This window comes from Lissotriton vulgaris, chromosome 1_2 (assembly GCF_964263255.1).
Source record: "Lissotriton vulgaris chromosome 1_2, aLisVul1.2, whole genome shotgun sequence".
Lineage (NCBI taxonomy): Eukaryota > Metazoa > Chordata > Amphibia > Caudata > Salamandridae > Lissotriton > Lissotriton vulgaris.
The window spans coordinates 181,047,842-181,192,020 of NC_141686.1; the positions used below are offsets into that span (position 1 = coordinate 181,047,842).

A 144,179-nucleotide genomic window follows, 5' to 3' on the forward strand; every position below is an offset into this window, starting at 1 on the left:
ATAAAAGAATTAACGTTTTGCGCTATCTGTGCACATAATTATATATATATATATATACATATATATATATATATATATATATATATATATATATATATATATATATATATATTCCAAAGCACACTGGGTCCTTCCGGGTACCACCTCCCGTAGTCAGGTGGCGCGAAGATTCGGCAAACCCACAGCCGAATGGTTTAATGAAAATCCACAAGTTCTGCCCATAAGCAAAGTCGCGCACTCAAGGAGATTCAGTCATGAAGGTTTATTCACCGGATATCGCTACGCGTTTCGACACACCAAGGTGTCTTGATCACACGATAACCCTTCCCCCGTGCTCAACATGTTAAATATACAGTGAGTATACAAATAGCAAACATAGATGAGGTATATATATATATATATACCAGCTGTACCTGGCCACACGTTGCTGGGGCTCAGTCTGGTTAAATCGAAGAGAAAGAAAAGAGTAAGCGCACGTTTCCAATATGTTTAATTTCACAATGCTTGTGGGTATACAATATGTTTTAGTGACTATTGTCACTATGCGTCCCATTCAGTTGTTGCGCAGCAAGCAAATCGATATGGTAGGTTCGGCCTTTCGATGAAAAACATGCGAGTATTGGACACGCGCGTATTCAAATCCAACCTTGTGTATATATAAACATGCGCTAATGTTGCAAAGTGAACCAACTCCTCCTCTCTGCCTCAATCCACTTCCCGGTCTGCCATCCTGACACCAACTGACCATCCTAATATATGTAGACTATTGTCTCTGTGCGTCCCTTGTAGTTGTTGCGCAGCAACCAAATCGATCGGGTCCTTTCGGCCTTTTGATTAAAAGCACGCTTATTGGACACATGAGTATTCAAATCCAACATTGAAAATATATAAACAGGTGCTTAATCGTATCCAATGTTGTGTCAAAATTTCAAAGCAATCGGTGAAGAACATTCAGAGATTTAAGATTTTGAACAAACGAACATTGAAATTTGTATGTGTCTGTTCAGGCTTTCAATTAAAAGCACACGCATATTCGACACGCGCGTATTCAAATCCAAGATTGTGTATATAAAATCACTCGATGATTCGAATCCAACGTTGTGTCAAAATATTGTCAACATTTTAAAGCAATCAGTGAAGAACTTTCGGAGATTTAAAATTTTGAACAAGCGAACATTGACATTTTTATGTGTCTCTTCGGGCTTTCGATCAAAAACACGCATGTTTTCGACATGCATGATTTCGAATCCAACGTTGTGTATATAAAACACTTGCATATTCGAATCCAATGCTGTGTCAAAATTTCAAAGCAATCGGTGAAGAACCTTCGGAGATTTACGATTTTGAACAAACGAACATTTACATTTTTATTTACATAGATATAATATATATATATTCACTGAAAAAAACATTGGTGTCAGGCATGTTATAGTTAGGAATTTGCATTTAAAAAACCTTAGAAATTCTCTGAAAAAAACATAGGTTTCAGGGGCGTTATAGTTAGCTGGACATTTCTCTTGTAAATAACCATTGAAATTACTCTGTTATATTTAGCTCAGCTAACTATAACTTGCGCGCCCACAATGCACTGCTGAGGACGTCACATATTACATCACTCATGACATGGTCAGTGGCATCACTCATGGCATCACTAATGACATCTCAAATTACATCACTGATGACATCATCCAGTGAATGTGTGTTTTTCTGAAAATTAAATTAGTTTTATATGCGTATATCTAAAGGTCGATGGAAGAATAAATGGGTATATAAGTGTCTAAATGAATGATGTTTTTTGTGAAAAATTGATTGTATAACTGATTAAGTGTATCTTAGTGAATATATGGGTTAGTGAGTAATGTTTAAATATATAATTATCTGTATCAGTTTCTCAGTTGGTGTATACATGACTACATGGGTTGGTGAGTAGCTACATGAGTGTCTATTTGGGTTATTAGTTGTTTTTTGAGTATCAGTCTGAGTGTCTGAGTATCTGTATGGTTCAGTGGGGGGTCTTACATAGTGCATACATTCATGAATGAGTGAATCACTGCCCATATGTTTTGAAGACAGCATGTTTGCAAGCCTGTATGAGTGTGTGTATGGGTGTGTTAGTGAATGAATGACTGTCTCATTAGTGTCTTTACGAGTAACTTCATATGTTTTAAACTAGTATTAATAATTTGTGTATATAAGTCACTATGTGAGAATGAGAAATTGGAAGAGCTCTTGTACAAATAATTATGTGTTTCTATAAGTGATTCTTTAAGACAGTAAATATGTGTACCTTTCTTTAGAAGTAAATGTAGTGGTGTGTGTATAACGTCATATGCAAGTAAATGGATGTTTGATTCTTTATTAGCATGAGTGACTATGTGTGTGAGTAACTCTATGAATGAATGGCGGTCTGTCACAGGATGTATAGGTGTATGAGTACATATGGTGAGTGAGTACATGTATGAGTGACTATATAGGACTGTTGGTGAATGAGTGGATGTGTATTTAGATCTTAGAATTACTGAATAGGTCGTTGTAACTGGTATTGGTATGTCCATTTTTTTGAAAATTTTGGTTTCTATTTTTGAATGTGTGTATCAAAGGTTATATTAGGGTAAGAGGAGCTCTACAAATTTATCACAAGGATGATGTCATCAGTAATGTCATCGGTGATGCGAAACCTTTGTTTTTTTCAGAGAATTTCTAAGGTTTTTTAAATGATAATTCCTAACTATAGCACATGTGAAACCTATGTTTTTTCAGTGAATTTCAAAAGTTTTTTTAAATGACAATTTGTACTTATCATTTTAACCACTTTCCCATATTTTCAACAAGAAACGAAATCTGAAATACCACCTAAAAAAAAAAAGGTGACAGTTTCATTTACCACTAACAAATTAATATCAACATTTAAGTAATGTAAGAACATCGAATTTGTACTGCGTGAATTACAACCAACTCACACCCATATTTAAAGACCAATATGTGATAGAGGTTGTCATGATAGACTTCCAACACCAAACAAAATCACAATACCCAGTGCCACCACCACCACAACAACACCCCCAGACCCCTCCCTCGTACTACCTCAGACATAGTGGAAAAAAGGACAACAGACCTTTCCAAAATAATATATCTCCTCAACAGCACACTAGCTGAATGTTCAGAGTTGTGTCAACCAAATATGTATAAGGGAAAGAACTCGTACCTCCACATTAACGTACACAACACCAAGGCTACTGGTGAAATGATATACACAATTCACTAAACAAACCAAAATCTTTCCTGTGTGTAGATATACCATTGATACGTGTAGTATACGGTATAGTACACGCAACCATATTATCTCAGACAATGGGAAATATTTTGGTCATGTAGCTGTATTCACCCTCCCCCTTTGAAACAGAAGCGGAGTGGGATACTCCAACGTAAACAACATCAACGTAAGACTATAAATAATTAGGCTACGCCTTGGGTGTGTTTCACTTCTGCAAAGTGAAGAGACTGCGCCGCAGCGAAGGTCCGCACCCTGCCACGTGGCTGCTGCCATGACTGCGTGTCTCTTTGATACAGGCCCATTGCGAACTCAGCGCCACAGCACTGCAATCTGTATCGACTACTGTATTTGATCTACACTGCGAACAACTGCCTTCAAGCTATACTGCGGACAACAGGGTTCACAACTTGAATTCAGCTTTCCATCTACACTACAGACAGCATTCAAGTTAGCCTTCATTTATGTAAGACAGACACAATTTTGTTAATGGATGCCACAAAAAACATTCCTCAATGTCTGTACTAAGTACTGCTTTCAAGTGTACACTGCGATCAACAGAGTTCACCACTTGATACTAGAAGCGGTGAAGCACTACAGACAACATTGAATTCATTCTAAATGTATTTAAGGCAGAGACAATTGTACAGTGTCGTCAGATTTTGTTAACGTACGAGACAAAAAACATTTGTCGATGTTTCTGTGGAGTACTCCCTTAAATTTATTCTGTGAACAGCAGGGTTCACAACTTGAATTCAGCTTTTCATCTCCACTACGGACAGCATTCAAGTTATCCTTGATTTATGTAAGGCAAAGACAATTTTCTTAAAGGATGCCACAAAAAACATTCCTCAATGAATGTACTGAGTACTGTTTTCAAATGTACACTGCGATCAGCAGAGTTCACTACTTGATACCAGAAGTGGTGAAGCAATACAGACAACATTAAATTCATTCTCGATTAATTCAATACAGAGACAATTGTACTATGTCCTCAGATTTTGTTAAATGTGACAAAAAAGCATTCCTCGATGTTTGTGTCAACTACTGCCTTCAATTTACACTCAGCAGGATTCACAAGTTGAACTCAACTTTGCATGTATACTAAGCACAGTAGGGAATTTAACCTTGATTTATTTAATGCAGAAACAATTATATGTAAGTGTTCTGATTTTGTTAGAATTCACATAAATTATCGCAAAGAAGAATGAACAGTATTATGTCACGGTGAGGCATACTATCCCTTTTAAATGTCCCGGAAATATACATATTTTAATAATGTATTCTATATATATCCTATCTTCCACTTCTACCATGATTGCAGATCATACAGTCCACCCTAACATCTACATTGCGAACAGCAGGGTTTACAACTTGACTATAATCCGTTAAGAAAGCCAAATGCACTGCATGAAGTGCAATCGTTTAATTTGTTATGTGGAGCAAACAGTAGACCTAGTTTGCAAAACAATTGATAACCATCGATGGTAGTTTTTTTCCCCCCCTCAAAGTACATGCAATCCAATATGCAACATTCAATGCTTGAAGTGCAGCCCAGTCAGACCACGTATCATCTCAGGGTGAGCACTCGCTAAACACCAGATGTACCACTAACTCAGTACACCATAAATAATTGTCCCAAGCCCAAGGTTTTATTAAGGAAAAACTCAATAGTCAAAAAACATTACCCCCACTGCGGCCTATCCAGACCACGCATCATTGCAGGTTACGTACACGCTCAGTCCCAAAGGTACTACTAACTCAGTGCACCATAAATCATCGCCACGTAACTGTATTGAGTCAGATGTCCAATTCACAAGAAAATATTTAATAGTTTTTGGAGATGTACTGCAACTTACCCCCGTGAAATAACAACCAATATTAATTAGAAAATTAGATTTTGAAGACTTTGCTACCACTGCGTCCTGCTTGGAGCATGCATCATCGCAGGCTCCACCGAACTTTGTTGCTTAATGTACCACTAACACTTTGCACCACTTATCATCACTGCCTGCACACACACTAAATTACCAACGCTGTGCAGCTCTAACCAATGCGACGTGGTCGTGGGCTCTTGCTAACTGCTGCCTCCTGCCTACACTGTGGTCATCAGAGCTCACAATTAAATAGACTGTTGATTTATTATTTGCAGCGTACAATACCAAACTAAGTATAACACCTATCAAACCTATACAATATCCCTTTAGTATGCTTCCTTCAAAAGCTTCTTTTATATCAGTTATAGATTTAGTTGAATAATAAAATTCTCCCTGCAAGTGCAAAGGCACACTTAAAGACAGTCTACACTGCGGACAATTTGAACCTCACTTTTTCTTCATTGGAAACCTGAACTCTTTTTTAGAGACAAAATTGCTACACCACTGGAAGAATCATCTCATTCTGATCATAATGTTGCTGAAGAATTGATAACCATTGATGGTACTTTTTTTCCCCTCAATGTACATGCAGTCCAGTATGCAACAGTCAATGCTTTGAGTGTAGCCCGTTCAGGAAGGCCCCAGACTCACAGATGGACGCCTTGCCACGACTTTTCATTTGAGGCACGTGCGACTCCCTGCCACCCACACGATCGTGTCGGAACTCAGGCCGTTTTTGATTGTATTAGTGCCCCTTTACGTAGAAGCCTGCCCAGGAAACGGTGCCCCGCTCGATTGCGAGGGTTTTCTACCAGAAATACCGTTCGGAGGGGGATGATTGGTTTCCAGATTTCGGGAGGAGACCCCTCCATATATTAGAACAAGACCCAAGCTGTTTCCTTCCATCACTCGTTTTGCGATTCTCTCTCAGTTTGTCGTGGAGTATTATGACCTCTTGTTTACATTTCCACGCAATCCCATGTTTGTGAACAGGGATATTGTCTATACGACTGAATATTGTGACATGAAGCGGCAGCCCTGAGTCTAGTTCTCTACATACTACTGTTTATAACTATTGATGTATACCTCAAACCTATTGAACTGTTTTTTAAATTACACAGAAGAGAATACCTGTAATTGTTTGCGCCCTTACGAAGTATTGGTGAATATCGGTCCTGTTCCGAAACGCGCGTCGGCGCTTTTCTTCTCCTTTTTCTGTTTTGCTTTGTTTCAGTTGTGTATGTTTCTTTCTAATGATGTACATTTCTTCGTAAAGTGTTTGTACTCGTTTGTATATATTGTTGATTGGTATGATTGATGATGGGTTGTATGGGTGTGATTGGTGGTTACTTTGAAGATGTGAGAGGGTATGTGCCGCATACATTTTGATATGTAAATAGATTTTGTATATACATTTGTACATTTATTATTGTATGACTTATAATTGAAAACTTTGGAAAATAATAATAAATAGATATATATGTTTTTGAAATAAATACTCTCTGTGTGGGACTACAATGATGTTTTTATGGACTAGAGTGTACGCCATTTAATAGATTTAGGGCCAGATGCATCAAGCGAAATGCGCTCGCAAAAGGGCCAGATTCTCAGAATCTGGCCCTTTGCGAGTGCAATTTTTGCATTTGGGATGCATCATCCCAAATGCAAAAATCGCAAATAGAGAATTCGTTAAATTGCGATTGTTTGCATTTAAGGAATCTCAAATTGAGATTCCTTAAATGCAATGCATGAAAGTATCAAAAATAGCGAATTCGCTAATAGGGCACGCAAATTACCACGAAGTGCAACTTCATGGTAATTTGCAAAAACTTTGAAAAATGCACTTTTGTGCATTTTTCAAAGTTTCATGTTGCGCACACACATGCCCTAAGGGCATGTGTGTGCGCAACATATGTGCACAGATCACATTCAGGGGTGTAACAGGGTGTCCTTTGGACACCCCTGCACCCTTGAACTCGCAATCTCAATTTGCGAATCGCTAATTGCGATTCGCTAATTGCGATTCGCAAATTGAGATTGTCTTCCCATTCATTCCTATGGGCCTCTAGGCCCATAGGAATGAATGGGGAGGTATTCATTATATGCAATTTGCGAGTCGCAATTAAGGAATTCTAAGGAATCGGTATTTTTATAGTGATTGCTTGATGCATTCCATTTTGCTATTCCTTATTAGCGATTCCTTATTTTTCGCTAATAAGGAATCGCAAAATGGATGCTTGATGCATCTGGCCCTTAGTCTTAGGGGGGGTCCTCCTGTTTTTGATTATAGTTTTTCCCTGCCTCCTCCCCCTAATACTTATTTTCAGGGACCCTCCTGTGTTTTTGACTGCAGCCCGTTCAGACCACGCATAATAGCAGGGTGAGCACATGCTAATCACCACCACTAACTCCGTACAACATAAATAATCGCCATGAGGCTTTATTAAGGCAAAATTCAGTACTCAAAAAACGTACCCCCAGTGCGACCTACCCGGACCATGCATCATCACTGGTTATGTACACGCTCAGTCCCAACGGTACTACTAACTCAGTGCACCATATTTCATCTCCACATGGCTGTATTCAGGCAGAATTCAACTGACTCTTCATTCATTATTCATAGAGTGCAGTAACAAACAAACAACGTATAACTTTCCTTAAACCTACACAATATCCCATCAGTAGCCTTCCTTCAGAAACTTCTTTTAGTTCTAGGTTTAGTTGAAAAACAAAAATCATGATGCAAGTGCAAAGGCACAATCATTGGTGGACAGCAGGATTCACAACTTGAATTCAGCTTTGCATCTACACTACGGACAGTCGGAAATTCAGCCTAGATTAATTTAAGGAAGAGACAATTCTACTGTATGTATTTAGATTGTGTTAAAATAAGTGACAAAAATCATTCATCGATATCTGTGCTGACTACTGCTTTCCATCTACAGTGCAGAGAGCAGGGTTCACAACTTGAATTCAGCTTTGGTTGTACACTACAGACAGCATGACATTCAGCCTTGTTTTCTTTAAGGCAGAGATAATTGTATTCTATGTCCTCCGATTTTGTAAAAGGATATGACTAAAATATTTTCTTGATGTCTGTGCTGACTACTGCCTTCAATAAACAGTGAGGACAGCAGGGTTCACAACTTGAATTCAGCTTTGGATCTACACTACGGGCTGCATTGAATTAAGCCTGGATTTATTTAAGGCAGAGAAAATTGTACTCTATGTCCTCAGATTTTGTTAAATGATGCGACAAAAATCATTCCTCAATGTCTGTGGTGACTACTGCCTACGATCAACTATATGAGGGCTCACAATTCAGGTGGAATGGCGATTGCACATGACGCATTCCTGTATGCAAGAGACTATGTACCAGTGCAAACTGCCCGAACCCCGAATTATCGCAGGGTGCGTACGCGCTGAGTTCTTCAGGTATCACTAACTCACTGCACCCAAAGTCATCTCCCCATGGCCTTATTAAGGCAGAATTCACTAGGCAAAAAACATTGCTGCCAGTGCGGCCTCCCTGGACCACGCATAATTGCAGGCTATGTACAAGCTCAGCGCCAAATATACTATTAACTCAGTCCACCATAAATCATTGCAAAGAAGATTGAACTGTTTTATGTCACAGTCAGGCATACAATCACTTCTAAATAGATTCATGCAGAATTCTATTGACAAAAGACATTACTCCAATTAATGTGCCTGCCCCGACCACCCATCATCGCAAAGTACATACACGCTAAGCGCCAAAGGTACTATTAACACAATGCACTAAAAATCATCGCCATGTGGCCTTACTGAGGCAGAATTCACAAGACAAAAAACATTACTATCAGTACAGCCTGCCCAGACCACGCATCATCCCAGCTCCAGAGAACCTTGTTGTTTCAGGTGTCACTAACTCAGTACACCACTTATCATGTCTGGTTGCACACACACTAAATTACCAATACTGTGCAGCTCTAGTCAACCCCACGTGGCCGTGGGCTCTTGCTAACTGCAACGTCCTGCCCACACTGCGGTCATCAGAGCTCACAATTAAATAGACTGTTTATTCATTATTTGCATGCGGAGAACAATACCAAACTAAGTATAACACCTATCAAACTTACACAATATCCCTTTAGTATGCTTCCTTCAAAAACTTCTTTTATATCAGTTATAGATTTAATTGAATAATAACATTCATGCTGCAAGTGCAAATGCACACTTAAAGACAGTCTACACTGCGGACAGCATAAGTCACAATTTGAACCTCATTTTTTCTTCATTGGAAACCTGAATTTCTTTTTTGGAGACAAAAATAGCTACACCACTGGAAGAATCATCTGATTCTGAATATTTTGTTGCTGAAGAATTGGTAACCATCGATGGTACTTTTTTTTCCCCTCAATGTACATGCAGTCCAGTATGCATTAATCAATGCTTTGAGTGCAGCCCGTTCAGACCACACATCAACGCAGCGTGAGCACATGCTAAACACCAGATGTACCACTAACTCAGTACACCATAAATAATTGCCACAAGGCTTTATCAAGGCAAAATAATTCAGTACGCAAAAAACATTACCCCCAGTGCGGCCTGCCCGGACCACGCATCATCACAGGTCACGTACACGCTCAGTCCCAAAGGTACTCAGTGCACCATAATTTATCGCCACATGGCCGTATTCAGGCAGAATCAACTGACTCTTCATTCATTATTTATAGAGAGCAGTACCAAATAAAGTATAACTTCCCTCAAACTACACAATATCCCATTAGTAGCCTTTCTTAAAAAAATGTCTTTTATATCAGTTCTAGGTTTAGTTGAAAAACAAAATTCACGCTGCAAGTGCAAAGGCACACTCAATGGTAGTCTACACTGCGGACAGCACAGGTCACAACTTGAACTATAATGTCCCTGAAACATACATATTTCCACAATGTATTCCATACATGTTTCCTCTTTTATTCAAATTGTGATTGCAGATGATGCAGTCCAGTAGGCAATATGCTGAGCACCATCAATCAATCAATTAATCAATCACGGCATTTGTAAAGCGCGCTACTCACCCGGGAGGGTCTCAAGGCACTGGGAGAGGGGGATGTTACTGCTCGAACAGCCAGGTCTTGAGCTGCTTCCTGAAGGAGAGATGGTCTTGGGTTCGCCGAAGGTGGGTGGGGAGGGAGTTCCAAGTCATGGCTGCCCGGTAGGAGAAGGATCTTCCTCCGACAGTGGCTCTGCGGATGCGTGCTACGGTGGCGAGTGCGTGGCTGGTCGATCGTAGCTGGTGGGTGGGCGTGTAGAAGGTCATGCGTTCGTTGAGGTACTTGGGGCCCAGGTCGTGGAGAGCCTTGTGTGCGTGGGTGAGGAGTCTGAACGTGATTCTCTTGCTGACGGGGAGCCAATGCAGTTCTCTCAGGTGTCCGTTGATGTGGCTGTGTCGGGGGATGTCCAGGATGAGTCGTGCGGAGGCGTTCTGGATGCGTTGGAGTCTTTTTTGAAGTTTGGCTGTGGTTCCGGCGTAAAGGGTGTTCCCCTAGTCCAGTCGGCTGGTGAAAAGTCCCTGGGTGACGGTCTTCCTGGTTTCAGTGGGGATCCATCTGAAGATCTTGCGGAGCATGCGCAGGGTGTTGAAGCACGAGGATGAGACGGCGTTGACTTGTCTGGTCATTAACAGGGAGGAGTCCAAGATGAAGCCCAGGTTGCGTGCATGGTCCGTGGGTTTGGGAGCGGTGCCCAGGGCCGGGGGCTACCAGGAGGCGTCTAGGGCGGAGGGTGATGATCCCAGGATGAGGACTTCTGTCTTGTCTGAGTTCAGTTTAAGGTGGCTGTTCCTCATCCAGTCGGCGACGTCTTTCATCCCTTCGTGTAGATTGGCTCTGGCGGTGGTGGGGTCGCTGGTGAGGGAGAGGATGAGCTGGGTGTCTTAGGCGTAGGAGATGTTGTTGAGGTTGTGTTGGCATGCGATGGCTGCGAGGGGGCTCATGTAGACATTGAAGAGGGTTGGACTGAGTGAAGATCCTTGTGGTACGCCGCAGATGACTTTGGTGGCCTCAGATCTGAACGGAGGGAGGCGGACTCTCTGGGTTCTTCCGGTGAGGAATGAGATGATCCACTCCAGCGCTTTCTCTCAGATTCCGATGTTGCTGAGACGCTTCACTAGGGTGCGGTGGCAGACAGTGTTGAACGCCGCAGAGAGGTCCAGGAGGATGAGGGCCGCTGTTTCCCCGTTGTCGATCAGGGTTCTGATGTCATCGGTGGCTGCGATTAGGGCCGTCTCGGTGCTGTGATTGGCCCGAAACCTGGACTGTGAGGGTCGAGGGATCCGTTCGTCTCGAGGAAGGCGGCAAGCTGTTTGTTGACTGTCTTCTCGATGACTTTGGCCGGAACAGTAAGGAGCGAGCTGGGACGGTAGTTCTTGAGGTCGGTGGGGTCCGGCGTTGGTTTCTTCAGGAGGGCGGTCAGCTTGGCGCGCTTCCAGCTCTCCAGGAAGGTGGCGGTGTAGTAGGAGGAGTTGATGGTGTCTCGGAGATGGGGTGCGATGATGGCGTCGGCTTAGTTGAAGACGTGGTGTGGGCACGGGTCGGTTGGTGATCCGGAGTGGATGGAGTTCATCGTGTGGGTGGTGTCTTCATTGCTGATCGGGGTCTAGTTGCAGAGGGTGGTGGTGGTGGGCGTTGGTTCGGTGGTTGTGTGCGTGGTCTGTGTGTCGAAGCTGTTGTGTATGTCGGTGATCTTGCGGTTGAAGAACAAGGCAAGTGAGTCGCAGAGGTCTTGCGAGGGAGTGATGTCGTTCTTTCCGGCGCTGGGGTTGGAGAACTATTTGACGATGCTGAAGAGTTCCTTGCTGTGGTGGGCGTTGTTGTCCAGTCGTTCTTTGAGTGCTGCCTTCTTGGTGGCGCGGATCAGCTGATGGTGTTTGCGGGACCATACGTACCACTAACTCAGTGCATCATAAGTAATTGCCACGTGGCCTTGTTAAGGCAAAATTCAGTAGCCAAAAGACATTCTTACCAGTGCGGTCTGCCTGAACCACGCATCATCGCAGGTTTCACACAAACCAACCCTATCTTATTGCACCATAACTCATTAACCCTTTACAATAGAATCTTCTGCGTATTATTTCACATAAAGCACCACTTTGGTGTAAAGAAGGAGGGAGCCGCTGGAGAAAGGGGCCGTCAGCCCAGGACTATCCAGAGGTTAAACAGACGGCGCAGCTTTTGGCTACAATTTCGAAAGCGGAATCATATACTGGGGCACACTGGAGTGCTTTAATTATCACAGTGGTGATGAATTCAACTACTGCAATCTTGTTCAATATTGGGGCAAAACGGAACCCACTGCGGGTGTTTCAAATGTGTGAACAGAACTACATGCCATTCTAGGCTACTAAGCTGACACACCTACAGCTGACACTAATAAAGACAGCTGATTTAAAAAAGGACTGTAAACAGTTAATAATTCCGAATTGCCTACGCCCAGGACGAAGGAGCAGACAGCTCAGAAACGCGTTGGCAAGCAAGTTTAAAATACGGATGTGAAGCCACCCTTGGTATGCCAATAAATGAGGTGTAACCTGAAAAGCTGTGGAGTGCTATTCCAAAAGCTGAGCTTTTGTATTAAAAAATATATATATATATATATGCACACACACATACACACACTGTTTTATCACCATGCTAGAACTATATCTACTGTTCACTCGTTACGACTGATACTAATTATCACAACACATGTATTCTGTACAAGAATAGCGTTGTTTCAATAAATATATTGAAAACGTCCCATTGAATATTCTGTATCATTCTCTGAGCACTATTACGCATCAATTACTGAACAAAAGGTTCTGCTCTGTTTACAAGATCCTTGAGGGATCAGGGTTGTCATGTTCAGTGGTTGCCAGAAGCCATGTGCTGCCTTGTAAGGTTAAGGGGCATGTGGTGGCACTGTGAGCTAGCTGGTCGCTAGGCCAATAAATGCTGTGGAGGTGCCAGGAATCAGTCTAGATACCTGAACCCAAAGTTAATGTTGTCCAACAAATGAGCAGGTTTTACGGATTAGTGGGAACTAAACAATGCGTTATGTGGCAGAAGTGGACTGGATCTGTTGTCTGCAACCTCCATGGGCACCAGAACGACTAGTCTCCCATTTGTATCTTAGGCTAAGAAGTGTACTCCAAGGATCAGTTGGCTGACCTACTGTGTGGATTCAGGGGCACTAAAAGCTGTGAATATTGTCACCAGATTTCGAATAATTCAGAAGCATGTGAAGCGTTTTCATAATTTTTCTAGAGACACCGACGTCTGTTTACTAGACCTTCTGGTACTAAGGAATTAGTCAATGCATCAATCTGAATCAGACAAGCAGTTGTACTTCAACTATTACAGAAAACATTTAGCAATATCTGAGCAAAATGTGTTTTAGGTAAAAAACAAGTATGTGAGATGTTGCAGGTAAAATTGATGGAATCCCAAGACTCTTTTATTAAGGAATAACACAGCAAAGATCCCTAGACCACAAAGGATACATTTTAAATATTTATTTTAAAATGAAAATCCTAGGATTCAGCCAACAGTATGCATTGTACCCACAATGAAGACAAGTAATAGAACAGCAGCTGCAGTTATCAGATGTGTGAATAATAGATACCACTCAAGCATGATTGTGGGTATTAATACATAGCAATCTTACCCACTTTCTGCTAGTTCTAAGTCTGATTCTAGCATTCTAGCAATGCAGGAAATAAAACCCATTATGAGTTTCAGAGATGGTACATACCAGCGCACCTGTTTGAACACTGAAGGTGTGTGTTCAAGGAAACAGAAAGGTCTGCTACATTTGCCTCACTACCCAGCTGCACTGATAAATCAGTACAAGAATGCTAAGTGTCTCTTATTCCAGGAGTGCTTACTGGGAACCAGAACTAAGATGAACTACCTGTCCCAGTGTATCCTGTTGTGAAGACTCCTGTACGTAACACTTTCTGTGCTCGACTTTGATAACATTATCTCATTGCAATTTGCGACCCAATTGAGAATCGCTAACAGTGTCTCAGACACTGTTGTATATTGGAATTTGCGACTCGCCAATTGTGACTGGAAATTTGTCGCAATTTCCAATGGTCGTACATCTGGGCCTGTGTTCTTTTGAATATCAACAAAAGCCAGACCCATAGTTATCAACCTTCTAGAAACAGTAAAACATTTACAACAAACTACCACAACTAAAATGAGGCGGCTTTTATATCAAACATTGCAATATATTCACATAGGCTTGATTATCAAACTGTAGGACACATAACATAGCAAATGTGCTTCATACAATTAATGCATGTATTTTAATTATTTGTTTAGAATTTGTTACTTGTGCATGTCTCTTTGTGGTGACAAAGTTTGAAATCCCAAAGTTTGTTGAAGATTACATCATCAGAATAAGTTACCAGAATGAGTGAGTTTTTACTAAGAAGTTAAAGTATCTTTTTCTGCTCACCCCTAAAGTGTCTTCTAGTTCAGATATTTGATGGGCTTGGATGCCTTCAAGTGTTCTGTGCTTTTTAATGCACTGGTTGGATTGCATTTGCTGTCAGGGAAAAATGTATTGCCCTGACTGCCTTGAAGGTACTAAACCATGTTAGGTAAACTTCACCATATCCTTATATTATTCCTACTATTGTCACCTGAGAATGGCCTGTCTTCCCTGGGTAGGGCTGGACTGGGAACCGAAAGCGAGAGAGCACAGCGAGTGAGCCTGACCACTACAAGAGGGGTTAAGGAGGCTCTTGCCCAAGAATATTTTGAAAAAATTGCAAAACGTGCATTCTACAACAACTTTTATGTTGTATAATCAATTATAATAATTTTTGAAGCATAATAAATGATGACCTTACAGTGCACCAGGATACAACAATCTTTATTGGGGCTCTTTCATTATCCCCTCACTATCACCCTCCAACAGTGTCTCTCATCTCCCCATAGCCTCTCTCTCACATGTATTCCATTTGTTGTATAGTGCATCTGTTACAAGTGTAGGGTGTTGGAGCATTTTACATCAGACACACATACAGAGATAATGAATCATACATGTATGAATCAGAGTATGGAAAATGTTTCACAACACCAAGGGGACTACAAGGTGTTGAATTCATGTCATCCATACTAGTAGGCATTGTTTAAGAGTGCGTTGTGTGGGAAAGCAGAAACTCAGGATTCAGAATGTAACACAGGGGCTAAGGTTAGCTTTAATAATAAGAATTTACTTCTACCCAAACAAACCCTTTTTAGCAAAATTGGGATAATGAAAGATTGAGAGAAAAACATAACTTTCTAATCTAGATTATGATTGTAAATTATGGCTAACTTAAAGATATACTTGACTTTACTTAAGTGAAAACTGCCACCAGACAGAACTCTGACCAGCAGGTATGATATTCAGCAGAGTTATCTTGGCAGTTTTTCCTGTTACATGAAAACTGTTGGATATGGAAGGAACTCTGTAGTGGTTTTAAAACTACTGCAATAGTACAAAATCGGCCCCCAGTAAAAAGAGCGACCCCCCCCCCCCACCCTTCTAGCCTCATGGGGAAACAGCAGTGCGGCCGTGACCCTGGGGCACTACAGCACATTTATATTTCAAATTGTATATGAATATTGCGTTTTTTTCCTGCTATAGAGGGCTATAAATAAGCCAATGAAACTAAATAATCAACTACATACATGCATCAATTATGCATTGATTATCAGTACTGTTTATCATCAGTGTGCAGAAAGGACTGCATCAGTTATGTATTGTATAAAATAAAGAAATTGGCGTCAATAAGTAGTGATATACTCTGTGGATGTATATTTCTAGGTTGGCAGATGGGATACTCAATTTGTGGCAGATTATTTTATGTCCCAAAGTCTAAATATGGCCCTATGATTCTTCAAACTCATTGGATTAAGGGAACTGGACATGTAATCACCATTTACTATAGTTGGTTTCTTAATTAGTTGTTACTTTCGAGATTAAGGCACTACCACTGTTTACATACATACATGCAATCCTATATACATACCATGACAGTGCAATACGTCCACATTCACTTGAAGAGTTTTCTGAATAAACAACTACTGAGTAAATATTGACTAATGGAAAACAGAGTTCATAATTTAAAAGAATCAAGGAAATAAATAAGTCTAACAGATTTAAAATCTGTAAATCTAGGTCTGTTGTGGAATAGCTTGCTTCCCAAATATTTTTTTAATGGCATTGATGACTTCCTTGTTCCTCAGACTGTATATTACAGGATTAAGTACTGGGGCGATGATGGCATACATAGCAGACACTACCTTGTCACTCTCCATAGTTTTACTAAATGCAGGGTGGATGTATGTGTAGATAATGCCCCCGAAGAAGATGGTGACAACCGTCATATGAGAAGCACAGGTGGAAAAAGCCTTTTTCTTCTTCTCAGCTGAGCGAATTTTCATGATGGTGGAGAAAATGTATGTGTATGAGATGGCAGTGAGCAGAAAACAGACCATACCAAATATTACATCACCGATTACAATTACAACATCATTCACTGAGGTATTTGAACTTGCAAGTTTTAGCACTGGAGGGATTTCACAAAAGAAATGATCCATGGTGTCTTCCACGCAGAAGGACAGCCTCAAGATGAGGCTTGTGTGGATTAGAGAATTCAAAAAGCCTAGCACCCAAGCAAAACCTGCCAAACACAAGCATGTCATTCTGTTCATTATGACTGTGTAACGCAATGGGAAGCAGATTGCAACATAGCGATCATATGCCATTTCTGTCAGAACAATTAGCTCAGTGCTGACGACACCGCTGAACAAGTAGAGTTGAGTAATGCACCCAGAGTAGGAGATAGACATTCTGTTCATAATTAGGATGTCCAGCATCTTTGGAATGGCAGCAGTTGTGGAGCAGATATCCAAGATTGACAAGTTGACTAAGAAAAAGTACATTGGTGTGTGAAGGCGGGGTTCTGAACTAATGATCATGGTGATGAGGACATTTCCCACCAGAGCCATCAGATATATGCAGAGAAAGATACAGATTAGGGTGGACTGCAAGCTAGGGTACTTGGATAGACCAATCAGGTTAAACGCCTTTAGATCTGTTTGGTTCAATTCGTCCTCACAGCTGAAGTCTTGAGCCTCAGGATGAAGAAAGAAATATAAAGGATCACATTGAAGCAAGAATCATGATTGATAAAACATGCATATCCTGATACCAATATGTCAACCCTGAACATTTGATTATACATAAGTGTCTATTTATGCCATAGAGATAAAAACAAATGGCCCAATTTAACAGGATTGATGGAACAATTGTGGAGCTAAAAGTTATTTTACCCATTTATTAAAACAGTGGAAATATCAAGGTAATACCATACTGCGGCCCAACACTCAACAATCAATGGTTTTCCTTGTAAATTGAATCTCTACTCTGTGGATAACAATTCAGTTGATGAAGTTAATTTAATGTGTAATTATTTCATAGCCCAGATTAACCCCTTTGTGTTCTTGTTGTTTTTACATGAATTTATTACAAACACACTAGAAAAAAACTGCAAAGACTTATATCCTGTTCATTATCATTGTTGAGAGATGGATAATATGACCCACTAAAAGATCCACCTTTTGGAGTATTGGTAAATTCCCATAGTCAACAGTGATGTTGTATTGCACTTTACAAATTCATATCCTGGTGTAACAAAATTTGAGGGAGCACCCCTGCAAGCAATATTGACACCCCCCCCCACCCCACACTGTGTCTTCTTGCCTCAAAAATTCAGGATCAACCCTACTCATTTACAGCACCTACAAAAGGAAAATTTTATTAAGCTCTATAGATAACAACATATCATCATCGTTAGATTAATATGCTGCACTGGAGTGAAGAGGCTGCCACCATGTCCCCTTTCAGAATATAAAGGCTAACCTGGAACCTTAAGCAGAAGCTTCAAGATTGAACATTTACATTGAATACTATTCTATTGACCAAAAAAATTATGTTACAATGTAAATTTGTAAAATAACAGTTGAATATATTTTCATTCTTTACTTACCATAACCTTCTGTCATGGAACAAAATGCAACTCTTTTTTCAATTTTAACTTGCTTTAATCCAGTAAAACAAGAATAATGCCATGAATTGCAATATGGTGCAACAGACAGATCACCCCTCAAATAGAACTGAAGATAAAACCCCTTCACTGCTCATTTAGGTGATTGGGAAGAGTTCAACACTTAAAAATGGCAGGATCCTGGGCAAATCACTTGCCTTTGCTGCCCCTCAGTTCTTTTATCTTCCACAACTGACCTACATAAGGTTCAGCATGGCAGGAACATTACCCACTGAATTATCATACTAGGGGGCATATTCTTAAGGACCTATCACCAAGTTATTGGCACTTTATCACAGCCAAAGTCATGATAAATGTATCGCCCCATTCACAAGCTGGTGCAAACAGCTGGAGAAGTGTGGCTCAATGATTAGAGCGGCAGACCCTGATGCAGAAGTCTAGCCCGGGACCAGGGTTCAATTCCCCGCCTCAGCGGGTCTTGGGCTCAAAATTCCAGGGACCTGATAATTCTCGCCTCGGTGCCTATTCCAATCATGGAGTCCCACTCTGCAACTCTGGGCAATAGCTTGCTTAATCTCCACAACGGCCCCCACAATGCTAAGTATGCCTGGCCTCCACCTTGGGGGTGCCCAGGAGCGGCACAGCGGTATTCGTACAAGCGCCTTGAGACCCTTGCGGGTGAGTAGTGCGCTATACAAGTATCAATTAATTTACATACCAACAGTTTCCCTGTGATAGCATCCACAAAACACATTGCCACAGACAACTCACGGAAACTATCGCTAATGAGATGCAGAGTAGGTGTTCCCGAGCAAAAAGCTGCGACAACACCACACCACAACTTTCTCAATGACCAGTCACATTGGCGATAAGATCACAAAACAGGCGGTAAGGAGCGTTAGGAGCAGGAAATTAATACCTGCTCTGATCTGGTGCAAAGTCGGACTACAACCTGCACCTTAAAAGGGAACCCAGCCCACAGCCACACCTACAGAAAAACAGATGCCATGGAGCTACTCATCATGCAGCTCGGGCTTCAAGAGGGCCACACCACCCACCGCCACCAAACCCAGGACCCCCCTTACCCCACTGCCTCTCCCGGACTATCACAGAGGCAGAGCAGACAAAGTCAGTGGAACTTCAGGAAACGCACCAGTCTCACAGACTTAACACCAGAATATTTCATTGCCCACTACAGGCTCAAAAGTACAACCATCCTCTGCATCCACAGGCTGATGGTACCAACACAGCGGACAACCAACATCCCTCCGCAAACAAATATGCTTGCTGTGCTGCACCTGTTGGCCTCTGGTACATTCCAACCAACCGTCAGGGAAGGAGGAGTTGCACAGCCAGCCCTATCCAAGTTCCTCAAACCTGTCCTGGATGCCATCATCGGCTTGGTACCCCAGTACCTATACTTCCCCCACACTGCGCTGGAACAGCTGGAGACCAAGCAAGGATTCTATGCCATAGCCATATTTCCACATGTGCTGGGGCAATTAACTGCACGCATGTCCTACTTGTGCCCCCTGCTGACATTGCACACAATTACCCCAACAGAAAGCACAAGCATTTCATCAATGTACACGCAATAGTGGACCACCGGGGACTCATTACCAATGCTGTTGCCAACTACCCAGGCAGTGTGCATGATTCATACATCTTCCGACAGTCTATCATCAACTGGTGCTTCCAAAATGGCACCTACGGGAATGCAGTGCTTGTTGGTAAGTACCAAATGAACACACCACACACCTCAACTCCACATTCATGCAACTCACAACTCCGGCAATGCACACATTACAAAGCCACATACAAAATGCCAAACAACATGCCCACCCACTAGACACAACAGCACAACTTACTGTGGTAACCTTGGTCAGCCATGTACATGTGCCATCAACAGCATGGCACCTCAGCGGAATGTGGGTAGAGGTGGGGACCAGGCATGTGCAAAGGAGGCAAGTGACCCACAAATCAGAATGCGCACAACGCCAATGGACAGACTGACTGCAGTATGCAGGCCACAGATATATACATGGCTACATGCACTGCTGGTGTGTGGAGTGTAGTGTACAATGGAAGCAGCCATGTCACCCCAGCCAGTGGGGAATATTGCAGAAATGTAGCTTGTGATGTCCCCCCTGTAGGCGTGTGCGGAGTGGGCTGGCCCGGTGTACGCCAGGCCAGTGTAGGGGTGTGAATAAAAAGCACGTAGCTCTGAGTGTCGTTCTCATCCGGAATTCCCAACATGTCTGCCAGGGCGGCGCCTCTCACCGCACCACCAGGCTGACACCGTGTGCAGCTTGCTTGCATTCCTGTGCGCCTGCTGCAGCCTGGTCCGCTAGTCCCCAAACCCGTCATGCCCACCCCTGTGCAGCCAGGCCTCACTGCTCACCTGCCAACACAGGCGTGTGTCAAAGATGGCCCACCACGTACCGGCACAAGCTCCCAGTCCGAGTCCCGAACCGTGGCAGCCTCCTCAGACCATCACGGACTCAGCGAGCAAGGCCTGCAGTACTCCTTTCAAAATTACGTACTCTACTGCTCCCTCCAGCCTACACTGAGTCCAAGTAGGTCACACACTTGGAACTGAGTCTTGATTCCTGTATGTCAGAGTTCATATCATTGTATGCAAAGAGACGAGTAAGAGGAAGACACGGTTCAGTCCGGTGGAGAAAAGGATCATCGTAACGGACGTGATCGAACATTACCAACAACTGCTCTGGTGTCACTAAATCTGTGCATCGCAGGCCAATGACACGCGGGCCTTAGACCTGGGATATTAACAACTAATCTAGAGGAAGCAAGGGTTACCCCCTATTGAAAAAACCAGGGGCGGATGTGACAGCTCTAAAAAACTATAGGCCTATCTCACAGCTCCCCTTCCTGGCAAAAATCTTGGAACAACATGTCCTGAAAACACTTGTAAAACACTTGGACAACCACCAACTGCTCCATACTAGACAGGCGGGCTTTAGAGCACACCATAGTACAGAGCTGGTGATCGTGTCCTTTTTGGATGACCTTAGAGTTAGGGCCGATAACAAACAGCCAAGTGCCCGGATTTTATTAGATCTGTCAGAAGCATTCGACACGGTCAGCCATAACATTCTGCTGAACCGTCTGTCAAATCGGGGCATAAAGGGGCAAGCACTTCAATCGCTAAGATCTTTCCTGACTGACCGTACTCAGAGAGTGCAAATGGGTGACCAGTTGTCGACCGTGGGCTCACTAATCTGTGGAGTTCCCCAGGGCTCTGCATTGTCGCCACTCCTCTATAATATCTATTTGCAGCCTTTGATGGAGGCCCTGACACGCAGAGATTGCCAGGTTTTTAACTACGCCGACGACACCCAACTCCTGGTACGGCATCACAAAACCGGCCAGGGGCATGAATCAGTAAAACATCTACTTAGGTTTACTGTTAACTGGATGGCAGCCAATTCCTTGAAAGTCAACCCGGATAAAACCGAGGTGCTCATTATTCCAACTCAAAATAGCCCTTGGTGTGATCTTTTTTGGCCCCCAGAACTGGGTGTGGTCCGAATTACGGGGCCAGTTGCAAAAAGCCTGGGATTGAAAAATTACTCGGATTTGTCTATGGCTGGCCAGGTTTCGGTCGTGGGCATATGTATGGGCTTACTTAGGCAACTGCGGATACTTGTGCTTCTCCTCTCTACTTCTGCATTACAAGCCATTGGGCCCGATTCACAGAATGAACTTAAGACTCAATCCTAAACTTACTACTATTTTGGTATTCACAGAATGCACTTACTACTTTTGGCATTCACAGAATGAATTTACTACTTTTGGTATTCACAGAAGTTAGGATTTTGTCTTAAGTTTGTCATAAGACAAACTTAAGACAGACTTAAGACAGACTTAAGACAGACTTAAGACAAACTTAAGACAGACTTAAGACAGACTTAAGACAGACTGAAGACGAAATCCTAACTTAAGTCTGTCTTAAGTCTGTCTTAAGTCTGTCTTAAGTTTGTCTTAAGACAAACTTAAGACAAAATCCTAACTTCTGTGAATACCAAAAGTAGTAAGTGCATTCTGTGAATACCAAAATAGTAGTAAGTTTAGGATTGCGTCTTAAGTTCATTCTGTGAATGCCAAAAGTAGTAAGTGCATTCTGTGAATACCAAAATAGTAGTAAGTTTAGGATTGAGTCTTAGGTTCATTCTGTGAATCGGGCCCTGTGTCTCTGCCACTGTCATCTCTTGGTTAGACTATGGTAATGCCCTCTATTTCGGCATTCCCCAGAAGCTCCTAAGGAGATTGCAAGTTGTGCAAAATGATGCGGCTAGGCTCATTTTTAGACTCCCCAGGAGAATGAGAGCCACTCATTACTACATAAGTTACACTGGCTGCATGTTGAACAGCGTGTGAAATTTAAGAGTCTTTGTATAGCCCATAAGGCTATTCATGGGATTGCACCAACATATATAAATGATCGAGTGAAAAAGTACGTGCCCGGTAGAGCTCTATGCTCTTCCGAGGCCTTTAGACTAGCCTCTCCTAGGTGTAATCTAAAACCAAAGGGGGCAGAGCTTTCTCAGTTCTCCTTCCACAGATCTGGAATGATCTACGGGAGTATCTGTGAAAGGAATCAGTTCTGCTCTGCTTTAGAAACTTGTTCAGAGAGACATTAGCATCAGTTTTAGTGCCATTCCGCTGCCACTAGACCCTGTTACGCTAGTGACCCGTTCTTTTTCTGGAAAGCGCTTAGAGACCAGTGGTGATTTGCGTTATATAAAAATTAAATAACATAACATAACAACGTGGCTGTGTGCCCCTGCTGACTGCTCCCTCGGGTCTACACTGCGGTCGAGTAGGTCACACATATGGAACTGAGTCTTGATTTCATGATGTCCAAGGCCATATATTTGTGGCAGCCTGTACTTCACTGTACTCCCTTCGATCAAGTGGCAGCAACTCTGTGCATAGCATTCCGACCCCACATGTCTGTGGGCCCTTGCAGACTTCTGCCGTAGGCCTACACACCGGTCCCGGAGGCCACAAACAAATTCTATTCAGTCCGTCCCAGGCAGAACATGGCATTGTCGCAGGGTGCTTACCCACCCAGCTCTGGTGCCTCCACCTCCGTCAACCAGGAATCTTCTCCACATGCCATTTCAACACCCTGTGTTGGAGATCCATGAGGAGCTGGCTGCACAGCGGTTGCCCCACGCTGACCGCTGCCTCCGGCACACAATGCGGTCAAGTAGGACACACAACTGGAACTGAGTATTGATTTGTGCATTGCAGAGTTGATGTAATTGTACATGCATCATTGCAGACTGCATCCCCTTCTAGCTCTGGTGCCGCTGAGTCTGTGCCACAGGAGTCATGGACACACTCACATTGAGCTTTGTTGGCGTCTGAGTCCATGGCCCGGGGCTTGTCATCATCATGTAGATGATACTGACATTGTGGGAAAAAGGAGACTGTAGCATTCAACTCCTCCATAATGCCTGTTTCTGCCCTCAGCATCATGCCCTGGATGGACACCTTTCACTGCCCCATGTAACACTCCGCGACATTCTCCTTGGACATCAATGAGGACCCGCTCAGCTCTCGTGGCCGCCCACCTTCAGTGCGCAACATCACTGTTTCGTTGTTTGGTGTGTGGAAATGCGCAGAGAGGCATGACAATGGTGTGGGTGCAAGTGATGCAGCCGCGCAAAACTCACTAGTGAATTGGCTCAGGGGGAGGGAGGAGCAGCAGTGAGGCTACATAGTACACATTCATGCCGCACATTTGCAACAAGCAGTACGTCATGTTAGGAATCAGGAATCACAAAGTCACACAGATCACACACCAGTGAATCAGTGAGCCTGCCAACACATAATGAAGGACCAACAATTGACTCATGTCTGCACTGTCACAGGTTACCAAGGATATACACTCTGCGCTTGGATGATGACACTCCTCCGAGCCCGAACACATAGGCCCAGAGGCAGTACAATGCGGCCCACAAACGCACCAGGGTCATTATGGAGTGCACATTTGGCGTGTTGAAGTCATGTTTCATGTGCCTGGACGTCACAAATGGAAGGCTCCTGTACAGCCCAGACATTGTGTGCAAGATGATTGTTGCATGTTGTGTTCCACAACATATGTGTACGTAGCAAGGCACCATGGATAACAGTTCCAGAAGCACCGGACGATGCTGATGTAGATGAGGCAGGTGGACCACACCCCACTGCAGCCGCAGCAGGAATAACCTGCAGGCACACCATCATAGCAAATTTGTTCTGATGAGCACGTCACGTTGTGGAAGTCCTTGGCAATCATGGGTCAGTTCAAAATGACCACAGGCACCGGACATGCAAATAAATGCATTCATTAATGACATTCCTTAAGTGCATGTTATTCACCTGTACAGGCACATCACTCAGACAGTGTGGGTGCAATATGTATTGTTCACGATTTTGTGATTTTTTCATGGATAGTCTGTGTTTCACCTCTGTGCATTCATAATTGAGAGGAGTTAGATATGCTATGTTTGGTACCTATGAAATTGTAATGATAGATCATCTTTAACAGCAAATTTGGATTTTCATTACAATTTTGAAAAGGCCACTTTTAAAAAGTATGTTTTTTTTCTGCCCTTAGTCCTTTGGGCCTGTATACTTTTTAGCTCATATTACCGGGTGAAACTGACAGTTAGACTTTGTGAATTCCTCCCTAGAAAGTCACTGGATTTGCTGGCCAGATGTAGAGCAGAGCTTATCACAGCATACTTACACCTGAATAGCCTGTACTCTGCCTTCGCACAAAGGGCTGTATGATCTACGTTTGTCTATATTATATAGCCAGCTTGGAGCAGGGCAGAGGAAGCAGGTAAGCCTATGCACTTCAAAGAACTTCTCCAGGAGCTTCTCCCTCCTTTCTGAAACAGAGCACCAGGGTATACAGACAAGACCTCCAGACCCACTCTTCAATTTACTACTGGACTTGTAAAAGGACTTGCAGAGAACTGCCTGCTGCTGTGCACTCTGCCAGACTGCTGCTATACCTGGAAGGACTGCTTTGCTTCCTGGAACGTGTCTTGAACTATCAGAAGCCAGTCCTGTGTTTGAACCTTGCATATACACCTACACCCAGGACTACCAGAGTGACTCCAAGAGCTAGTTTGCTGGCCTCCTGTTCAGAGCCACAGGGACATAAAAGGCCGCCTTCTTGAGCCCACACCTAGACCCAGCCTCAGTGAGTCCTGAACCCCTAAAAGTTGTCTAACCAGTCCTGGACCCTTGGTTGTGATACATAGGGCCCGATTCCGATCCGGTAAAATTACCGTCCGTACGATTCACATCTGGAGCCATCTCCGTATGACTTGTACACACGCCGTATGAACCAACGAGTACGATCCAGATCAGGGTATCAGGACGCGAGTCGTACGGTCCACGTCAGCTACGGGCGATTCGTACAGAAAAGCGCACAATCACATACACACCGTACGGCGCGTACCCCCCATGATCACAGGGGTAGGGCACGTACCCCTGCGATCATGGGGGGTACGCGCCATACACCCAGCGTACATGGGGTACGCGCCGTACACCCTGCGTGCATGGGGTACGGTGCGTACCCCCTGTACAATGGGTATACGGCGCGTACACCCATGATCGCAGGAGTACGCGCCGTACCCCTGCGATCATGGGGGGTACGCACCATACACGGGGCCGTACCATACCTGTTTCGGAGCGAACTCTGATTTTACGACTGTTTTCAGCTCCCGTAGAAAAAGGGTCATACGGTGCGTACCCGACACAAATCGTACTTGCCGAGTCGTATAAACCAGCCGCGAACCATACAGAAGTCGCGTACAGCGGGTTCCGAGTGAGACTCGTACGGGGATTTGATTTGTACGGTCTCTGTACGATCCTCCGGAGTCCAGCTCCTGGTACGAATCGTACTTCGTCGTACGTACGGGGGACGTTGCAGGGTACGATTCGAACGGGACAAACGCTCCGAACGGCTATTCGGAGCGCTTTTTACCAGATCGAATCGGCCCCTAAATGGGCAGAGTTGGCCAAATCCCAAAACTGAATACTTTGCCAGCTGCACTTGAGACCAACCAGCTCGCCTGCCGCCTGAGGTACATAACCGGTCAGATTGACTTTGTGGCTTTTCCTGCTGTGTTTGTGTCTGCAGCAGCAAATCTTTTTCAGAGGTCCCTCGCCAAATGGGTATCAGGTCTCGTGGAACTCTCTTCAGTTACAGCCCTCTGCCTCACCCTACTGGTCTACGCGTCTAGTTGTCCGTGGTTGGAGCTTTCATCTGTTGGTGCTACTTCTTACAAAAAACTGGTGTCAATTAATTTAATAAAATGTAGTCTATTTTTCTATATTGGTTTGCGATTTTTCTTTTGGTGTGCTTTCACTTAATTACTGTTTCAGTGCTGCATACATACTTTGCTCACTGTCTCTAAGTTAAGTCTGGCTGATTTGTATGCCAAGCAACCCAGGGTGAAGCACAGGTTAATTTGGTGACTGATTGGGGTTCTCCCTGGAAAGGACTGTGGCTGTTGTTTTACCAGGGCTCACACCCTGTGAAGCCTGGGCCAATTTCAAACAGGAGGATAATCCAAATGGTGTACACAAGGGTTTGCCTGTATATTCTGGCAGACACCCCTGGTTTATTGTGAGTAGGAAGATATGGATAGAAAAATTGCACCACTTTAATTTGAGATGCACACCTGCTAGTATAAATATACTACTTTACCATCATCTATGTTTTTGATTCTAGCTCTAAAAACATGTACAAATGTATTTTAATTTATCGCTTTCTTTTAGATAATCATACCCTTCAGAGCGTCTATATGACCTAATGAAGTCATATCAGTTCAAGGAGGTTTTCTCAAACCCTTACACTTTTTTTACACACAGCGCCATGTAGAATACATAGTGCTTTTCTTAGTATCATGTTGGGCTAGTGTAGGAAACTGACATACATAGGCATTTTGGTTGAACAAATATTTGGTAATATTATTATGCCTTCTGTTTTCCTTTCTAATTATGGGCCAAGTCTGCTCCGACATAATGAGGAGTGGTAAGTGAGTACCTCACTCATTCTTGGAGAGCTCTGAAACTTCAGACCTCGTCCTGATTTGTCCTGATGAAGGTCACACGACCCGTAGGAGCAACACTTGGTCGAAACATGTAGACCGCTCACTAGGTATTGAAGATCATTTACTCACCCACCTAAACACAGCCATCGTTTTTAACCTCATCATTTTTCTTTTCAACAAATCACTATATACAGGAGCAGAAATATTTGCAACCTCTGTTCATGACTGTTGCTACCCAGCCAGTCTCCCTCAAGGTGGAGGACAGTAGATCACTTGGAGAACGGAGCACTTAAGTGATAGGCCATATGATGATGATACTATCCACCTAACCACCTTGGCGGAAAATCAAGATATAATGCACAACGTGGTTCTGTGGTTGAGAGTCTCCAATACAATCCCTGGGAAACTTGAGTTTACTGACACAAGCGGTCATTCTCCTTTCATCTTAAAATCGGAAAGTAATTGTGAAACACATCCACATATAAACCCACTGAAATGCCACAAAAAGACTCCACACAGTAGGAAAATAAAGGCTCTTTATATAAAAATAGAATACGGTCGAATTTACAAGGATTCAAAATATACACTTTGAGAAATCACAGGCCAACAATAGTTCAAAGATCTGATCTCCTTCTAGGAGCATTACGGTAAAGGCTTGAGTCACTGACTTTTGTCCCTGAACTGCCCTCGCTCTGGGATCCAGCGTGGGGTGATGGTGGAGCTGGGTGGCCCCTGCAGTTGTTAAAGAGCGGTAAAAGTCGCACTGCCCAGCGGTACAATGTTTTTAAGGAGTGGGCAGTGGGGATCTTAGTGCGGGTAATAAAGTGGCCACCCAGCTCACAGAGGTCAAAGAAATGCCTGCCACAGAGCGGCTGCGTACATGATTTTCTGTGTTGCAGATAAGAGGGGGGCATGCACTAAGTCTGCCGGCTCAGCTGTTACGTGTCGGGAGACTATCCCAGGTGATGCCGACGTTCCTCCACTAACACAGGATAGAAACACTAGTCCTTTGAGTGCCTGCTCTTTGGTGGCACCAGGTAGACCTACCAAGGCCGGGGGCAGCAGTGTAACTCCAGACAGTCCTTGTGCATTATTGAGGAACAGGTAAACAAGTGGACAAGTCCTGGGAGTCACTCTGGGGTCTGCTTAGTTTCTTCCTTGCAGGGCAAAGGTCAGCAGACAGCAGGGAAGCTCAGCAGCGCAGGACAGTAGTCCCTGGAAACAGTCAGGCACAGCAGCATGGCAATCCTCCTAACTCAGCAGCCTTGACTCCGCCAGAGGTATACCGTGGTGTACATCTACTAGAAGGGGGGAAAAGCTTCTGGAACTATCTTTGAAGATCTTGGGGTTTTTGCGCCTTCCCTCACCTGGTTCCTGGCTTCCTACTGTCATGTAGATATACATTGCCTATATGCTGTGTTAAGTTAGCATGAGCCTATTAGGAGTTTAAACGCCATTTTACCTTTCTGCTGCTTCTGCACATGACACATAGCTGTTGCTTTAGCTTTGAGCCTAGTAGAATGTTTTGATTCATACGAGAATAATATGCTGTTCGTCTTATATCAGCCTTGCTTGGTGAGCTGTGTCTGTACAGTGAGTGCCGAAACCTTCAAGGATATCTCAACACAGTGGTTGTTGTGAGGTCTGATCTTTGCACGTCCCAAGACATAACATACATGCACCTGCGGCCAAGTTCTGGCTTTAGGCGCGTTTTATATTGCTTTGCAAAAGAGCATAAAAAAACACGTGATGGTGCTTCGCATGCAGAGAGCTGGTGGAAGATGATGTGATCCCTTACCACTAGGATCTTGAGGTATGGGCCCGCCCTGCTAAAACCCAAAGAGACCTTCTCAGATATAATATAATATACTAGCTAGGGAGGGTGAGAATTAGGTGTTACTGAACCCTATTCGTTTTAGCATTTTACCATGCTTTCACATGTTGTGTTCTATGGACTAGTGACTATGCTGATTACTTTGTTTCCTATAATATGTTTGCTTGTATTAGCTAAGATACTGCGTTTGAGAACACTGCATTAGTGAATAAATATTTCAAATATGCACGTGTCCTCTTTTACTCCTTGTTCTGGATTGAAATGATTGTATAATGAAAGAGTGTTCATGTGTTCCACGTTACCTGAGGTGTACTAAGTCTATGTTCTTGTTTGTCTAAGCATTGGGGGTTTGTGATCACCAATGAGACACTGTAGCTAGTCTGGTAGGGAATTTTGAGTACTAAGGTGAGTTTTGACACACCCTAATTCACTGAGGTTCCAAGTCTCTACGCACAGTTCTGTATGAGAACGGAATCCCTGCGACATGGGGCCCAATCGTTGGTGGTCTTATTACATGATACTTGAGTAGTACATCATTCAGTCCATAACCCCTTCACTATTGTTTCCGGTTAATGGTAGTGTAGGACAAACCTGCCTATATTTACATAGGTCTTTTCAAGCTTGAATCTTTCTAAACGGTTTCCTTGAATTATTACCCAGTTGTGTTACAAAATTTACTTTGTGCCTCTTTCTTTCTGTGTCACTATGGCCGCGGTGGACATTGCGCAACATAGCCGCATTGCGGTGCGCAATCATTTGCCGACTTATAATGTCCCCGAAGATGGCATGGCCGTGATAATGGTAGTGAGTGCGGAGGTGGCTTACCCGTATGAGATTTTCTACTCATGGGTGACCTTCCCGGTTATGAACGCAATTACTCTTGTGTTCGACACGTACACTCCCACGGCTGTGCCACAGGAATATGCACCGTATAGGGCACAGGAGATTCCTATTGATACTTGGCAGCATCGAGTTTGGTTTGATGGCACCCTACCCCATACTTTAGCAGCTCCCAGGTTAGGTCCTTTGTCCATTCCGGGTGCAAATTGGTCGGTTTTGGCTGGATTTACACCTCATCCTCAACATGGAGCATGTAACGTTGTTGAGTTAAGACGACTACATGTAGTCGCAATTAGCGTGATTCGGTCGTTAGTCCAATACATTACCCGTAATCTCCCGGGTGGGGCCCCGGGTGATGCGGCGCTTCCTGCCAGACAGTGCGGAATGAAACTCAGTCCCGTTAAGGTCAACGCTGTGATGGGCAAGCGCCCCCAAGAAAAGGATGATTTTCCTTTCTGGCTTGCCGAGAAGTTTGACCAGCTGGAAGCAGTATTTCCTAACACGACTCCTGGTGAAAAACACAGGATTCTGACAATTAGCTTAGCGAAAGACTTTACCCCTGAAATCGGTGACTGTGAAACCTGGGGTAAGACTTTTGCGGCGGTCTACACAAGGTGTTACGGCACTCCGTCTATGACTGTCCTACCAACGGTCCTTGAACGTGTTCAGGATGAGCATGGACCTGAGGCTGCGGTTGAATTCGGTATGCGCCTCTGTGGCACCTTTGCTGTTGTTTCCGATCTCATACTTGCGAATGTCAAGGGGGATGCGGTGAACTTTCAGGTTGCCAATGCTTTGCATGCAATTCCTGATGCCGACAAACCCGGACAGTTGGCGAGGATTATTGTGGCGGCTTATAAAACCGTGGGCCGCAATAGTAGGGGTCTCAAGCCTTTTTCTACTAAAGAGAAAAAACAACCTCAAGGGCAGAAGTCAGAAACTGTTGAAGAGCCCAAGACCAAGAAACAAAATTGGCCGAAAAAACAAAAACAGGGAAAGCAACAACAACAACAGAGACAGGAGTCTCGTCCTGCGTCTCCATTGCCTGCGCCCACAGAACGTGTTTATGACTTGCGCGATCTCACGATGATAAAATCACCTGATCGTTTTCAGGTTTCTGATCAACGCTCTCCTTGTTCTTTTCAGGAGTCATCGGCCTTTTCGACCGGTGGTGGAGGAGGGCTGGGGTCGGGGTGGTCAGCAAGGATGCGGCCAGCCCCGCCCGAAAGACGGTAAAGGCAAGCAGGACCATTCGACACCGAAGAGACCCCAGTTTCAGAAAAAGAAAGTCGCAGCATTAACAGCACACAGATATGCCACAGATAGTGATAACGCAGCTTCGGAATCAGACATGGGCTCTGACCTTGCTGGATAGCGCGGCGGAGATAACCATAGTGCGAGAGGCCCTGCGTCCACTACTGAAGGTGACAGCGACTGACCGTTATGTTGTTGTGGAGACAGCTGACACTAGAGTAGCTCCCCCTGACAGACTTTATGAAATAGTCCTATTCATTGAAGGTAACATTCAACGTACCATAGAAAGGGTATTTTGGGAGAATCTTACAACTACCTATGACATTTTTTTAGCGGAGGCTGACTGGCCCCCACCTTTTGTGCTCGCGGCTCCAAGAGGGGAGGAGGTAATCCACCCACTAGTTTCGCGCACACTGTCTCGAAGGAGCATGTGCTGAATTTTGCAGAAGAATGGGCTAAATCCCTTGCGCCGGCTCTGTACCGTACACACTGAGGATGGGATAAATTTTCCCAACACCACGAAATTCCTTTGCAGTCTATGCCTCAGCCTCAACCTCAATATCCCATAAAGCGCGAAGCTAAGGCTTCCATTGCGGAAATCCTTGAAAAATTGGAATATCAAGGAGTGATTGAAACTTGTGTGTCACCAATCAATCAATCAATCATATACATTTGTAGAGCGCGCTACCCACCCGCTAGGGTCTCAAGGCGCTGGGAGGGGGGGAGTCGCTACTGCTCGAACAGCCAGTTCTTGTGTTGTTTCCTGAAGGAGAGGTGATCCTGGGTCAGCCGTAGGTGGGTGGGGAGGGAGTTACATGTCTTGGCTGCCAGGTAGGAGAAGGATCTTCCTCTGGTGGTGGCTCTGCGAATCTGTGGGACGGAGGCGAGGGCGAGGCTGGCGGATCGGAGCTGGCGGGTGGGTATGTAGAATGTGAGGCGGCTGTTGAGGTATTTGGGGCCCATGTCGTGGAGAGCCTTGTGTGCGTGGGTGAGGAGTCTGAACGTGATCCTCTTGCTGACAGGGAGCCAGTGCAGGTCTTTCAGATGGGCAGAGATGTGGCTGTGACGGGGGATGTCCAGGATGAGTTGTGCCGAAGCGTTCTGTATGCGCTGGAGTATTTTCTGGAGTTTGGCTGTGGTTCCAGCCTAGAGGGTGTTCCCGTAGTCCAGACGGCTGGTGACGAGGCCCTGGGTGACCGTCTTCCTGGTTTCGGTGGTGATCCACCGGAAGATCTTTCGGAGCATGCGCAGGGTGTTGAAACAGGATGACGATACAGCGTTGGCTTGCTTGGTCATCGTGAGGGAGGAGTCCAGGATGAAGCCCAGGTTGCGTGCATGGTTCGCTGGCTTGGGGGCGGTGCCCAGGGCCAGGGGCCACCAGGAGTCATCCCAGGCAGAGGGGGATGGTCCCAGGATGAGGACTTCTGTCTTGTCTGAGTTCAGTTTCAGACGGCTGAGCTTCATCCATTCCGCAACGTCTTTCATTCCTTCCTGGAGGCTGGTTCTGGCGGTGGCGGGGTCGTTGGTGAGGGAGAGGATCAGATGGGTGTCGTCGGCGTAGGAGATGATGTTGAGGTTGTGTTGGCGTGCGATGGCTGCGAGGGGCCTCATGTAGACGTTGAAGAGGGTGGGGCTGAGCGAGGATCCTTGCGGGACGCTGCAGATGACTTCGGTGGCTGCGGATCGGAAGGCGGACTCTCTGGGTTCTTCCGGCGAAGAACGAGATGATCCACTCCAAGGCCATTCCTTGGATACCGGTGTTGCTGAGACGCTGTATCAGGGTGCAGTGGCATACGGTGTCGAAGGCTGCTGAAAGGTCCAGGAGGATGAGGGCAGCTGTTTCCCCATTGTCGAGCAGGGACCTGATGTCGTTGGTGGCTGCGATGAGTGCGGTCTCGGTTCTGTGGTTTGCTCGAAACCGGACTGCGAGGGGTCGAGGTATCCGTTTGTCTCGAGGAAGGCGGAGAGTTGTCTGTTGATGGTCTTCTCGATGACTTTGACTGGAAAGGGGAGGAGCGAGAGGGGGCCGAAGTTCTTGAGGTCGGTGGGGTCCGCAGTGGGTTTCTTCAGGCGGGCGCTGAGCTCTGCATGTTTCCAGCTCTCCGGGAAGGTGGCGGATGTGAAGGAGCTGTTAATGATGTCCCGGAGTTGGGGTGCGATGATGGAGTCGGCTTTGTTGAAGATGTGATGTGGGCATGGGTCGGTTGGGGAGCCGGAGTGGATGGTGTTCATCGTGGGGGTGGTATCTTCGGTGCTGACAAAGGTCCAGGTGCAGAGGGTGGTGGTGGGGGGCGCTGGTTTGGTGGTTGGGTAAGTAGTCTGTGCGTCGAAGCTGTTGTGTATGTCGGCGATCTTGCGGTGAAATAATGAGACGAGTGAGTCGCAGAGGTCTTGTGAGGGTGTGATGTCGTTGTTGCAGGTGCTGGGGTTGGAGAGCTCTCTAATTTGTTGTTGTCCAGTCGTTCTTTGAATGTAGTCATTTTGGTGGTGCGGATCAGCTGGTGGTGTTTGCGGGTGGCGTTCTCGAGGACTGTCATGTTGTCTGTTGTCCGGTCGTGGCGCCATGCTTTCTCGAGGGTGCTGCAGTTTTTCTTGGAGTTTTTGAGGTCGTTGGTGAACCATGAGGTTTTCTTGCTTCCAGGTCTGCTGGGAGGGTTCTTCAGTGGTTCTTCAGTGGTGCGAGGTCGTCGGCGCAGTTGGTGAGCCAATGTGTGACATTGCGGGCTGCTTCGTTGGGGTCCGTTGTTTTGGTGGGGGGGTTCAGGCTGAAGGAGGTGGTGAGCTGGTCGGCGGTGATCTTGCTCCAGCTTCTGCGGGGAACCTGTTGTGGGTGGTGGTGGGTCGTGGTTCTCCTGAAGTGGAAGTGGACGCAGCTGTGATCTGTCCAGTGTAGTCCGATGGAGTGGCTGAAGGAGATGTGCTTGCTGGAGGAGAAGACGGGATCAAGCGTGTGGCCGGCGTAGTGGGTGGGGGTGTTCACCAGTTGCTTGAGTCCAAGGTTGGCGAGGTTGTCCAGCAGGGTGGCGGTGTTGCTTTCGTTGTTGTTCTTCAGGTGGAAGTTGAGGTCCCCTAGGAGGATGTAGTCTGAAGAGGTTAGGGCGTGCAGGCTGACAAAGTCTGCGATGGCTTCGCTAAATTGTGTGCGTGGTCCCGGGGGTCTGTAGATGAGAGTGCCTCTGAGGGTGGTCTTGGGGTCGGTGTGTATCTGGAAGTGAAGGTGCTCGGCAGTGGTGAGGGTGTCGTCGGAGTTGGTCGTGATGTGGATGGTGTCTCTGTGGACGATGGCGATGTCTCCTCCTGTGTAGTTGACGCGGTCCCTCTGGGTGATCTTGTAGCCATCCGGGATGGCTATGGCAATGTCGGGGGCTGAGGAGGCGCTCATCTAGGTTTCTGTGAGGAAGGCGACGTCTGGTGATATTGTGACGAGGAGGTTCCAGAGTTCGATGGCGTGCCTGTGGACGGAGCGGGTGTTGAGCAGGATGCACTTGAGGTGATTGTCGCTGGTGCTCGGCTTGGCGGGTGCCGGGCAGGGTCGGAGGCAGGTGAATTTGAAGGTTTGGCAAGTGAAGGGTCCGTGGGTGCGTTTCGGGGTGGCTCGGTAGCAGGCGGGGTTCCAGCCGGCGTTGAGTGTGTGGATGGTGGCAGCGTCGAACGTTCGTCGGGTGGGCATGCCTCGGCAAGGGCCAGGGGTCCTGGCGCTGGGCGCAGTCCAGTGGCGGACGGGCGCAGACGGGCTTGCCTTAGGTGTGCCGCGCCCACTGCGCGTTTCTGCTGCACGGCCACCGTGCGGCCTCTATATGAGGCGAAGTGGGAGGGAGGAGCAGCTGGGAGGCGGGAGCGGGGCGGCCAATGGGCGGAGGGAACAGAAGAAAAAGGGGCGGGTCGGGCCACGAGGGAGCAGCGGCGGGAAGCGGGGAGCGAGGGGGCACACCAGAGGGATACAACAGCTACGGAAAAAGCGAGAGATTCCACAAAAACAGAAATAAAGAAAAATTGCACAGTTCAAAACACAAGTGTGGGCAACAGCAAAGGTAGTGGCAAGGGGACGCCGAGGCCAGGGGCGAACCTGCGGCGCCGGGTCAGAAACCCAATGAATACACCAATGAATAACCCTCTTTTTACTGTGTCCAAGCATGGCTGTTCATATCGTTTGGTATTGGATTACCGGCATTTAAACTCGCACTGTCGTACCTGTGCAGTACAGAATACTCACGGCTCTGCTTTAGTGGATAGTCTTATGCGTAAGCGGTATAAAACCATGCTTGACATTTCCAACGGTTTTTATGCCCACCATTTCGATGGTCTGAGTTCCCAATTGACCTCCTTTACTTACGGCGGTGTCCAACACACATTTCAAACGTTTACCGATGGGCTATAAGAATAGTCCTGGGGTGTTTGCTGCCCGCATAGTCTCTCTCTTGGAGAGAGTTGACCCAGATGCTTGTTCGTATGTGGATGACATTTATCTCACAGATGACGAACTGTGGGAGCATCTGTGTCGAGTTGACCGCTTAATTTGTAGCTTTGCAGACTTCGGTTACAAATTCAACTTTGGAAAATCGCACATTGCGGAGTACACAGTGTTGTTTCTGGGCTACGAGCTCAACAATGAAGGTTGAGGATTAGCTCCTCACTTCTTGGAGAAATCCGCACAATTGTGTGCTCCGACAACTCTGAAAAAATTTACAGTCTTTGCTGGGATTTTTGAATTTCGGGAGGACATACATACCTGAATATGCCCAGCGTATCAAGCCTTTGTATGCTTTGATACAACCATCTTTTACCAATTCAAACTGGCTGCCGGAGCACTCGGCAATACTGCAATCTTTGCAGGCTGATCTGCTCGCTTCTAAATACTTATTGACCTGTTATAACCACGCCAACCTAGTTATAAGAATCATCCCTGGGACGGTGGGTTTCACATACCTTACTTTTAACGATAACGAAGGAGACACAGTACCTATTGCTTACAAGTCACATTTGTACACTTCAGCTGAATTGCGATTTTCCACTGTGGAGAAAGTTTTGGCGGCTGTACAGATGGCGATTCTGAAGGAACGCGCTGTGTCACAGGGAAAACGCATGTTGGTTGTTACCCCGTGTCCTGCTTTGGAAGCAGTTACGAAGGCCAGTGTACCTAATTCTAAAGCTTTGCACCCTCGGTGGATACAATGGGCAGAATCATTGACGTCGCCGGATGTCACGTTTGTTTTTGATGCCTCCTTACAGTCGCAGGAGTTTTTGCAATTTGAGTTTGTTCATCCTGCACCTTTGGCTATGCGGCCTTTGGAGGATTTTCATTGCATCATATACACTGATGGTTCGGCGCAGGTTGCGCATGGTTCTAAACACACCTACGTTTCCGCATGCGCCATTGTGGTAGGTGCCATGGTGAACGATGAGTTCAAGTCTAGAGTCGTGCACACGCAGACTCTAGGGGACTGCACCGCACAATTAGCAGAGCTTCGTGCTCTGATGCTTGCATTGGAGTACACAGATCATTAATCGTAAGTGATTCTTACTACTATGTCCAGTCTTACAATGAAAACTTGTTCTTTTGGATTCAGAATGATTTTCGTAATTCCAAGGGTAGCAAAATAAAACATAAAATGATCTGGGTCCGAATGGCTCAGCTTAAAGAGCAGTTGCCACTCATGTTTGTAATTCATACTCTCGGTCATCAGCGCGTGGGAGTTCACGCTGTTGACAACTCGCTTGCTGGTGAAGCAGCGAAATCAGCAGTATCGACATATTTAGTTGCAGCAGTTACACGGTCCAAAAGTAAGATTGATGATGATATCTTGACGGCTGTTGCTGCCACTGAGAAGGGAAGTAAATATCCTATGGGGTTCCCTTCGAAGTACACTTACCACTTAAGTCCCGGTAAGGTTCCTTATGTGAAAATTCCTGAAGTTGGGGAGAGATTGATTCCCAACTCGGATCGCAGAAATACACTGATCAGAGCGGCCCATGAAGGTGTTGCGTCTGTGCATGCAGGCGTTTCAGCCACTGTGTCTCAATTACAACAACGTTTTTGGTGGCGGGGACTGTACAAACAGACGCGTGACTATGTCCTTCAAAGTGACATTTGCCTGCAGATTATGCCTTCAACTGCTACGTGTCCGCCACAAACACCGTTGTTCATTTCTAATAAACCATTAGGTTGTGTTTATTTAGATCACTGCTGTCCTTTTTCTTCTGATACTGCATATAAGTACGTCTTAGTAGCAGTTGATTCATGCACATGCTTTGTATGGGTGTTGCCTCATCGCAGCGCTGATTCACGGACTGTCATCAGGGATTTGCGTGTCTTTGTAGGAATTTTTTGCCTGTGGCACCTTCCATTCGGATCAGGGTCCTGCTTTCGCCTCTAAGGCGTATAGGGATGCCATGGCTTCGATGGGGGTCCAAGTCAAGTTTTCGTCTCCATACCGAACTGAGGGTAATAGTGTTGTGGAATGAATGAACCGTGACTTAAAGCAATCACTGACGGCTTGAGTTATAGGCACTGGCAGAAACTGTCTGACCCATCTTAATGGCGTGCAGCGTGCTCTTAATAATCTCCCTAGAAGGTCTCTGGGTGGGCGGACCCCATACAAAATGCTCTTTGGTATCAAGATGTATGTAGCGGACCTTGACGGTCTAGACTCGGTGGCTGCTGCTGCCTCCTTTGACGTAGATGAACATTGCAATGTTTAACAGACTCTACAAAAGACAAGAGACAGTCTTGCAAAGGAACATTTGCCCTCCACTTCGGATGATGCGTTGCAGATCCTGGTAGTTGGCTGGCTACCCCAAGTTGGAGAACTGGTTCAGGAGAAGATCGATAACAAGAAGGAATCTGGTCCCTCATACCGTTCTCCAGTTCCCGTGCTTGGTGTGAAGGGCACAAGAACAGTCATTTTACTACAACTTCCAGGTCGTAAAGAAAACAGGTATATCTCCATTGACAATGTCAAGATACACAGAGTGGCCGATTCTTCTTAGCATGACACCAGCAGTCTCATGTCCTTCGATGGTGAGAAATTCTCTATTGGCCACTGCTTCGGATCAAGCGCCGGAGGTGGCCCTTGAGATGCCTGCAGTTTCTTGTCCTTTACTGAGTGCATTGCCTGGTACTCAACTTGATGAAACCGACTACACCTACCCAACTGACTTATCGATGCCTGATTTGCAAACTCGTTTAGCCACAGAATCCAGATTTTCATTTGACACTGTTTCACGCACTTCAGGAAAGCCCACAAGACTTAGGGCCTATGCAACATTGTTTAAAAAACATTTTTTGATTCCCCCTTGGGCTTACATTTGGTTGAGGCTTTTTTTCACTGTACCTTTTTATGTCAATTGGTTTTGTGTTTTATTTTTTCCGATTCATCAATGGACACTATGTCGAGGAAAGAACATGCATTCGACATCTGAATGGAACATTGGCGCCCCATTCCTCGTCACATTCTGTTTACAGATTGAAGAGAGACTTGGCTTTTGTTAACATCACTGCTTGGCCTGTCCTGGATGGGTTAGTCTGGGATGCTGCTAAATTTCAAATCCATGGGCCCACGGAAATTATAAATGTCCCTAATGTGCTTAGAGTTAACATGGAGGATGTAGTTAAACAAAACATACATTCAGAATGATTGGGATGTTCAGGCCATAGAGGCTTTGTTTGCTGATTTGAAATATTATGCTGCCTTTGATGCTGAAGATTTATATTTAGAATCTGCTAATTATGGTGATTTGTTTTGCTTCCAACATTTTGGCAATCACTACCTACATAAAACCTATTCCAGGAGAAGTACTGTAAATTATACGCAGTGGGAGCATTGCCCAGCTCCTTTAAGAGGTAGCTCTAGTACATTTTTGAAAAAGTACACGTATTTTACTGATTTTAATCAGTCCAATCCCGCTTCATTTTATTTTAGAATGACAGAATAATCCATGTCCAAAGTTAGACTTACCGATACCGAAGTTATTGTACTTGAAGTCCTTTCTAGACCAGCCAGCTGTTGGAGGCTACGAGTTGTGGAAGGAAACCATTGACCTTAAATCAGTTTGAGGTTCTAAAAGTTGGCAGGTACAAGGCACTGAGGCTTTGCACTGTGCATGTCTCATCCCAAATCATATGTTGTTTTTGAATTCTACCATCTCACAGCAAACATGCTTTGGATTGGCTACTTCTAAAAAATTAAAAACTCCTTCCTTCCCTGATTTGGAAGAATATTCAGGTTGGGAGAATTCAACAAAATTTTTGATTAGAGAGTTGCAAACTCTATTGCAAAATTCGTCCTTTAACATATCCGGTTTGGGTCCCAAAAGTTGGTGGATGTGGCACAGAAGTGCAGATTCGTGCCAGCATCGTTTTTTGGGTCTGGCTGATGGTTTTACACAGGTCAGGGTAGATCCACGCTTTGAGAGTGACCATTCTGTAACCACTTATTCAGTAGGCAAATTGTGTCAGAATTGGCTCAAACACTCTACATTGGCGTCAGTCAAGCTGCATTTGTCTAAACTAACTGACGATGTTGATTTGAATGATTTTATTAAAAGGCCCGGCAAGAGGTAGATCTAGGAGATGGATATATGCTGTTTATAATGAACTCTGGAAAACATCAGAGATTGAAGCAGCTACCCGCCTTAGGGCTATTTATCAAGCTAATTTAGAGAAAGTGCTTGCGGTAGTGGATAACAGCATTAACACACTTTCCTCCCGCATCTACACATTGGATAATATTGTGTCATCTGTCGTTGAAATTGTACAGGATGATGTGTCTGTATTATACCATGGTCAAAATCAATTGCGTTCTGTTATGCAATTTGCATGGACCCTGCAGACCCTGAAGGCCGGAAAAGTGCCTTGGAATTACATGAATGTCACGTCTCTTTTTTCCCCATTTAATTTGACTGATAAGCAACGTTTGCTTTCAATGAGAGATGCTTCTTTTTCCATGTTACACATTGAGCGATTGGAGTCTTTACCTTTCTCAGTGGCAGAGGCTACTACTGGTACGTGGCTTATCCACGGGTTAATAACTTTACCATTTGCGCTTTTCCAGTTTACAAATTGCATGAAATATTTTGCCATTGGTAGGTACGAGTCTTTTGGTAGCTCCTATTTACACGAAGCCTGGTCGCTCCCTTTCACTTACAGATACCTTAGGGACAGAAAAGAGGTTTATCTGAAAGGTGAGGAGTGCACGGAAACACCAGATCACTCAATAATGTGTAGACACATACAATTGCATGGCTCTTGTAATCAGGAACGGCCTAATTTAGCATGTGTTTTAAAAGGTACACCCGTGCCCGCTAGTGTTCCCACTTTCACTTTACTAGCAAAAGGCAGGTATTTACTTTTAAATAATGAAGATTGCTGTGGGTTATTAAAAGGCATAGCTTATGTAGTTACAGTCAGGGACCGTGTGGTTTGCTGTAAAAATGTATTGTATCCACCCACGCATGGGAACTTGGATGTTTCCATCTGGCCGAGGATTCCGACCTTGAAAGCAGAGTTCAATAAGATGAGTTGAATAAGAACCCTATTGTCACAAAAAGAAGTTGCCCTGACATCTGCTCGTGAAACATTTGTCCTTCACGTAGCAAACACCCGCACAGAAGTGCATGCTTTATTAAATACTGACCTACCATTACATTTCGGTGAGCTGATTCATACTATTTTTAACGCATCCTCCACATCGGGGCTGGCACACTTTTTTAAAGTAGTGAGCAGTGGTCTAGTGACTTCTTTCCAAAAGCTATTTGGAATCATTCCTGCTTTCTTCCATTCAATCTTTTCCAGCCTATTTGGTGGATTTCCCGTTTTGCTGGAACTGGCTGCAGGCTTTCTAGTGCTATTTTGTTTTATTCAAAATGGATGCCCGTCCTGTGTTCCAAGACGAGCAGTCGCGGTTAGCACTGTTTCGCAACAGGATGCTTGAATACTACAGTCCGCAGCCACTCGCCACCTTAAGTGCAGCATATGGATTATTGTTTCGATTTTTCGATTTCACCTGTATCCAGCCTGTCTTTCATTGCCTGAGCTGCGATTTAGACTGGGCCCTGGATTTGTGTCTCTGCAATTTGGTGTCTCCTGAAGTGGATTTTAATCATCTCATGAGTCCCTTATTTGCTCATGAATTGCTTTGTTCTGACGGAGGGATTATGGCCTTTGCAGCGATGCATGGAATACTGGGTCGTTGGAATATATTCGCAGCGGTGCAAGATTTCTTGGCACACAGCTTCATTTTCATTGAGAACCCACCGAGTTGTCCTCTGATGGTACTAGAGGCTCCGGTAATTGAAGAGCATGTATGTTCTTTCTCAATATTGTATTGGATGGCTGAGTTATTTTCGGATGATAGCAGTGACTTCCTTTTGGAAGCAGTTGCTGCTTATTTTGCATACGCAGTATTAGGCTGAGTTCTATCGAGGCCTTTGATATCATGAAACTTTTTCCAATTTTTTTGAAAATTATGATGGACAATTTTTGTATCGGACCTGTTGGCTTTAATAACAGTGAACACTAAATTGACATGCTTGTGAGATTTTGGTTTTTTGTCTGACTGAAATATTTTTTCCTCACCTACTCGAATTTGAACTGACTACTTCATTGAACTCTGCATTTCAAAATTGAGTCCCTTAACTTATCTTATCTTATCTTATCTTATCTAATCTTATCCGTTCTCGGATCAAGGGAGGGTGTCATATAGATATACATTGCTTATATGCTGTGTTAAGTTAGCATGGGCTTATTAGGAGTTTAAATGCCATTTTACCTTTCTGCTGCTTCTGCACACGACACATAGCTGTTGCTTTAGCTTTGAGCCTAGTAGAATGTTTTGATTCATACGAGAATAATATGTTGTTCGTCTGATATCTGCCTTGCTTGGTGAGCTGTGTCTGTACAGTGAGTGCAGAAACCTTCAAGGATATCTCAACACAGTGGTTGTTGTGAGGTCTGATCTTCGCACGTCCCTAGACATAACATACATGCGGCTGCGGCCAATTTCTAGCTTTAGGCGCGTTTTATAGTGCTTTGCACAAGAGCATAGAAAAACACTTGATGGTGCTTCACATGTAGATAGCTGGTGGAAGATGATGTGATCCCTTACCACTAGGATCTTGAGGTATGGGCCCGCCCTGCTAAAACCCAAAGAGACCTTCTTAGATATAATATAATATACTAGCTAGGGAGGGTGAGAATTAGGTGATACTGAACCCTATTCGTTTTAGCATTTTACCATGCTTTCACCTTTTGTGTTCTATGGACTAGTGACTATGCTGATTACTTTGTTTCTTATAATATGTTTGCTTGTATTAGCTAAGATACTGCGTTTGAGAACACTGCATTAGTGAATAAACATTTCAAATATTCACATGTCCTCTTTTACTCCTTGTTCTGGATTGAAATGATTGTATAACGAAAGAGTGTTCATGTGTTCCACGTTACCTGAGGTGTACTAAGTCCATGTTCTGGTTTGTCTAAGCATTGGGGGTTTGTGATCACCAATGAGACACTTTAGCTAGTCTGGTAGGGGATTTTGGGTACTAAGGTGAGTTTTGGCACACCCTAATTCACTGAGGTTCCAACGGGCACATGCATCAAAGGAAATTGCATTCTCAAATGGTGCGAAACGCAAAATTCAGCCATTTGCGAATGCAATTCCCATTTTTGGGATGCATTAACATTTTTGTAATTTAAGCTATTTAAGAAATCGCAAAATTGCGATTTCTTAAATTGCGATTGCATTTAAGGAATCTCAAATTGAGATTCCTTAAATGCAATGCATCAAACTCTAAAAATTTGTGAATTCGCAAATAAGGGGAGCAAATTACCATGAAGTTGACCTTCATGGTAATTTGCGAAAACTTTGAAAAATGCACTAAAGTGCATTTTTCAAAGTTCCATTTTACACACACACATGCCCTTGGAGCATGTGAGTGTGCAAAATGTACTTCTAAGCAGATTTCAGGGGTGCAACAGGGTGTCCTTTGGACACCCCTGCACCATTGAAATTGCATTCTTAATTTGCGAATTTCTAATGGTGAATTGCAAATTAAGAATGTCTTTCCATTCTTTCCTATGGGCCTCTAGGCCCATAGGAATGGATGGGGAGGAATTTTAAGAAATCGCAATTTTTATTGCGATTTCTTGATGCATTGCAGTTTGCAATTCCTTAATTGCGATTCTTTATTTATCGCAATTAAGGAATATCAAAATGCAATATTGATGCATGTGCCCACAAGTCTCTATGCACAGTTCTGTATGAGAACGGAATCCCTGCGACACTAGGCTAACAAAGTAGGATCGTTAAGTCCATTGCTGGGTGGCAGTGTGCAGCCGATTTAGATGTAAGTTGTGAATCACCATTCCTCCCTCTCAGCCCAAGAAGGCCATCAGTATGTATAAGGCCACAGTGCAGGTCACCGCATCATGGTGGCAATGCTGATAGCACCAAAAACTACTTTTCTTGCTTCTCTTAGGATTCTTCCAGCTTGCAATAGCAGGAACAACCTGCTAAAACCCAAAACTGGAGCAGGCACCTCCTAGCAGGTCAGACCTCTCAGCAGTAGAGTTCAGGGGAGATGGGGTGAATTCTGTGTGTCTTTTACATGTGAGATTTCATAACAGGAAGCCAGCACACTCAAGCCCTTGGAGATTTTTCCTCAAGCAGGTTTCTCAGCAAAGTTCCAGTCTTTGTCCTTTCCTTGGCAAAACTAGCAACTGTGGGCCAACCCCACGCAGCACATACCAAAGGGGCTGTACTCATCTTCACAGCCCTATAGGTCTTCTCCTTGGCAAAGGTTCCAGTTGAGTCGAGAAGTCATGTAAATTCTTGCGGTCTAAGGTCTACTGATACCCCATTTTGTCTTATTTCTTCTTTTGCAAGAGTCTCTGAGCACAGTCCAAACCAGTTCCGTCCTCACTGGTGCTGTATGACCACAGGGGGAGGAGACAGCATTGTCTAACGGAGAAAGGCCCAATTTCAGGTTCAAGGGAAACTCCTTCCACTACTCTAAATGCTGCCAAGGTCTATTCAGCTCAGCTCTGAATCATCCAGAAAGGAACAGGCACACCTCAACCCCCCTAGTGGCTGTCTACAATGAAAGCACATCAGAAGCCCCTGTAATGACAAAACCAGACAGTCAATCCACAAATAGATGAGGCACACAGAATGGTTAAACAAGAAAACACCTACTTTCTAAAAGTGGCATTTTCAAACACACACTTTAAAAGCCACATTCTGAGTTCAGAAAGTCTACACTACACTTATATTAGTTATACTTGTAAAATGTTACAAAAAACTCCCATGCTATCCTATGAGATAGATAGCCTTTCAATTGTGAAAAACGAAATTTACTCCTAAGACGGAGATTAGTGCTCTACCTTTAGGATACTTCTATAGGCAACATGGGGAGATCAGAGACGGGGGATTTCCACCGCTTAGTCAATCTAACAGATTTCAGGCCCTGTCAGACCTAGATTCCCAGGATTAACAACTACCAGGAACTACTCAGGATATGGATAATTTAGCAACCAGAATATCTTGATGCCTTGTAATTGAGGATAATGAACTAGTCGGAGTGAATCATGGTGGATAGTAAATTTGAGTCTTTTATGGATGAAATCCAACCTGGACTTGCCAAATCTTTGATTTAAAATTTTGCTATGGTATTTTGCAAATTAATGCAAATCCCACTAAATGGGAGTGTAATGCAGGAAAGGAAAAGAATGGTAGTTTTGCAACAAAGGTGTTAAAGAGAATGAGGTACACATGTTATTCTTCTGCCTGCTTATATTTATTCTAGGGAAAAATGAATTAAACTATTTTGTCGGCTTCTGGGATTCAGATGCTGGAGTGAGGCGGAAAGAATATTGCAAACAGATACTGCACAACTTATTGTGTTTAGTGTAAGTCAATAACTTTTCTGTGTAGATCTAATAAGAAGGAGAAAGGGCTTGAAGTTTTAGCTATTTTTGTGATTAAGCCCATGACAAGAAAACTATAATAATAACCTAAGATGTATACCTATAATTTGATTGGTATGGATCCTTGTGTATAATGCTGAAAGTTTGAAATGTATTTTAAGAAGGAAATAACATTTAAAAACTGTGCCCAAATGAATTGGTATCATTGTGAAGTTATGTTACAATGGCATTTGTGAAGGATGTTCCATGCATTTTAGAATCCAAAATTGTAATTTATTGTTTTCATTTCTAGGAAAACCTTTATTGGGACTTCGATTAGTATTTATAATTGTGTCTGAACAGACAGGTTATGAATTGAATGAATTGTCTTATGATTGTTTTATATTGTATGTAATCTTTTATGGTTTTTTATAATCGAAATAAAGATTATTGAATTGAATTTAATTGAATTGAGAAACAAAATTGACAGTATTTCACTATCAGGATATGTCACAAAACACCAGTACATGTCTTATCTTTCACATACACTGCACCCTGTCCATGCGGGTACCCTGGGCCTACCTGAGGGGTGATTTACATGTAAGAAAAGGGAAGGTCAGGGCCTGGCAATTTAATGCTCTTGCCAGGTTGACATGGCAGTCTGAAACTGCGTGCAGACACAGAAGTGGAAGGTCTGAGATACATTTACAGGGCTACTCATGTGGGTGGCACAGTCAGTGCTGCAGGCCCACTAGTTGCATTTTATTGACAGGCCTTGGCACACTCGGTGTACTTTACTAGTGTCAGACAATTTATACTTATGTTAAGACTAGGCATTTTATCCCTATATGATTATAAAGAATATGGTCCTATAAAGGAAACAAGACCATAATGTGTGACCTTTGTAATGGTGGTATTCAAGATATTAAGCATTCATTTTTTTGTCTGTTCAATGTGATGGTGGTGGAAGCTATACATTAATACCCAAAACCTTTGTGTTTCAAATATAAAATATCTAAAATTGATGAATTGATTGTTTTGGCAAAGTCATCTCCTAATGGAGTATTGTGTTATAATCTTTATAAGTGTTTTAAATTGTTTTTGGCAATGTTTTAATTGCTAAGGGCTTCTACTTTCAACTTATTTTAATTGAAATAACATAATATGGTAAATATTGTTGATCTCTAACAAGATATCAATTAATACCATCAGCCACCCCCACTCCTAGATCTGAAGAGACCTTGCTTCTCCATACTGAGAGGCACACGGGCGATGGGAGGAGTAGAGAAAATAAAACAAACTATGCTTGCTGTGCCATCTAGACCACGCACTTTGCAGCATTGGTCAATGATAGGTCACGCATCCATTTTCAAGGGGGCCCATCAGCAGTTGCGGCCGGCATGGCTTGTCTGTGGGGGATATAGAACACAGTGAGCAACCCAATATACCCTTGAGGGTTTGGGCATGTCAAAATCTATATTTTATATGTATTATATATCAAAAATAGGGTACTGAAAGTATATCAACAAAGATACAAGAAGTGCATATATTAGAAATTAAACAACTTCATTGTAGCAGTTGTAAATGCTTTTCTTCTATACAATAATTTGATTTTGTAATTCGAAGAAGAAAAAACGTAGGTCGATGTTTCGGTCTCTATGAATAAATTGCTGAGCCCATCTTCAGGACAAGAAGGATATACAAGATGACCCCTAAAAATAGTATACAATATCAATTAATATTCATACTATTATTGTCTTAGACATAGACAGCTGTGTATTATATACATATAACTCAAAATCATATCACCCGAACTTTTACCATCTTAGAGTTTTACTTAAAAAATATGTATATTACAAGACGCAAAAATCTGAACATTTGTATAGTCATAGTACTTCTAAAAAAAGAAAATGACATTTAAATAGTCCATTATTCATCTCTATTGTAATATCATTTTTGATAACCGGATGCCCTCCATGATTAATGATTGTGACATTTGTTAACATAAATTCAATGATTTCACATCTAAATGAACAACATTGTCATACATCGTAAAGTTGCAAAATTAGAACACAATCTGAGTAAACATATTTGCAATATTTAATGGTACCTTTACAAGGTGTAGCAGTTGTTGTCCAATTAATGAGACAGGACTCCAACAAATCCTACAATCATAGTACCAAATAGAGCAAAACATTAATTTGAGTCATTTGTAAGCCATCCTCCAAAAATGATCAAAGGCAATTATTTATCAGAGTCTAAGCTGATTATTTAAAATTTATTCAAAAGCAGACTATATCAAAGTCTAAATGAACTTCTTGGTGCCTCAGAGCTCACTGGGGCTTGGGTAAGTCAAAGACAATGTATATGTAGACCGCATTTAGGCAGGTTCTGCTAGTTAAAATGAACACTTTATATCGAAAATGCAGATAATATCAAAACATCCCATATGAATGGATCGTGAAAGATAATGTAGATATTAATCACCTTAGTTGTATTATCAGGCACGATTGTCAACGAGAGTGCAAATGACGGCCGTCTTCCGAGGTTTGGTCACACTGTTGTAAGCAAACCTCAGCTAGGCCTACTTAGTACAAGGGGTTTGCCCTTCTCTTCGCGGAGTCCTCAGACCTTAGGAAAAAGTTGGCAATAAAACTGGAAACTACAAAAGGAAAGTTTATTAAACCTTTAAAGGTGGTACTACAGTCCACAAAACACCCTTCAGTATTGTATCGAGTAGCACACCGAACTAAAGCACATGGCCCCTTTTATACACAATGAGGGGTCTCAAAAAAATCGGTACAGAAGACAAGAGCAGTTTCATGACCATACAAGGACATATTGGAAGGCACAATTGATAGATGGGCGGAGTTAACAGTCTTCGGAAACTAGTAAACACATTCCTATCTGGAACTAATTATTAACAGTCATAGACCCTACTGCGCATATCTGGACATGCTGGAAGAGGGGAATGCTAAATATAGGCTGTTGCCGGGCAGACTTCAGGCGCAGTTAACAAGGAGGTAGGACAAAGCACATGACGAGCACATGGCGATGTATGGCATACAAAAATGGCCGCTATAAATACAAAATGGAGTCGGTACGTTTGCTACGATAATGGTCAAACACAGCATGTCTTCTGCTAATGCTTAATCCAATAGCTATTGATTTACAACAGATGACCCTTTCAGCATTAGCTGAAGACATTCGACTTCCTGGGAAAAGCTAGATACTCATCCCTTATATCAATGACCATCATGCTAGCTATCTCTTTATTCAAATCATTCTGCATTTTGATTTTTGCAACGTTTCTTTTGGTCGGTATGCAAGCAGTAACACACATAGAACATATCATCGGACTACACTGGATACATATACAACAAGTGAAGACTATTACAAATATTATACATAGAGCAGTCAATACTTTCCAACCCCAGGCAGAAATTAGAGTCCAAATCCCCCCTGTAAAAGTCCATGTACCATTTTCTGTATGGAAGTCTGCAGCGATTTTATGAAGTTTATTAATCGCTTTATACACTGATGGTGTGTGATCTGGAATAAATATGCAAGAACTACTACCTATAATGCGACATGCACCACCTCAATCTGCTAGCATGACGTCCAGAACCATTTGGTTCTGTAAAGCCACAATACTAGCAATTCTTCAGTGAGGTTTCCTAGAGCTGCAGCTGTTTGATCTGTAACAGCTTCTACAACTCTAGTTAATTGTCGTACTTTTCTGCTATTTAATGCAGCACCCACAAAAAAGAACAATCCTAAATTAAAATCTATATATTGTTGTAGACTAGTGTCAGTTTGGTCTACGTTATCAGTATTTAAGGTTCTCTTATATCTATTTACAGTAATATTGTTGAACAATTTAAGATTTCGATGATACGATGGAGGTGCCAGAAACACAGGGGGCAACAAAAATGACACATAACAAATCCCGGTCCAACCAGCTGGCAACCGATAATATCCACGATTCCTACACACTAAATAGGTATTATGCGAAGCTAAAAAGGTACTATTATTTAAACCATCTATATTCAACACAGTAATACAGTCGCTGATCCCAACAGGGATATGTCCAATGCTCTGTACACATAGTTCTGCTTGTGTTTGAGTAACAGAAATAACAAAATGTTCAGCATTAAAGGAATCTCTTGTGTTGGTGAAGATATATGGCGTTGAAATATTGTCCGGTCGATATTCCTCCCACTCTCATTTAGTTCCATTCGCTTGGGGATACCCATCTTTGTCTTGATGGCACTCTTTATTCAACCGAAAAAGCAGTCTGCCCACTGTAGGCTTCCTAGTTGCAAAAAACAAAGTATACCAGGCTCGACAGGAGCCATTATGTGAAAAAGGAAGAGGTATGAACGGTGTACCCCCTTTCTTTTGATGTGCAGGCATCATCCCACAAATTCAATAGTTTGTGGCATTTGTAGCAATGTGGGTATGATGCAACATTTGAATGAAAGTGTTATTGAGATAAGATTGTCGATGCTTCAATTCTTGATATGGGAGCGTAAAGAAATAATGCTCCTCTGGTGTCAGTGTAGTAACAACAAACAACTCACGACCAGGAGTTGTCTCCTCAACAGACCATGTTATTGTTGCTGCAATCACCAAAGCAACAACAAACCCTACAGAGCAAATAATCTTCTTTTCCATTTTAGTCAAAGCACAAAAAACAAATCTTCCTGAAACTAAAGTAGTTGTCAGAGCTCTTACCCCTGGGTAGCCGTTGATTTCTTCACCACGGGCCAAGACGGATGTCACTACTCTAATGCAGGGCTGATCCCCCCCCCCCTTGCCACATCGACTCTCCGTTTCACTGACCCAGGGAATGCTCAGACAACTTTCACAAGCGCTGCAGATTTTTCTCTCGTCTCAAAATATATCTCGTTGCTCCAGGGACTGTCTGGTCCGGGAAGAACTCCTCAGATCCGTCAGGTGTCACAGCACGGCCTTTCTCCACAGTCAGAACCTCTCGATGGTTGGTCAACACAGCAGGCTCCACCAAATCCGTAAGTACCCGCCGACAATGGGTACTGTGGATCCAATTCTTTCGGTTCGTGACTCAAACTGCTGTCCTCGTGGCAAGTAACACTTGCTCTGGCCCACGCCACCTTGGCTCCAAACTGCTCGATCTCTCAAAGGACTTCAGGAGAACAAAATCACCAGGTCGGAGACTATGACTGTTGGAACTGGGGTCACCAGTTCCCCGAGGGTAGCATGGCACGAGCGGGTAGGCATCCGAAAGCTTCTGTGTAAAGCGACCATACAGCACACGCATCCACTGAGACAGTAAAGTGGGCACGCAATGAGTGACACCACTCAAGTTAGTTTGTATAAAAATTAGATAACTTTTATATAGAGCAGAGTCAGGGTAATCAAAAATTACAGTATCAATTACTTTTTAGTTTTCCTTCAGAATACATATGTTTCAACACTTTGTAATAAATACTCAGAGGAATAAATATTAAATATCAGATAAATATTGAATATTAGATAATATTATTTATAGATAACCACAGGCCTGACCTTAGCCTTGCTTCTTGACAGCACCTGTAACAAATACATTAAGGAGACAACCAAATGACATTGCATCTCATTGGTTCTGCAGGCATTTTACCCACTTCTCACCAAGCAAGGGTGAACATTTCCTTAAACCCTTTCAGGAAAAATAACCAGGCACTTAGCCAGGAGTAAGCGGCTCATTTGGCAAGATCCAACATTTCAATAGTACATTTCATTGTTCCAATCACGAAAGAAATAACGTTCCGCTATACAGCAGTAAACATGTGAATAGGTAACTGTAGCCGCTTTCAGGAATTGTGGCACTAAATGGGAGTAACATCTCATTGAGAATAAACAACCCCTTATGCAGGTATAACCATCTCCTTAATCAGGAATAACCATTTTAGGAATCACTCCCAGTAGGAATAAGCCTTTCCTAGATTAGGGCTACACGTTTCATTAGTTATAATACATTTCTGTAGGCCAGATAGAACATTTCATCAGGTAGGAGTAAACATTTCCTTTAATCAGGGTAGCCTCTCCTCAGATAAAAAATAAACAGTTCCTTAGGCAGAAGTTAGAACATTTCGTCAAGGATCAGGCCAGCTTTATGGAAAACAGTAACAGACCCCTATGCAGGGTTAAACATTTCAACAGGTAAGCATGAGCATAAAAGGCTTGGCTTACGCATATAAAACCTTTCCTTATGTAAATAGAAACATCTCATTGAACAGGAATGAGCTTTCTATAAAAGATCAGGCAAATCCCCCATTTCCTGATGCAGGTCTGGACACTGCATTATCTCCGTCAAGCATGAATAAACATTTCATTATGCAGCAGACACATTTCATTATATAGATGTAGGCATTTCAGGAAACCTGGCATTAGGCAGGAGGAGAAAATACTTCCCTGAATAGGAGTAGAACAGGTCATTGAAGGTAAAACCTTTCCTCAATCAGAGGTAAACATGTCCATATGCAAAACTAACATAGCATGTCTCCATAACCTTTGCCTTAAAAGAATAAACGCTACGCTACTCCGCCATAGCATTTCCTGGAGTAGTCAAACGTACTTAGGGAACATTGTATTAAGTATAAACATATAACTTTTCACTATGCAGGAGAAGAAAAACAGTTCATTGAAGACCAGGCAACATCTCATTGAGTTGAGCAACCCTTTCATTATAGCACTAAGGCTGTTGGTTAACCTTTCTTTCAGCAGGGGTAACCATTTCTCTAAGCAGGTGTAGGCCTTTCTTTGAAAATCTCATTATCAGTAATGAACGTTCCCTTCATACAGGTAAACCAGGTCTTAAGACTGGGACAATTAAGACATCCAGCCCAGGTGAGCAATTCATCTAACTCAAACTACCCCATGCATAAGGCTACATTGACTGGCGCTTAGCAGTACCCCAGGCAGTAGCGCTCTGGAAATACAGCGCCCCAGGGACACATCAGCAGTTCAGTCAGGTTGTAACACTTCAAGCAGATATAGCGCTTCAGGGTTCTAGCGCTTCAGGGCCACTATAGCCTCAAGTATCACAGCGCGCTCTGGCAGCATCAGCAGGCTCAGTGCTTCTCACAGGGGCTCAGTAGATAAGCGCTTGGGGGGCAATTTCAGCAATAGCGCTTCTGAGGCAATAATGTCAGCGCTCGCGGCGCTCAGGCTCGCATCAGGGGTCAGAGGTCCAGCGCTTGAGGGGAAACCACAGTGCTCTTCTGACACACCAGTACCGGGGTTGACAGCGCTTCAGGGGCCACGGCAGGCTATGCAGGTTACAGCGCTTCCCAGTACACAGCGCTAGTGACACACGATGTGGGGCACACACAGCAGTTCTGTCAGCTGAGGTAAATTAGGCAGTTCAGAGGACTAGCACTAGGGAATGAAAGCGCTTAGCCAGCAGACAGTTTATTTAAATTGGAGGCAGGTCGGCAGAACCAACAGGACAGGCCATATGACAGTGGCAAACCAGCAAAAGGGGGTCCCAGGTGGCGTCAGGGAGCGCAGGGAGCGATACCTGGTTGCTTCCTCAATAGTCCCATGATAGTTTGGTTTCTTCTTGGCGCTTTATGTTTCTTGCACCCTTGTAAATACCAGTTTCTTGGATCCTTAAAAGGAGGAGGGGGTTGAGTTGATGGCTGTATCCAATCTCCTCAGCCGGTCTCCTCAAGTGGCCCCTGGGTTCCCCTACCGCCGGGCCAGATCAGGGGGCAAGTTCAGGATCCCTCAACACTTGGTAGGCAGCACCTAGGCCCTGTCACTCCCAGTGTCATAGGTCCCTGTCTAGGCCCCACTGCCTAAACTCCTGCGTAGGTTCTCCCCCAGGTCAATGTTCCCTCAATCTCACAGGAAAGTTTCCCTCCCTTTCCTTATATTGTGCCAGTTGACAGTTGGTGTCACCTCACCTGTTCCAGAAGGTTCCAGTAGGTTCTAGGAGGTTCCACCATTCTGGCTATGGGCAGGCTGGCAGGCTAGTAGTTGATACATTGTTTGAGGGTTCCAGCCAGCTCCTGGCTACGAGAATGTGCCCACAAAGACTGCGCTGCAGTAGCAGGGGTCAGTGGCAGCCATATTAGGGGAAGAAAGCACCTCCACCTTAACATTAGTTTAAAATTACACAGGGCTTTCTCCATTACACAAGGCCTATACACTTTGGTTATAATAGGGGGCACCCTAATTTAAAGGAATAAAAAGCGAAAGATTCTGGGGAAAGGGCCAAGTCCTACAATGACCTTCACCTGTGGATCTATCAGGAAGTGCTTCTCGAACCTGTTGATGAATATAAAGTTATCAGTTAACTGTGCCAAGTAGTCATTCATTAAGACACAAGGTACATCATACACAGAACTCGGTTTAGGAATTCCCCAGATATTCATAGGCCTACCAAACAGGATCTCATAAGGTGTGAGACCTGTTCGAGAATAAGGCACTGATCTAATAGACAACAATGCCAGTGGCAACGCATCTGGCCAAGTCAGAGAAGTAGAAGCCTGTATCTTAGCTAATTTCAGCTTCAGAGTAGCATTGTATCTTTCCACCAATCCTGCTGATTGTGGGTGGAACACTGCATGAAACATTTGTTTGATCCCTAATCCTCTCAGGACATACTTGATAACGTCCCCTATAAAATGAGGCCCGTTATCACTCCACAAAAATCTACGAACACCATAGCGAGGGAAGAATTCCTTCAAAAGCACCTTTGCCGTAGTAATTGCAGTGTTGTCCTTCGTGGGGTATGCCTCAATCCATTTACTGAAGGCACATACCACCACAAAGACATACTTATTACAGCGTTCAAGCTGAATATAATCCATCTGCAAAACTTCAAAAGGTGAAGTCGATGTAGCAAATCCTCCTGCTGGAGTTCGTGTCCCTTTTCCAGGTTTGAATTGTAGGCAGATCATACAGGACTGTACTACTCTCTTAGCTGTGCTAGCAATTTCTGGATGCTCCCAAACTTGTGTAAGCAATTTCACTATTGCTGAAGCTCCAACATGTGCTAGCCCATGTGCCATCTGAACCATAGGTTGTACAAAAGCTATAGGCAACTTCCATCTGTCCATCTGTTTGTTTCGCCAACATCCTTCATCATCCAACTCTCCATCCTTGGACCATTGCTCCTGTTCTTTGTCAGAAGCGGTCCTCTGTATTTCTAATACTTCCTTCCTAGCATCGTGCCACCTCTCATCTTGTGACTTCACTACATACACAGGAGTAGTGTCAGGCTGCATCGCAGTCTCAAGTGCCACTCGGTCTACAAAGGCATTTCCTTGTCCCACCTTATCAGTCACTTTCTTATGCGCACTACATTTCACTATAGCTATTTTCTTTGGATATGTTAATGCAGTAAGAATATTATGCACTAGTTCTCCGTGCATTATCTGCATCCCGTGTCATGTCAGAAAGCCTCTTTCCTTCCAGAGCAGGCCAAAATCATGCGCCACTCCAAAAGCATAGCGGATATCTGTATAAATGTTCACACACAATCCTGTACTAAGCTCACACGCTCGTGTCAAAGCAATTAGTACCGTTGCTTGAGCTGACTTCTGTGGTATGCGAGCTGCCTCTACTATCGTGTGAAGTGTAGTAATTGCATATGAGGCAGAAGTTGTACCATCCGGTAACTTCAGACAAGACCCATCAACCCACAATTCTCCATCCACATTTGGAAGGGGCGTATCTTGCAAATCAATACGACCCTTTGTCTGTACCTCAGTCAAGAAAATACAATCATGTGTTTCCTGCGCCTCAGGCTGAGTCGTCGGAAATGGCAACACCGTAGCTGGGTTTAGTGTTGCACATCTCTTCAGTGTAATGTGAGGAGCTAACAGCGTCAACTCGTATCCTGTCAGACGAGCACTAGTTAAGTGCTGCGTCTTTGTTTGATTCAAAAGGGCATCAACAGCATGGGGTACCAGCACCAACAGCTTATGTGATAAGACTATCCCTTCACTCTGGCGTATTGACACAGCTTTTGCTGCAACCGAGCGGAAACATCGAGGCAACGCTCGAGCAACAGGATCAAGTACTGCTGAAAAATATGCACAAGGGCGTTGCTTATCACCATGCGTCTGTACTAGAACTGACAATGCGCATCCATCCCTCTCGTGTACGTACAATGTAAACAGCTTCGTGTAATCTGGAATACCTAACACTGGTGCTGAACAAAGGGCTTGTCGTAACTGTCGAAAAGCATTCTCACATTCATCTGTCCAAGGAAGGGGTATTGGAGTGTCTTTTGTCAAAAGTGCTAACAAGAGTTTAGCAATGTATGAAAATCCCAATATCCATTGCCTATAAAAAGAAGTAAGACCCAAAAATGCTCGAACCTCTTTCTATTTGGAAGGTACTGGTGTGTCTAGAATTGCCTGAATGCGATCTGATGTGAGTGCACGCCCCTCCTTAGACATAAGGTGACCTAAGTAGGTTACCTTTGGTCTACAATACTGCAGTTTCTTTTTCGATACTTTGTGGTGATGTAACGCAAGAAAAGAAAGCAAAGACAGAGTACACTTTTCACATTGTTCAGGGGTATCGGCTGCCAACAAGATGTCATTGGCATATTGTATGAGCGCCACACCTTTGGGTAGAACAAAAGAATCAAGTTGTCTTTTCAATGCTTGGCTGTAAATACTAGGACTCTCAGAATAGCCTTGAGGAACTCTACAATATCTATACGATTGATTATTCAAAGTGAAACCGAACAGATATCGGCTATCAGGAGGAATAGGGATCGAAAAGAAAGCGTTCTTCAAGTCTATAACATAGAACGTAGTTGCAGTAGGTGGAACTAAAGTAAGAAGTGTTGTGATGTCAGAAACCACTGGATATTATGGCACCACTATCTTATTCACCTCCTGTAGGTCAATCATAAAATGATAAATCCTAATGTTAGTATTGGGAGGATCGGACTGTTACAAATGTTAAATGGAACTTCTTCAACAACCCCAACTTCAATAAGATCTTGTACAATTCGTGTGCTTCCTCACCCTCCTGTGAAATTCGATATTGAGGCAAACGTGGCAACACAGCTCCCTCCTCTACACTAATATGCACCGGTGGAATAACCATTTGTCCCACATCAGTATCTGAAGTAGCCCACAAAGTTTTAGGTAGGGAGGCTGGTCTTCGGAAACTAGTAAACACATTCCTATCTGGAACTAATTAGTAACGGTCATAGACCCTACTGCGCATGTCTGGAAGCCGTGAATGCTAAATATAGCCTGTTGCCGGCCAGACTTCAGGCGCAGTTAACAAGGAGGTAGGACAAAGCACATGACGAGCACATGGCGCTTTGTGGCATACAAAATGGCTGCTACAAATACAAAATGGAGTTGGTACGTTTGCTACGATAATGGTCAAACACAGCATGTCTTCTGCTAATGCTTAATCCAATCGCTGTTGATTTACAACATTTACAACAACACAGTAAAATTCTATAATGTAAATAAGTTGTACTTGTTATTTTTCGGTATATTCAAGATACTAAACGGAATGTGAAATGAACGTCATACAGTGGAAGAACTGTATTGTCTAGTAATTTGATTTTCAAATTAGATTTGAATTCCTATCGTTCAAAAATACGCTATATCCAAATAGAAATCCAGAGAAAGCACAACCATCATTAAATATTCATTTGAGTAGTTAACTCTTTATGGTTTAACGTGGCGGCCTGAAATTGTAAAACAGAGGCTCATCAAGATAGTCTTCAGTACATATGATAGGAAAGCTACTGTTGCAGCAATAATTCCAATGTCATGATTCAGTCACTATTATTAAACATAGCGGCCCGATATCACAGAGTCGGATAGAAGGCTCATCAAAGAAATCTTAAGCACACATAATAGAACAACTACTACTGAAACATTACTTGAAGTCTTGTGATGTTCATGTGATACCATAGTGAACAGTCAATTGTTTATATGCATAATGCGTTCGTTCTGTTTTCACGAAAGCACTCATGCAGGGCATCTAGGATATGAACGGTTCAAGAAGCAGAGAATGCGACGTCGATTCCAATCTATATCGGCGTTAAACAGAACTCCAATGTTTGGCCACGGTGCTTGTTGGACAGTTCTGATTATTGTTCGACTCGATATTAAACCATACACATTAAAATTAAAGATTAGAAATGAGTGGACCATAGTCATATACGATTGTTTTCAGCAAGTTTAAATGTAGGGTAATTACCTTCAGTAAATTTAAACTGACTCGTCACACAATTCTTCAGATTGATCAGTAATCTTAACACCTGTTAAGAAATATCGATATCAGTATCAGTATATCTGTATACTGCGGATTCTATTATCTAACGCTTAAATCTGCTAGCATTATGTTAAGCGGTAGTGACTCACCTTTCGTGAACAACGCCAGCTGCAATGTAGCAAGTAATGTCGAGCACAAACTCGTTTGATTTATACGGGTTGTTTGGATCTCAAAGGAGGACTTAAACAATGCATGGTGGCCATTTTGGTGGCATGTGATGATTACAGGTTGTAAACGGCGGCCATATTTGAATAGGTTGAAGCCGTATGCACGCAGAATGGTCGCTTGAATAAAAAATTAAAACTTAGTTCAACGAAATAAAATTGACGAAAAAATTGGAGGCCTCATAAAGCACATGAAGAGCGGCCGTATTAGGTTTTATAGCAGCGCTAGGTGTTGTGTGTTGCTGCTTGAGGGAAGTGCATTCTTTGACTCTGGGACCGAATCTCTGTGCATAGTGGAGCCCTGTTACACCGAGGACGAGCGTGGGGTCAGGCGCGAGTGAGAGGCGCGCAATCTACCCTCAGGATTCAATCTCCCAGGATCCTCCCTGACGCCCACACCTGCAGTGGGGCTCGAGCACCGCCCCCCTGCTGGCGCTTTAAATCACCTCGCCACACCCGCTTCGCGGGTGCCGCAGCGCTAGGTGTTGTGTGTTGCTGCTTGAGGGAAGTGCATTCTTTGACTGTGGGACCGAATCTCTGTGCATAGTGGAGCCCTGTTACACCGAGGACGAGCGTGGGGTCAGGCGCGAGTGAGAGGCGCGCAATCTACCCTCAGGACTCAATCTCCCAGGATCCTCCCTGACGCCCACACCTGCAGCGGGGCTCGAGCACCGCCCCCACTGCTGACATTATTTATTGTGCATCCCCCTCCGCTGCGCGGGAGCATCCCAGGAGAAGCCCGGGACAAGGGCGGGACCGTCTGTGGCCGTCAAGGGCCGAAGGTGGCCGGGCTGGGCCACCCCTCTAAGCGTTCCCCCAGCAGATTATCTAACGGCTGGGCGAGCTTTATTGCAGCACCTTGTTTTAACACTATTCAATTCTATTCAGTCGAAGTGGGTTTTATTACTTGCTGCTGTTTTTTTGATATATGTTTATTCTGGGCCACTTTGCCACAGTTCTATATTGTTCCTGCACCTGGTTTAATTGTGTATTTTAGCTATTTTACTTACCCCCCAACTGGTTGTAAGTGGCACTACTAGCAATATGGGTAAGGTAGATAATAATAATAATAATAATAAAACCATTTATAAAGCGCCTGGTTACACAAAGCACTGTGTGTCCCCGCGCTATGAATGCTGGTAACCCACAAGTAGCAGATAACATAAGCTGAGAGACATAGCAAATTCCAGCTAAAGATAATTAAATACATGGGAAAAGGTAGGTTTTAAGTTTCAGGCGGAATCTCACTTCTGAAGGTTCCATGCGGAGTTCAATGGGGAGCTCATTCTAGTATTTGCTTGCTAAATACCTGAATGAGCGACCCCCCATTCTCGCCTTATGGATACGAGGAACCTTGCAAAGCATAGTTCCAAGTGATCTCAAATTGCGTTTGGGGCAGTAACTAGTCAGAAGCTTTTGCAGATAAGCTGGGCCTTTCCCTTGGACAATGCGATGTATGATACATAGCGCTTTGAACCTAATACGTCCCTTAATAGGGAGTCAGTGCAGCAATGATAGGGCCTGTTTCCCTGATGCTGTTCGGGGCAAATTCAGCACCAAGCGTGCAGCGGCATTTTGCACACACTGCAGCTGATGGAGCCCATTCTTACTTAGGCCTATGAGCAAGGAATTGCCGTAATCAAGATGGGGCGTGACTAAAGCATGGATTAAAGTTTTCCTAGTACTAATAGGCAGGAGATCAAGCACTTTGCGTAATGTTTTAAGAATGCCATAGCATCTTCCTGTCACCTTGCCAACGTGTTGTTTAAGAGATAGGCTTGAGTCTAGCAAAGCCCCTAAGTTCTTAACCGTCTCCGAAGGAGAGGGTATCGGTCCAAGTTCAGATGGCCACCACGCTGTCGACCAGAAAGATGGAATTTTTCCGACTACCAGCAGCTCAGTCTTGTCCCCGTTTAGGCGAAGACAATTCTCATTCATCCACGACGACTGTTCCTCGCCCTATGACTCGGCAATTAGCGGCATCGACCCAACCCCTACCCAGCCTTACGGCCATTGATAAAATGCTCCAAAAAATGATAGGGGTTGTGGCTAACGCAATAGAAAACACTGAAAGGGGCCTTTCTATCACCCCCGCTATGCCCTCCTCTACTCTTTTGGAAGATTGCTCTGTAGCCCCAGCTTTCCCTGCCGACTTCATGTATTCCCTCATGCCCTCTTTCACTGCCCTACTATGTGCTCAGACTGAGTCTGACTTAGACCGTGTAGCTGAGACCGCTCAATCTCGATCTTCTCCTTCTCCTTCTAGGGTTACACCTACAGAGCAGGTGCGTAGTGCCAGACCCAAGAAGCCTAAGAAATCTGGTAAACCAACAAAGATTCCAGTATCTACTCCTGCCCGTGGTGATTGTGATTCTGGCCTCGAGCTTCTAAATCTGGTCCCCCCCCTCTGGGCTACCCATCTCTTGTCCGACCTCCAGGCCCATATGGAACTGGTCATCAATAGTCATTTTAGATCTTTATCTTCTAAGATTTTTTTCTTTTTTGGTGTTCAAACTGCTTTATTGCATATTGTTACAATACACAGCTTACAGTGCCTACAACCCGGAGGCCGGCAGCATCGTATATTGGTTGAACGAAACCTTGTTAATGGAACACAGCCATTTGTACCGGCATCACGGAGGCCCGGCGGCATAAACCAGTGTCTTTCTAGGAGCGCCAGCCAGCATACGGGATGAAAAGGAGATGGAATGCAGGATGCAATGCAGTAGAACAGGGTTTTATTTTTAACTATCCCCAACATCTGAACAACCCCAATAGCACAGTTCAAGTAGTAAGGTGGTCTGTGAGCTACAGCAGTCTCGTGGTGGGTACTACACCAGTGATGCTTTTACCATTTGTATACTGTGGCCGGTTGGCATCACAAGGGAAAACAGGTCAGTCTATGTCTTCTGGGCCCGCTTGTGGGATATGGGGAGGCTCGCATATGTGACCCCTGAATTCGTTCCAGCCGGACCAGATTTCTCCCCATTTGCAGGGGCACCCCCTTTTTGTGTAAACAGTTTTTTCTTGTAACATACACCAATCCATATCGCTTTGCCAGTCCCGCAGAGTAGGTGGATTGGGGGCTCCCCATAGTCTTGCAATGTTTCTCTTAGCCACCATCTGCCCCAGGGTGACCCAGGTCCTCCCCCTCGAGGACAAGTCCGTGGGCTCCCAGATGTTCAGGAGACATCGCTTAGCCTCGAGACGAATCTGCATACACTGTACCACCCGCCTCCAGTATCTTTGCACTTGTGGACACTCCCACAGTATGTGGAAGAAGGTGCCTACTTTCCACAGCCCATTTTACAGAGCCCATCACCTCCCCTTCCTATTGCTGCTAGCCTGGTACATGAGAAGTAAACTCTGTGGAGGATATTCAGCTGGACCAACCATAATCGGGCCGAGATAGCCACTTCTCTAGGTGATGCAAGAGCATAGGACCACTCTTCCTCATCTATCTCCAGCCCGTCTGCCACCCATTTTTCTTTCAGGGGGAGGAGAGTGTCAGGGGGGGTTATTAATCAGTTTTTTGTATGTGAGGGAGATTGCATGTTCTGGGATATGCCCGTCGAGCAGCCTGTCCTCTAGTGGTGAGGCCTGAGGTATGGTAGTGTCCGGTGGAATGTTATCCAGAAGGGAGTGTCGCACCTGTAGGTACCGGAAATATTCAGTGTGTGCTAGGTCGTGTATTGCTTGCAGGTGGGCGAACTCGTGTACTCCTTTTGGCCCCCAAAGATCCCTAATTTGTGGGATACCTATCAGGTCCCAGCTGCGGAACCCCCTAGTGCGTCTCAGAGAACCGAGTTTTTCAGAGGCCCACAGAGGCGTCGACATGGTGAGGGTGTCTGACCAGCCTAATTGTTTCTGTGCAATGTGCCATATTTGTACCGAGTGTTGGGTCGGGCCTGTGAGTTGGTGTCTACCTGGTTTGGAGTGAAGTGCAACCTCGTAGTTCCCCCCAGGAAGGAGCCATCTATCCATACCGTACCCGGGGTCCCCCCGTCACTGTATGTCCCCTGGTTAGTCGCCGCTAGATGTGCTGCCCAGTAGTATTTACGGATGTCAGGGAGGGCAGTCCCACCGTCGTACCACCCCAGAGTAAGTTTGCGCAGTGCGATTCTGGGCACCCCCGCCCATAGTAGGTCCCGCTACGCCGCTTCTACTGCAGTGAAGTATGAGTTGGGTACGAGGTCAGGATAGTTCTACAGCGCGTATAAAAACCTCGGTAGCGCCACCATCTTAAAGAGGGCTGTGCGGCCCAAGAGGGACAAAGGGAGTTTCTGCCAGGATTTAGCATCTCGCTGGAGCCGCTTGAGGGGTGGGAGTAGATTGCGTTCGTACCGCATCGTCTTGTCTGTGGAGACAAAGATACCCAGATACTGGAAGCCGTCTGTGGCCAGTGCTAGAGGGCAGGTGGCGGGGAGCCTCGGGGGTTCGCCATGCAGAACATAGAGGAGGGATTTACTCCAATTAATCCGAAACCCGGAGTTCCTCCCGAAACTCGTGAGGATGTCGAGCGCCGCCATGATAGATCTACGAGGTCTAGACAGGTACAGAAGGATGTCGTCGGCGTAAAGGGTGATTTTGTCCTCCCATCCTTCAGTCCAGGCTATACCTTTAAGGTAGACATCCTGACGTATCCAGGCCACGAGGGGCTCAAGGGAGAGCGCGAAGAGGAGGGGGGAGAGAGGACAGCCCTGTCTAGTCCCTCTCCCAAGGGTGAAGACTTCCGATGCTTTCCCGTTCACCAGCACCTGGGCCAATGGCTCAGTGTATAGGAGGCGCACCCAAGATATGAAGTGTGGTCAAAAGCCCAGTTTGCGCAGCACTGCAATCATGTAGGGCCATTCTAGGGTGTCAAACGCCATGGTGGTGTCAAGGGAAACCACCACTGCGTCCTCCTGCAGCCTGTGCCGCTGTCCAAGTACCCCATTAAGGCGGCGAATGTTTAGCGCCGTGTTACGGCGGGGCATGAATCCTGATTGGTCCGGATGGACCAGGGTGGCAGGACTGGTTGGAGTCTATTTGCAAGCGACTTGGCCAGGATTTTGGGCTCCGCGTTGAGCAGCGATATCGGCCTGTAAGAGGCACAGGACTCTCTGGGCTTTCCCTCCTTTGGTATCGCCACTATCGTCGCTAGACGCTGGTCCCGTGGCAAGATTCCTTTTTGCCTACTCTCCTCGCAAATGGGCTTTAAGTGTTTGCTGAGGGTTTCTGGCTGCAATTTGTAGAGTTCTATTTGGAGGCCGTTAGGTCCTAAGGCTTTACCCGGGCGGAGGTCAATGATTGCACGCTGTAGCTCGGATGCTTCAAGCGGGTGTTCAAGGGCTTCTCAGTCTTCGTCGGACAGGTAGGGCACACGGTTGTCCGTAAAGAGGGCCACCGAGTCCTCCTCTGGACGATCAGATTCCTGGCTATATACCTGCTGGTAGTGGCGTGCAAATTCCGCCACTATTTCCCGGCGTTCCGTTACCACGGTCCCGGAGGCCGTGAGGAGTTCCGGGACCACTCTATTGGCCTGCTGCTTCTTTTCGAGCCAGGCTATTAGTTTCCCGGCTTTGTCCCCCTGATCGTATATCCGTCCCATCTTGTGTCTGGTTACCGTCTGAGCTTCCTGCGTGACCAGTTCCCTGTATTCAGCCGTTTTGAGCCGCAGCCTATGAAGTGCTTCAGGTGTCCCAGTGTCGCTGGCCTCCTGCTCCAGGAACGCCAGATCTGTTTCAACTGTGGTGATTTGTCGTTCTCTATCTTTCCGCCTATCAGCTATGGTCGACATTGCTTCCCCCTGAGTACCGTTTTAAAGGCCTCCCATAGGGTGACTGGGGAGTCCACGGACCCTACATTATTATTGAAGTAGTGGGTGATGGATTTGGTGAGTGCCTTCCTAGTCTCCTCGGTCTATAGGTGCCAGGCGCTGATTGGTGTAATGCAACCCTCCCGTCGAGCCCCAAAGGTTAAGTGCGTGAAAATTGGTGAGTGGTCAGATATGCCTCGCGCTAGATGGGTGGCTTCATGTACCGTCATGTTGTGGTGCAGTAGGGTGAGGATGTAGTCGAGGTGGGAGAATGTGCGATGTGGGCCAGAGAAGAAAGTGAATTGGCTGTCTGTCGGGTGGAGCAGTCTCCAAACGTCGGTGAGCCCAAAGGCGTCTAGAAAGTTAGCCAGCCATGTCTGCCCATTTGGTGTGTCCCTGGGGGGATGTCTGTCTAGGGCGCCGGATATTACCGCATTATAGTCTCCCCCCAATATCAAATGCCCGTCAGGGAGGGAGTGTAGCATGGTATCTAGGTCAGCATACGCTCGGGTTTGGAGGTCCGGTGGGATGTAGACTGAGAGCAGGTTTAGGCGGCGGCCTTCCCATCTACCTGATAACACCGCAAAGCGGCCCAGTGGGTCTGACTCGGTGTGGTCTATGTGGATGGGTAGTGAACGACGCAGCAGTATCCCCACTCCCCTGGAACCTGAAGTGAAGCCTGAATGAACTGCAAGGGTATATCCACACCTGTTGAGGGCCTGACACGTGTTCCCCAAGAGGTGCGTTTCCTGCAATAATACTGCGTCCGGCTGATACCTCCTGATGAACTGTAGGACTATAGTACGTTTGAGTCTGTCCCCTAGCCCATTAACGTTCCAGCTTAGGACTTTGAGACTTTTTTGCCACCTATTAGCCATAACCGTTGCCTTGTGGAGGAACTTGTGTCTGTGGCCTGGTGCATAAGTCGAGACTTACTGTAAGAGCTACACTTGACCGTACAACCTTCCCAACTCCCCTCCCCCCCAATCACCCCCCCAGCAGTCATGTTGAATGCAGACATTAACACGTTCCCTAAACCGGTGGCCCACAGTCCCCATCCCACCCCACTGAAATCTCCCACCTTTTGAACAATCCCCCCACCCTGCTCCCTGCTCCGTAGGTTTCGAACTACCCACAACCCCAATTAGCAGAGCACCTGTCGCCCAACCCCACCCCGGAGAGAAAAAAACTGCTTCCCCCCGAGGAAAACTCTGTTAGTGTGCACGTGTGCCGGACCCAACACCAGCTGCCATGTCTGTGTCCCCAAAAGTATAAGTACCTCAGGTTGACCGCCTTGCATGGATCTGTTCAAGAGTACAATAGTCATGGAAGAATGCGACCGCCTCCCACCCTAGGAGCCTAGAGTCTTACCACTGTGGGCGCTCGTGCAGTTCCATTCAACGCAGCATGATTCCGCATGGCAAGACCTCACCGTGCTGTGTCGTCGTGAGGGGAGTCCCAACGGGAACTATTCGATCTGGAGAACCATGACCGCTGACTCCTTTCGGCCGCTGCTGGATTCTCCGCTGCCGAACCTGGGGATGGTGCTTCCAGTTCCCTACAGGTGCCACGGTTCTGTGCTGCCGGCGCTTCCGGCGCCAGCCCGTCGAGCCATTCCTGGACCGCCTCCGTTGAGGTGAAGAATCGCGATTTGCCCCCCGATATAACCTTGAGTTTCGCGGGGTAAAACATCATGTACTTGATACCACGTTCCCGAAGTGCCGCTTTCACCCCCGTGTATGAGCGTCGATCTTGTTGAACCTGCATTGTAAAGTCTGGGAAGTACAGGACCGTGGTTCCCTTGTACTGCAGGTCTCCCTGTTGCCTGGCAGCTTGGAGGATGGCATCGCGGTCTCGGTAGTTTAGGACCTTGGCGATTATTGTTCGCGGCGGGCCACCAGGCTTAGGCTTGGGGACCAGGGCCTGATGGGCCCGCTCAATAGTGAAGAACTTGGAGAGTCTCTTGGGCCGCAGGTGGTTGAGGATCAGGTCCTCTAGAAACAGCTCCGTACTGTGCGCCTCTGAATCCTCCGGCACACCTACGACAAGTATGTTGCTTCGTCTGGCCCTCCCTTCCTAGTCTTCAAGCCGCATGGCCATGAGGCGGTGTTGGTGGACAAGTTCATTTACCCGCCCTTCCAGTCGTTTCGAGGAGGCCCGGAGTTCCCAGATGTCCGCCTCATTGGTCTTGGACCTATCGGTGGTCTTACCGAGGTCAGTGCGCAGCAGGTTTACCTCAATCGTAATTTTGTCCATTTTCGATTCGAGCGTTGTGCCCAGTGTTTGTATGGCGGCCATTATTGAGGTCAGTGAGGGCTCCACCGTGCCTGTGTTACCCCCTCCCTGCGCTCTGGACTGTGCAGGACCAGTCGCCACCGCATATTTGTCAATTTTGTTTGTTTGTTTGGGTCGTTAGTCCCGACTTAGGCCTCATCGTTGATGTTGGCGCCAAACTGCGGTCCCACAACACTGTCCTGTGGCCGATTTCGCACCCCCCTGCGCAGCAAGTCGGTTCAGGCCGGGGGGCGAGCAGTCACTTGATGTGGAGGGCTCTCCTGGCAGGTAGGTGTCCACTCGCCGGCCGGGCCCGCGCCACTGGTCCCGTGAACAGGCCCCGCACCGCAGCGAGTCGCAGCACGCCCCCGACGATCAGCACTCCTCAGGACGTCCCCCAGTGGTGCTCACAGGTCGGCCATTAGGGTCAAAGTTATCAGCTCCTCCGCTCGGCGTTCAGGGGCCGCACCCCGCTCCCGCAGCAGCCCAGGCGCTCACCTCAGCACGGGCGCCGACCGCGAGCCAAGGGATTGCAGGGGGTCCTCGTTGTCCTGGCTATCGGTCCACCGGCCTCGCCGCAGGTCTGAACCCGCTCAGCAGCCCACCCGGGCCCTCCTCCACCTCGTCCCGGCAGGCGCAGGGAACCACATCTGCCCAGCCCGGCGCCGCCCTCTTCCGGGATGCTAAGGCTGGTCTTTTCGGCGGCCGCGAGGTAGGCTGCAAGCCGGGGCCTCAATTTTGGCAGCGCCGGCCCTGGGCTCCAAGTCGCGATCTCGGAGCAGCCGCTGTGATAGATGCGGCGGCGTTTCATCCCTGTTCGGAGCTCGGACTCCGCTCCAAGCCCAGAACGGCAGCACTACACCTGAGGGGGCTGGTGCACTAGGTTACGGGCGCCCTAGCAAGGATCAGGCTAACGGATTTTATGGGGACAGCAGTCGTCCCGGCGGAGCTCCGCGACTAGGCAACCATCTTCGTTGGCTCCTGGCCACGCCCCCATCTTCTAAGATTGATAGACTGGTGGACGTTTTTTACCAACATCGGGCTGAGGAGGGGAGCAGGCACACATACTTTCTCTCACCTGCTGCTGGGGCCCTGACGCTGCTCATTCCCCCTGCCGCCGTAGTTTCCAGCTCCACGGCCGCAGTTGGGGGGAACTACAGCTCCCAGCAAGCCTTGGGTGAAGTTCGGGTCCCGCCCACACATCCACAGGATCAGCGCGCCCGGAGGCGCTCAAATTGAGGAAGCTCCCTCCGCGTCGCCGATGCGCGCGGACGCCGGGCAAAGCCCGGCCAAAGGGCGGGCCCTCTGTGGCCCTCAGAGGCACGAGGAGGACGGGACGGGCTCCCCCCATTCGATTTCTGCCCCTTGCTCATTGTGAGGTACCAGTGTTCTATTTAATCCATTATTGTGACTGCCATTAAACTTTCATCGGCATTCCCTACTAGTCTAGCCTTTTTCCCTCCCTGTTGTCAGAACATTGGTGTACCTGCGTTTTTTGCTTACCCCTCTGTCATATCCATATCCCTCCATATAGCTATCCACACTATGACAGATAACGGGCTTCACACGAATAACATCCATCAGGGGGGGCAACGAAAAGGGACTTTGGACAATTATTTAATTAGGACCACATCGTCCTTTGAGTCTGCTATTGAAAGTGCAGAAAAGTGTCTCAGTATAGAATCTACATCTAGCAACCACTCAGCGATGGAGCCACTAGACCAAACAGGAAATTTTTCATTACTGGATGAACTAAATCTGCTCTGTAAGACTGGGTATACCAACGTCGGTATTGGGTGTAACTTAACCAACACTTCTGTAGGTGCATTGCGAAATACTAGCCCCCTTTCTGCTACCACATTACAACCACACTTAAGTCATCCTGGTACTCCTCTGTTACCAACACCCACAGACTCCATACAACAACCAACAAATGTTCAGGCACCCTGTCTAAATAGAAAGCGCAAAGGGCCTAAACAGAGGGGAAGATCAGCTAAAATACAAAGACTGCACCAAAGCCCCCTTTTAGGCATTAACAACACCCATATAACATCTGAGGTACGCCCAAATCTGGAGCTGACCACACCACCTGAACTACTGGCCCAGATTGAGCTCCTGGTCAGGTCTTTGATTTCCCCACTGCTAAAAAGAATTGAGGCTATAGGGGAAGAGCTCTGCTCCATAGAGGAAAACACAAGGGCTAACCTAACAATTATAAAAAATATTGAAAACAAGAATCGAGTTGAGACCCTGTCGACTACTGATATCCCGATTTTCCCTGTGAAAAGAAATATCATACGGACTCAAGCATTTGCCCCAAATACACCTAACACAACAGTCATACCAAACCCCCAATATCCCAGAATCCTGTACATAGAGACGGGCAGATTAAACCAACCACGCCGAAAAAGGGGAAGTTCCAAAACCATGGTATCATGCAGAGAAGGGCTAAACACATAGATTTACCACCGGAGGCAGCACCCTTTGTATCCATCCTCTCGGGCGTCCCGGAGCTCAGTAACAATAAAATTGAAAGATCAGTAGACCTGGCAAACAAGGTGTCTTTCTGGTTGACAAAGAATAGACCCCTACCACCCAATATCGATGGGACAATCCTAAATGTTAGAAGGGTAGGGTTGTTGGGATCTATTCCCAAGGACATACCGGGAGACCTGGACATACCGGGAGACCGGGAGACCTGGTTAACTTTAGAGATCCTCGAGTCATCCAACACCTCCGAAGTTGGCAGCCACAGATGGGTGATGGCTCAAACGGAACATGGGAACTGCAGGACTTTTACCCACGGACTACATACATGCCCCATGCAAGATCACACAAACATAATAACCTTGGGACTGGCAGTAGTGGTCATGGAACGAGCAAGCATATACCCACCCACAACCGATTTCCCTTATTTTAAGGCATGGACCTGGTTCCCTGACTTATTAAATTATTGAACTAATTGAAATTGTTATGATTACGCCATGTATCAAAGCTGCTAGGGGTAGTATACGATGAACTATAAAAATGATTTTATTGGTTTTATGATTTGTTGTTAACTTTGCACAGATAGTGACCTGGTAATGATTATAAATGATGTCTGTTTTTATTGTATTTTTATTCTGTATGCATTTATGAATTTTGACTGAATTCGAATAAAGCTTGTTGACCTGATAGACTGGTTTCACTGATTAATAGTAAAGGCCCGGGGAAAGTACAGCTAGCCACTGCTGTGTCGAATCTTACCTCGGCAGTGGCTACCGGACCTAATCAGGTAGCTCTGAAGGGTCAACCTTTGGGCGATAGTCTCTGCCCCAATCCCTCCACCTCTGCATCGATCCCCCCCAATATGTTGATCCCTACACTAGTTACAAACGGCCCAGGCCCCATTGGTTGCCCTACTAAGTCTCCATCTGTCCCGGGACCTAAAGCACGGGAACCGCTACGGCTTTCAAAGGTTTGCTGGGTCCTTAGAGTGCCCGACTAGGAATAACAATGTGCTCAGCTCCTCTAAATCTCCTCCCTTACCCCAGCTCCCTCCGGAAGCCTCGCCTTATGTGGTGGTGCTTACAGGTGTTCCTGCCCTGTCTAGTGATATAGTGGAACCTTTCCCGGAATCGAAGAACAAAGTAATTTTCTGGTTAAGTAGGCACAGATCCTTAATGGGTGCAGGGCAGAGAGAAAATGTGTTCGTAAGTAGAGTTAGTTGGCTGGGGACGAGACCTAAGGACATTAGCGGTGACTGTGTGATTGTGAATTTTCGGGATCCAAGGGTTGTGGGACATGTATTACACAATGGAGGGTTTTCACATGCGAATTCCATTAACACTGCCCATTTGGGGTATTTTTACTCACAACCTTCTGTCACAGGTGGGCCTGATCGATTTCACCCTTCTGTGCAGGCCGTGATTGTGAATTTAATATCTCAGTGGGTAACAGATTCTCCGCTCTAAGTAATATAGATTGACCACCACCAACTTGTTCCCCCGTAGGACCTGTTTCATCTGAATTGGTATGTAAGGGCGTGAGGAATTCTAATCCTAGTAGAACGGAGGGTTCTCTGGGTCAGACAGCTGGGTTGTATGGGGCAAATATCATTACTCCTCCATCCCCCTCTAATTGTGGGCTAGACAGTCTTGTAGAGGAAGTGGGTAGCCCCCTACATCCTGACTCTTTTCGGTCTATTGAGCCCCTGCCACTGGCAGACTCTCCGGTCTCTGTTCCTTCTCATCTACCACTTATTGGCTCTTGGAATGTAGCAGGTCTGGGGACGAAGCTGCCAAATCCAGAGTGGGGAGAGTTGATGGACCCCTATGACTTATGCCTCTTTCAAGAGACTTGGATGCTGACCCCTCCGGTTAGGGAAGGTTATGCGTAGTTTCATGTCCCGGCAGTCCAGGGTTTGAGGGGCAGACCATCGGGGGGGCTTTATACCTGGGTTACTGTCCATCTGGAATGTTCAGTAAAGGTCATAGATTCTCACTGCCCGGACATTCTTTGTATCCTACTGAATTTTAAAAGTGGCATTACGTTGGCAGTGTCTAATATTTATTTGCGCCCCCATCCGCTCCAGCTGGGCCTATCAACCTTGGAAGCTCTGGAGGTTCTTTTTCAATCTCTTCCCCTGTCTGCTCACAGAATCATTGGTGCAGACCTCAATTGCCACTTTGAACCACTTTTGGGGATTCCCTTTATATCCTCGGATGAGGACGAATGTTGGTTCATCCCGGACTGCACCATGTACCCCGAAAAGCGCCTACTACCATTGGCCCTTGCGATTAACAAGTTTTTTTTTTCATTCTCACTAATGGCTTGCAAGGGTAGACTGGCCTCAGATGTTCCAGGGACCAGCACTTTTAATAGACCGGGGGGAAGCTCGACAATAGATTACATATTGGTGAATGTAGAGTTTTGGGCCCGCCTTAGAGCTTTCTCCGTGATTCCAAGGGTTGACAGTGAGCACAATCTACTGTCTTTAGAATTATTAGCCCCCCTTGGTTGTCACAATAAACTTGGGAGTGAGGAGACCACCACTGATTGTAATCTAGTCATAGTAGTGGGAGGGAGACGAGTTAGATGGGAGAGGATTGCGTTGGCGCCCGAGAGGCTGGCAGAACTTTATCAACTCGCTTTTTTGGAGGTCTCCAACCTCTTGGATACCGCTAGTGATCCTCTTCTTCCCTACTCCCTGGGGCTGCAACACATTCATAATAAGCTTTTTAGCTCCCTGGCCAGTTATTTTTATTCTAGTGATCCCAAGTGTTGCAGGATAAAAAAGCGTGATCACTGATTTAATAAAACATGTAGACAAGCGAAGAGGTGCCTGATCAGGGAGGTTAAATTGAGCATAATCCCCAGCACCAGAAAGGCGAGGGAGGCGTACAAAAGCTTGATCAAGGAGGCTAGGGTAGAGTGGGAAGCCGCAAGGTGGGAGGTGGGATAACATCAGGGTGGCTTTGGGAACCCGAGATTTCAGGTATTTCTGGAACCTTGTGCGAGTTGGGTCGGCAGACGGGAAGTCTGCCACCATCCCTAATCTTAGTGAAGATGTCTAGCTACATCACTTTAAGCCCCTGTATTCATCCGGCCATAGCAAATACCATGGAGAGGCCGATACCCAAACTTGCCCCCCAGAATTGACTCTCCTGGAGGCCACGGTCTCAGCCTGCCCACTTTGTTCAATCCACGAAGTGCAGGTGGCCCTTGGAAGTTTGAAGCAAGGGAAAGCCCCGGGCCTGGACAGGATCCCTGGCGACCTTTATCGTAGTGAACAAAAGGTTTGGGCCCCCTACATCTGTGTTTATTTCAACGCCATCCTTCAGGGCTTGGAGATTCCTGGCACCTGGTTGGGAGCCGAAATAATCCCCATCCATAAGAAAGCCTCCCCCCTTGACCCGGCTAACTACCGCCCCATAACTTTGATCGATGTCCTCCAGAAAATCTTCGCCCGCCTTTTGTTAACAAGGTTGCAGAGTTGGATGGATGAGCAACACATCCGAACCTCCCTTCGGGCGGGCTTTCGTGCGAAGGTTTCCACCATAGACCAACTGTTTAGATTACAGTTGGTCTACTGGAGGACAGTCACTATTGGCGTAGGTAGTTTGTTCTTGATTTTTGTGGACCTTCGGACCGCATTTGACTTGGTTCATAGGGACAAGCTTTGGGCTCTACTGCTGGAGATGGGCGCCCCAGCATATTTGTGCCACCTACTCAAGCGCCTGCACCAGGGTACATATGCCTGGGTGAGGTATGGGAGGAGAGGGGAGTTGTCGGCCCCCTTCCCGGTTGAAATGGGAGTAAGGCAGGGGTGCATTTTGGCCCCCACCCTTTTCTCCCTTTTCCCTAACGGGCTAATAGATCATCTCTCTGTGGCAAAAGATTTGGACTCTCCCAGTCTAGCTGGGCGAAAGATTCCTGCCCTAATGTTAGCTGACAATACCCTCCTGGTGTCAAAATCGTCAGGGGGTATACAGCGCACACTAGAGGTATTTTGTTCTTTTTGCCGTCTAAGAAATTTGGAGATTAATATCTCTACAACAAACTTTATGGGCTATAATTACAAATCGGCCAACTGCCCCCGCCCCCATATGAACGGAACGGTGTTGGAGCGAGTGTCCACCTTCGAGTATTTGGGGGTCACACTCAATGATAAAATGGATTGGGGGACCCATAAGGCTAGGGCCAACCTAAAGCTGGCCCAATCATCGGGTGGTATTTTAAAGGTTTTCAATGACACCTCATTGAAACTTCTTAGCCCGCCCCTCGAGATTTATAAGGCCCAGGCAAGAGGGGGCGCGCTCTATGGTGTAGATCTATGGGGCCATACCACTGCTGCCCCCCTGACGCTCACGGAAAACAGCTTTATCAGGCGCCTGCTTCGTTTGCCTATGGGCTCTCCCTTGATTCCACTGCGGTTGGACCTGGGCCTGGTACCTATCCAGGAGATCGTAGCTAATCGCCCTCTCCTGTATTGGAGGCGCCTTTAGGCAACTCCTGAGCTTTCGAGTTATAGGGAGGATCTGAGAGACATTCTGCAGAGGGGGGCTGTGGGGAAAATACCCTGGCTGAACTATATTAAGCACCTCTGCCATGCTTTAGGTAGAGCAGACCTGGGGTCGCTCCCCACAAGACACCTGTCCATTAATCTCCAAGAAACTATTGAATGTGGCTCTAAGGAGGCACCGATCGCAGTCTATAACAAGTAATGCCTCCTTGGGCAGGTTAAATGATACTTTCTTGAACATCAAGGCTCATCCCCTCCTTGAAGCCTTTTTGGACAACATCCAGCCTCCCTTGGCTAAGAAACTTTTTATCCAGTTTAAACACGGCTCATTGCCACTGAGGGCTGTAACGCACAAATGGCGGAATGCTCCCCCAACAGCGAGCACTTGCCCGGGGTGTTCGAGCTGCAGAGAAACAGATCTGCACGTTTTGCTCTTCTGCCCCTCCTACGCCAGGGCAAGAGAGAAATGGATTTTGCAGCTATGTAGGGCTAGGGACTTTAGGGACTACAGGGAGGTTTTTAGGATCCTTAAATATGATACTACCCCCTGATAGTGTTCGCTACAGCTAGATTTATTCAGTCTATGTGGTATACGAGATGTGCAATACTAAAGTTGGAAGCTCATACTTACCTAAGGGATATTTCTAGGAGGTGTTACACTCTCTTTTAATAACAATTACATACAGATATTTTTGCTGTTTTAACAGATGTGTTTAACATTTGCAGGAACGGTTTATATGAGATTTTAATATATTTAAACTTAGTATTATTAGTTTTAATTTGTTATTCTGATGTGTATTTGCGTATGGCCTTTTTATGGTATGTATACCGAAATGAAGTACTTTGACTGACTGACTGACTGTTTATTTCAAAAACCTCGATATAGATGCATTCACAAAAATTTTGTGTACATTCTTCGCGGGCTAAACGACATTACTTACACGTGTATGACAAGCGATATCCTGTTGTCTTTGCACGGCGCAAAAAAGAACTGCGCATTTGATAATCTGGGAAGAGGCAAAATTAGTGCTTACAGGTGTAAGAATATATGAGGGATTGGGTGCTAGAGTTCTTTAACTTGAACAGGGGAAGCGCAGGGGTTGGGATAGTTTGGGACACGTTCAAAGCTGCTTTTAGGGGCGAGGCGCTCAGCTATGGATTGTATGTTCAAAAACAGCTTCGAAATAAGCTACAGGAACTTTATCAGGATTTAGGTAAGGCGGAGGAGCTGTTGACTCAAGATATCATTCATAATAGGGATACATATGATAAATCAGCTGAGGTGACCCGAGTTAAGGCTAAGGTTAACAATCACTGGAGCAAGAAAGCAGCAAAGACCATTGAGACTAGGAGACAGATGGTGTATGAGTATGGGGAGGCAAGCGGGAGGTGTTTGGCTCAGAGAATGCGGACTAGGGAAGCAGCTCAGCGGATTAAAAGTATGAAAAATTAAGCCGGACAAAATGAAGAAACTGAGAGTGGAATTCTAGAAGTTTTTAGAAGATTTTACGCCCGGTTATATACGGCAGAAGAATATGACAGTAATAGAGCTTTATCCTTTCTTGGGCAAAATGACTGGCAAAAATTAGATCAAGGATTAGCAGATATTCTGGAGGCCCCTATAGAGATGTTTGAACTGGAAGCGGCTAATAAAGCATTACCAGCAGGAAAGGCTGCTGGACCTGACAAGCTTCTGCTTGAAATATATAAATCCTTTTTTCAAGTCCTTAAACAGGACATGTTAGCCACATTCCAAATGGCGCAGAAAGGGAAGCATCCTACTACATGGGGTGAAGCTAGTATAGCAGTGTTTAGAAAGAAGGAAAAACCGCCGGACCTACCAGGTTCATATCGGCCTATCTCATTACTAAATACAGATGGGAAAGTGTATTCAAAGATTTTAGCTACTAGACTTTCAGAAGTGATAACCTCTTTGGTTTCTATAAATCAACATGGGTTTATCCCAAAGCGCGGCACAACTGATCACGTTAACCGGGTGATCACTTTAATCGATCATGCAAATGTGTCAGGGAATCCACTGAGTCTCATATTACTGGATGCAGAGAAGGCCTTTGACCAAGTGTCGTGGGCCTTCTTATGGGACCTGATGAAACTTCAGGGATTTGGCCCAAACTTTATTAAATCAATTCAGGTGCTCTACCAACAACCTAGCGCACGGATTAAAGTAATGGGGCTTCAATCAGCAGTGGTGCCAATACAGCGAGGGACAAGGCAGGGATGCCCATGCTCCCCCTGCTTTTTGCTTTGTACATAGATCCCTTTTTAAAAATGATAAAAAAGAGCAGTCGGGTGCCTCCAGTTAGGATACAATCTCAGCAGTACCGTGTATTGGCGTATGCTGACGACGCAGCCGTGCTCTCACCAAGGCCAACTATGGCTATGCCTGAAATTGAAAATTTAGCACGACTATATGGATCGGTATCAGGGTATAAATTAAACACCGCTAAGACTCAGATACTTTGTATGAATATTAAGTCTTACGATGATCCACAAGTCTCAGCTGTGGTTACTTATTTGGGAGTGCAGATTAGCGCTGGAGCCTTGGCCACGGTAGAGGCTAACTGGCAGAAGCTGACACATGGGGTCCGTAAGCAGTTGGATAAGTTAGAATGTTTACATCTGACACTGGTAGGTAGATGCAACGTCTTGAAAATGATGGTATTACCTAAAGTGCTATATCTTTATCGATGTTTACCTTTAGAGATTACCTGTGCACTCATTTCACAACTGCAAGCAATCTGTATGAGGTTCATGTGGTCTCAGGGGAAAGAGCGACGGGCTAAGAAATATATGGTGCTGCCCAGGGCAGTGGGTGGCTGGGCAGTCCCTGATTTTCTTTTGTATTATTATGTTTGTATGCTGCAGCGAATGAATATCTTATTAACTGGTCAGGGACCTGTGGAGCCAGCACTGCAACCTTCTATATACTCTTTACCTTTAGGGGCTGAAGCTAGGAATCGGCTCTTTATTGACATAGACTGGAATTATTACAAGCGCACAAGGTTTAAGGTGATTGCTGCTGCGTATAAGGCATGGAAGGCAATAAGGAAGCAATATAATATTGGAAGTGTGTCCATTTATACCCCATTAACTGCACCGATTCTGCACCCCATTATTTGCTGGGATCGCATAGTGGTTAACTAGCGCTTAAGAGGCTTAATAACAGTTGGAGATTTCTATAATACTGATGGGTTAAAATCTTTCTCCCAATTGAAGGAACAATATCAGTTGTCTACTCCGCACTTTTTTAACTATCTGCAGCTGGGTGAATATCTTACTAAATTGAACATAGTGAACGTGGCTAATCCTCTTATTGAGGCAAATAAAAAACGCGCACGCATCGGGGCACTGTATAAAATAATTATAGAGGCAATGCCCAATGATTTGGAATCACACCGAATAAAATGGGAAGAAAGATTAAGGAACCCTGAAATACCGTTGGAGCTCTCGATTGAACTGGCTGGCCGGTTATTTATGTCCGCCAACCTGAAGACACAACATTATAAGACTTTGTTTTATCTTTATCGTACGCCTGATAAAATTGCAAAGTGGGGGGGAGACCCAGATGGAAAGTGTTTTAGATGTAATATTTTACATGCTGTTGTAGTGCATATCTTTGGTACTTGCACGAAATTATTAGAATTGTTCAGACACATAAACGGGTTTCTATCCGAGATTCTGGGTTTTCCTATACAACTTTCAACAAGTCAGATTCTGTTGGGTATAGATACAGGTGGATTGCGTACAGAACACGGTAATGAAGTTTGTTATTTGATATTTATTGCATCAGCAGTGCTAAGGTTGTGCATTGCCTCAGCGTGGCTACAAACTGAGGCCCCTTCATTTGATGTGTGGAGAACTTGCTTTCTCTTTATGTATAATATGGAATACAATCTGTATATGTTGAAGGGGAGGTGGAAAAAGGCACTGGGGCAGGCAATATGGGGCGCTGTTAGGGCATATATGGACATATAAGATTGTGAGGTTAAGCTATCCAGTGTACCTACATGGCTTTTGTTCTTTTTTTTTTTTGTTCTCTGTTTTTTCTTTTTCCTTTATTATCATCTCAGGACAATTTAATATAAATTGATTAGTCATATATTTGCTGGTGACTTGGTAGGATTTAATGTATGTGACTTGACGCTGGTATTTTGACTTGATCTTGTCAATGCAATCAATGAATGATATAAGGGAACAGTTTATTTTTCAGTAGCATAAATTGTCCTCTAGTTTCAAACATCTTGTATATATCTGTAATCTCTATGATCCGATCCTGCATTGTATAATCCACTATAATCGAATGTTTGGTTATTTTTGTATCTGTGGTCTCTATCTAATAAAGAAATTAAATTAAAAAAAAACAAGTGTTACACAAATCACTCTCTAGGTACAAGACATATTTCTCTTTTCGCCTTATAGTAATCAAAACAGGTTTTACATAGCTTAATGGCATGATTATGTATAAGATTATATCGACATCGTTGTTATTTCAACTGTTGGTTCTAATCATATAATAGGAAGTCAAATATGCAGGCTCATATATAACAAACAATATACAAAAATGTATACATACATTAGTTTTAATTTCCACCTTAATGTACATTGAGAGATATGTATCTGTATGTTAAATGGCCAAACTGTAGTCAAAAGAAGATAGTTATCTGATTTATGCATCTTAATTAGGAGAAGGGGCATTAACATCATGAGGCTGGTACAAGTGTTACACAAATCACTCTCTAGGTACAAGACATATCTCTCTTTTCGCCTTATAGTAATCAAAACAGGTTTTGCATAGCTTAATGGCATGATTATGTATAAGATTATATCGACATTGTTGTTATTTCAACTTCTGGTCCTGATCATATGATAGTCAAATATGCAGGCTCATATATAACAAACAAGATACAAAAGTGTGTACATACATTAGTTTTAATTTCCACCTTAATGTACATGACTACAGTTTGGCCTTTTAACATACAGATACATATCTCTCAATGTACATTAAGGGAGAAGGCGCGTTCGTTGTGCAGGTGTGGGGCATCTGCACATTGTGAAGCCATTTACGTCAGCTTTGTTTTAAATACGGGAGCCCTGACCGAAAGATTCGGGCACTAGAGCCTGCACGTGTGGGGCATCGGCTTATTGTGAAGCCATTTATGTCAGCTTTGTTTTAAATACGTGAGCGCTGAGTGAAAAAATCGGGCATTACAGCCTGGCAGGGCGATTAGCTTTGTTCAAGTGTGCGCTCTAGCAGGGGCGCGATCGCAGTACTTCCGCTGAGCATCAGCTGTGTAGATATCACGATCACTACCAGGTGGGATTTTGAATTGTGAGAGTTTTTCATTGGGGGCAGTTAAGCTATGAGCACAGCTTGGGTGTGGGGGTGCATTGTGTTACTGTGGAGAGCTGGGATGTGCTCCCCCCCCCCCTTTTCCCTTCCTGATTGTGCTGCAGGAATCAAGAGAGGCACAGGGAAGGATTAACCCAGACACCGGTTGGCTGTTGTTGCTAAAATGCACTGTTGTCGGTACTTGTTGGGGGGCAGCGCCGGCAAGCCCCATTACCATCGCCTCTGAGGGCCACGCGCGTTCGAGTTCCACTCACCTGCCCCACTAGATTAGCTGGTGGGTAGTGGCTCCGGTTGCGTGGGTGTAGGTCTGGCTGGTGGCTGCTACAACTACCAGGTAAGTGTTTGGCTTCACAGACCAAGGGTCAGTTAATTTGACCGTTAAGGTCCATTTGTGATATTTGGGGGCATGTTTAAAGTAAAATTGGCCCCTAAGGTGAAGCGGGGGGAACAGCCCTCTTGCATGGATGCCTTTATGGAAAAAATGTTGCAAGAAATGGCAGTAATGGGGCAAGCAATCACAGAGCTATGGGAAAAAACTGAGAGGCTTGATGGGGCACCAGGGAGCAGGCCCAGGCAACAGATAGTTCCCCCTAAAGCTTACTCACCGCCAGTGGCCAAGAGAACAGAGCCAAGAAGGCGAGGGGTGGGGCTGAGTGTCAGGGACAAGGGGAGATACCCCCTCAACCAGCGGGACCCATTCCAATTATGCCAAGGGCGCCGTCACCTGTGCCATCCCCAGAACCGTCGGCACCCACACCAATATTACCAAGTGGACCGCCACCTGTGCCATCCCCAGCTCCCGTTAATAGTAATACACACCCCACAGCCCGCTCCTGTCCCCAAGTAGAAAATCCTGATGGGGTTAACCCGGCCCAACCAGAGATAGTGGCAAATTTGGCGGCCTTACTGCCATCGTTAGAAAAAGTGGGGAACTGGTCTCCTGCTGCGGGAATGTCTGGGAGTGGAGTGGACGTGACAGAGAAGGCCATTAAAATAATAGCAGAGCTCACCAAGGCAAAGCCAAATGAAGGGCCAGCAGAACCGGTGGGGGCGGAGTCCCAAGGGGTACAGCCCCGGTGAGGAGTGGCGGAGTTCCTCCTTTCATACCCATGCCTACGGATCCAGGATCATCATAGGGGATGCAACCCCAATAGGTAATTCAAAGTCCTTACCACCACTGGGTATGAGGGAAATAAGATCATCTAGGGAACAATTGGGGAGGCATCTCTCACAAGAAACCAAGGAAAAAATCTGGAACAAGTTAACATATTCTCGCTGTTGATAGACGAAGCTGAAAGGGAAGAGGCCAAAAAGAACAAAGAATGGACTCATCCATAGGAATGGTCAAACATATTGTTAAAATACAGGGTGGAAGAAAACCTGGTAAACTGGATAAGGGGTTTCTCGACGTATATGGTAGTTATGTGTGATGCCAGAGCGTGGGTCTGAGATGGATGTTACCAGAACAGGATCATGTGTGCCCATGATAAATATGGGGGTCAATGGTGGAAAGGATATGACAAAGAGTTTAGGAGAGCTAAGGCTTCAGATTTCTCCTTGTGTTGGAACCAGCAGGACATGATCATTCACCTGAACCACTTCCAGGCCCCTCAGGAAAACGCAAAGGGAATTTTGGGGGGCAGTCCTTTCGCCCAAGCCCACAGGGGCAGACAGGGGGCGGGGGAAAAAAGGGGGGGGCATGTCGGGATTTTAACAAACGCACGTGTAGCAGGCTGGCAGGAACATGTAAATTCAGACATGCATGTGTTTCTGTGGCAACTCCTCCCACCCTGAATCAAAATGTTATAAAAAGACAAGAGAGAAAGAGGGCAGGAAGCAGGACTAACAGCATGTCCCTTAACAAGGCATGATCTCCCATGTTAAAGAGTGCCATGATTCCCTGGCTAAGCAAATAGCACTGTTCAGACGTGGCGAAAACCCTTAGAGAAGGTTTTATAGAGGGTTTCAGAATACCCGCATCTGGGTACACCGGGGTGACATACTTCAAAAACGAAGTATCAGTTAGGGACAACGAGGGCGGTGGCAGCTTCTAAGATTGGGAAAGAAGTAAGGTTGGGGAGGGTGGCTGGCCCATTCAAAGATCCACCAATGCACAATTTTGTATGTTACTCATTAGGGGTGGTTCCCAAGAAAGAACAGGGAGAGTAAAGGTTGATTCATAATCTCTAGGCCCCCAGGGGCTGAATGATGCCATTGAGGACGCCTTATACAGCGTCAAGTACTCCTCTTTTGAATAGGAAGTGGAGACTCTCAGGGATTTGCGACCGGGCGCGCCATTGGCTAAATCTGACATTGAATCTGCTTTCGGTGTCTGCCAGTTCACCTGTTAGACTTCCATCTGTTGGGTTTTCAATTCAGAGGGGAGTACTGTGTAGACAAGTGCATGCCCATGGGCTGCTCAGTGTCATGTGCATACTTTGAAAAGTTCAGCACCTTTTTGGAGTGGGTCTTCGTGCAAACAACGGGTCACACCAAGGGCTGCACTACCTAGATGATTTTTTGTTCCTGGGGCCACCGGACTCTAACACTTGCAGGGGGGAATTTTTACAGTTCTGTGCACTCATGCAGGAACTAGGGGTGCCACTGCTGAAGGAAAACATAGTGGGGCCCAGCACAACACTGCAATTTCTGGGTAAAGAATTGGATTAGGTACAAGGGGTGTCATGGTTGCCAGTAGGAAGGGTGGAGGCATTTGTGAAAGCATTTACAGCATTGCCTAAGAAAAGAGAAGGTCACGCTACACCAATTGCAGCAAGCGGTGGGTCAGCTGAATTTTGCTCTCAGAATAATACCCATGGTATGTCCTTTCTCACTCAGCATCGCGCAAGCGATGTCAGGACTGCAGCAGAAGCACCACCACACCAGGCTCACCGGGGAGGTCAAACAGGACATGCATATATGGCAGGCATCCTTGCGTGATTTCAACGGAGGGTGGTGTGGCCCAGTTCTAGCCCAGAGATAGGGCTAATGACAGATGCGGCTGGAAGCGAAGTGTTTGGTGCCATCCTGGGTTCAGCGTAGGTGGCGCAGCGGTGGGCAACCTGGTGGGAAGAGAAGGGGTTGATGACCAACATACATTTTCTGGAACTATTTCCCATCCTTGTGGCATTGACAGTCTGGCCTGAACAATTGGGAAACCAAAGTGTTGTATTCTGGTCAGACAATATGGCAGTAGTACAGTGCATTAATTCCCAGACAGCAAATTATAGCATGATATTGCAACTACTGAAGGAAATAATACTGCACTGCAAGAAAATGAATACATTGTTTAGGGCTAAACATGTGCCAGGGGTGCTCAATAATGCAGCTGATGCCTTATCTTGTTTTAAGATGCAGGATTTCAGGTCCCACCACCCAGACGCAGTGGCATTGCCAATACCCTTCTCAGAGCAACTTTGGCAGCTTGGTGCCCCCATTTACCAGACCTCATGGCAGCTAGCATAGCACCCAGGACCAGCATACTGCCTTTATTTTGGGGGACCACTGGGAACATAAGTGGCAGGAGACTGGATCCTTGGTTGCATATTTAGGGACCATGAGGGAGGAGGGGCGCCCGGCAGCAGCAGCTAGGCATCATGTCGCAGCCATATCCTTTGTTGCTAAATTAGAAAAGGGGGGCAATCCAACAAGTGACTTCATGGTGCGCCAAGCCCTTTAAGGATGTCAGCATTTGCAGGGTGGAAACCCAGATGAGAGAAGGCCAATAGGGATTCACATCCTGGCAAGTTTAATGGAGACCTTAGAACACATCTGTAAATCCCCAGGGGAGGCAACTATGGGCCCGATTCACAGAACTAACTTAAGACAAAATCCTAAACTTACTACTTTTGGTATTCACAGAAGTTAGGATTTTGTTTTAAGTTTGTCTTAAGAAAATCTTAAGACAGACTTAAGTTAGGATTTTGTCTTAAGTCTGTCTTAAGTCTGTCTTAAGTTTGTCTTAAGACAAACTTAAGACAAAATCCTAACTTCTGTGAATACCAAAAGTAGTAAGTTTAGGATTTTGTCTTAAGTTAGTTCTGTGAATCGGGCCCATTGTTCCAAGCAACGTTCTTGGCTTTTTATGGGGTTTTCAGGGTGGGGGAACTGGTTGCAAGGAACAAAAGGGATTGGCAGGGGGGCTTGCAGATGGGACATGTCAAAGTGGTATCACTTCCCAGCTCAAAAACTGATCAAGAGGGCAGGGGTGAAGGCATAATACTACACAGGTCTAGAGCCAGTCCCTGCTGCCCAGTTTTCAGGCTGGAGGCATTCATGCCAAAAAGATCAAGGGCTGTGGGGCCTCTTCTCATTCATGCCAATGGGACTCCTCTCACCAATTTCCAGTTCAGGAGTGTGTTGGGGCTAGCTATGGAGAAGGCAAACATGGACCCTGCAGCATTTGGGTCTCATTCCTTTAGAATAGGGGTCGCTCCTGAAGCATTTGCCAGAGGGCTTTGCGGGATGGACGTCCAAAGGATAGGAAATGGTCATCAAACTGTTATAAACCGTACATGCGCTTACATATGCTGTGATCAAGTGCAGAGTGGTCAGCTGATAGTTATTTTTTGCCTGTTTGAACTTTGCAGTTTCTTCAACCTGCAACGTGGGGAAGGAGCGTGCAGTGGGGCATCATAAAGCACAGGCGGCAGCATCCTGCCACACAGGAGGCCAACATTTAGCACGACAGGAGCACACAACACAGGCAATGCCATCCTGCAGCGCAGAAGGCCAACAATCATCAATCCAAGAACGCTTGGCACGCACCATGGCGCAAGCTCATGTATGGGCCCAAGAAGAACAGGACGTCTGGATCATCAGGCATTTGTATGTTTGTCGACTAACTTTCTTTACAGGTGCATTCAAGGCTAGGGCACAACAAGCGGGGGCGAATCTGATATTCCATGGGCAAGGTGGTCTGCGCATTAAGCATTCCAGGGATCTGATAAAGTGCGCACTGCATAACAGCAAGAGGCCCCCTTTGGTCTGTATTTTGCATTTTGAGGGTAATGACCTGGTGCACATGACGCCTAGGGCCGTTGGGGAGGACCTGCTCACTGAGGTGGGATGGCTGGCGGGGAGATGCCCCGAGGCAACTATATTCTGGTCTCGCATGATCCCGAGGTTCCAGTGTAGAGGGGGGAGTCAGTACAGGCGTTGAATCACTCGGTAAAGAGGATCAACAACAAGATGGAGAAGCTGTGCAGGATCCCCAAGCTGGGGTCAATAGGACATTGGTACATACAGGCAATCAGTTCTTTTTGCGCGACGGGGTTCACCTCTCAACTAGAAGGAACCAGGCTTTCATGGAAGACATTCTAGCATGGCAAGAATGCGGAAGGTGCAGGGCATGACCTTCGGGCTGAGCAGAGGGGGAGGCCAGATAGTGGGTCAACTATGTTGGCCTGTGGCGATAAGGTCATGATTGGTGAGCATAGTCTGCAGTCTCTCTCAAAGAACTCCAAGGGGCAGTTTCAGCCGGTAGGTTGGATGGGTGTGGGGCAGGGGAGCCACGCTTCCAGTTGGCCTGGTGGCCACCCCCGCACAAGTATGCGCTTAAGATGGAATGAACGCATGACTACAGGGTCCCGTCACGGAGTTGAAGGTCTGGGCGTGGGGGTGGCCCAGGGGAGGTATCTCACTGGTAAGCTTGACCCCCTTCGCAACATCGCCCCCGGTAGGAGGAAGGGAAATTTAGATTGGTGGAGGGCTGCCAGTCATTGACCTTGCCGTAGGTTCTAACTGGGTTATGCAGAAAGTAAATCATTTTCCAAGAATTAGCATATGAAAGGAATGGATATGTATTAGAGACATGTTAAAAGTTAGGCAATGAACACCTTGTACCTATCAATGGATTGGAACTTTCTGTGTATTGTATATAATGTAAATAATCATAATATTTTAATGTTATGAATTTGTAATAAATACGGTCGGATCTACGACCCCTAATCCAAAGAAGTAGTTGTGTCTGAATTGTGTGACGATTGGGAAGAGGAGGGTCCCCACCACATTGTTGGGTCTTGGGCAGTTTTGTAGGAGGGGGGTTCGGCCGTACACGACCATAACAGTAAAACACGATGCACCAGATCCCTACACTCCCACGAACAGACAAAACAAATCAGCCCACGCTCAGACCTTTCACACCTAGTAGCCTTCGGAAACATTATTGGCAGAAGGCAAAGCAAGGAAAAAAATATGCTGCCTCTCGCCACTTCATGCACGGTATAGGTGTTTTGCAATAATCAGTAAGTGCGTTTGAGCTTGTTGCAGGTAAGGTCCCATTTGCTGTAATATCAGGGAAATCACCATTAAAACTCTGCATAAAAGACGCATTGGGCCTATGAAAAACCATAATTAACCAGCCTACACACTGTCCTCCACAGCTACCCCTAGGGACAGGACTATACTTCACAGGCAGTGGAAGAGGCAATGAAAAAGGAAGCTGTCGCCCACCGCCTCAATGTCAGGGGCCAATCAAGACTCTGCATGGTCACAGCTATGTTTGTTTATATCACTCACAGTCCTGATAGAACACCTTGTATGCTGAAGCGAGAGACCAGCACAGCTTGATTAAATTTGAGGGTTGGCCTGCACAGAGCCTATAGCTATATACAAACTCAGTGCATTGAGACCATCACTAGCACCGCAATAGGGGGCATATTACCAAGCAATAGCGATAATTATCGCTATTACTTGGTTAAAGACAAAAATTTACCGCTGAACTGCGGCGATTTTAATCGCAGATAAACCTTGGTATTACCAAGGTTTATCGCAAATGCGATAAAAATCGGCCGCAATGCATGAATATCGCTGAAAAGTCAGCGATATTCATGCATTACCGAGATAATGCTCTTAGCCATGTTATCCACCTCCCATTGGATAACATGGCTAAGAACTGCTCAGGGCAGGTGTTAGCTTTTGGAGATATTCGCACTTAGCGCAAATATCTCCAAAAGTTGGTAATAGGAGATAGCGATGTTAGCGACTGTTTCCAGTCACTAACATCTTGGCACGCCCACTTTGCATGTCATTAGTGATAAATATCACTGACATGCAAAGTGGGGCCCAAGATGGTCGCTATCTCCTACTAGCTGTCGCTAACTGGTGTTAGCGACAGCTAGGTAATAGGGAGATAATTTTATCTCAGCTTTCTTGGCTTTTAAAGCCAAAAAAGCGGAGATAAACCCCCTTGATAATATGCCCCCAAGTGCTTAAATAAAGCTTGTTGAGTGTGCCTCACATGTATGGGGTGGTCAGTGCTCTATAAATATATGACTAATACATTTTAGTGCGGTGATCCCGGTACCACACAAAAGTGTGTTAATCTAACCCCAGATGTGTGGTAGTTGGCAGGGATGCAAATTGTCAGTCTATTCAACACACTTAGGGCCAGATGTAGGTAATTATATTTTAACGACTCATAAATACCGAATTTTAACGATTCAGTATTTATGAATCGGTAAAATAGAAGTAGTAAGATTTAGGTAAATTCGGTAATTGAATTACCGAATCTGTAAAAATCGGTATTTACCGAATCGGTAAATACCGATTCGGTAATGCCCATTGATTCCTATGGGCCTTGAAGCCATAGGAATCAATGGGCATTACCGAATCGGTATTTACCGATTCGGTAAATACCGAATCCTGCAAGGGTGCAGGGGGTGTCACTTTGACACCCTCTAGCACCCCAAACACAGACATGTGTGCCATGTGGCACACGTCACATGGCATAGGTGTGCATGCACACGTGCATGCACACTTGGATTCGGTATTTTACCACCCAATTGGATTGGGTGGTAAAATACCGAATCTGTAAGGCCTTTGGGACTCAGAAGAGTCCCACCTACATCTGGCAGTTACAGAATCGGTAAAAATACCGATTCTGTATTTTACCGATTCGGTAAATTTACCGAATCTGTAAAATTGGCCCACCTACATCACAAATACCCATTTACCGGTCGGTAACGGCCGAAATCGGCCGTTACCGGTCGGTAAATGGCCTCCTACATCTGGCCCTAAATGGACTAATCCTGTTTACATTGTTTGCTGCCCACTGGGCACCAGGGGTGGCTGGCGTTCTGTCATCAATCCCTATTCTGCTTTCGCCTGTGTATATAAGACATACCTTATACACTGAAAAGGAGTCGCCATCTTAGAGTGGCGTTAAAGAAGTCGGCAGTTTCTAATACCTCATGATTACCAGGTATTGCTATATGAATCATTTAGATTATTACGCCGAGTGGTGACACCGATCATGAAATAATCATCCGTGCCTTTTCCTTTAATCTTGATCGCCTGGATTTTAAACTGTTGTGTAATAGTGCTGCCCAAAAGTGACATTCTCTCCAATTTCCCACTAAATCTATAAAGAGAAGAGAAAGACGCTCTGCAGACAGCCACTGGCAATACTGGAATCTACTGTCGATATAAATTCGATCTCTTGCCAGCCTTTTCTTGCCAAGACCTTCCAGTCTCCACTGACTCCTCCACAACAGGTTAATTTATTTTGCAACGGGATGTCACTAGCTACACAAATAAAAATAAACAAATAATATTAAAATTTATACCATAGTTTCCTGTAAGGTCAATGCTGGCTCATAACTGAAGCATGCAGGTAGGTTGGCCGGATGAGCAAATTTAGGTACAAAATCTCCTAGGCTCTATAACACGATTAGAATCCATAACTTCCGGCCTCTCCTGCGCGAGCCTAGAAAAAAACAATCACAGTCTGTAGAGTTTCCCATTATTGCACACAGACATGAAAAACGTGTTAGTTTATTGTCAGACAGGCAAAAAACTTTATTTCCTACTATTCTGAGAAAACAATTCTGTTTTCAGTGTTTCACCTACATGGCTCTAGATACTTACTTCTTGCTTTCCCTAATGAAGCTTCCATATTGGGAGAGAGGGGAAAGGAGTTGGCCTAACGGCTAGGGCGGTCGACCTCGAATTGTGGAACTGGTTTAGAGCAGGGCCGGACTGGGAATCAGAACCAGCCCTGGCAAAGTGCTCGCCGGCCTTCCCCCCCCTCCCCGGTTTTCGGCCGATTTTGTTACAGGGCCGCTATGCTGCAAAAACAGCCCTGTAACAAAAACGGCCCCACGGGGCCAAAAACCGGCCCCCAACCATGCGTCCCACCGGGGGATTGCCTGGTGCACGCAATGGCCAGTCCGGGCCTGGTTTAGAGTCTCGGTAATGACGCCGAACATCCTGTGATTCTGGGCAAAACGCTTAATTTCCCCCTGCCTAACAAAAATGAATGTGTCCTCATGTAATAATGCAACTGGTACAATGTAAACCGCTCTGATACCCGATTCGAGTCAAGTTCGCGCTATATAAAAATCTGTAAAATAAATACAAAAATGAAATTTAAAAAATTGGCAATTTGGAACAGGAGGTATTCATCAGCTTGTAAATACCTCACTCTGAGGTAGTGGTTTGTAGGTAAATACCTCATCCTATTGCACGCAACCAGTAACCCGGCCTTTCAAGTAACTGAACCTCTCTCATGTAGCTATTTTGCACGTCTGAAGCATTTGGGTAATGCAATACGCAGAATTCACACATAATAAACATGAGTTTTTCTTATTGTTTGTATGCTCTTATGCATGTGTGTTATATTGAGCAAGCAGTCTTTGCGCTACTCACAGTTTTATATTTACTACAACATAATTCTTATGAAATCAGTACTTTCTCATTGTTTCTGTATGCAGCTCCTTTATACGTAATGAAAAACAACAGTTCCAATTGGCCATTGTGTTATGTCGACCAACAACTCTTTAATACCGTTCTAATGTCAGACATCTTTTAATTCAGCTTATCATTGCACTAATACTTTTATGCAAAGACCTTACAAACTGGCATTCTTCAAAATAAAGAATGTGCTAGTTACTTCAAATACATTTCAGTAATATTCAGATCTCTGTAGTATTATAGGGGGGTTCACTCATTTCCACAATCAGTGCATTAGACTTTTAAAACCATGAATCATGATTTACTCTTTGTTAGAAATTGAATTTTTGGCTGGCTAGGGCATGTGCCAAAGCCCGGCAGAAACCACCACTCTAGTCAGGATAAGGTAGTTACACTCCTAAAATAACCCCTGCTCACCCCCTTGGTAGCTTGGCATGAGCAGTCAGGCTTATCATAGAGGCAGTGTGTAAAGCATTTGCACATAACGGGCGTCGGGAAGACCGGCAAACAGTACCTTTTAGAAATGCAGGGCATCAGCGACCTCTTGTTGAGCTTCCGAAAACACGGCGTCCACAGGGGTCAGTTCTGGAGGTCGGGGCAGGAGTCTTCAGGGCACTCAAAGTCCCACGCATTGCAGGTCGATCTTGTCTCTAATGGAATCAGGAGCGCTGGCATCAGTAGGTGTCGGGTGCTGCGGTGCAAAGTGCAGCAGTATGGCGTGCGGGGCCCTCAGGTCACGGTGCGATCAGCGGCTCAGTGGTGGAGTCAGATGGCGTCATCGTTGAGACCATGGTCTCGGTGCGAGATGAAGGCAGTGCTCATCACAGTGCTGGCAGGTCATGGTGCAAGAAGGGTCGCGTCGTTGCTGCAGTACTGTTGTTTGCTGATGAACTGGAGTTCTTGGTGCCGGCATCGGTAGGCCAAGGCTGTGTTGCAGGATGAGGGCGGTATGTCATGTAACTTTACGAGCGGTGCCCTTGAACCATGGTGCAAGCGGTGGCGTCGATTTCGGTGTGGAGCGGCGGCATCAGGGATCAGGGATACCAAGGCATTGTTGTGAAGAGAAGTGGTGCGGAATATGGTGTCCACAGGTCGCGGTGAGACTAGGGTCACGGTGTAGCGGTGCCCTCTGTGGTGCCTTCAGGACCGGGGGTCAGCAGTGGCGTTGTAGACGTCACCTGGTTGCTTTTCTTCTGTTTCAGCATAAAACACACAGGGCCCGATTCACAGAACTAACTTAAGACAAAATCCTAAACTTACTACTTTTGGTATTCGCAGAAGTTAGGATTTTGTCTTAGGACAGACTTAAGACAGATTTAAGAAAGACTTAAGACAGACTTAAGTTAGAATTCTGTCTTAAGTCTGTCTTAAGACAAACTTAAGACAAAATCCCAACTTCTGTGAATACCAAAAGTAGTAAGTTTAGAATTTTGTCTTAAGTTAGTTCTGTGAATCGGGCCCACAGCCCACAGTGCTGAGGGCAGAAGAGATTGAAGTCTTTGTTGTTCCTGAGACTTCTTGAACAGGGGGCAAGCTCTACCTCAAGCCCTTGGAGAAACTCACAAAGTAGATTGCAGAAAGTTCAGTCCAGCCTTTCACTGCCCATGACAGAAGCAGCCACTGTAGGCGAACACAGTAAAGCACACAGCCAAGTGGTAGTCCCTCCTCACAGCTTCTCCAACTCTTCTTCTTGGCAGTCTTCTTGATCCAAAAGAGTTCTAAAGTTCAGGGGTCTGGGCCCTAGTAATTGTATCCAAAAATCCTTTGATCCTCTAGGCAGAGGCCGTCTGTGCCCAGCCAGAACCAGTTCTGCCTTCTTTGGTGTGATATCCCGGCAGGGGGTGGTGCCACCCTTGCTTCCTATCCATATGTCATCCAAAACCCAGACAGGCAATCCGCATTCCAGCAGAGGCACATGGGATGACCGAGCAAGAAACTACCTACTTCCTAAAAGTGGTACACAGAATGTAAAAATCACCTTTACTAAAAGATGCATCATTAGATTCTAAGTTCAAGCATACTAAGTTTTATTTTCCTACCTAGTTCCAGGGCCAGTTATGTTTGCCATCGGACCCTCATCAGGAGGCTGGAGGAGTGCGGGGTCACAGAGGGGGCAAGAGACTGGCTGGTATCCTAAAAACAACAGAAGCCCCTGCTCTAGGAAGAAAGTAATTAGAACTCAATGGTTTCTGTTTGGTGTAACAGTAGTAACAAAAGCACATCAACAATGTTACAAAGTCAAAACGATGTGCCCAGAAAGAAATTTGCAATGGAGTAGAATCCTTGTTATGGAAAACACTTTATTGTTCCTCTTGTTGTGGCCAACACGTGTTTCATCGCAGGGAAACAAACTGCGAATCTTCAGGGCCTTTTGCGAGAAAAGCCGGGATTGTGATGTGGCCAAACGCCCAGGAGGGCGAGAGTATGGAGAAAGCGCTTTAAGCGCGTGGTTTAGTTCGTACCTTATTGGGCTCATAAGGGGGCCATAACCGGGAGGAGAAATGGATTGCAGCTGTAACGCTCGAAAAGGAAAATCAGGCGGGTGCACCTGGTTAGATTCGTTCCCCCTCTTGTTGTTCCCGGCGCCGTTTGTCAAAGTGTTTTCCATAACAAGGATTCTACTCCATTGCAAATTTCTTTCTGGGCACATCGTTTTGACTTTGTAACATTGTTGATGTGCTTTTGTTACTACTGTTACACCAAACAGAAACCATTGAGTTCTAATTACTTTCTTCCTAGAGCAGGGGCTTCTGTTGTTTTTGTGCATTTTGTGTGGATTTCTGATCCACCTTTGAGCGGTTACGAGGGATTACCGCCCGCCCCATTGCCTGGAAAACCAATACCTTACAACACTACAATACCCTGCGGTTACTCGGCTGTGCGCCTATTATAATCTGGAATACCTCAAACCCTCTCAGCAGATTTATAACTGGCTGGTATCCTACCTCAACAACCGGCAGCAGATGGTCGCGCTTCATCCTTTCCGATCGGAGTTGCGGAAAGTAGGGCAGGGGGTTCCACAGGGCTCGGCCATCAGCCCTATACTTTTCAATCTCTACCTCCGCCCTCTGGTCCAGTTTATAAAATCTTTTGGTATCTCGGCTTTCAATTATGCTGATGATACCCAGCTGGTCTTTTCCCTGGAAGGAAATAATGCGGTCCCGTTGGAGATATTCCATCGCTGCATGGCAGCTACAGCGGATTGGCTTCGGGCCAATTCCTTGCAATTTAACAGCACAAAGACAGAGGTGCTCCACTGCTCCATGGACCGGATTCCTCGGGTACTTCCGGAGAACTTCTGGCCATCTACTTTCCCCGAGACACTGTCGGCCGCGGGGTCAGCTCGTAACTTGGGGGTGATTTTCGGCCCAAATTTACAGCTGGACATGCATGTTAATAAGATCATCTCCACGTGCATGATGCTGTTACGCATGCTACGTAAAGTCTTGCCCCTTCTCCCTGAGCAGGCCAGGCTGGAAGTAGTGCGCGGGACCATACTGAGTTGTTTAGACTACTGCAACGCGCTGCTTCTGGAGGCCCCAAAAAATCTGCTGGGGAAGTTACAACGGGTGCAAAACATGGCCGCTAAGCTGGCTCTCTCTCGCCCTAACCTTAGCTCCTCCACCTTAGCCTTAAGGGACCTACACTGGTTGCCGGTGCACCTGCGTGTATTGTATAAAGCGGCGTGCCTAGTGTTTAAGGCGGTACATCGACAGGGCCCAGTGCCTCTGCAGAACATGTTCGCTTGGTACTCTGCCTCGCGGTCCCTTCGCTCTTCTTCGGCACAATTGCTTGTGGTTCCGAGGTTCCTGAGAGTAAGGATGGGTGGCCGCTCGTTTAGCGTCGCAGCGGCCAAACTCTGGAACTCCCTGCCACTCCCTTTGAGAAGTCAAAGGGACTACTTCCCGTTTAGGAAAGCCCTAAAAACGCATCTCTTCCCTAGGGATGTTTGAGCAGTGGAAGTGCTGTTGACCGGATCTCAAGCGCCAGGATGCCCTTGGGGCGACAGGACCGCGCTATATAAGTACACCTACATACATACATACATTTATAAGATGTTATAAACAAACTTCCCATTCTGTCCTATGGTGAACAGGTAGCCTTGCATTAGTGAAAAACAAAATAGGCTGTAATTCACTATCGGGACATGCCACACACACCAGGGCATGTCCTACCTTTCAAAAACACTGCAAGCTGCCCTCATGGGTACCTTGGGCCCACCTTAGGGGTGACTAACATGTAGAAAAGGGAAGGTTTAGGGACTGGCAAGTGTGTGCACTGGCCAAGTTTACATAGCAGTTACAAACTGCACGCAGACTCTGCAATTGCAGGTCTGAGTTACAGCTTTAGGGCTACTCACGTGGGTGGCACAAAAAGTGGTGCGGGCCCACTAGTAGCATTTGATTTACAGGCCCTGGCACACTCAGTGCACTTTATTAGGGATTAACAAGTAAATCAAATACCCAATCATGGAATCACTAATCCATAACACATTTTACACAGAGAGCATACACACTTTAGCACTGATTAGCAGTGGTAAAGTGCACAGAGTCCTAAAACCAATACAAACAAGTCAGGAAAAAATAGGAGGAAGAAGCAAAATGTTTGGGAATAACCCTGCAAAAAGGCCATTTCCAACACTCTTCATTAGGATCCTCCAATTAAGGTGGTCCACAGATCATTTGCAACATTCATCAGACATTTTCTTTTTTAGCATTTGCTACAATCGTGGGACTTATTTTTATTAAGGTGTATCTCACTAGGATCTGTCCATACATTCTCTAAATCATGCAAAACAATGAGATTTTTTGCATGTCTCACAATGGGAAGTGTAGAAACAGCACTCAGAGGCATATTTACGGGAATGATGGTGCAGGTCAGCGCACTAACAGGCACATGCATTAATGTTGGCTTTTGCGATTCCTTAATTGCGATTTTCAAGGAATCGCAATTAAGGAATCACAAAAGCCTATGTATGTAGAAATCGCTTTAAAAATCGCTTTAAAAACATCCCTGAATTGCGACTCGAAAACTGCGGATCGCAATTAAGGAATCCCTCCCTAGAGGCCCATAGGAATGAATGGGAAGACTAGGAATGAATGGGAAGACATTCTCAATTGGCGATTCTCAGTTAGAGAATCGCAATTGAGAATGCAATTTCAAGGGTGCCAGGGTGTCAAAAGGACACCCTGTTGCACCCCTGAAATTGGTCTGTGCACATATGTTGCGTACACACATGCCCTAAAGGCATGTGTGTGCGCAACATGAAACTTTGAAAAATGCACAGAAGTGCATTTTTCAAAGTTTTTCCAAATTACCATGAAGTTCAACTTCATGGTAATTTGCTACTACTGTTAGCAAAATCGCTTATTTTTTTACTTTGATGCATTGCATTTAAGGAATCTCAATTTGGGATTCCTTAAATGCAATCGCAATTTAAGGAATCTCAATCTAGAGATTCCTTAAATTGCGATTTTTGCATTTGGGATGATGCATCCCAAATTCAAAAATGCTGGTCGCAAAGGGGCCGATTCTGAGAATCTGCTCGTTTGCGACCGGTTTTTAGCTTGATGCATGTGGCTGTAAGAGACCTAGCAGAAATGCACCCTATTTACCCAATACAGTGCATTCCTGCCCATTACCCTTGTGCTGGCACCGTTTTTGCAGCCTGGCAACAACGCAGGCATCCTGGCTGCATCATGGTGCAAAGTTGTTTGCATAACAGGCAGGATTGTTTTGTGCAGGAAGGGACACCTTCCTTGACATAAACAATTCATAAGGGGTTTTCCTCTTTTTATGTGTGCTGCAGGTACCAGAGAGGCAAACTTTTTGTATGAAGCAGCCTACCGTCACATCTTTTGTACTCTGTCAGACCAGTTGATGGCCTCAATTACAATATTTCAACGAATGCGTCGTATCTACGAGATATGGCACATTCCTGTCTTTTTCCCATTCGCTGGTGCTCAATGGGCTGCCATGCGCCAATGCAGGCACACTTGCGCCATGGTGCAAGGGTGAAATGCGTTGAAGAGGGTATTGTTTTTGTGCAGGAAGGGAAACCTTGCTGCATAAAAACAATCGCAAGAGGTGTTTTCCTCTTTCTATGTGTGCTGCAGTGGGGATTTCTCCTCGCTGTGACTCCCTTAGGCATTTCCTAGGGTGTTGCAGGAATCCAACACATTCCCAGGTTTACAAAATCTTGTAAATCTGGGAACGCGTCAGCTTCCATGGATAGTGCATGGGAACACCCACATCAACACCCATTGGATGCCTTTTTGACGCAGAGTAATGTGTGAAAGGGGGCCATATATGCATGGCCATGCGGCGTGGCTTTACCTGGCCTTGTAAAAATGGGCCAGCACACCGCGCCGCCAGTGCATAAAAAAAAATGAAGCACCTGCGACGCAATGAGCTTGCAAATAAGCCCCTCAGTATTTTTTTCAATATATTTACACAATGCTTCTGTGCCTTGCATGGGAGACACTGAACAACTTTTACTGCATTTAATTCATTTTGGTAATCATGAGCAGAAACTGCAACAAGCCTGAAAAATAGCATTACATATTTTGATTGATCTACTCAGTTGCTGGACAACATATGCCTAAAAATTGCCTAAACATCGCTAGTGTGACAGAGAGCAGAACTCTCATAGCATAAAGAGAGGAGAAAACTTCCTAAAAATTAGAATGGTAAATGTGGTTCTCATATCAGAAGGGATTCTCTTCCAAGCAGCATTAAAGCTCCAGGGAATGAGAAATGCAGGGCAGAGATATTATGAAGCGTGGCACTTATAATGTTAGGGATTCTCGTGGCCTGAGGAGGCTGGCAGACCAAGGATGCTAACCATGGGTAGCTGGTAAGACAGGAACATATTGAAGAGACAACACGTCCTCAGCATCTTTGAATGCATGTATATACATGAAGTAAATTAAATCTATTTTATTAAAGAATTTCCTCGGTACAAAACAACGTGTTTTTCATTATTCCCTTGAGCGCCTAGTCTGTTGGCATTGTTTTAATTTAAAAATCTCTCAACTACAGGTCAAATATGTCTAACAAAAACAAAAATATTTCAAAGCATGCCTCTCTCATTTACTACTTCTGGCTTCAAGGGGGATCACTCGTCAATTCAAATGTGCATGTTGGTGCTGTAAGGCCTGGCAGTATATTGTTAACATGGGTTTTAGAATAACTCAAAATATTCCATGGCTCCTAATTTTTTAATCGACTGAAAACTGTATTCGTTCCCTAAATACAATAATCGGTCCCTCTTCACATTCGACTGAAACATTCAGGTTGGAAAAACAGCAAGGGAAATTTAGCAACCTCCTTAACTTCACCTTTGTTCTTGCTGAGAGCAACGCTTGCTTGGCTGTTACATGGACCGACTTTTCATGCTCAATGGAATAAATGATGTACCAACCTGGAAAACTGAACACGTTCAGTCAATCCAAGGCACTTACCTGCACAAGGGTCTCCCTTTCCTGCCTGTGAAATGAAGAACAGGCTCTAAGGTAGGGTGAGAAGCCTTAAATCCTCCCAGAGATCACAAGGGACACATCCTAATGAGGTAGAAGAGTACCGCTGAGGGACATAGGCTGGATTAAACAATTTTGACTTTTATGGTTGATGCAAACCAGCTCTGGAGACAGGTTGAAATCTGGTCTTGTTGAGCCTTGGTTGTACCTCCAGGTTCTCCTACTTCCCTGGAGATCTCTTACTGTCTTATCCTTCAATTATCCTCCAATTGATAAAATACTGTAATAGCGTTAGGACAAAAATATGATGGGGCAAAGGAAGACAAGTGGCTGAAATGTAAGAATGAATAACATGCACAATTAACAAGATAAACCTCATATATTTGTGGAGAGCATACACTATTATTTCTATCTGCAATCAGGTCTCTTTACTGACTGAGCTATCTCAAAAGTTTTTGTTTCCGATTGTCCTGTAGAGTTCATTGGACTTCATAATAACATTCACAACAACCATATTTTCCAATCATTAAAACTAATCTATCATTGAGCTGGAGATACCTCTTGGTTCTCTGAGATGGTGGCCTTGAAGCGGAAGTAGGCTTGTGTTCGTGTCAGTGAAGCAGCACTCTCCTCAGCTGCTCTGAGCTGAGCGCTACAAGGACCCGGGGGTGGGGTGGAGAGGGGAAGGGGGGGTGTCTGACCCAGAGCATAGCGGGCCCCAGGCGCAAGTCTGCAGGGAGCCGTGAGCTGCGAGTTGTGGTGTGCGGATAAGCCCTAGGACCGCAGTACCCTCTGGATAGGTGCAAAAGCAACCAGAGTTAGGATGATGTTGCTTGCATCCAGAGAGGACCCGCATAACGCAAACGCAGCCGCACACAATTACACGGGCATACATACAGCACTCTGCCCGGGTATGAACAAATGCCAGTAGCCCGGTAAGCCGGGTAAGCTCGTCTTGGTCAACCATGTAAGCTTGTCTCGGCTATGGCTCACTCCATTTGGCACTGTTTGGCCTTGCTGCCCACCAGCCTACAGTCTGGTTGACGGAACAGCCGGCCATTGAAGCCTTGTGATTTAAAATCTCAAAGTCCTAATCTAACAAATTTGCTTTCACTTCACCATAATAAATCCAGCAGAATTAGTGTAACCGCCTGGGGCAGGGCAGAGGTGGGTGATATTATGCTAAACAAAGCCGGTGCAGGCCCTTTTATTTGCTCGGTAGCCCCAGCAGCCTCCTCACTTTCGTTAAATCCTGCGCCACAGTCAACAGTGTATTAACTCTTTTGCTACATCCCTTGACATCCTGGAGTGCCTGGGAGCTCTTGTACAGTGTGTTCGTGTCCCCCCTCCAATTCCGATTAATCACGCTCCACCATAGGGGGTTGAGGCAGCGCTGGAGTAAGAAGGGTACGAAGGAGACATACATTTGAAAGGTAGTTTCAAATACTCATGTTCAAAGCCTTCTCCAGTGGTACATTGACTCACCTCTAAATTCTGCACAGGCCGCAGACATTTTGCCCCAGCTCCTGCCACTCTGACCCTGATGTTGACTACGCGTAACCAGCCACATAATTACGCCTTCAAGGAAAACAGAGGGATTGGCCAACACATCACCAACAAGCAGCGGTGGAAGAAAGCCGCCAAGCACCTCTGGAAAGCTCTGCTCAATAATCTGAGCCCAGTTTCAACATTTCTGCCCTGCCACTCCAACAACTCGACGTGCTATTGGGCATCCTTAGTGCACTTGCAGATCACATTGTGGGAATAGATGCCACATGGTCTGCCCTGAATAATGCGATTTCTAGGGTACAGTCGGATCTGGCTGCTGTGCACCATTCCTGCCCTTGCAAAACCTCTATCAACGCCTTTGCTGGAATAACTCAAAAGCTGAGAGTAGGTTCTTGATTTAATTCCTCATCATTCTCTCTCCAGACAGGTTCAGTTCTCATGGAGCCTAGTACGGCTCCTCCACTCTATAAGGCCATTCCAGTGAACTCATTGATTGCAGGTGTTTTTCTCCCTGCTTCCAAACCCTGTTCACACAATTTCCAAATAAGCTCTCAGACACCATCATACTTATACAGAATACTCTTGTACAGACCTTCAAAGGCCCATAGTCACCAGCATCCATCCTCCATCCTTTGCGAGGACTTCAATATCCCTGCTGAGCACGTGGACTAACAATACAGAGACATTAGAAGCAGCAACACAGCAGGTGGCAAGCACCCACCACTTCCCAACAAATAAACTCACGTTTATTCTGCATGACATTTCTACGGTAATCTATGATATCCTTAACTGGAGCACCATTTTGAAACTGCTCAGACGGCTGCATGTATAAGACATATCAACTCTACACTTCTAAAGTCCATTGAGTTTAGGGAAACCAATCTCATAGGGGGAGTTACATCAATATCCCCAAGGATGTCCCCCCAGATTTGGCTAGCTCCATTTGGCAACTCAAAGATACCTTTTTCTATGATGGGCTTCAAATTGTAACCCATGCTACCACCCCACTACCCCAGCCCACTGGTACCAACATCAATCTGCCACAGAGCACCGGCTGGTGGTATTCTGAGAGGTACTATTGGCTCTGATTTCTGCAAGTCCCTATCAATAACATTGACATCTATCTTTGCAAATGTAGTGGGTCATTCCAGAGAAGTTACTTCATAATTCCAGCAGATTACAAGTGTAAGAAAGTCATCCTTTTTGCCCTGATCGCCTCCATTTTTTTTATTGTTACTGGTGGGAACTGACTCCTATTGTGCCCTGGGCTCTGCTAACCAGACTCAGGCCAGTTCTCTGTGTAAAAGGTGTATGGTAATTAGATGTAATTACAATTGTTAATACACCCTACTTGTAAGCCACTAGTATAGGGTAGGGCATTTAGGTTTAGAGGCCCCACAGATTTAGGATACTTAAGAGTGAACTGCTTTGTTGCCTGCTGTCATTTTAAAGGCAGCCCTGCTTTGCAATTGTGGATACTCTGGAACCCCAAAAGGACCTTCTGTAAGAAGATCCAGAAGTTTGGAAACGTTTTGGTAAAAAGCCCCATAAGGTGACCAACCAGTGAACGAGAGTCAAATCGGAGACCTTCTGTAAGAAGATCCAGAAAATTGGAGAATGTTTAGTAAACCGCTCCATAAGATGACCAACCAGTCGACGAGACTCAAGCCAGGAATGTGGAACTGTAACTTGGCCTGAGATTTAGGTTTGCCCTGCTTGAGCTCCAGAGCTTTTCATTGTTGACTTGGCTTCCAAGAGTTGACCGAGGCATCGAGCTGAGCCAAAGCGCTGTTGTGAAACCCAAAACTAGAAAAAGGAGTTGCCTTGCCCGATGTCAAGAAAAAAAGCTCCAAAAAAAGTCTAAAGGTAAAAGACTCAGGCCCTACTGCTAAGTGTATTGACGTACGTTCCATTGTGGTTGACCTGAAACTGTGACTTTGTCCCGATAAAGCGCGATCAGATGTACAAAAGTGGCACTTATGGCTTTTAGGCTCTATAAACTGTTTATTCTTTAAAATTTCATATCTCTGATTCCCTACATTGGAATTTTGTCATTTTGGTGTAATTCTAATAAGAAACATATTTTCTATTTTCATAAATGGGTGGATTTTTATTGTGTGTTGTATCTTCCTTATTTAATGAATTGATGTTTGTAAATTCTTTACACACCAGTCTCTTAAGTTTAGGCTGCCTGCTCATAGCCAACTACCAAGGATTGATTAAGGGAATCATTTATTAAGACCTTACTTGACCTTTTATAGTGAACATGACCTTAATGCTAGTGGTAGGTATCGACCTCCCCATATTGTACACCACCTTCCAACATTTTACAAGTATGTGCAGCCTGCCCCCAATCTCTAGTAAATGAACACAAGAATGAGCTTGTAAAAGGACCACCAGTGCATACCCACAGCTTTTGCACTGCATTGGAGGTATTTGTCACCCCTCCACTGGGCAAGACCAACTCCAATAAAAGCCCTTAGATCCTCGTGTGGTCTCCCCACACATTTTTATCTACCTCATAACCCTAACCTCAATGGCACTCAGCAGGGACAGGATTTCAATAGTATAACATTCCTTTAGCTTTGGGGCCATGAAGAGTACTTATTGTGACACTTGTGTGAGTGTGATGCAAAGCAGTTATGTTCGTACTGTAATTGGCAGAGATGGTAGGGGCAATGGGTGGTCAAGCTGCGGTGGTTTCCTGACAAGGGCCCTGGCACATACTTTTTATTTTACAAATCAAGCGCAGGAGTTTATTAATGTAGAAACCTTTACCGATGCAGCCAGTGTCAAATAGGTATTCATCACTCTTTCAGAAGCAATGTCACATGCATTATACCAGGCGACCCATGCAGGACCTGGTAGGATAAGGGGCTGGTTTGAATCATCTTGTTCCAAGTCCACAAAGAGTTAATGTCCCACGTCAAGCCCATCCTAGGTCTGCTGCTGAGGTTGGGCGCTGCAGGAAGTTATATAGAAGGACTTCTGGACCATCATTCCCCTATAATTTCTCCAAAAACAATGCACCTATGACCGATTCTGCCATATCTGGTCATGAATGGGCCATCTTTTTTGGGGGAGTTTACTCCATTAGTGGGGATCCAGGTATTGTCAGCATCTCCCCTGTCATTGCAGAGGGGTCCTTCCTCCCTATGTATAGCTTCTCACTTGAACTGGTGATTGTGACTATTAAGGCCAGCCTCTGTTTCAAAGTCCCAATCTGGGTGGGGTCCCCTTTGACCTATCTAAGAGCAACATGGACATGTGGCCCCCCCTCATACGCAACACCCTCAAAGCAGCAAGTATCTCCACCAAAATTCCTTCTCTTTCTAACTCGGTAATTTTTCTGATCTTTAAAAAGAACAACCATGAGGATCCCAGCTGTTATCACCCCTTCTCTCTCCACTACTCCAATATGAAGTTGTTGGACCGCATTCTACTCTCTTGCTTGTAGGCCTGGGCAGAGGTGAGAGGTTCTCTATTGAACATCCAGTATGGTTTTAGAGAGGGATGGAAGACCAATGCATTAACCTCTGCCTCTTTCTGAGGAAATGCACAATCGCCAAGCTCGGTGCGCATCACCTGGCCTTCATGGACCTGTCCAATGCCTTTGACCGCGTAAGCCACTTGAAACTGTGAGACATCATGGAAGTCCTGGGTATAGACAGATCAGTCTTCAACACCATTGGGAAAATCTACTGCGACTTTAATGCTGCTGTCAGGTTCAGGCTGGGGAGGAGGGAGTGCTCTGAAATATATAGGGTGTGCAGGGGTGTCTGGTAAGCATGCATCCTTGATCCGTTCTTATTCTCACTCTATACTAACCACCTGGAAAGGGATTTAGATCTAAGGCATAGTGAAATGCCCCAGATTGGAAAGCGCCAGTAGCAGCCCTATTGTACCCTGACGATGCCGCCTTGATGAGTATTACACCTGTAGCATTGAATCATCTTTTGAATGCAATATAACACAATGTCCAGCACTCTACAAATGTATGGAAATGATCTATTTTTTTATCGTATAGTAGCCAAGGAAACAATAATTATGGATAAAACACCATATAATTACAACATTTCATTCATTCCATCCAAGGAAATTAGGAGTCTTCAATAGTTGAGTAGTCAGGTCTTTTATTCTGTTCAAAAACGTTATCTTCATAAAAGCAATGTTGTAGCCAGTGCCTACGCGTTTCGTCCAAACGGACTTCTTCAGGGCAGGTTAGTCACTGTTTTTTGTCTAGTCTGATGCTTCATCTAAGGAGTTTGTCTGTGAGTTCCTTTCTCAGCGCAGTTGTGCAAACATTAAGGCAAATATCTTATAAACAGTAAGTATAGTCTCTTGGTTGGGGGTCCCGTGACTCAAAGAGATATTTTCGTGCTTTCTTTGATGAAGTAATTTGCTGATCCGGAACGTTGTAGGTCCAACTTATTGTTCTGAAATGTAGAGTCGAAGCATCATGGCATCATAACCGCATCAGCTTACCTAGGGGTCTGGATCTCCTGTCCTTAGCACCTAAAATTTTCAGATATTAACGTGACACTAGTGGATAGGTGCAATATCGCATAGCCTCAAACCCCTGTGCTTGGTGTGTATTGTACTCATCTTTTGAATGCCTTTAGATCCTTCATAGAGGGTCTAGACATGAACATCAACACGTCTAAATATTTTGTAATGTCCTGCGGACATTGTCTTGGCCCCGAGACCTGTCTTTGAGCTACAGCCCATCCCTGACAAACGTGTGATTAACCTGAACAATCTGATGTTAAACTTTAATTGTAGGGGGCCCTGGCACCCGCAGATAGACAACTGAAATGATTAGCTGGCAAGGAGTATTTACAAAAATTTTTTTGTTTGCTGCCAAACCGGGCAAAAGGTTGCTTGAACACATGTTAGCTATTATAAATGGGTAGGGTTGGCTAACTACAGTGCAGGAGTTGGGGCTTTCAGGCATTATCGCCACTACAGATTACGGAAAATAAATGTACATGTTGCCTACTGAGCTTACAACCATTCATCCCCTCTTTCATTACTCATAGGGAACGAGGGCTCAACCATCTTGAGGATATTTTAAGAACCCGATCACTGCTATTATGGCATAGGATATGTGTCAATAAGGCCCTCCCCATAAACAGATTGCTAATCATGTTCGGTGTGTCCCTCTCAAGGTACCCAGCAATTCCCTGGTTGAAGGTTGTTAGGGACATAGGAGAGGCCCTGGGCAGGTGTAACTTTTTTTCATATCTCTGCCCTTAATACCTAAAAGAACACTCAAATGTACATGCCATACATTTCGCAAGGAAGAGAGATGGGCAAAAGTATCTGCATTACCCTCTGTCACCCACTATCTGCAGCTTGACCCATCTAGGAGCATTACACCATTCCTATTGTATGATTCACAGCTGTAGCAGCACTTTATTTTGCTCAGGTTTCACCTTAGCATATTTCATAGACTGTTTATTTTTCTGCAGTGTAACAACTCGTCACATAATTTCATGCCCTGCCCATTGGATCAGGTGAAAGCACAAATCACTTTATATGTACTGTTTTTCTGTACCTTTTACTCTACTTGCTGGTCTACGGTCCTCAAACTGTTTTTAATTAAGCACTCCTTGAGTCACTTTGCAAAAGCATTGCACGTTTTACAATCTCTAGGATCAGAGGAGATCGGTTTTACTGTTTATGCCTATTTGAGGTTGATGCTTAAGGCAAGAAAATCACATGGGTAGATATGTCCATAAGGGGGACACCTCTGTGCACCCTGGCTTTAGACTTGTTTCAATCTTGCTTCCATTAATAATCAACTCATCTTTGTTGCTGTGCTGCATTTTAATCCTTCATTTTCAAGAACTTTAATGGCAAATTGTTATCTTTACAGCACTACACCATGTTTTGAACTTAGTGTCTGTACCTTCTCTGCACCTTGATTTCATCTTTGACGTTGACTAATCCACAATATACAGTGCAGCCACAACCAACACATGTTTCCCAGTAAGCATACAGCTTCTTCAGGACTCACAGTTACTATTGAATGGTCCTCTTTTTGTAGGTGACAGTAAGAAAACAAACTCTATTGCCAGTACACATTCACAGTAAATAGATTTTCTCATGAATGCACTTCATACTAAGGGATATCACTTCTCCCATTTCAAGTCTTTCTTTTCTCCAGAGGGATTTGAAATAGATAACACAGTTTAGTCAACCAATTGCTTAAATTTTCTTAATGTTTGCCAATTATAACCTTTTTTCTGGCTATTTATTTTAACTTTCTCATAAGAAGTTGCAAGCATTATGTTTAAAGGAAAAACTGAAAGTCACTGCGTTGATTGCTATTAAAATGGCATTATCCACAGACAGCCTATTTATCAAGCCGACCAGGTACATGTTCCACGGCTGCAAATCCCAAAAATCTTTTTCAACCAGTCCTCTTTCTTCAGCCAAAAGCATGCATATTTTCAAGATATTGGCTGTTTATAAGGTCCCACAAGCCACCTGCAGTTCTGCTTTCCCTCTACTGCTCATACTGAAAGCTGTGTAATGCCTGTATCCTCTGTAAATGTGGTTTCTGGCCAAATCAGGAATTACAAGACAGGAAAATGCGGTAGTAGACATAGTTAGGTCATAATTTTATACTGAGTGTTTTTGTTTCGCTAATAACATTGGCTGCTTCATGGAAAGTTTTGTGCTTATCCGTTAAGATGAGCCAAAAAAGTGGGAGAGGCTTCAAAAGTAAGTGCTATTTTTTTGTTATTTTCCATGGGAAAATGTGCTCTCCAATATAGAAAAAATGCCTGAAAGTAATGAACCATGATTTTCGGTGGTATAAATCAGTTCCACCATTGTTGAGAACTAAGGGTCCAATTTTTATGTTGGCTGTAAGTATGCTTGGTGATAAGGACCATGGAGTATGCTTACCATCAACATAATGGTCCACCCACTGAATTTAGATGCAAGCAGGCCTCTGGTTTAATCATGGCAGAGACTATTCTGTCTCGACCATGATTACAGCCCTGCAATTTCCCTGGTGAGTAAGGACCATCAGGTGCAGACCTCTAATTTCATTACAAGACCGGAGGCTGACATTATGCATTATCTTTTAATGCAACTCACAAGCAGCCGCACTACATCACAAAGGCTAAAGTTCTAGAGTCTACATAACACAGGATAAAGGATGTAACCAGGAAACAGTTTGCCTCTTTTAAAAGCGGCTCGCAGACAGATAAGTCACTACCTTTGCTTGTCCTTCATTTTTTGTACTTTGTAGTTTATTTGATATATATTTGTGGTTCTTTACTTACATTTAATGATTAAGGCTTATATTATGTACTTACATTTAATGTTTAAGGCTTATAATTAACTTGTTTAACAAGATTTTGGGCCCGATTCACAGAATGAACTTAAGAATCAATCCTAAACTTACTACTATTTTGGAATTCACAGAATGCACTTACTACTTTTGGCATTCTCGTTTTCGACATACGGGTCTCGAAAATCACCCGTGCAAGAAGGGAAGGCGATCGGAATTAAAGAAACCATTGTCCATCGGAGATATGAAATGTCTGAGTCAAAATATGACTCGTGCCATAAAGGAAAGCGATCTGAAGGAAAGAAAGAGATTGCGAATTCGAAGTGGATGAGGTAGGAAGGAATTTAAAAGTGTCAACAACCATAAATTGGAAGTCGAGATACTGGAGGTGGGGGGGGGAGGGGAACCGGCGCCACCAGGTTAAAACATAAAGGGCCCGATGTAGGTAAATCTACATTTACCACTTCATAAATGCCGAATCATACCGAATCGGTAATTATGAAGTGGTAAATTAGAGGGGGGGAGATGTAGGTATTTCAGATTCGGTAAATACCGAATCTGTAAGATTCGGTATTTACCGATTCTGTAAATACCGATTCGGTATCCCCCATTGCTTCCTATGGGCCTTGAAGCCCATAGGAATCAATGGGCATTACTGAATCGGTAATTACCGATTCGGTAATTACCGATTTGTGCAAGGGTGCAGGGGGTGTCACTTTGACACCCTCCAGCACCCCATAAAAAGGCATGTGAGCCATGTGGCACACAGACATGCACACCTGGATTCGGTATTTTAACACCCAATTGGATTGGGTGTTAAAATACCGAATCTGAAGGGCCTGTGGAACTGAAAGTAGTCCCACCTACATCCCAAATTTAAAAAATCAGTAAAATTACCGATTCAGTATTTTTGCGATTCGGTAATTTTACCAAATCGGTAAAATACCGAATCGGACAAAAAAAGGTCCCCTACATCTCAGTAGGCCAAATACCGGTCGGAAACGGCCGAAATCGGACAGGGGTTCTTAAAATTCACTGATGTTTTATTATTCGTATTTGAAGACGTACTGACATTTAAATTAAATAAAAAAACATAAAGGAAAAACATCATATGGATTAGGCAAGTTTCCATTATATTGCATAAGTAAAAAGGAAAGAGGTGTTCCTATAAAAAGAGAAGAGAAAGTGCTAGTAAAAATACAAAAATGTGCAAAGAAATAATTAATGTGTTTAAATAATGGAAGGACATTAGCAACTCAGGAATTGAGTGAAAATCAAACTGTTTTCACACTGGAAATGGGAATGTTATTTTTTCAATGCAATGAAGATCCAATACAGGTAAATGTTTTCTTGAGTGGTGCATCATCTAAGGTGTTACTTTTACATACTTTAATTTTCCTTAATTGACTGACTTGTGATAGTATGCAGAGTTGACATTGCCTTCATTCAAATTCAGGACCTGCAGATGTTAGCAGGGAATTTAACTCATGCACCATCTTTCTGGCCAGGTGCACAGCTGTGTGACTAAAATATAACGGAGCTTAATAGAGTTTGCATTAGAAAAATGTGAGGATGAAATATTAGCACATTCCAACACAAAGCACTGTTCTGCTAAATATCGTAACAATTTTGGCATAAAACACTGTGCCATTTGTGTGCCTGCCTTCACACACAGTACTCAGTCATGCATACATTTCTGATTTATTGGTAGCTAGGAGCTGGTGTTTTTCACAATTGCAAGGTGTCGAATGCTACATAAAGAAGCACATGGCTGTAAAAGGTAACTAGCTTACATCTGTACAACTTAATGGCAAAACCAGCACCCAGCAATTCACCATTAGGATTGTGTCATACAGAAGAAGTGGCAAAACCATTGAGCAATAACTAAAATAAGAAACTCTGGGGCATATTAGCAAGGACATGTTAATATGCCCCTAAATGCTTCATATTTTGTGTTCTTCTGCATAAACTTACCAAGAGAATGAATTTAATAGCCAGGCGATCATTTTAAGGGGTCGTGAAAAATTGGGTTGTTGCTTCATTGGCTGAGTGAGCCCTGGTTAGGCAACAGGTAAACTTCCTTGCAGAGTGAACCACAATGAGTTACGAAATTAACCTGTCCTTAATCCTGGGTAGCTTGGTACTCAAAGCAGTCAGGCTTAATTTGGAGGCAAAGCGTAAAGTATTTATGCAGCACACAAACAGCAATAATTCAGTTGCAGATAAGTCTGTGCTCAGCTTCATCCCCCCCATCCTGCCAGCAGATGGCCCATTGAGGCAAACCTAATCCCTCTATTGAACGACTGTATGGGAGGAATTCACAAAGTCTGACTGTTATCTATACCCAGTCATGTGACCCAAGATAGGCTGCAGACACAAAAAAACACACGTAAGTTTCATTGCTGCCTTCTTGACCACACCGGAGCTATTAATGTCCGATACCAGATTTGAACACAACTTTCATCAAACATTCTTTTATCTAGAGGCAAAATGTCCATCCTTTTATGTTTACCGCTATAGGTTGATTCTGTAGCGCTAAAGAACACTCAAATGTAACTTTTGACAAGACAAAGGTAATGAACTTACCACCATAGCTAAATGTAGGTGAATAGAAGGTGAAGGGCACCATACTTATTTGTCCCTTTCATTAATTCAACAGGTTATACAGAGCACAGCCCTGAGGAAAATCCTGTGATACAATTAACGGAATTAGAAATGTGTTGGCTTTTTTGCGGCTTTTCCGCAATACTCACAAAGGGCAACTCACTAGCTAAATCCTTAGTGTGCTTCTTTGTGGAGGCCACTTTCAAATTATACCCCCCAGGGATCAGCCCTTGTTGAAAACAATCCTAAGCCATTAAGGTATAATCTAGCAGACGTTCAGACTGTTTCCAAATAAGTAAAGCTAGTGTAATATTGTCATGCAGAAATTCATGGTGTCATATTGCCATGTAATAATTTAAGTGTATGATATTATTTGTAGTTGTTTGTTTACATATTCATGTATTGTATTGTATTTATGAATTTTGTGAATTATCGTCAATTGTTTTATTGCTGTGTGCCGTGCTTAGACATATGAAAGTTATAAATGCACTATAATATGTTGTAAGCATACGCGATCAAATTCACCCATGCCTAAAAGCAGATATGTCTAGGCATGAAGTCTGTCAAAATAAATAGCAGCATATGATAAGTTGTTATGTTCTACCTGGCCCCCGAAGGACGAGACCCCCCGTGTTTCAGAGTTCATTAGAGCGGGTGTAAAACCTGCATGGGTCAAGTAGTGTAATATGTCTAAATTAATTTGTTGAAATCACTACATAAGGCCTTCCGTAAGCCTGTAAATAATGTCTGAGGAAGACACACTCCTTTTCTGAAGCTCATATACAGAATGTAATTATGGGACCTTCTCCCTTCTCCTAAGTAAAACTTAGCAGCAATGTTAAGCCGCAAAACGAAACAGATAAATTGGTCTGACTTAATAAAAAACACATTCGTATGGAATTGCATGGACGTTTCCTGCTTGAACACCTCAAGGCAGGCACCATTTCCTGTGGCCTACAAGTAAAAACGTACCGGTTGTCTTCACAGAGGACACAATATACAAAAAAGGCTTCAGTTTAATATTTACCAAATGCAGCCGGGACCTTATGGTCCACACAATAGAAACTGTAGGAGATTGTGCTTAGAAGAACAAGAAGAAATTGATGCTCTCATTAAAGCTATTCAGGATAATCATAACGCTTTCAGAAGCCAAAGCGCTTCTAGAAAAAATAGACAAAGAGATTAAAGATAATACGATTAACTTTAGGACTACCAAATTCGAAAAAGACATAAAATCTTCTAGTCTTACCTCAAAGAGGACTAATATTCTCAAATTGAAGCGTGTTGAGCTTTATCCCAATATCAAGGGCAATCGAAGAATAGATTTTTGACTTTTTTGGAAAGTTCGTCATCCGATTCATCTGGAGATTCTGATCCACAAGAAGGACCATCTAAACTTACTAATACTTTTTTAGAGAAAGGCGAGTCCAGAAGCAGGGTCAGATTCAAACCACAACCACAAGCATGGGAAATGAGAACGCAACCACATTTTTACAAAACCTAGAGGATTCCCCTATAGTAAATCTTTCATCTAAAAAATTGTCTATTCATGAGAAGTCTGTCCTAGAGCCTGGAGTCAAATTTGTTCCAACTGCTCAGTCTGATCTAGTCAATCTTAAGATTGAAGCACTAGAATTTTGCTGGAAAATTCGACTAAAAGCCTTTTTTCATACTAAAGAGAGTACTAAAAATCCAGAGCCATCAGGCCATTGGTCTGTTATAGGTTCCTTCACCATATCATCTTCATTTGAACATTTCAGAGGTGTGACATTAAAAGGTATATGATGCTTTTTCAAAGTACAAAGTAGACATGGATTGTTCCTGAAAATGTCTGGCACAGACTTTGGGTGTACAACTGCAGTAACAAGCCAGCGTGCAGAGACAGAGTACGTTGTAATTAATCCATTAAACTTGTTCCCTGTCGTGCAGTGGTCCTATTGCAATATGTATGCCATCATGTGCTCCAATACAATGTTGTTGTTGGGCCAAATCATCCTAGTCTCCCTTCATATTGGCTAAGTCCGCAATGGGTATGAACTGGATATAGCTGTTGATCATTGAATGCCACAGTGTGGGACACCATTGATGTTTGTTGGTGACATACCACCAGATGAAGCAACACAGGATTGGAATGAACTTGTGCTCAGAACCTGTTGTACATCCATGTTTTTGTTTCTTGTTTTCAATGATGTGGGATTCCTTTTGCGTGGTAGTTGATATGGCTCCTGCTAATGACATGAACCAATTGTCATTTGGCTATTCTATTTGGCATTGTCAGAGGTATCCCTTCCAACCATGTTGTTGAGGCCTGCACATGACATTTATGGTCACTGCCACAGATTATTTTAGTGATGTATTCTTTTGCTCTGTTTTTGACATTTTGGCAGCCTAAGGTTGGAACTATGGAACAAATATGTCATGAGACTATACACTTGCATTTCTGTGTTGTGGTGATATGGTTGTGAGGCTCAGTTGCATATTGTTGACATGCTTACACAAGTAGCTTCCACTTACATTTGATAATTCACATGGGGATAGCTTCATAATTTGTTGGATGTGAATGATACCACAAGAGCTAAGGATTTTGCGACAAGTGAATTTATTTTTTGCAATGCACAAAAAAGAAAAATATGCAGACAAATAGTGACTACACAGGAGTGTAGAAGTCAATGTTGTTGAATGAAACCATTGTTGTAAGAGCCATCTTGTCTGGTGTCCAAGCAGACCCCCAGGATTTGTTCTTGGGTATCCCTGCCTCTGATTATGGGGGATACACTTCTGCAGAGTCAGAGGCGTCTAAGTTGTCTTCCTTTGATAGGCTCTCCCTTTGTGTGGTTACCACAGATGTAGAAGGGCCTGATGTAGTTGGACCCCAGGAAGGGGTAGGCAGCAGTAGAATAGTACTGCCGAGTATGGTGATAATGTCTCTCAGCCCCTCCAATGAGCTGGCCCATATTCTCATTGTGGATGTCCAGCCTCTTGTTGATGGACCTCTGCAGCTGCTTCTTCTCCTAGAATTCTTCAAATACCTGGATCATCACTCTTTGGGAGTTCTCATAGGCTCCCAGGACTCAGTCAATGGCGATCTGGACATCAGTGGCACCAGTGCCCTCACTCTGTGAGCCCATAACCCCTGCCCCCACAGCCCTGTGCGCTTGGATTAGCCTTCCCCCTCCCTCTGGCTCTTCCATCCTCAGTCTGAGTGTTGTAAATCCTCACCTCTGGAAGTGAGTCTGGTGGGCAGGAGATGTTGCCCATGCTAGGTTCACCTGTTGTTGGGGCAGAGGTCAGCAGAGATGTTGCAGCTGGGGTGGGATGTGTTATTGTAGGCACAGTGAGACTCACAGTTGCCATCTGCCCTGACTGACCAGGTGTGCCAGGTAGGTCCTCCACATCCATATGTCCCAGAAATTCTGTATCACTGGATGCTTGATCCAGGGATGGAGTTGGAGTCTGGGCAATATCCTGACTCTGACCAGATGGTGTGCGCCTTGAACTGTTCAGACATCGAGTAGATTGTTATTGCTGTAAGTGCGGTATCTACATACACATAATTTGGGACAGTAAGTTCAGGCCTGGGAGGGACACACAGGGTGGAGGTTAACATCGGGATCTTTCACTGTTGTGCTTAAATCGTCTTCAAGAGATTCAGAGACATCTATTACATGAAGTGGTGTTGGCTTTATCATTTGCTGTTCTGATATGCTTCATTTTGAAATGAAGGCTGGACATGCCTATACAGGCATACACACAACTTGGTAGTAGATTTAGCATTGGTAATCTGGGGCAGACCAAGACCATTGAGAGGCTGGTCACCCACGTCTATTGGCCCCAGATGCGAAGGAGCTCAGATGCTCACTGCAGGACGTGTGAGACTTGCCAGGCAAGTGGGAAGAGTGGGGGGAAGCTTAATGCCCCCCTACAGCCCTTCCCTGTTGTTAGTCCCCCATTTGAGAGAGTGGGCATTGATATTGTGGGGCCTCTGGATCCCAAGACAGCCATGGGCAACAGGTTCATCCTGGCCTTGGTGGACCATGCCACACGGTACCCTGAGGCCATCCCGCTCAGGACAGTGACGGCCCCCATGGTGGGACGGGCACTGATGGGGATTTTCTCCCACGTGGGATTTCCCAGGGAGGTGGTGTCAGAAAGGGGGACTCATTTCAATCCAAGTACATGAAGTCTCTGTGGGTGGAGTGGGAGGTAACCTATACGTTCCCCTCTCCTTACCACCCCCAGGGTAACTGGCTGGTTGAGAGATTCAACCGGACCATTAAGAGAATGATTATGGGCCTAGGTGAGCCCATGAGGCATAAGTGGGACGTCCTCTTGCCATGAGTGTTGTTTGCCTACCATGAAGAGCCCCAGAAATCCTTAGGGTTCAGTCCCTTTGAGCTGCCCTATGGTCACCCGGTAAGAGGGCCTCTGAGTCTGGTCAAGGAAGGCTGGGAGCAATCTCCCAGGAAACCTCTCCAAGATGTGTTCAGTTACATGCTGGCCTTCAGGGAGAAAATTACAAAAAAAATTTGATGGACAGAATGTAGATCAATGTCTTACATTCACCCCAGTACAAGGATCTGGGCCTAAATCCATCGTTTTTTGCACTCCACACCACCCTGGGTTAGATAATGGCTTTATGCAAATCAGCTCTGACCCTGTGCCCCATGGGAACAGTCCAGTCCGAACTACACAGCCATATCTTTCCCAGACCGGAATCAAGCATCCGAGGACCGGACCGGTTTCGAGGTAACACCTCTCATCAGCCCGGCTAGCTTGACTCCAGTGGTGTGGAGGCTCTGGGACCCACATCTGAGCTACCCCAGTACACTCAGGGAGAAAATTACAAAAAACAATTTGATGGACAGAATGTAGATCAATGTCTTACATTCACCCCAGTACAAGGATCTGGGCCTAAATCCATCGTTTTTTGCACCCCACACCACCCTGGGTTAGATAATGGCTTTATGCAAATCAGCTCTGACCCTGTGCCCCATGGGAACAGTCCAGTCCAAACTACACAGCCATATCTTTCCCAGACCGGAATCAAGCATCCGAGGACCGGACCGGTTAAGAGGTAACACCTCTCATCAGCCCGGCTAGCTTGACTCCAGTGGTGTGGAGGCTCTGGGACCCACGTCTGAGCTACCCCAGTACACTCAGGGAGAAAATTACAAAAAACAATTTGATGGACAGAATGTAGATCAATGTCTTACATTCACCCCAGTACAAGGATCTGGGCCTAAATCCATCGTTTTTTGCACTCCACACCACCCTGGGTTAGATAATGGCTTTATGCAAATCAGCTCTGACCCTGTGCCCCATGGGAACAGTCCAGTCCGAACTACACAGCCATATCTTTCCCAGACCGGAATCAAGCATCCGAGGACCGGACCGGTTTTGAGGTAACACCTCTCATCAGCCCGGCTAGCTTGACTCCAGTGGTGTGGAGGCTCTGGGACCCACGTCTGAGCTACCCCAGTACACTCAGGGAGAAAATTACAAAAAACAATTTGATGGACAGAATGTAGATCAATGTCTTACATTCACCCCAGTACAAGGATCTGGGCCTAAATCCATCGTCGTTTTTTGCACTCCACACCACCCTGGGTTAGATAATGGCTTTATGCAAATCAGCTCTGACCCTGTGCCCCATGGGAACAGTCCAGTCCGAACTACACAGCCATATCTTTCCCAGACCGGAATCAAGCATCCGAGGACCGGACCGGTTTCGAGGTAACACCTCTCATCAGCCCGGCTAGCTTGACTCCAGTGGTGTGGAGGCTCTGGGACCCACGTCTGAGCTACCCCAGTACACTCAGGGAGAAAGTTACAAAAAACAATTTGATGGACAGAATGTAGATCAATGTCTTACATTCACCCCAGTACAAGGATCTGGGCCTAAATCCATCGTTTTTTGCACTCCACACCACCCTGGGTTAGATAATGGCTTTATGCAAATCAGCTCTGACCCTGTGCCCCATGGGAACAGTCCAGTCCGAACTACACAGCCATATCTTTCCCAGACCGGAATCAAGCATCCGAGGACCGGACCGGTTTCGAGGTAACACCTCTCATCAGCCCGGCTAGCTTGACTCCAGTGGTGTGGAGGCTCTGGGACCCACGTCTGAGCTACCCCAGTACACTCAGGGAGAAAATTACAAAAAACAATTTGATGGACAGAATGTAGATCAATGTCTTACATTCACCCCAGTACAAGGATCTGGGCCTAAATCCATCGTTTTTTGCACTCCACACCACCCTGGGTTAGATAATGGCTTTATGCAAATCAGCTCTGACCCTGTGCCCCATGGGAACAGTCCAGTCCGAACTACACAGCCATATCTTTCCCAGACCGGAATCAAGCATCCGAGGACCGGACCGGTTTCGAGGTAACACCTCTCATCAGCCCGGCTAGCTTGACTCCAGTGGTGTGGAGGCTCTGGGACCCACGTCTGAGCTACCCCAGTACACTCAGGGAGAAAATTACAAAAAACAATTTGATGGACAGAATGTAGATCAATGTCTTACATTCACCCCAGTACAAGGATCTGGGCCTAAATCCATCGTTTTTTGCACTCCACACCACCCTGGGTTAGATAATGGCTTTATGCAAATCAGCTCTGACCCTGTGCCCCATGGGAACAGTCCAGTCCGAACTACACAGCCATATCTTTCCCAGACCGGAATCAAGCATCCGAGGACCGGACCGGTTTCGAGGTAACACCTCTCATCAGCCCGGCTAGCTTGACTCCAGTGGTGTGGAGGCTCTGGGACCCACGTCTGAGCTACCCAAGTACACTCAGGGAGAAAATTACAAAAAACAATTTGATGGACAGAATGTAGATCAATGTCTTACATTCACCCCAGTACAAGGATCTGGGCCTAAATCCATCGTTTTTTGCACTCCACACCACCCTGGGTTAGATAATGGCTTTATGCAAATCAGCTCTGACCCTGTGCCCCATGGGAACAGTCCAGTCCGAACTACACAGCCATATCTTTCCCAGACCGGAATCAAGCATCCGAGGACCGGACCGGTTTCGAGGTAACACCGCTCATCAGCCCGGCTAGCTTGACTCCAGTGGTGTGGAGGCTCTGGGACCCACGTCTGAGCTACCCCAGTACACTCAGGGAGAAAATTACAAAAAACAATTTGATGGACAGAATGTAGATCAATGTCTTACATTCACCCCAGTACAAGGATCTGGGCCTAAATCCATCGTTTTTTGCACTCCACACCACCCTGGGTTAGATAATGGCTTTATGCAAATCAGCTCTGACCATGTGCCCCATGGGAACAGTCCAGTCCGAACTACACAGCCATATCTTTCCCAGACCGGAATCAAGCATCCGAGGACCGGACCGGTTTCGAGGTAACACCTCTCATCAGCCCGGCTAGCTTGACTCCAGTGGTGTGGAGGCTCTGGGACCCACGTCTGAGCTACCCCAGTACACTCAGGGAGAAAATTACAAAAAACAATTTGATGGACAGAATGTAGATCAATGTCTTACATTCACCCAGTACAAGGATCTGGGCCTAAATCCATTGTTTTTTGCACTCCACACCACCCTGGGTTAGATAATGGCTTTATGCAAATCAGCTCTGACCCTGTGCCCCATGGGAACAGTCCAGTCCGAACTACACAGCCATATCTTTCCCAGACCGGAATCAAGCATCCGAGGACCGGACCGGTTTCGAGGTAACACCTCTCATCAGCCCGGCTAGCTTGACTCCAGTGGTGTGGAGGCTCTGGGACCCACGTCTGAGCTACTCCAGTACACTCAGGGAGAAAATTAAAAAAAAATTTGATGGACAGAATGTAGATCAATGTCTTACATTCACCCCAGTACAAGGATCTGGGCCTAAATCCATCGTTTTTTGCACTCCACACCACCCTGGGTTAGATAATGGCTTTATGCAAATCAGCTCTGACCCTGTGCCCCATGGGAACAGTCCAGTCCGAACTACACAGCCATATCTTTCCCAGACCGGAATCAAGCATCCGAGGACCGGACCGGTTTCGAGGTAACACCTCTCATCAGCCCGGCTAGCTTGACTCCAGTGGTGTGGAGGCTCTGGGACCCACATCTGAGCTACCCCAGTACACTCAGGGAGAAAATTACAAAAAACAATTTGATGGACAGAATGTAGATCAATGTCTTACATTCACCCCAGTACAAGGATCTGGGCCTAAATCCATCGTTTTTTGCACTCCACACCACCCTGGGTTAGATAATGGCTTTATGCAAATCAGCTCTGACCCTGTGCCCCATGGGAACAGTCCAGTCCGAACTACACAGCCATATCTTTCCCAGACCGGAATCAAGCATCCGAGGACCGGACCGGTTTCGAGGTAACACCTCTCATCAGCCCGGCTAGCTTGACTCCAGTGGTGCGGAGGCTCTGGGACCCACGTCTGAGCTACCCCAGTACACTCAGGGAGAAAATTACAAAAAACTATTTGATGGACAGAATGTAGATCAATGTCTTACATTCACCCCAGTACAAGGATCTGGGCCTAAATCCATCGTTTTTTGCACTCCACACCACCCTGGGCTAGATAATGGCTTTATGCAAATCAGCTCTGACCCTGTGCCCCATGGGAACAGTCCAGTCCGAACTACACAGCCATATCTTTCCCAGACCGGAATCAAGCATCCGAGGACCGGACCGGTTTCGAGGTAACACCTCTCATCAGCCCGGCTAGCTTGACTCCAGTGGTGTGGAGGCTCTGGGACCCACGTCTGAGCTACCCCAGTACACTCAGGGAGAAAATTACAAAAAACAATTTGATGGACAGAATGTAGATCAATGTCTTACATTCACCCCAGTACAAGGATCTGGGCCTAAATCCATCGTTTTTTGCACTCCACACCACCCTGGGTTAGATAATGGCTTAAGTGCGTGGGGATGCTCAGACGTGGGTCCCAGGCACTCCACACCACTGGAGTCAAGCTAGCCGGGCTGATGAGAGGTGTTACCTCGAAACCGGTCCGGTCCTCGGATGCTTGATTCCGTCCTGGGAAGGACATGGCTTTTGTAGTTCGGACTGGACTGTTCCCATGGGGCACAGGGTCAGAGCTGATTTGCATATCGCCATTGTCTAACCCAGGGTGGTGTGGAGTGCAAAAAAACGATGGATTTGGGCCCAGATCTTTGGACTGGGGTGAATGTGTGACATTGATCCACATTCTGTCCATCACCTGTTTTGTTTGTAATTGCCGCCATAAGTGCGCTGGGGATGCTCAGACGTGGGTCCCAGGCACTCCACACCACTGGAGTCAAGCTAGCCGGGCTGATGAGAGGTGTTACCTCGAAACCGGTCCGGTCCTCGGATGCTTGATTCCGTTCTGGGAAGGACATGGCTTTTGTAGTTCGGACTGGACTGTTCCCCTGGGGCACAGGGTCAGAGCTGATTTGCATATCGCCATTGTCTAACCCAGGGTGGTGTGGAGTGCAAAAAAACAATGGATTTGGGCCCAGATCTTTGGACTGGGGTGAATGTGTGACATTGATCCACATTCTGTCCATCACCTGTTTTGTTTGCAATTGCAGCCATAAGTGCGCTGGGGATGCTCAGACGTGGGTCCCAGGCACTCCACACCACTGGAGTCAAGCTAGCCGGGCTGATGAGAGGTGTTACCTCGAAACCGGTCCGGTCCTCGGATGCTTGATTCCGTTCTGGGAAGGACATGGCTTTTGTAGTTCGGACTGGACTGTTCCCATGGGGCACAGGGTCAGAGCTGATTTGCATATCGCCATTGTCTTACCCAGGGTGGTGTGGAGTGCAAAAAAACGATGGATTTGGGCCCAGATCTTTGGACTGGGGTGAATGTGTGACATTGATCCACATTCTGTCCATCACCTGTTTTGTTTGCAATTGCCGCCATAAGTGCGCTGGGGATGCTCAGACGTGGGTCCCAGGCACTCCACACCACTGGAGTCAAGCTAGCCGGGCTGATGAGAGGTGTTACCTCGAAACCGGTCCGGTCCTCGGATGCTTGATTCTGTTCTGGGAAGGACATGGCTTTTGTAGTTCGGACTGGACTGTTCCCATGGGGCACAGGGTCAGAGCTGATTTGCATATCGCCATTGTCTAACCCAGGGTGGTGTGGAGTGCAAAAAAACGATGGATTTGGGCCCAGATCTTTGGACTGGGGTGAATGTGTGACATTGATCCACATTCTGTCCATCACCTGTTTTGTTTGCAATTGCCGCCATAAGTGCGCTGGGGATGCTCAGACGTGGGTCCCAGGAACTCCACACCACTGGAGTCAAGCTAGCCGGGCTGATGAGAGGTGTTACCTCGAAACCGGTCCGGTCCTCGGATGCTTGATTCCGTTCTGGGAAGGACATGGCTTTTGTAGTTCGGACTGGACTGTTCCCATGGGGCACAGGGTCAGAGCTGATTTGCATATCGCCATTGTCTAACCCAGGGTGGTGTGGAGTGCAAAAAAACGATGGATTTGGGCCCAGATCTTTGGACTGGGGTGAATGTGTGACATTGATCCACATTCTGTCCATCACCTGTTTTGTTTGCAATTGCCGCCATAAGTGCGCTGGGGATGCTCAGACGTGGGTCCCAGGCACTCCACACCACTGGAGTCAAGCTAGCCGGGCTGATGAGAGGTGTTACCTCGAAACCGGTCCGGTCCTCGGATGCTTGATTCCGTTCTGGGAAGGACATGGCTTTTGTAGTTCGGACTGGACTGTTCCCATGGGGCACAGGGTCAGAGCTGATTTGCATATCGCCATTGTCTAACCCAGGGTGGTGTGGAGTGCAAAAAAACGATGGATTTGGGCCCAGATCTTTGGACTGGGGTGAATGTGTGACATTGATCCACATTCTGTCCATCACCTGTTTTGTTTGCAATTGCCGCCATAAGTGCGCTGGGGATGCTCAGACGTGGGTCCCAGGCACTCCACACCACTGGAGTCAAGCTAGCCGGGCTGATGAGAGGTGTTACCTCGAAACCGGTCCGGTCCTCGGATGCTTGATTCCGTTCTGGGAAGGACATGGCTTTTGTAGTTCAGACTGGACTGTTCCCATGGGGCACAGGTTCAGAGCTGATTTGCATATCGCCATTGTCTAACCCAGGGTGGTGTGGAGTGCAAAAAAACGATGGATTTGGGCCCAGATCTTTGGACTGGGGTGAATGTGTGACATTGATCCACATTCTGTCCATCACCTGTTTTGCTTGCAATTGCCGCCATAAGTGCGCTGGGGATGCTCAGACGTGGGTCCCAGGCACTCCACACCACTGGAGTCAAGCTAGCCGGGCTGATGAGAGGTGTTACCTCGAAACCGGTCCGGTCCTCGGATGCTTGATTCCGTTCTGGGAAGGACATGGCTTTTGTAGTTCGGACTGGACTGTTCCCATGGGGCACAGGGTCAGAGCTGATTTGCATATCGCCATTGTCTAACCCAGGGTGGTGTGGAGTGCAAAAAAACGATGGATTTGGGCCCAGATCTTTGGACTGGGGTGAATGTGTGACATTGATCCACATTCTGTCCATCACCTGTTTTGTTTGCAATTGCTGCCATAAGTGCGCTGGGGATGCTCAGACGTGGGTCCCAGGCACTCCACACCACTGGAGTCAAGCTAGCCGGGCTGATGAGAGGTGTTACCTCGAAACCGGTCCGGTCCTCGGATGCTTGATTCCGTTCTGGGAAGGACATGGCTTTTGTAGATCGGACTGGACTGTTCCCATGGGGCACAGGGTCAGAGCTGATTTGCATATCGCCATTGTCTAACTCAGGGTGGTGTGGAGTGCAAAAAAACGATGGATTTGGGCCCAGATCTTTGGACTGGGGTGAATGTGTGACATTGATCCACATTCTGTCCATCACCTGTTTTGTTTGCAATTGCCGCCATAAGTGCGCTGGGGATGCTCAGACGTGGGTCCCAGGCACTCCACACCACTGGAGTCAAGCTAGCCGGGCTGATGAGAGGTGTTACCTCGAAACCGGTCCGGTCCTCGGATGCTTGATTCCGTTCTGGGAAGGACATGGCTTTTGTAGTTCGGACTGGACTGTTCCCATGGGGCACAGGGTCAGAGCTGATTTGCATATCGCCATTGTCTAACCCAGGGTGGTGTGGAGTGCAAAAAAACGATGGATTTGGGCCCAGATCTTTGGACTGGGGTGAATGTGTGACATTGATCCACATTCTGTCCATCACCTGTTTTGTTTGCAATTGCCGCCATAAGTGCGCTGGGGATGCTCAGACGTGGGTCGCAGGCACTCCACACCACTGGAGTCAAGCTAGCCGGGCTGATGAGAGGTGTTACCTCGAAACCGGTCCGGTCCTCAGATGCTTGATTCCGTTCTGGGAAGGACATGGCTTTTGTAGTTCGGACTGGACTGTTCCCATGGGGCACAGGGTCAGAGCTGATTTGCATATCGCCATTGTCTAACCCAGGGTGGTGTGGAGTGCAAAAAAACGATGGATTTGGGCCCAGATCTTTGGACTGGGGTGAATGTGTGACATTGATCCACATTCTGTCCATCACCTGTTTTGTTTGCCTTCAGGAACCATACTCGGCGTTTCAGGACTATCGCCGAGGTAAACCTGGAAGCCAGCCAGGAAGAGATGAAACAATGGCGTGATCAGAATGCCACTCTGATTGAGTTCCAGCCTGGACAAAAGGTTTGGGTTATGGCCCCGTGGAGCCTTGCACGCTCCAAGATAGGTGGACTGGCCCCTTTGAGGTGGTGGAGCGCAAAAGCCCTGTTACCTACATGGTGGACTTACAATCTACCTGGAACCCCTTACGGGTCCTACATGTTAACCGCCTGAAGCCCCACTTTGAGAGGTCGGAGGAGAGCATGCTTCTGGCCACCGATGCTGGGATGGAAGAGGAGAGTGAGCCCCTTCCGGACCTCCAGTGTGCCGGGGAGCAAGATGGGTCAGTGGAAGGTGTGGTCCTCTCCCCTACACTGACCCCTGAGCAGCAAGGTGATTGTCGCCAACTGTTGGGACAATTTGGTGATCTGTTCTCTCTCGTGTCTAGTGTCACTGATTGGTTTGTCCATGACGTGGACACCGGGGACAGTCCTCCCTTTAAGCATAAGGCTTACCGAGTGACTGACCGAGTAATGGCCTACATTAAGGAGGAGGTCACCAAAATGTTTGACCTTGGGGTGATTGAGTCCTCAAGCAGCCCATGGTCCAGCCCAGTGCTCCCGTCCCGAAAGCTGCCGCACATGGTGACACCCCAGAACTTCGGTTCTGCATGGATTATCAGGGCCTCAATTCACCAAGACTGAGGTGCACCCCATCCCGCAAGCTGATGAACTCATAGATCAGTTGGGGGCTGCCAAATACCTCAGCACATTTGATTTGACGTCTGGGTATTGGCAGATCGCCTTGACCAAGGGAGCAAAGGAGAGATCAGCCTTCTACACCACTGATGGGCACTACCAGTTCAGGGTGATGCCATTTGGAATGACGAATGCCTCTGCCACCTTCCGGAGGTTGGTAAACCAGGTGTTGGTTGGGCTGGAAGACTTCAGTGCCGCCGACCCGGATAACATTGCGGTGTTAGCTCCTCTTGATATGACCACCGACGCCGCTGGGAAGTATTGATGGCACTGCGGAGAGCAGGCCTCACAATCAAATCCAGTAAGTTCCAGATTGGACGGGGTTCGGTAGTATACTTAGGACACCAAGTGGGGAGCAGCCAGGTGGAGCCCCTTCAGCCCAAAATTGAGACTATCCTGGTGTGGGAACCCCCTAGACACAGGAGAAGGCCTTCTTAGGACTCACAGGGTACCATAGGAATTTGTTAAGGGATATAGCCACATTGTTGCACCCTTGACTGAGCTGACTTCTAAGAAGCAGTCGAAGAAGGTTAACTGGACTGACACCTGTCAGAAAGCTTTTGATGCCTTGAAGACTGCCATGTGGGGGGGGTCAGTTAAGCTTCAAGGTGGCATTGTACCGCTCGACCAAACCTGCTGACTGAGGGTGGAATACAGCGTGGAACTTTTGCTGAATCCCTGACCCCTTCAGCACATATTCCACAATCTTTCCAACAAAATGGGGCCCATTATCGCTCCACAAAAATTTGCAAACTCCAAAGCGAGGAAAGAATTCCTTAAGCAACACCTTAGCTGTTGTCAAAGCCGTATTGTCTTTCGTGGGGTAGGCCTCAACCCATTTACTAAAAGCACACACCACCACTAGGACGTACTTCAGGTTGTTGCAGCGCTCAAGTTGGATGTAATCCATTTGAAGCACTTCAAACGGTGCAGAAGGTGGAACGAACCCTCCTTTCGGAGTATAGGTCCCCTTTCCGGGATTGTGTTGCAAGCATACCAGGCAGGTCTGCACTACTCTCTTTGCAGTGTTCGCAATCTCGGGATGCTCCCAAACTCGTGTTAAAAGCCGAGTGATTGCAAGAGCCCCGACATGGGCCAGTCCATGAGTCATCTGGACCATCGCCTGTAAGTAAGCCGCAGGCAATTTCCACTTCTCCATATCTTTGCTTCTCCAACAACCTTCGTCATCTAACACCCCATCTGTTGCCCAAGCCGCAAGTTCAGATTCTGTAGCTGATTTTTGAATGTCCCGTATCTCTGCTCTAGCATCACTCCATCTCTCAGCCTGTGATTGTACCACATACATAGGGGAGCTAGTTCGGGACATAGCCGTCTGCCTTGCTATGCTGTCTGCAAAGGCATTTCCTTGACCCACTTTATCCGTGATCTTTTTATGGGCACTGCACTTCACTATCGCTACTTTCTTGGGGCAAAGCAACGCATTTAGGAGATCACGCACTAACTCTCCGTGCATAATGTGCTCCCCGTGTGACGTCAGAAACCCACGTTCCCTCCAGAGGAGCCCGAAGTCATGGGCCACTCCAAAGGCATACCGGCTGTCCGTGTATATGTTCACACATAGGCCAGCACTCAATTCACAGGCTCTTGTTAAGGCTATCAGCTCCGCTGCCTGAGCCGATTTTTGTGGTATTCTAGCTGTTTCTACCACCGTCTTAAGAGTCGTGATCGCATATGCTGCGGAAGTCGTACCATCTGGCAGCCTTAAACACGATCCATCAACCCACAATTCCCCATCCACGTCAGGAAGTGGCACATCCTGTAAGTCAACACGACCCTTTGTCTGTTCCTCAGTCAGGAAAACACAGTCATGATGTTTTTCTTCCTGACCCTCCTCGGCCGGATAGGGCAATAAAGTCGCGGGGTTCAAAGTAGCGCATCTCTTCAATGTTATGTGTGGTGCTAAGAGTGTCAGCTCGTATCCTGTAAGTCGTGCACTCGTGAGGTATTGGGTCTTTGTTTGGTTTAACAGGGCATCTACTGCATGAGGAACTAACACCAACAATTTGTGTGATAACACTATGCCCTCACTCTGTCGTATGGCTACTGCTGTTGCCGCTACCGCTCGAAAACACCCAGGCAGCCCTCGTGCTACAGGATCCAAAATGGCAGAGAAGTATGCACATGGTCTCTGCTTATCCCCGTGTAACTGTACTAACACTGACAATGCACACCCATCATTTTCGTGTACGTATAATGTGAAAAGTTTCGTGTAGTCTGGTGTTCCCAACACGGGTGCGGAACAGAGAGCCTGCCTCAACTGTTCAAAAGCTCTCTGACATTCATCTGTCCACTCAAGAGGCATCGGTGTGGCTTTGGACAGTAATGCTAGTAAGGGTTTTATGATATGCGAAAAACCCATGATCCACTGCCTGCAAAAGGACGTCAACCCTATGAAAGCACGCACATCTCTCTGCGTGCGGGGGACTGGTGTGTCTAAAATTGCTTGAATTCGATCAGATGTTAATGCCCGCCCCTCCTTAGACAACAGATGACCGAGGTAGGTCACCTGGGGTCTACAGTATTGAAACTTTTTCTTGGAAACCTTGTGATTGTGTTGTGCCAAAAAGGAAAGCAATGCAAGCGTACTCTGTTCACATTGTGCATAGGAGTCGGCGGCAAGCAGAAGGTCATCCACGTACTGGATGAGCGCCACGCCAGACTGCAATTTAAAGGCATCTAGTTGACTTTTCAAAGCCTGGCTGTAGATGCTAGGGCTTTCAGTATATCCTTGGGGAACACGACAAAATCTATACGATTTATTATTGAGCGTAAAACCAAACAGATATCTGCTATCTGGATGAACAGGGATAGAAAAGAACGCATTCTTTAGGTCAATAACGCTAAAAGTGGTGGCTGTCGGTGGAACCAAAGTAAGCAAAGTCGTGATATCAGACACCACTGGGTATTGGGGAATGACAATTTTATTTATTTCACGCAAATCAATAATAAATCGATAGATCTTGCCATCTGAGTCCCTCTTAAGAATCGGTAGGATAGGGCTGTTACAGACATTATAAGGGACCTCCTCCACCACCCCCGCAGAAATCAAATCCTGAACAATATGTGTCAGTGCAATTTCACCTTCCTTCGAGATCTTATACTGTGGCACTCGTGGTAGAGGGGCCCCTTCCTTAACAGTAATGTGTATTGGTGGAATGCGCATCTCTCCCACATCCGTATCTGAGGTCGCCCACAGCGTGTGCGGCAGAGAGGCCAAAGCAGGGATATCTAAAATAACATAAAATCTGTCGGGTTCAATGCAATCATCAGGGTCAGGGTAGTTGTCGTTCAAGATAACCCGTACTCCCTCTGGAGCGCAGCGTATTGTTGCTCGAAAATATTTAAGCAAATCAATGCCCAGGATATTATCTGGGGTATGGGGCGATAACAAAAATTGGCCAAAACTAAAGTATTTGTCAATGCATAGTGCAAGGGGCTTGGACAATGGGCTGGGGGAGGGTGTGCCATCAAACCCTACACACGTAATCATTTCGCCAGACAGGGGAGCCCTCGAAACCAAGTTTTTCGACAGAGCGCTACGAGTAGCTCCTGTGTCGACTAGAAATTGATCAGTAGAACCCAAAATACCCGCTGTTACATATGGACCTTGCTGATCTACCGGCACTTCAACTGATTCCTTACCCCATCCTACGCAATCCTATGCATGCACGTAATCCTGATGTTCCACATTTTCTCCTTCCGAAATCTGATATTGATTCCGTCTATCAAACGTATTTCGTTCGTCCTGGCCACGGCCCCTCTCCTCAACCTGCCTACGATCACCTCCGCCACCTCTCGTTCCAGTATAACCTCCTCTTGACCTTCCACTACCTCGACCACGCTGACTACGCTGTTCGCGAAGTACCGGACAATCTTCGGCCCAATGCCCAAACTCCTTACAATAAGCACACTGATCCTCCGCAATGTCCGTACGACCATACGATGCATTTCCCCCACCGCGTCTACCCCTATCATTCCCTCTACCCTGTGTTCCCCGAACCTGCGCCAACATCACCTTCGTTTTCAATTCCTTTGTCTTTTTCTCTACACTTTCTTTAGCTTCCACCTCCTGCCGCTCATAATACTGAGCCATAGTTAACAAGGACGCAGGGGTCGCCGTGGCCCAGGAACTTTCACTCGATTTCAATCGCTTAGCAATCTCTGGTAGGAGATTAGCTACATACTTATATACAAACAGATGCCGACCCGTATCGTCTGTTAAAGATTGACCACTGTAATCATGAAATGCCTCCTCGAAGCGTGTAAAGAAATCAGAGACCGTTTCATCGTGTTTCTGCTTGCACGACGTTAACATGGTCCAATCAATCTTTTTGGCGGGAACAAGTGTTTTCAATTTATGCAAAATAGCTGCCGGAAGATCTAAGATTAGCGGACAGGGCTTACATGCTGGCTCCCTATCTAAATCTGCAGCATTTATTTCTTTCCAGGTCCCCCCCAAGATCGTTTCATCATTAGTTTTACGAATTTGCCTCCACATATCTGGTGGTAAAATTAGCCCAAAAAACAAATCTATATCTACAAGAGTCATCACACAAGACGATATAGCCCCCTCCACCCCTTCATAAAATGCCGCCGGATTCTTCCGAAGATCAGGTAAAGAATTTTTCAAGGCCATCACATCTGCTCTATTCCATGGCGTATATACCCAATTATACACAAAATACCCTTTCGCATCCTTCGACAACTTATCATCATCCGTACCTTCCCCTTTTGGTGGAACATACAAAGGCGCAGCTTCACGCATAGGCATAACATGCAACGCAGAACTCTTATCTGAACCACGGAGAGAACACTCCTTAGTCAGCCCACTATTGTCCGGCTCGGACTCCTTCTGCCTCCGTTTTCGTTCCTGTCGTAAGTGGGTTGTCTCATCCCGCAGCTTGATCAATTGCTTGAATAGGTCGTCAACATCTGAAAGATCAAAATCGCCTTTAGCTAAATTTTCACGGTACACTGACAACACTTTTGGTTCTAACGTATCAGAAAGATCTCGATATGCGCCTACAACCTCATCAGCCAAGGAAGACAGAAAATACATCACTTCAAGATCCGTCCACCCTGTTTTCTCTGATATCAATTGATCCTGAGTGACACTATGCTTATTCACTTTGCGAGCCCAACTACGTAAATGAGCGGACCTCTCCGCAGTAAACCTGAGAGCCGATACACCCTTCTTGCCCGACTTATCCCGTCCGTCATCATCAGAATCCACAGCTGGAGCCGTCGGCGTAACGTACGGAGGCGGTGACCGATCTAACAAAGAAAAATCATCAACTTCATTATTAAGGACAGGATAAAGTGGTCGGCGAATAGGAAACTGACCAGTAGTTTGCAAATTACGTTCCCGTTCCTCCCTTTCTTTCTTCTCCTGAGTCTCCTTTTCCTCAAGCTGTAAAGCCTTATCCCGAGCAGCCTTGCGCTGCTCTTTGTCCGCCAAGGCAATCTCACGCTTCATTTGCTCACGCGCCGCTTTCTCCCACATTCGCACGCAATCAAACATGTTTTGTCTAGACCTGCGTTGAAACATACATTGCTCTACAAATTGGATTTTACTCAAATCGTATGACCCGTGTAGGGGCCATTGCAATTCAGGATCGGCCTTGGTGTACTTATGCCATAATTTACTGTACATAATAGGTGGAAGGCCGAATTTGATATACATGTCCCTATTTGGTGTTCCCTCTGGGGGAGCCGGCTGTGATTCCGCTAACCTAATTGAGGTACCTTCTCCAAAACAACACATTCCCCGAAGTGTGCTAAAAACAGGCATGTTCAAAAAGTATCACGAAGGCGTGACACCGGACAAAATGGCACTTACAGTTCTCCACACGATCGTGCCGCTCAAAGGGAAAAAACAAAGTTAGAGAAACATCTCTACATGCCTGCCTATGTGAAGTGCACTACACATATAAGTTCAAAGATCACAAATTCACAATGTTAGCTAACTCAAATCAAAGTTCATAGAATTCGGCAAGCGTCCTCACCAATCACAAAGCGCAAATTTTCAGTAAGCGTCCGAAGACTACCTTACCGAACACAAGTCATAGAACTTCGGTAAGCGCCCAAAGACTACCTTACCGACCACAAAGCTTACCAAATTCCCAAAGGTCCAGGTTCCAACTGCCAAGGTCTTGTAAACCAAATCAGCCAAACGGCACTTTCTCAGCGATGCAGACACTTCGAAGACTCAGTCGGAGACCGGCGCCACCTGGAAGGTCGGATCGGAAGGAAAGGAAAAAACACCGTGGCAGCCAAGACTCGGGTCACTCGTGGCAGCGCGCGCCCATGGCGGATTTCCAAGCCTTCGTCACGACCTCTCCTTCGGGCATCCGAGTCGCCGATGAGTCCCTTCGTGGTCGCCAATTGAAGTATTTCGGGGTTCCCAAGGCCTACACGCTCCAGAGATTACCCACTTACACACAAGAACTGTTGGCACGGAAACTGTAAAAGGCAAAGAACAAGTTTATTAAGACCCCATGGGGTGGTGGTACACTCAAACAGCACCCTTCGGTAATGCAAGAGGTATCACACCGAACACCGGTGTGACCCCGTTTATATACAATTTTGGGGCAATAAAAGTTTAGGCGGCACAAGTTAAGACACAGTTTTAGAGACATATATGGTCATGTTTTGGAGTACTGCCAGCTCATTGGAGAGTTTCAAACCCGCTGGTCAGTTAGCGGCACATTCCTGAAGGTTTACGGGTCAGTGAGAACTGCGCATGTGTGGCTTGACCAGTACTAAAAATAGCCTGTTGCTGGGCAGATGAGAGTGGTCAGTGGAACGGACAAAGGACTAAAGGGCACGTCGGCCACGAGGCCGCTCATGGTCTAAGATGGCCGCTGCAACATTCAAAATGGCGTTGTCATATATAGCCAAGTTAAGGAGGACAACGTGTAGATTCGGCTAATCGCTAATCAAAAACGGGCCAACTACGACATGGGGAGGGGTGACTCTTTGATCCAGGCAGGGTTGTGCCTGGCAAGTTGAATGATGGCTCCCCCTCCCACTGGGTGTTTGATAGCAGACTCTCTCACTCTGAAGGGGCAGGATGTTGCTCGTAAACCAAGTGCTCCCCGACTCCACTGATGTAGTTCTGACTGGAGTCAGTGATTTGCAACCTCAGAGAACAAAGACTTTTTAGGTATAAAATGCTGCGCTGGAACTTTGGCCAAGTGCGTTCCTTCAGGATGTCACGACAAGACTCTGTCTGAGAGAACAGAGAAAAGGACTTTGAAACTTTAACCAATCTTGCCGAAGGAACCACCTGAGGGCCCAAATTGAGGGAGCCTCCTGCCGAAGTCTCAGGGACATTAGACTTCACCCAGTCGGCCATTGGAATTCACGTGCGAGTAGTTCTGCTTGCAGGTGAGGCCCCTGTCAAAGGATCTGGAGCCTCAAGTTCTATTGTAAGGCCTGTGGACTGGGCATCTTCTGAAACTTTTGCTGAACCTGTGCGGGCTGCTGCAGCTCAGAGAGAACTGCCGCCGCTGAGCGCCTGCCTAATTTTGAACTTTTGATTCTTGCCTTGCTGAACCTGTGCAGGCCACTGCAGCTCAGAGAGAACTGCCGCCGCTGAGCGCTTGCTTAATTCTGAACCTTTGAACCTCTCTTTGCTCTATCTGTGTGGGACGCGGCAGCTAAGACGAGAGTCACTGCCACTGAGAGCCCACCTAAATCTGTACCCTCCAACCTTCCGCAACTGATCTTGTGGATGGGTCACTGCAGCTGAGGGAGATCTGCTGCCAATGAGAGCTGCCTGAACCTTCATGATTGTGATTTGGCCTGTGGGCCGCCACAGTGGAGAGAGAGCTGTAGCTGCTGTGGGCCCACACACTTTGCTACTGTGCATCCTTCTGATTTGTCCTTTGGGCCGTCACAGCTGATAGAGAGCTAAAGTCGCTGAGCACCCAAACCCTGTGCTACTGTGCACCATCATCATTTGTCCTGTGGGTTGCCTCAGCCAAGAGAGAGCTGTAGCCACTGAGTGCCCACACCCTTTGCTATTGTGCATCCCCCGTGAGCTGTCCCGTGGGCCGTCGCAGCCAGAGGAGAGCTGTGGCCGCTGGGTGCCCACCACCCTTGGTTACTGTGCATCAATAAGCGTTGTTGTGTGGGCCGCTGCAGCTGAGAGAGAGCCGTAGCCGCTGAGTACCCGCACCCTTGATTACTTTGCATCCCCCATTTTGGAATTGTCCCGCGGGCCACCACAGCTGAGAAAGAGCTGCAGCCACTGAGCGCCCGCACTCTTGACAATTTTGCATAACCCTTTGGAATTGTCCTGCGGGTCACCGCAGCTGCGAGATAGCTGAAGCCGCTGAGTACTCGCAACCTTGACAATTTTGACTCCCCCTTTGAAATTGTCCTGCGGGTCACTGCAGCTGCGAGAGAGCTGTAGCTGCTGAGTGCCCGCATTCTTGACAACTTTGCGTCCGCCTTTGGAACTGTCCCATGGGCTGCCGCAGCTGTGAGAGAGCTGTGGCCGCTGAGCGCCCCCACCCTTGACAATCTTGCATCCCCTCCGGAATTGTCCTGTAGCCTGCAGCAGCTAAGAGAGAGCTGCTGCCATTGTGCGCCCACCACGGAGCGACACAACGAGAGTCTTTGCCTCCCCCAACCCGAGCCGCCAGATGTGTGCTGCTGCTACTGAGAGCCCGCCTGTCCCCGAGTACCCGAGTCAGTGTGGGTGCACGCTGCGGACCTCTGCCGCCTCGTATTGTGGTCACTGGGAGTCCACCTGTCACTCTCTCTGCTTCTTTGAGAAGCTGCGTGTTGTCCCCCCTTTCAACGATGGGTACCTGGTGCGCAAGGGATTGCATAGGCCCCGTCCCTGACCTCAGACAGTGTTATGCTTTGGTGTATATGTTGTTGTTGCTTTGAGTTCCTATGGGTTGACATGAATTGTCATTGTTGAAGTGCTTTGAGAGTTGAGTTAAACTATTAGATAAAGATATCATTTTTCTATACCTACCTGAGTTGTGTCCTTTCGTGGTGTCATTACTGCCTTATTGTATGTGGTCATAAACCCTTCACACACTGCCTCCGAGATAGGAATAACTGCTTGTGCTACCTTACCACAGGGCTGAGCATGTGTTGTACAAAGGGGTGACCCACTTGCCCTGACTTGGGAAGTAGGGTCCCTATTTGTACAGTGGTGCCAGCCAGTGCCAACTAGAGACCCCCATTTCTAACAGTTTTCATAATTTTTCTAGAGAAACAGACGTTTCATAGACCTTCAGGTACTAAGGAATTAGTCAATGTGCCAATCTGAATCAGACAACCAGTTATACTACAACTATTACAAAAAACACTTAGCAATATCAGAGCAAAATGTGTTTTAGGTAACAATCAATTACGTGACATATTACATGTAAAATTCCAAGCTCTCTTTCATTAAGGAATAACACACAAAAGATCACTAGAACACAAAGGATGCATTTTAAATATTTATTTGAAAATCTAAATTCTAGGATAGTGTCCACAGTATGAATTGTAACCACAATAAAGACATTAAAAGGGCAGCAGCAAAAGTTACCAAAAGTGTGTATTATAGATACCTTTCAAACCTGATTGTAGTTATTAATACATAGCAATCTTACCCACTTTCTGCTAATTCTAAGTTTAATTCTAGCATTCTAGCAATACAGGAAATGAAACCTATTATGAGTTTCAGAGATGGTACATACCCGCACATCTGTTTGAACACTGAAGGTGTGTATTCAAGGAAACAGGAAAGTCTACTACTTTTGTCTCACTACCCAGCTGAACTGATAAATCAGTACAAGCATGCTAAGTGCCTCTTTTTCCAGTATTGCTTACCGGGAACCAGAAATATGATGGACGACCTGTCCTAATGTCACCTGGTGTGAAGACTCCTCTCTGCCTCTCACTTTCTATGCTTGACTTCGATAACATTATCTCATTGTTGTTATGAACTCTTAGATGAAACAATTGACGGAAACTGGCCTGATACCCTTTTAATTATTTTCATGTTTTGAGACTGTGTGTTTTTGAATATCAACAAAAGCTAGGCACATAGTTTCAACCTTCTAGAAACAGTAAAACATTTATAACAAACTACCATAGCTATAAAGAGGCAGCTTTTAATAAACATTGCAAATATATTCACATAGGCTTGATTATCAAACTGCAGGACATAACAATATAAACTAAATCTGCTTCAAATGATTAATGCAGGTAAAGTATGTATGTCTCTTTGTGGTGATAAAGTTTTGCAGAGTGAAAGCTCAAAGTATGTTGAAGAGTGAATCAATAGAATAAGTTATCAGATTGAGTGAGTTTTTTTACGAACAGGATAAACTCATTTTCTGTTGACCCCTACATTGTCTTCTATTTCAGATATTTGTTGTGCTTAGATGCTTTTAAGTGTCATGTGCTTGTTAATGTCCTATATTTATTGGCTTGGACTTTACTATTCATAGCATGCAGTTGCTGCCAGGGGAAAATAGATGGTCCTAAATGCCCTGAAGGTACTAAAATCTGTTAGGTAAACTCAACTATATCTTTATATTAATCCTGCTATTGTCAACTGAGAATGGCCTGTATGCCCTGGGTAGGGCTTGACTGGGAACTAAAAGCAACCCTGCCAGCAGCCATATGGCACAAAGTGAGAGAGCACAGCGAGTGAGCCCGGTCACTACAAGAGGGGTTGAGGGGGTTCTTCCCCAAGAAATCTTTTGAAAAATTGCAAAACGTGCATTCTACAAAACATTTTTCATTGTACATTCAATTGTGTTCGTTTTTAAAGCATAGTAAATACAGTGCACCAGGATACAACAATCTTTATTTGGGCTCTTAAATTATCCCCTCACTATCACCCTCCAACATTGCCTCTCGTCTCTCCATATCCTCTCTCTCACATGTATTTCATTTGTTGTATAGTGCCTCTGATACCAGTGTAGGGTGTTGGAGCACTTTACATCACACACACATACAGAGATAATGAATCTTACATGTGTAATCAGTGTATAGAAAATGATTGTTAAAAAAAAGAGGGGATACAAGGTGTTAAATTCATAAATGCCTACCATACTGGTAAGCATTTTTTAAGAGTGCGTGGTCTGGGGAAGCACAAACTCAGAATTCAGAATGTAACACAAAGGGCTAGGATTAGCTTTACTAATAAAAATGTATTTCTACCCAAACAAACTCTTGTTAGCTAAATTAGGATAATGAAAAATTGGGAGCAAAAATTACTTTCTAATCTAGATTTTGATTGTAAATTATGAACTACACAACAAATGGATCTCTGTGACAAAAGCAGCAACCTTTAGAGCTATGCACATAAAATACTGGTCTGTGTGTAATATTAAACCTCATCGCTAACTTAAAGATATACTTGACTTGAGTTTAAGCTGCCACAAGACAAAACTGACCAGCAGGTACAATAGAGTTATATGGGCAATTTTATTGTTACCTAAAAACTGTTGGATATACAAGGAAATATGCAGTGGTTTAACTCTACAGCACATTTATACTTCAAATAGTATATGTATATTGTGTATGTTTCTGCTACTGAGGGCTATAAATAAGCAATTGAAACCTAATAAATACATACATGCATTGATTATGCCTTGATTATCATCACTGTGTATCATCACAGTGTAGAAAACACTGCGTCAGTTATGTTTTGTACAAAATAAATAAATTAGCGTCAATAAGTAGTGTGGATGTATTTTGTTACTTGTGATGGAGCAAGGTTGCGTACCCAAAGTGACTTGCTTGTAATTCAGCCCTCTCTAATAACTTGTAATGTACTAACATGTTTGTCGTATTAATATTGCAGTACACGACATCTAAGTGAAGCTTGCAAATGTGCTTTTACTAACGATAATTCGCTTACACTAAAATGGCCGCTGTTACGCAGGATTTTCGACTGAGCATGCGTCTGTCACACTCACGTGACATGACTTAATTTCTGCTTTGGAGGGAATCTTTTGCTTCTGCGCACTAGTAGTAAGATGGCTGCTCAATGTCCTCACATGCAAGAAGCTTGCATCGCTGCTTTTGCTAAGCTGTTCGTTCTGCCTAACTTTTAATGCAATTGTTAAAATAAAATAATAGGAATAGAGTAGAGAAAAGTGGTATACAGAGCATTCATTTAGTCTTGTTCTAAAACTGTTTCTTTTCTATTTTTTCATGTTATGATAATCTTGGGCCTGAGATGCGTTATTACTCCATCTAGGAAAAACTCACGGCGCATGTCAATTTCCAAAAGGATCTGAAGTCATTTGTCATTGAAACAAAGCCAAGGGCAGTCTCAGCCAAGATGCGCCTGAGAAAGTCAACGAATGACCCCACGATAGGAAGACCAACTGTACCAATGTTAATACATTGTATTCAATATTAAACCAATCCATTGTTGGGTGGAATAAAGATGCATGAGAAATAGAAATTGATGGGTGGTAACGTTAACATTCATATTCATTCTTAAAAGTTTCATTTTAGTGTGGTGTGATGACCTCTCCCCGTCTTTTTGTCCAATCAAAATTGAGGTTCCTTACCCTTGCAATATTGGGGAGTGGTATTCTGCCCTGGAAAATAATATAACTAGAGTAGGCTTAGTTAGTTTTTTTGGTCCGACTTGTCCAAATAGCTGACCTGTCACTGACCCAACACACTCAAAAGGTGATTGGGAGCAGAGGTGCTGGCGGAGCCCTCTGTCAGGAGGTTCAAAACCCAGATCTGGGTTTGAGAGCTGAAGTGCTGGCGAAGCACTTTGCTGGAGAAATCGATAACTTTTACCTGGTTCTGACTGTTAGCTGCAGAGAGTGAGTAATGCAGGCGTTGCAACTTTAAGTGTGGGTGCTGGTCTTAGCCCTTGATGGTCCTGTCCTGATCCAATTTGGCTTCACCTGTCCTGATTCCAATCTGCACATGCTTGCCTTTATGGTGCCTGCACTTTCGGGGTCCATTAAACTGACTCGTGGCCAGGGTTAGTTCTTCGCACCATTCTAAGTAAATATAAGTAAATGTGGGTACGTCATTGTACTGTCTCCTTCTCTCATTCCACCCTAATGTCAAATGCGTAAAGATTGCCTTATAAAATCTCCGCATATTTTCATCCTAATCATCATTTTCCTAATTGAAAATGTTTTATTGTTCAAAGGTTGGATTATGATATTTTAAAGAATTTAGATAAAGATGTTAAACCTTCCTGAGTTTGTGGTTATTATATGAGTACAAATGTTATTATTCTACCTATTATTGTAAGACCTTTATCCCTTAGGACTTTAGGTACCGGTGACAAGGATTGGTAAGTCAATGGTATAGGTCCTAAAAACGTAATATAAAAATCACTGATTAGAGTAAAAGTACACAGGTTACCTGATGATCAAATCTCATCATATGTTGTTTATGGGCCTAGGTGAATATGGTAAACGGAGTCAGGTGACCTGTGTGCTCTTTCACTTGCATCAAGCCTAAAGGCATTATTTATAGGTTGGCAGATGGAATACTCCATTTATGGCGAGTATACCATTTTCCAAAGTCTAAATAAGGTCCTATGATTCTTCAAACTCATTGGATTAAGATCATTGAACATGTAATTAGCATTTAGTTTAGTTGGTTTCTTAATTAGTTGTTGCTCTCAAGATAAAGGCACTGCCACTGTTAATATGGAAAACAATGTTCATCGTGTAACATAATCAAGGAAATAAATAAGTCCCAGAGTATGTAAAAGAGTGAAAATCTGCAAATCTAGGTCTGTTGTGGAATAGCTTGCTTCCCAAATACTTTTTTAATGGCATTGATGACTTCCTTGTTCCTCAGACTATATATTACAGGATTAAGCACTGGGGCTATGATGGCATACATAGCAGACACTACCTTGTCAGCCTCCATTTTTTCACTAAATGCAGGGCGGATGTATGTGTAGATGACACCCCCGTAGAAGATGGTGACAACTGTCATATGAGAGGCACATGTGGAAAAAGCCTTTTTCTTTTTCTCAGCTGAGCGAATTTTCATAATGGTGGAGATAATATATGTGTATGAGACAGCAGTGAGCAAAAAACAGACCATACCCAATATTACATCAGCAATTACAATCACAACATCATTCACTAAGGTATTTGAACTTGCAAGTTTCAGCACTGGTGGGATTTCACAAAAGAAATGATCCATGGTGTCTTCCACACAGAAGGACAGCCTCAAGATGAGGCTTGTGTGGGTTAGAGAATTCAAAAAGCCTAGCACCCAAGCAAAACCTGCCAAACACAAGCATGTCATTCTGTTCATTATGACTGTGTAACGCAATGGGAAGCAGATTGCAACATAACGGTCATATGCCATTACTGTCAGAAGAATGAGCTCAGTGCTGAGGGCAGCAGTAAACAAGTAGAGTTGAGTGATGCACCCAGAGTAGGAGATAGCCGTCCTGTTCATAATAAGGATGTCCAGCATCTTTGGAATGGCAGCAGTTGTGCAGCAGATATCCAAGATAGACAAGTTGATTAGGAAAAAGTACATTGGTGTGTGAAGGCGGGGGTCTGAACTAATTATGATAGTGATGAGTATATTTCCCACCAGAGCCATTAGGTATATGCAGAGGAAGATGCAGATCAGGGTAGAGTGCAAGCTGGGGTATTTGGATAGACCAATCAGGTTGAATGCCTTTAGATCTGTCTGGTTCATATCGTCCTCACAGCTGAAGTGTTGAGCCTCGGGATGAAGAAAGAAAAATAGAGGATGACATAGAAGCCAGTATCAGGATCGATAAAACATGCATGTCCTGATGCCAATATCTCAAACCTAAACATTTGATTATACATAAGTGTCTATGTAAGCCATAGAGATAAAAACATGTGGCCCTATTTAAAAGGGTTCATGGAACAATTGTGGAGCTACAACTTAATTCACCCTTTGATTCAAACAGTAGAGGTGATTGCAAGTAAGACCCTTCTTGCTTCCTTTCTGGATTCTTTAAACTTTTTAATCTCTAAAATATCTATGTTTTAACCTTTTTTATGATTAATATCTACCTTAACTGAGGTCTCTGGCTCTCTGGTTGTTGCGGTGGCTCCCAATTGTATGGAGAGAGTATAGAGTGTTTATTTGAAAAATCGGGCTACCGTTTTGGAGTGGGTTGATGTTTCAGCTCAGCACAATTTCCGGGGGATGACACCATTTCCGGGGGAGTACTCATAAAAAAAGATGGAAAGCCCAGCGTGCAGCAGACGTAATTAAAAGTAAGATGCTGCTTGTTTCCTTTCCGGATACTTGCAACTTTTTTTATCTCTCAAATACCTATGTTTTAACCTTTTATATGAATACTGCATACCTTAACTGAGGTCTCTGACTCTATGGTCTGTCGCGGGCACTCCCGAATGTACGGAGAGAGTATAGAGTGTTTATTTGAAAAAATAATGGAAAGCCCGTCTGCTCCCAGGGCTGGAAATTCTGGCCTTTTTAAACCAGGGCAACTGACTTGAGTTATAATTTTAAAACTTAATAAAGGTAAAAGGGAAGCCTGCATAAATATGGACTGCTCCCTTTTAAAGACCAAAGCAATCAAACTCTGCTTAAACTGCGGGTTTAAAGTAAAAGCTAAGCACAGTAAGCTTTTTGCAGAGACTAAAATAGACTCAGATAATAGAGCCTTCAGAGCTACCCAAAACAGATGAAGACCACTAACCGGTAAACCAATACTCTAAATGGTTTCAGTATAAAAAACACAACCAAAAATAATAAGCTATTGTGCCTACTATTAAACATTAGATCTCTAATAAAAAACAGCAATGAATTCAATTAATTTATGAGGACATATAAACTATTGATCGCCTTTCTCACAGAAACTTGGGCGGACACCACCTGCAACATAGATATACAAACAGCATTCCCAAAAGGCTTTAACATCTATAGATGCAACAGAAACACAAGCGGGGAGGAGGGGTAGCAAACATTGTAAGGGAAGACTTAGCAACCAGTTGTCTATATCCTCTTTTGGAGAAACAATCACATTTTTGATAAAGATTACCAAAAACACATCCTTTAAGGGTATATCACTCTACAGACCCCGAACCTTAGGAAAGAGTTACCAAGAAAATAGCGAATATTGTGGAAAACTTTATTCTAGGAACTCATTTTACAGCCCTGTGAGTTTTTAAATATCACTTGGAGACAAATTCAGATTCTGACCCTGCCCCACTCCTACAAACTCTCCCTGCATTTTGCCTAGTGCAAATTGTTACTCAACCAACACATCAAGCAGGGCATACTTTGGACGGGATTTTTACTAACAATCCCAACCTATTCAAAATAAAGACCACTCATATATATCTTGGACCGATCATAAAGCAATATTGTTTGACTTGTTGCTTTCAAAATCCAACTGGAACACAGGGAAATCTCACTCTTGTCACCTGTCAAGAAACTGGCGAAAAGTGAAAGCAGACAATTTCAATAATATCAACGTAGAGATAGGAAATGATGTGGAGACAGCAGCCGAACAATATAATAAGTGGCTGAAAAAAGCATCAAACCAAGTAGCACCTGTTAAAATGGTAACATTAAAATGGCAGAATCCATCAGCTCGCTGGTTCTTCCCAGAGCTTAGAAAATGTAACCAAAAGTGCAGGAGACAGGAAAATGGAGAGTCTGATATAAGGAGGAAGAAAAGGAAAAAATATAAACAGTAAATAGCAGTATTTAAAGACAGTATTGTAAAAGCTTAAGTAGTATTTTTTACAAATATGATCTAGGGCGCTAAAAACTCAACCAAAGAGCCTTTTTTCACAGGAGCTGAATCAACAACCAATCACAATCCCAAAACCTTGAATGCCAATCAGCCATTTCGTAATGCAGTAGCAGATTTCTTCCTAGAGAAAGTAGACAAAATCAATAAAAACTCAGATGGTCAATCTTGCACAAAGCCAACACCGGGAACAGAGGGAGATCATGACCCTAATATAACTAACACTTTGAAGGAATTTAGCCCTCCATCAACAGAGTATATTATATAGCTATTGAACAGTGCTACCTTGGGATCGCAAGAAGATAAATGTCTGCCTTATATTATAAAAAAACTGTACAAAAGGGGGTGTGATGGACGGAGCATCTGAACCTTTTCAAACACTCACACCCAGTCAACAGATCTGGGTTTAATCCATCACTGTTCTCTAGCCCATTCTGCCACCTGGATTCAAGCAAGCCTGGCTGAAGACGGTTGTAATGCCAGAAACCGGTCCTAGGAAGCTTGTTTCCGGTCCAGGGAAGGCATGGCTTGGCAGTACGGGCTGGACGGTTCCCATCAGGCACAGGGTCAGACTGATTTGCATATGGCCATGTCTGAACTGGGGTGGCAGAGTGGGCTAAAGAACGGTGATGGATTAAACCCATATCTGTTGACTGGGTGTGAGTGTTTGATTGGTTCAGATGCTCCGCCCATCACCACCCCCTTTTGTGCCGCTTTGTTCGCCATAAGTTGGCAGGGTATGTTCAGACGTGAGTCGCTTGCTCACTTTGCCACTGGATTCAAGCAAGCCTGGCTGAAGACGGCTGTAATGCCAGAAACCAGTCCTAGGAAGCATTTTTCCAGTCCAGGGAAGGCATGGCTTGGCAGTTCAGACTGGAATGTTCCCATTAGGCACAGGGTCAGACTGATTTGCATATGGCCATGTTTGAACTGGGGTGGCAGAGTGGGCTAAAGTATAGTGATGGATTTGTTGTGTTTTATCAAGGACCCCGATCAATATTGTGACCTCATGCCCCTATACGGCTATAATCAATACATATCCCTATAATGGCATAACAGTCAGAGCCATATTTCAGTAACTCGTCTCTGCAGCTCATGACAGTCCATGACACAGCAGAAGCCACTTCCTTAGATTCCTAAATAACACACCGAGTTCTTTCGACATCTCAAACCCCCCAGCAACCTGGGAAAGCCCCGCTTGCTTTGTTTTGATTAGTAATATAACTCCTGCGAGCACTGTAAGAACGACCAGTTCTTAGTGACATCTTTATTGACGTCTTATGTCCAAAAACTTACGTCAAACTCGGCACCTTTCAGGTATAAATATACCAACGTTGCCTTAAGCAAACACACGGTGGTGAATACTGGAGCAGAACAGCTGTCCCTTGCAGAGCCCAGCAGATGCGAGAAGCCCATGGACGCTGCCCCTCCTCCTTGACGTGCTGAGAAAGACGCTGTCTTTTCTCCTGCAGAGAAAATCCAGCTCTGGCATTTCCAGCCTACCCTTGTGGGAAACTGGGATATCAGGTCCTGAGAGGAGATACCAGACCCCCTGCATTCTATTCCAGAGGTACGGTGCTGACTAAACCCTTAGAGAGAATTCTTGAAGCAAACTCTTGGCAAAACCAACTTAACTTAAATTACTACTTACTCTCTCCCTTGTATTAGGCTTAGGTCAGGTACACTGGGGTAGGCGTAGTTAGAAGCACCAGTTGAGGTCGTTAGCCAATGTATATATGAATGTATATATATTTTATTCATTTTAACTATCTTATGGCTAAGAAACCTTATCAATGCATTTACAGTATTATTTCGTAATACTCCTTTTACTGTACGCACTTTTTATAATAACAAGTCTTGCAATTGTGGCAATTCATTTCTCTTGCATGAGAAGGAAGACTGCTCAATAAATAATATCTTTTATTGAAAAATGCCCGTCCCTCTATTCTCTGCATCCTGGTGAAAGTAAATCTGCAACACTGACTGAGTGAAATAGCTGTATATTGTTTCACACGACTCTACAGAGTGACTCTTATTCTGAGGAGCAAAGTTGTTATATTTATGCGGTTGTCGGAAGCTGAATCCATTCTTGTCTGAGCCAGGGAAGCTGATCACTTCCTATTCAGTCAAGAAAGTTTCCAGTGACCTCTGAGCTAGCTGGCGCAAACCTAAATGAAGTCTAACATAGTCAGTAGAGACCTAGAAGACCGCACTCCTATGTCTACACTTCTGTTTATGTTATTCCAATGCGCAGGGCCTATAGGGAAAATAGGACCTACACTACAGATTAAACATGGATCTGTTGACTGGGTGTGAGTGTTTGATTGGTTCAGATGCTCCGTCCATCACCACCCCCTTTTGTACTGCTTTGTTCGCCATAAGTTTGCAGGGTATGCTCAGGCGTGAGTCCCTTGTTCACTTTGCCACTGGATTCAAGCAAGCCTGGCTGAAGACGACTGTAATGCCAGAAACCGGTCCTAGGAAGCTTGTTTCCGGTCCCGGGAAGACATCGCTTGGCAGTTCGGGCTGGACTGTTCCCATCAGGCACAGGGTCAGACTGATTTGCATATGGCCATGTCTGATCTGGGGTGGCAGAGTGGGCTAAAGAACGGTGATGGATTAAACCAGATCTGTTGACTGGATGTGACTGTTTGATTGGCTCAGATGATGCTCCGTCCATCACCACCCCCTTTTGTACCGATATAATATAACTAGCAGCAGAAATCACTGCATCTAAATTTACGGCTATTTTCCAAAATATGTGCGAAACCGGAACGTTTCCTAAGATCAGGAAAAAAGCTGTTGTAATTCCACTTCTAAAAAAAGCTTCAATTGATCATAAAGGTCCGTGCAATTACATACCAATTTCCCATCTCGCATTACCAGCGAAAGTACCAGAATCATTTCTGAACGAACAATTGGTTTTCTTCATTGAGACTAATAAACTTTTGGATAGGACACAGTTTGGCTTCCGGACAGGCCACAGCACAGAGACAGCACTGCTCTAGGCAACCGGAGAGATCAGGCTGGTATTAGCTCAGGGAAAAGGGGCTGCCCTGATCCTGCTTGATCTCTTGGCGGCTTTTGACACTATGAATCACCAACTACTACTAAGCTGCCTAAAGACATGTGGTATCACAGGTCAGGCATGGAGCCTGCAGACATCCTACCTAGCATATCGGGAACAAGTAGTGAAGTTAGAAAATGTCCCCTCTCACTCGTTCTCCCTATCTTGTGGAGTCCCACAGGGATCATCACTGAGCCCTACTCTTTCTAACATGTATGTCTCTCCATTAGCAGCACTTATAAGAAGGTTTGGTTTCTCACTCTCGTCCTATACTGACAACACTCAAATTTGTGTCTCCATAGAGAAAAATTATTGTAGCATTGGAAACAGATTTCAGAACTGCATCATAGCTGTTCACAGTTGGATAGAAAAACATTGCCTTAAATTGGACTCGGAAAAACCAAGAAACTGCTGTTTGGACCTGAATTACATGTTTGGGGCCTTATGTGTAGCCAACTACTATGAGTCCATTCCCCAATCCAGCAGAAAAAGCACGAAACCTAGGAGTGGTTGTCGATACAATACAAAATGTGACAGAACAAGTAAATAAAGTCACCTCATCCACTTTCAACACCCTCAGAATAATTAATAAAAAGGTTGTGCCTTTCATACTGGCAAACCTGCAAAAGACCCTAGTTACAGCATTAGTTCTCTCTAAAATTGTTCATTGCAATAGCCTGCTTCTGAAAACTCCAAAATATAATTTGAACAAAACTCAGGTCTCATAAAACATTGTGGCCAGACTCCTACTAAAAATCCCCAAAGTTTGTTCAGTGGCTCAAAAATGAAAAGAGCTACACTGGCTCCCCATTAAACAAATAATAACCTTTAAGCCATAGTACTCCGCTTAACCTACAAAGCAATACACAATTTGGGCCCGGCCTTTCTGAACAATAGTTTCAAACAGTATGTTCCAACTAGGAAACTTCATTCAGCCACTGCCAATCTATTGATACAGGCCAAATTTAAAAAACACAATGGGGTGGAAAGAGCATTGTGATGGAAGCAACCTAAATATGGAAAACACTCCCTTTGGGCATTAAAACTGAGCCCAGTCTTCTTTCTTTCAGGAAGGCTGTAAAGACCTGCTTGTTTAAATCTTGGAAATTCTTCCAGCAGTCCTGATCACACTCGCAGCTGAAACAAACAGCGCTTAGACTCCTCAGGGCAATAATGCACTATATAAATAAATTTACACAACAAAGCAGTGGAAATATCGAGGTACTACCATACTACGGGCCAACACTTGACAATCAATGGTTTTGCTCACAAATTGAAACTTTATTTAATCAATAACAATTGAGTTGATAAAGATAATTTAATGTGTTATTATTTGATAGCATGGATTATTCTCTTTGTGTTCTTGATGTCTTTGCATTCATTTGTTTATTTAAAACATACTAGAAAAAAGCTGCATTTTATACAGCATATATGCAGAGACACAAAGACGTATATCCTGTTCATTATCATTTTTGAGGGATTGACAATATGGCCCACTAAAAGCTCCACCTTTTAATGTAGTGGTAAATTACTGAAGACAACAGTGATGTTGTATTGCACTTTCCATATTCACATCCTGGTGTAACAAAACTTGAAGAAGCACCCTTGCAAGAAATATTGATGGGGCCTCCCACACTGTGTCTTCTTGCATTAAAAAATTCAGTATTAACCCTACTTATTTACAACACCTAGAGAAGGAAAATGTTTTTAGGTGCCATAGATAACAATATATTATTATGGTTAGAATAATTTGCTGCATTGGAGTGAAGAGGCTTCCACCATGTCCCCTTTCAGAATATTAGGGCTAACATGGGACCTGAAGCAGAAGCTTCAAGACTAAACATTTGCATTGAATATAATTATATTATTCTATTGACCAAAATAATGATGTTACATTGTTATTTGTAAAATAACATTTGAATATATTTTCATTCTTTACTTACCATAATCTTCTGTCATGGAACAAAGGCCACTTGTTTTCTTCTTCACTTTTAAAATGCTACATTCCAGTAATACAGGAATAATACCATGCATTGCATTATGGCACAACAGACAGATCACCTTTCAAATGGAACTGAAGATGAAACCCCTTCACTGGTCATTTAGGTGAGTTCAAAACTCAAACAAGATCTTGGGCAAATCACTTGCGCTTGCTGCCCCTCAGTTATTTTATCTTCCACAACTCAGTTGTATAATGTTCCGCATGGCAGGATCATTAACCCACTTAATTATCATACTAGGATTTTAAACTGCAAGTCAGTGGTGCTGGAACATTTTTTGGAGTCCGTCATCAATGTTAGGGATTGTGAAAAATACAAGTATGAACACAAAGAACACGTATAGCAAACAAGCCAAGTTTATTCAGCACGAGGGAAGGGTGTGGCTTGTAAACGTTGCTGTATTTTGGAGCACACTGTTGCAAATATATTACTAAGGCATAGTATGGTAGTGCAATGTTATGTTACGACAACACATTTTCCAATGAAACAGCAACACAATTTTCACTGACATGAAGTTTCAGTGATGGAAATAAATTGTGTACAAATGATAATGTGTGCAAATTAGGTTTCAGCAAATATTTATCATTTGTGCATCACAAAGTAAAGTGTCCTTATTTGTTTTGATCCAATCACAAGTCAGAATTTCAAAGAAAAAACTGCTTGAGTCATGCTTTCCTAACTGCTTTGTATTAAAATATTTCTACATTTCATATACAGGTATTTAAACATTGTTGTGCATTAGAAAAAAAAACTAACATTGTACAGACTTTCCTTGCACACTCCCTTTACCCCAGCAATATTGTCAGTTAGTGCATTTTACAAAACCCTCTAACTTTGTAGTCAAGGAACGAAAAGTAAATACCAATTTTCGAGTGAGTACAATAGGCAGCAATTTGTCAGGAAACACAGCATGACATGTAACCTCTGTCTTTGAATGCTTACCAAATGTGGCAAAATGAAAACAAAGTTTAAAAGCATCGTTATTGCTCATTCACCATCTGAACCCTAACATGTTTTTTTTTGGGGTGCAGCAACCCCCACCCCTACTTCTAGTGACTACCCTTGAGGTGTACTCACACACTCACTGACAACACTCTTTTGACTTGCCATTCCATATTAAAATGTCTCCCATTCCCTCATGTTGTGATGAGAAGCTTCTGGCTCAAAGACAATTGTGTCGAAAAAACTATTTGCAGTGTTCCTGATTAATCTGCTGACAACGTAAAAGAATGCTCCTAGTTGTATAGAGCACCTGATGGGCCTTTCTTCAACTGCTTGCTGGATTTTTTAAGTTTCCCCTAGGACTCAGTGTTTTTTACCACTGCTATCCATTGCTAAAGTGCTTGTGCTCTCTCCCTAAAACGCGGATGCATTGGCTTATACCCAAATGGAATATTTAATTTACTTGTAAGTGCCTTGTAGAGTGGTCCAGTGCCGGCAGCATTTATTATGTTACCCACTTAAGTAGCCCTCCATAACATGCCCCCGCTTGCCATGGCAGCTTGAATGCAATGTCCTATTGCCATGTTGACTTGAGATTTAAACACCCTTGCCAAGCACTAGGCTCCACTTTTATTACATATATGTCAGCACTAAGGTGGGCCTCAGGTGGCTCATGGGGCAGAAAGCTGTGTAATTAAAAGGTTGTATTTTTAAGTTTTACATATCCTGGTAGTGCAAAACACACAAATTTGTTTTCACTACCATGAGGCCCACCCATCCCATAGAATACCATTTGGGATTCATTATTGCCTTTAATATGTTGTGATTGGTAATTGAGAGGACTTATATATGTTATATTTGGTACCTATGAAATTGTAATGATACACCATCTTTAATGGCAAAGTTTGGTTTTTCATTACAATTTTGAAAATGCCACTTTTAACATGTTTATACATAACATTACCATCTGCACATTTCTTTTATGTCTCAAATTTGAGCACTATAAACCGATATCCATTGAGTTTGTAAGGTATACTTTATTCATACCTGTTTTATTTCATTTTTTTTCCTTATTTTGATTTTCTTCAATATCTAAGAAAAGACACTGTACATTTTTACACACAAATATACAATACAAATCAGCATATATATACCAAAATTCAACAATACATAGAGACAATTTGTCAAATTTCATCAACAGACATCAATTTCTGAAAGGTGTTCTGTAGTAACACCAAGTAACAAAGCTACGTCACATTACACTAAATATTTTATCCATTACAAACTAATGAAGGAAAAAAAGAGAAAGAAATTCTCAAAACAAAATGATTTTGAAAGATCACACATTAATTGATTAGTCTACTGGACTTCCAAGTCAATCGCTTATAAGTGTGCCGACGCGTTTCAAACCCTATAACATCAATTTTCGGGTTCTCATCAGGGCTCT

The 144,179-nt window shown here is 45.1% G+C and overlaps 2 protein-coding genes across 2 annotated transcripts; both read right to left on the reverse strand.

Moving 5' to 3' along the window:
• Positions 1–16,343: 16,343 nt before the first annotated feature.
• LOC147734844 (olfactory receptor 13G1-like) lies at positions 16,344–62,240 on the reverse strand. Its single transcript, XM_086952505.1, has 2 exons — positions 62,226–62,240; positions 16,344–17,306 (listed from the first exon to the last, which is right to left on the reverse strand). Exons 1-2 carry the CDS (start codon positions 62,238–62,240, stop codon positions 16,344–16,346), a joined length of 978 nt encoding a protein of 325 aa, XP_086808631.1.
• Positions 62,241–133,728: 71,488 nt separating this feature from the next.
• LOC147734845 (olfactory receptor 13G1-like) lies at positions 133,729–134,664 on the reverse strand. The gene has a single exon (XM_086952506.1). It carries the CDS (start codon positions 134,662–134,664, stop codon positions 133,729–133,731), a length of 936 nt encoding a protein of 311 aa, XP_086808632.1.
• Between the last annotated feature and the right edge of the window lie 9,515 nt (positions 134,665–144,179).

Excerpts from the sequence above, each read along its gene's own strand:
- LOC147734845 (XM_086952506.1), bottom strand. The coding sequence starts at position 134,664 with ATGAACCAGACAGATCTAAAGGCATTCAACCTGATTGGTCTATCCAAA.